At 42.4% G+C, this 144,179-nt stretch overlaps 1 protein-coding gene and 1 long non-coding RNA gene across 2 annotated transcripts; both read right to left on the reverse strand.

Annotated features, from left to right (window-relative positions):
• Positions 1–45,948: 45,948 nt before the first annotated feature.
• Positions 45,949–46,547, reverse strand: LOC132575883 (uncharacterized). Its single transcript, XR_009555703.1, has 2 exons — positions 46,173–46,547; positions 45,949–46,121 (listed from the first exon to the last, which is right to left on the reverse strand). It is a non-coding gene; the product is annotated as an uncharacterized LOC132575883 (long non-coding RNA).
• Positions 46,548–48,013: 1,466 nt separating this feature from the next.
• On the reverse strand, positions 48,014–120,910 carry NTN4 (netrin 4). The gene is made up of 10 exons (XM_060245215.1): positions 120,736–120,910; positions 113,751–114,280; positions 83,915–84,193; positions 74,295–74,421; positions 73,434–73,622; positions 65,050–65,263; positions 63,121–63,236; positions 59,251–59,319; positions 55,403–55,573; positions 48,014–48,276 (listed from the first exon to the last, which is right to left on the reverse strand). The coding sequence occupies exons 1-10, from the start codon at positions 120,791–120,793 to the stop codon at positions 48,143–48,145; spliced, it is 1,887 nt and encodes a 628-aa protein (XP_060101198.1). The 5' UTR covers positions 120,794–120,910; the 3' UTR covers positions 48,014–48,142.
• Positions 120,911–144,179: the final 23,269 nt, after the last annotated feature.

Consider the following 144,179-nt stretch of genomic DNA (forward strand, 5'->3'; position numbering starts at 1 on the left):
GCTTAACAGACTGCTTATTAACAGAAGCCCCCTCCACCCCAAAAATGATAAGCCAACCATAGTCACCCTAATAACAATTGTACATGAAGTCCTGCAAAACCAGAGTGTTGTACAGGCTCTATGGAAAGCTAGCAGTTAGGATGTGGCAGCCCATTCCATAGGAGCCACCATTGTTATTGCACCATCTGTTCCTTCCAAGCGGTGGGCCTTTCAGACCTGGGGTGGAGTGGGGCAAGCCACAGGGCTGCTCCTGGCAATGGAATGCCTCGCCTAGGATGCCAAAAAGCCTGGCACCAACCCTGTATGGTGCTGCCAGTTTAAGCACTGTAGATCGATTGTGTGGTGGATTTCTTCAGTGGGAGGATATATTAGCTACATTGGAGGCATAGATTTAGTAGAAAGATGGGATTTAAATATTTTAGATAACTAAAATTTTTGATGTCAAATAATAAAATAATATTTAGCATGCAATCATCATCACCCTATACAAGAACAAAGGGGAAAAGTCAGACTGCTCCAACTACCGGGGGATAACCCTGCTCTCCATCGCAGGCAAAATCCTTGCCAGAATACTCCTGAACAGACTGGTGCCCACCATTGCAGAAGAACTCCTCCCAGAGAGCCAGTGCGGCTTCAGAGCTAACAGGAGCACCACCGACATGGTATTTGTTCTCAGGCAGCTCCAAGAGAAATGCAGGGAACAGAACAAGGCTCTGTATGTGACTTTTGTCGACCTTACCAAAGCCTTCGATACCGTTAGCAGGAAAGGCCTGTGGCAAATCTTGGAACGTTTAGGATGTCCCCCAAGGTTCCTCAGCATGATCATCCAGCTACACGAAGACCAGCGAGGCCAAGTCAGACACTGCAACGACCTCTCGGAGCCCTTCCCAATAGGCACAGGTGTAAAGCAAGGCTGCGTTCTCGCGCCAACTCTCTTTACGACCTTCTTTAGCATGATGCTTCAAAGAGCCGCAGTAGATCTAGATGATGACGATGGTGTCTACATCCGCTATCGCACCGATGGCAGCCTGTTCAACCTGAGGCGACTAAAGGCCCACTCCAAGACGATGGAAAAACTCATCCGAGAGCTACTGTTTGCTGATGATGCTGCACTCGTCTCCCACTCGGTATCAGCTCTGCAGCATATGACGTCCTGCTTTGCAGAGGCTGCCAAGCTATTCGGCCTAGAAGTTAGTCTGAAGAAGACAGAAGTTCTCCACCAGCCTGCACCCCAGGAAGATTATCACCCTCCCTGCATCACTGTGGGTGAATCAGTTCTGAAGACAGTCCAGCAGTTCAGCTACCTGGGGTGCATCATCTCCTCAGATGCCAAGATCGACAAGGAGATTGACAACAGGCTGGCAAAGGCAAACCGTGCATTTGGCCGACTGCACAAAAGAGTGTGGAGCAACAAGCATCTGAAAAAAGGCACAAAGATCAATGTTTACAAAGTGGTTGTGATGACAACCCTCATCTACGGCTCCGAATCGTGGGTTTTATACCGTCATCACCTGCGACTCCTCAAGTGCTTTCATCAGCGCTGCCTTCGCACCATCCTCAACATCCACTGGAGTGACTTTGTGACCAACACTGAAGTCCTCAAGCGGGCGGAGGTTACCAGTATCGAGGCACTGCTGCTGAAGACGCAGCTGCGCTGGGCAGGGCATATTTCTAGGATGGAAAACCACCGCCTTCCCAAGATTTCCCTGTATGGCGAACTCTCCACCGGCCATCGAAATAGAGGGGCACCAAAGAAGAGGTACAGGGACTCCTTGAAGAAATCCCTTGGCACCTGTCGCATCAACCTTCAGCAGTGGTCTGACCTAGCCTCAGATCGCAAAGCATGGAGACACACCATCCACCAGGCTGTCTCTTCCTTTGAGAACGCACGCATAGCTGGTCTTGAGGACAAAAGGAGATTGAGGAAGAATCGCACTGCTACAGCACCAACCCTAAATCAGACTTTTCCCTGCAGCCACTGTGGCCGGACCTGCCTGTCCCGCATTGGTCTTGTCAGCCACCAGCGAGCCTGCAGCAGACGTGGACTATTGCACCCTTCTTAAATCTTCGTTCGCGAAGCCAAGCCGAGAGATTTAGCATGCATTGTTAGATACTCCAGAATTTTTAAAGTATATTAGGATATAGCACAGGAAGTATATGCAAAGGACTGAAAATTATCAGCTACACTGGTTTGAAAATTTGCAATTGTAAGCTTTCTGTCCTTACATATAAATGGATGAAAATGCCCTTCTTAAAGTAAGCTATTGTATAATTCAATGACATTTACCAGATGATGAGTTGTTGAAAAGATTTTCGTTATGTGGTAGTATTTATTCATAGGCCTTGTCTGTGCTTTCTCAGCTAAACACACAACAGAACAATCTTATTTACAGGATAACAGATTTGTATTTGATTTTTGTTGGAGCCTCAATAATAGCAATCAGCTTGAGTGTTTCAAATTTCAGCATTAAATTCAAGGAAGAGTTTTTCGCAGTTGTCAGCCCTGATATACATTATACTGATACACTTAGAGTGCAGTACATTACAGTCATTGTATTTTGGAATTAACCCGCCTGTTGTGGAATTGGCAAAATATTATGTATCATGACAGCCTAATATTTTGCAGCCATAACATTTAAATATTTGCAAACAGGCATATCTTGGAACAGGTCCTCCTGAAAGCTTGGTGCTGCCTTCCTCATGCTGAGAATTGTTGGTATGGAGAGCTGATCTTGATTAACTTGGGCTGCTTGTATATATTTTTCTGAATATTCTTCAAGAACCATCTTGAAGAATATTACCGGATTGTAAAAGTGCAAGCTGTATTTCATAAGATAAAACTGGCCTCAAAAGGTAATGATGAAACAAATCAAAATTAAACATAGCTACTGAACAACAATAGAAATTATGAAAACAAATTTCCAGCTCCTAATATTTAAAATAGTTTCTGGCATCAGAGTCTCTAGCTTTCTTGATACAGGTACAGAATATTGGATCTGCAGACGTTTGAAGCCTACTTCTATTATGTATCTTTGTTTTAATGGTGTTATTATTGTAGCCATACAACAAACATGTAAGGTAGGCCAAAGTGAGAAAGTGACTTGTCTAAAGGAGTTAAAGAATTTAGCCAAACCATTCTTTGAGGTAGGACAGGCTGAGGATATTTTCACTTGTGAAATGTGTCAGCTTTTTGTTAAATCAATTCTGAAACTTCAGCAGGGAGATACAGTGGACTTCTCTTGCATTAACAGCACTATTAGTGATGAGGTGTAGTGTAGTCTAAGAGTCTGAGGGAATTAGCAACCTCCATTCAGTTTTCACCTCTACCATTAATTATTAGGTGGCCTTAGGCAAGTAGCACAACCCTAAGCAATTCTAAACAGTACTATTCAGAATCCTTCTTGTCTAATGGCTTATTTCCAAGCAAGTATTCTGAGGATGGCACCGTTTTTGCCTCCACTCCCATCTGCTAGATGGGGTAAAAATAATTACTTACATTAAAGCCCTGTTGTAAGTGCTTTGAACACTAGAGTGCTTTGTGAGTGCTAAGTATTATTAACAGAGCTCATGTGAAACATGCAAAATGTAAGATAGGTTCGTATTGCCCATAAAAACCTTAAGTGACTTGCCAAAATCTGTTTAATGAGTTTCACAATTGAGCAAGAATGTGAACCTGCCAGTCTGGCCAAAAATATCACACTGGTTAATTAATTTAGGTTCTGAAGTCCTTATTGTAGTTTATTTAAACTATAGTGCAATTCAAAGCAGCATTAAATCATTTTAAGGGCATTGAAGTAAATGGATTTAGAAGAATGCAGCCCGGTTTAGGATTGCGCTGTTAGTAAGTCTGTGATTTACTATTTGATCAAAAATAGGGTAGCAAATGCAAATGACTGGGGAAGGCAATGGCAAACCACCCGGTAAAAAACGTTGTGAAAGCAACGTCACCCCAGAGTCGGAAATGACTGGTCCTTTACTTTTAAATGCTAATCTCCTTTTGAAATTTTACAAGACATTGCCAAAACCATTTATGCTCCCTCATAGACTCACAGAAGAGAAACTGTTGGAAAACAATCTCTCTCAGAATTCATATGTCTCTCATTGACAGCCACTTCTATTGTCCAAATTATCTCTTTATACAGAATCCTAGAGTCAGATCATGAGCTACTCATTGCAGAATTCAGGCTTAAACTGAAGAAAACTGGGGAAGCCGTTAAGCCATTTAGGTTTGACCTTGATCACATCCCTTATGAATATACAGTGGAGGTGAAGAATAGGTTTAAGGAACTAGAGTTGATAGAGTGCCTGAAGAATTATGGACAGAGGTTTGTGACATTGTACAGAAAGCAGCAATCAGCACCATCCCAAAGAAAAAGAAATGCAAGAAAGCAAAGTGGCTGTCTGATGAGGCTTTACAAATAGCTGAGGAAAGAAGGAAAACAAAAGGCAAAGGTGAAAAGGAAAGATTCACCCAACTGAATGCAGATTTCCAGAGAACAGCAAGGAGAGATAAGGAGGCCTTCCTGAAGGAACAGTGCAAAGCAATAGAGGAAAATAACAGAATGGGAAGGACAAGAGATCTCTTCAAGAAAGCCTCAGAAATCAAGGGAATGTTTTGTGCAAAGATGGCCATGATAAAGGACAAAAATGGTAGGGACCTAACAGAAGCAAAAGAGATCAGGAAGAGGTGGCAAGAATACACAGAAGAATTATACAAGAAGGATCTCAATATCCTTGACAACCATGATGTTGAAATAGCTGATCTTGAGCCCAGACATCCTGGAGTGTGAAGTCAAATGGGCCTTAGAAAGCATTACTAACAACAAAGCGAGCGGAGATGACGGATCCCAGTTGAGCTATTCAAAGTCCTAAAAGATGATGCTGTTAAAGTGATGCACACATTATGTCAGCAGATTTGGAAAACGCAACGGTGGCCACAGGATTGGAAAAGGTCAGTTTATATTCTAATCCCAAAGAAGGGTAATGCCAAGGAATGTTCAAATTATCGCACAATTGCACTCATTTCACATGCCAGCAAGGTCATGTTAAAGATCCTACAAGCTAGGCTTCAGCAGTATGTAGATTGGGAACTCCCAGAAGTTCAAGCTGGGTTTCGGAGAGATAGAGGAATTAGAGATCAAATTGCCAACATTCGCTGGATTATGGAGAAAACACGGGAGTATCAGGAAAACGTCTATTTCTGCTTCATTGACTATGCTAAAGCCTTTGATTGTGTGGATCACAACAAACTGTGGCAAGTCCTTAAAGAGATGAGAGTACCAGACCACCTCACATGTCTCCTGAGAAACCTGTATAAAGATCAAGAAGCAACTGTCAGAACGGGATATGGAACAACTAATTGGTTTAGAATAGGAAAGGGAGTTCAACAAGGATGTATATTGTCACCCTGCTTATTTAATTTCTACACAGAGTACATCATGTGAAATGCCGGCCTGGATGGAGCATAAGATGGAATTAAGATTGCCAGGAAAAACATCAACAACCTCAGATATGCAGATGACTCCACTCTAATGGCAGAAAGTGAAGAGGACATAAAGAACCTCTTGTTGAGGGTGAAAGAGGAGAGCACAAAAGTAGGCTTGAAACTCAACATCAAAAAACCTAAGATCATGGCAACTGGCTCCAACACTCCTTGGCAAATAGAAGGGGAAGACGTGGAAGTAGTGACAGACTTCACATTTCTGGGATCCAAGATCACTGCAGATGGTGACTGTAGCAATGAAATTAAAAGACATTTGCTTCTTGGGAGGACAGCTATGGCATACCTAGGCAATATAATAAAAAGTAGAGACATTACCCTTGCAACAAAAGTCCGTATTGTCAAAGCGATGATATTCCCAGCAGTAATGTATGGCTATGAGAGATGGACCATAAGGAAGGTCGAGCGGAGAAGAATAGATGCTTTTGAGCTGTGGTGCTGGAGAAGAATCTTGAGAGTCCCTTGGACTGCAAGAAGATCAAATCAGTCAGTCCTAAGGGAAATCAACCCAGACTGTTCCCTGGAAGGCCAGATGCTGAAGCTCAAATACTTTGGCCACCAAATGAGAAGGGAGCACTCACTGGAGAAGACCCTGATGCTGGGAAAGACAGAAGGCAAAAGAAGAAGGGGACAGTAAAAGGTGAGATGGCTGGACAGCGTTACTGATGTAACTAACACGAATTTGAGCAGACTTTGGAGGATGGTGGAAGACAGGAGGGCCTGGCATGACTTGGCCCATGGGGATGCAAAGTGTCAGACTCGAGTGTGTGACTGAACAACGTTTGATTTGATTTGATTTGGATAAGAAAAGTACTCCAGTGCCTTCAGTCTTCTTGATTCTAATATTAGACATGACTGTATGCTTTTATATTACAACACAAAATGAACAAACCTTGGAACAAATCTAAAAACATTAATCATACAGTCATTTTGAAACAAAAGAGACCCTCTAAGGCAGATGATCATGTTTCCAGCTATTGGAGTTTATTGGATTTTCTAAGTTAACACCCTGTTGACTTTAAGAAACTACCTTCTGTCTTACCTGGAATGGGTTGGAGTTTTTCTTCTGAGTCCATGGCCTACCCAGCCACGTCTGCTTAAAAATGTATCTTCCTAAGTAAAAATTACTCATGGCTTGCCAGAATAGCTCTTTAAAAATTGTTCAGACTCATATTTCAACTGCAGCTGTGTATTTCAATGCAGCTGGGTACAAATCTCAGGTCACACTGATCAAGTTGTAAGGACTGTCAAGGATGCTGAAGATATTGCAATGTGATGATATATTTGAGTGTCCCAACCATACAACAGCAGTGGGCCTGACTTCAGTCATGCATTCATAATGTACCTTTTAAAAAAAAAATAACACCTATGATCCATCCACGTTTGTAAATTTACAAAAAAAGAGTTGAATATTCAGGATAACAATCAATGCTCAATGATCACAAGTAAGAGTTTTCTTGCTAGCTTCGTTTAATCAAATGTGGTTTTTTTGTATTTTATGTGTGCATACTTGGAAGTCATGATAACCTCTGGTGACTGGAGGACATTCAGGGAGATGGCTGCATAAAGCTTGCCACTGCCTCCTGGTATTCCAAGGAGATCTCCCATCCAAGTTGCCAGAGTCAGCCCTGCTTAGCTTCCAAGATGAGACTGGGCTTGCCTGGGCTATTCAGGACAGGGCTAATCTATGGTTATTTGTAACCACCAAGCCCTTGGTAGTCCACTGGGGAACAGCCTGTAGTCTCTTCAGTCTCTACCATACACTAAATGTCTGACTAACTTAAACAGTTTCACAAAATGCTTTTATTCCTTGATAAACATATAGCCAGTAGATGGCACTTCAGGATAACTTATCAGAACTTCTACTTGCCAGCAGATTGTTCAAGTTTGTTAAATACAAGTTCTCTTGAAAATGTTGTCTTATTTTTCAAAATATTGGAGCTAGGTCAAATGCTAATTTTATATAGTATAATAAACATCTGACTTTCATGTACTAGATAAAAAGGCTGGCTTTCAAAGATCCTTCAACTATCTATCAAAAACTTTGTGCATGCTATAATTCCCACAACATTCACATATTAACATGTTCCATTACTAAGGTTTTTCTGAAAACAAAATACTTTGTAATTTTTCATTCATTCGAAAATTATCACATTTCTACTTTATTCTGACTTCTAGCAGCTTAAGCTTAAAACAGGAGTCATTATAGCAATGCTGTGAGCTAGCAGGTTTAGAGGTAATGGGCAGGAATCTGAATCCAGATCTTTTTGCTGTACTGCATCGAACTGACTCTCTTTATGATGATTATTATTACTACAATAAATGGAATGAGGTCGATCAACACAGCTTGAGAGGTCTTAAGGATATCAATTTTTTAAATCTCTTTTTTGCTATTGCTGCCTATTTTGCTAGAAATAATATTTGAGGCATTTATTACTTGTTCAGATATTAACTTTACTTTTGAAATATATACCTAGTATAATGAGCAGAGCTAATAAGCTTGGCAAACATTCAAAGGTGCCAAAATTCCAAGTGGTGCCTTATTGAGCCAGTAGAGAAAACTGCAATCTGTACTTTATAGGGCTGCCAATCCCAAGTTGGGGGCAGGAGATCCCCTGGTTTGGAGGACCCTCGCTGCTTTAGGGTTATCAGAAAGTGTGGGGGGCATTAAATGTCCACTGTGCACTCTTCTATATCCTATGGAGACTAGTCCCTAAAGGGTATAATGGAGAATCAATCTGTGGGTATCTGGGGCTCTGAAAAGGGGCTGTTTTTTGAGGTAGAGGCACCAAATTTTCAGCATAGCATCTGGTGCCTCTCCTTAGAAACAGCAACCCATGTTTCAAAAAGATTGGACCAGAAGGTCCAATTCTGTGAGCCCCAAAAGAAGGGCTCCAATGAAGGGAAGGCATTTAAAAGGAGTGTGGGCCCTTTAAATGTGATGGCCAGAACTCCCTTGGAGCTCAATCATGCTTGTCACAGTCTTGCTCTTGGCTCTACCTCCAAAGTCCCTAGATATTTCCTGAGTCTGACCTGGCAGCCCTACAGTGTGATATTGGGGTTAACATTTTGTTCTACCAGCCCTAGGCAGTTTATTAGCAATCCTATTCTTGACTAGTTGGCAGAACTCAAAGGTAGGATTGCATTATTCATATGGATTGTTTCATGTCTCTGAGAATCTCTGCAAACTGTAGCTTTGTGAGGAAGTTCTGGATAATTGCTAATCAGCACAATGCTAGGATTCTGATGGAAGCTTTGATACAAGCGGGGGGGGGGGATAACCCAGTATTCGGAAGGGTGGGGTACAATGAAGGTCTTAGACTGTGTTTTCAGTCAATGGCATTGTTTGTCTTCTGAAAGAAATGATAAAGTTAACATGTGCATGCATTCTCAGCCCTATGATTATACCAATGAATGTGTGAATACGTGGAATAGTTTCAAATTTACTGTTCCTGGGTAAGGTAATTGAGAAAGCGGTGGCAGAACAGTTCCAAGCTTTCCTGGAGGATACCTCTACGCTTGACCCCTTCCAGTTCGGCTTTCATTCTGGCCATGGGATGGAGACTGCTTTGGTTGCCCTCACAGATCACCTTAAAAGGCATCTGGATCAAAGCAGGTCAGTGCTGCTGCTGTTAGATCTCTCCGCAGCATTTGACACGGTCAATTATGATCTAATGACCCACTGCCTTGCCGACACTGGAGTTCAGGAGGTAACCTTACAGTGGTTCCCCTTTCTCTGTGGTCGGGGACAAAGGGTGGCGATTGGCGAGCAGACTTCCCTGCGGCATCCATTCTCTCGCCAATGATGTCTAATATCTACATGCTCCCCTTTGCCCACATTGCCCGAGGTTTTGGGCTGGGTTGTCACCAGTATGCAGATGACACCCAGCTCTATCTGCTGATGGATAACCATTCAGATACCGCTCCAGAGCAACTGACCAGGTTGTTAGAAGCCGTGGCTGGATGGTTGCAACTAAACCGGCTGAAGCTTAATCCAACTAAGACGGAGGACCTGTACCTGAGTTGGGGGTGGTTAAGATTCGGGCATCTGATTCCCCACCCTGGATGGTGCACCCCTTGTGCCAGTTCAAAAGGTGAGGAGTCTGGGAGTGATACTGGATGCCTCCCTTTCCATGGAGGCTTAGGTCACAGCAGTTGCGCGATCTCCCTTTTACTATCTTTGGCAGGTGAAACAGCTAGTTCCCTATCTGACTCCCCAGGACTTAGCTACAGTGATCCATGTAATGGTCACCTCCAGGCTGGATTATTGTAACTTGCTGTATTCAGGCTTGCCCTTGGGGCTGATCTGGAAACTCCAACAGGTGCAAAATGCGGCAGCACAGCTGTTAACTGGATTGCCTTTAAGGGCAAACAGTTGGTCGATGCTGTGCAAATTGCACTAGTTACCCATTGAGTACCGGATCTGCTGCAAGGTTCTAGTACTGACATTCAAAGCCTTATGTGACCTGGGACCGACATACCTGTGGGACTGCCTGTCCCCATATGAGCCCCAAAGATTGTTGCGATCTGCTAACCAACACCTTTTGGCCATCCCTGGCCCAAAGGATGTCCAACCTGCCTCAACCACGGCCAGGACTTTTTTGGCCCTGCCCTGACCTGGTGGAATCAGCTCCCCATGGAGATCTGGGCCCTACCAGAGTTACTACCATTCCATAGGGCCTGCAAGATGGAGCTATTCTGCCAGACTTTTGGTTGAGGCAAGCAGGCATCCTTCTTCTATTGCCTATACCATCCATTGTCTTCCCCTTCAATGACTCACCATCTGGACTATTATATTCAGGCCGGTATTTATGTTTTAATCTGCGAAATGTGCCTGCTCCACCTATGTTATATTTTATTGAGCTGTGCTGTTTTAATTGTATATTATTATTTTATTATTGGATTTTAACTGTTTTTACTATATCTGTAATCTGCCTTGAGGCCGTTATGGGAAAGGGCGGAATATAAATCTACCAAATAAATAAATAATAAATATGGTCAGATGCTGATGAACTGCAGTTTCTTGAAAAGAACAGCAGCAACATGAGACAAGCTGTGTGTAACATTCAGACTCTGGAACTGGCATTCTCTCCAAAGACAGAGGGTGAGTAGTACTCTGTTTTCAGTATATGAGACACTTGTTCTACAGTCAGTTGTAGCTACTGTTGAAAGAGTTGTATCCTTGCAAACATTATGACTTACACAATGCTGCCTTTGTTACTGAAGCCTGATGCTGAATAAAATAGTATTTGGTGAAGCACAGAGAATCACCAGAAGTCTTCGGGGGTTTTTGGTTTGGGTGTAGCTTTGACTTCAAGCACTCCATGTGCTTTTATACTTCAGAGCTACTTAGTGATAGAATTATGGATGATTTACAGTGCCATCCTAATCAAAGTTAACCCTTCTAAAATCATTAACATAAATGCATTTAAAAGGGTATAACTCCTAGAACTGCACTACTAGTAAATTAAAATCTCTTGATTTTAATCCAGGGGTGGGTAACCTTTTTTCTTCCAAGGGCCATTTGGATATTTATAACATCACTTATGGGTCATACAAAATTATCAGCTTAAAAAACTGGTCCACTGAGGGGGAATAGTTCAGACTAGCAAAATTAATGTAAATAATTGTTTTTCTATTTGAAGTCATATGGGAAGAGCCTAATTTGGCACACACAGCCCTGACCCGCTGCCCTAGGCAAATGCCTAGGTCCAGAGTTTTTTTGTAGAAAAAACCCAGCAGGAACTCATTAGCATATTAGGTCACACCATCTGGGATAATCAAGTGCAAATTGAACTGGTGGTAACTGGCTCTCACCCCCTACCCCCCACTCCTCCCTCCCTCCTTTCGTGCAGAAACTGCAGCTGCTCCCAGCAGACCTTTAACAGCACTCACATACCCCAGCAGCAGTCCTTCACAATGCCCACCACTCAGGCTCCACAGAGAGAAAGAGAGAGAGGGGGGGGGGACGGAAGGAAGGGAGAAAGGGAAATAAAGAAATGGGGGAAGAAAGTGCAATAAACTGAGATAAAGAAATGGGGGAAGAAAGAGTAATAAAGGGAGATAAAGAAATGGAGCAAGAAAGGAGAATAAAGAGAAATAAAGAAATAGGGGAAGAAAGGAAAATAAGGAAATGTGGGGAAGAAATGGAAAGGGAAATAAAGAAATAGGGAAAGAAAGGAAAATAAGGAAATGTGGGGAAGAAATGGAAAGAAAGGAAAATAAAGAAATGGGGGATAATGGGAGAATAAAGGGAAATAAAGAAATGTGGGGAAGAAACTGAAAGCAAGGGAAATAAAAATGAGGAAGAAAGGGTAATAAAGAAATGGGCAGAAGAAATAGAAAGAAAGGGAAATAAAGAAATAAGGGGGAAACTTACCTGAACTGTGACAGTGACTTTTCCAGGCCCCACAGCAATCCTGACCGGTCAGTCGGGCCCCAGGGAGGCCACCATGTGGCTCAGCTCGGCCTGAGCAATCCCCAAGGGCCAGACCGAATGATCTTGAGGGCCATAAATGGCCCTCAGGCTGGACACTCCCCACCCCCATTTTAATCCCTTAATTTTTTTTAGTGCCTTGGCTTTGTAGGCTTGTTGTGGCTTAGTCTCAATGCCTGGCCAAATACCTCCTCTTTTCCCCTTTGGTAGATAGTCCTACTAAAATATTCCTGGTTTTCATACTCTCCTTTTAAAAATGTACTGTAAATATTCACACAACTGTTACTTATTGGTTTTAATTGTAACGTAATGACCACCTCTAAGGTTATTTATTCATGATTAGTTTCATCAGAATGTATATGCGGATGCACATTTGTATCTAAATTCCATTGAAAGTAATGTAATTCAGGTGGATGGAATCCATACTTTGATACACATTTAGTTCCTGTTGATCCAGCAAGAGAGAAACATGCTGATATATGCTTATGGATTTTTAAAAATGACTTGACTTTAAACAAAGGAATAGACTTTGTTAGATTTTGGTTCTATTTATTACTTAACAATGTATACTCTTCTTATCTGCTAGGACACTTAAAATGGCACTCACATAAAACTAGTATATAAGTTAAACAATAAAATCATCAATATATGCTGCTGACTTCTTCAGCTTGTTTGAAGATTGTTTGGTTTTATCTAAATACACTGAAGCTTGTTAAATAGTAGCCAGAATGAATCTTATTTAATCTACCAATGCATCCTGACTATCCTTTTAATTAGATTATGTTTTGCTCCACAGTTTCAGCACTAAACTTTGTGTTTCCTATATTCATGGGTTTCATTCTCTGACAAGTGTATACTCCATTTTTTTCAGAAATAATATTTAATTTGAACAGTTAATGTGGCATGCCCATATCCCACTCAACAAAATAGATGACATACTATGTAGAAAGTTCAGGTCTTGTATATTAGCACATATGACGGTGTAGAAATCTGAAGATTTAGAAGTGACCTAGTGTGAGTTGATTTTAGCAATGATCCAGTCTTGCTCATGATTAATTGTTGCTAGCTGTGCAATTCCAGTGCTATTGGTTTTTTACTAAAGGCAGAAGAGTTAGCTAGGAAAATCTTTCTGTTTGATGTTGCTTTTAAAATGGCAATTCCCTATTTTTGTATGAATCTTCCTTATATTCAAGTTTGGATTTCACCCTGCACTGCATGAAATACATATTTTGTAAAAATTTGCTAATATAATTCCCATGCTCAGAATCCTTTGCCAGAGCTAGCCATACCATGAAAACAGGCAATCAACAAAGGAGACCTGGAGTAATTACGTGACTGTAAAATACAAGTGTAGCACCAGACTTAAATACTTAACAACACTTAAAAGTATTAAACATGTATAATTGAGAACAATATGTGAAATAGCAAAATCCACTCTAACAATGGAAATTCTACTTACAAATAATACAACAAAGTAATACAATATAACACAGTGCAATAACCAATACAAAAGCAGGTTGTTCTTGAGAAGTAAATATCAAGCCAGGTTGCTCTTGAGAAATAAATATCAAGCCAGGCCAAAAGTGTGGCTCAGCCAACAATGTTCTTAGCAGGGAAGCAAAATTGCCTTTGTCTATAAGAAATCTTTCTTGCTCACCACCAAACATTTGGTGATTGGGCAAAAAATAGGGATTCAATTGGTATACCATCCAACCAAATGGTTAACAGACTCCCTGAATGCGTTCACAGTCGTTGCAGGTTCAATCAGATATTTATTTCTAGGGGATTTCAATACTAATGGAATTAGGCTTGCCAATCCCCAGGTCCCAGCAGGGGTTCTCCCACTTTCCCAGGCTCCTTCCTGCTCCCAGTCAGCTGGCCAGCGGGGGGAAGCCCGCCCCCGGGGGCGTGGCGTCGGCGTGAATGGCGACAGACACGTGAGGCTTTAGCTCCCGACCCGATCTCCTCACCCTCCCTCATCGACGCAGGTTTTTATATCCTATTTCTTATCAGACTATGGGAAAATCGTCCCATAAAAAGAATAGCTCATCTTTAGCTAGCGCTCGGCTTTTTAAATCCTTTCTGGACTCCATCTCACAATCTGATCGCTCCCTGTCAAGGCCGCACGAAACGTCAAATATGGCGGACGACGCTGCCAGTCTGCTTCCCTCAGCAGATCTGCTCACAGCGAAAGAATTCCATAATACCCTGAGCTCATTTCAGTCAGAAATGCTAGACAACATGGCGGCTATACTCAAGCCAATTACAGATCAGATCAGCTCCTTACAAATCACTTTACAAGAAGCCACAGCCACAGCTAACTCAGTGTTAGAAACAGGCCTTACTAATCAAGAGGAAATCTGACATCTTCAGAGGCAAGAACGCTGGGCCACAGACAAAATTCTGGCACTAGATAACAAAGGGCGGGAACGACATGTTAAGCTGCGAGGCTTTGAAGAACACGAGGAAGGAACCTCAGACCTGGCCAGCTTCCTAGCATCGTGGTTTTCTACAGCCCTTCAGCTGGAGGACGGCATCGCTCCATACATTGTTGGTGCTTATCGACTGGGTTCAACCTTCTCCTCCCGCTCCCACAGCTCCCGAGATGTCATCATCGAACTGGCTGACATACGAGTTAAGAAAAAGATCATAGACACTGCCAGAAACCTTAATGGTCTTCCCTATAAGGATAAGAAAATACTTGCTTTCCCAGATCTATCAGCAGAAACCCTGCAGAATAGGCATTTCCTCAAACCTATTGTTCAAAAGCTGGCCGCAGCAAGCATCCGCTATAGATGGTCGCCCTCAGGCAGACTTGTCGTACATCACCAAGGGGAAAGCTGGACTATTGAAGACCCTGAAGCTGGTTTGTATCTACTTCAGTCGCTCAACATAGATGTTCCGATGGAGCTGGATCGTAAGTCACAAAAGCGAAAATGGACCTTCGTGTCACCGCCTAAGGATCGTAAAATCTCAGCCCATTCGCATGAACCAGCCCAGGCTCCGGACTCTATACAGTCACTGCAATCAGTAAACTCATCATAAACCTGCGTTGTTATCTTATGTTATCTTACTTTAAAGCTTTGTCTTATATGTTAATTAACATCTGAGGGAGGGTGGGGGGGGGTGAGGGTAGAGTGGGGCTTGGCTCTCCAGCTCTCAAGAATGAGGGGAATGTGTAGTGGAAGGGTACAAGGTCCCCGGTCTCGGGTGGTTTCCTGGGACCCGCGGGTTTTCCCCATGTGCTGGTTACTGGTTCTGTTATTTAATGTATCTGATAGGAGTTCTGTCCCCCTGCAGACATCTTTCCAATCTATCTTTGACCATCATTTATATACAGAGGGGACAGAGAAGGGGGGAGGGGGGTGGGGATGCGGTACACTTATTGCTGTTACTTGTAGTGTTACTTATAGTGTTAGATATGCTGGTTACCACTTATGTTGCTACTCTAGTACGCCATCTGCTGTTCAACTAGGGATACCACATGATTGTCTATTAGTTCTGTATAGGTTTCTTTGCCTTTTTTCTAGTTCTTGTTTGTTTGACTTGACACTGATGCAGTTCATTTGTCCTAGGAACAAAATGTATATGCCTTCATGTTTTATGGGCTTGCTTTTTGGATCAGTGGCCCTTTTTCTCCTGTGCTCGTCATTTTTCTTTCTCAAAGGCCCGCCAAGTTGGCTTAAACTAATATTTCTATTTAGCCCTGTTATAGCAATTAGTACCTTTCCAATATCCCATTATGTTCCCACAGTAATCATAGATTGGGACATTGTCCTACATTCACTCACCTACAAACCATCCTTTTTCATAGTCATGAGGTCTCATACTGCATTTCCCTGCTATGGATCTTACATTGTAATTGTCTATCGTCTCCGTCCTTTGTCCCCGACGGGAGACCTAATTTATAATCCATATATTTTGACCTAAATGGCCCCGGACCTAAAAATCTTTTCGCTGAACTGTCGAGGGCTTAATAGCAAAATCAAATCTAGACACATCCTCTCAGGGTTGAAGAAACGTGCCCTAGACATTATCTTTCTACAAGAGACACACTTACGAAATGACATTAATCCCCTATTTCGCTCTGCCCATTTTCCTGTGTCTTTCACAGCCTCTGGTTCCTCTCATGCCAGGGGGGTTGCCATTTGACTCTCACGTTCAGTTCAATTTTCTTGCTTGGCCTCTGAGATAGATGAACATGGTAGATTTTTTTTTGTTAAGGGTAGACTCAATGACGAAATCACAACCCTAGCTGCCATTTATGCGCCTAATTCGGGACAACTAGAATTTATCCGGGAGATTATGAACAAATTAAAAGCTTTTCAGGAAGGCCCTTTAATTATCGGAGCTGACTTTAATTTCCTTATGGACACTCGGCTAGACAGAAAATCAGAACATTCGCCTCTCCACTCCCCCCCCCCCCCAGACGAGGCTTTTCCCCCTCAGGCTTGCATAAAATAATGTCAGAAATGGGGCTTACAGACTCCTGGAGGTTTCTCCATCAAAATGAGCGGGACTTTACCTACTTTTCTTCACAGCATCAAACTCACACGCGCATTGATTATATCTTTATTTCTGATTCTCTTTGTAATGCTCTTGTAGATGCCTCAATTGAACCAAAACTCTGGTCTGATCACGCGCCAGTTATCTGCTCTATTAAGAAAACTGTACAATATGACCATAGCTTTTCCTGGAGACTTGACAATTATTTATTATTAGATAAAGAACTTTTCAACCTAATCGAACAGGCATTTTTTAGCCACAATCTTTCTGACGACATCCCTTCCCAAACAGTCTGGGATGCGTGCAAAGCCTTCCTAAGAGGCAAAATTATTGCATTGGCTGCCACCCAAAAAAAGAAAAAACAACATCTTATTAACCTCTTGACTGCGAAAATCAAAGATCTTGAACTCCAACATAAATTTACTTGCAACAAAAAAACATTTCAGCACTTGCAAGAGGAAAGGAAAAGGTTAGAGGCCCTGGATACTCAAAAAATCAAACGTAATCTGCTATTTACCAAACAAGCCTTTTGTTATCGGGGCCCAAAATTTCATAGGCTTCTAGCTGGAAAGCCAAACAGCAAGCCACCAACCTGAATGTGAAGGGTCTCAGAAATCGCAAAGGCATTGTATGCACTTCTTCTAAGTCTATTTTAGATATTTTTAGTCAATTCTACTCTTCTCTATACCAATCCAAGAACCCACCACCTGAAGCGATCTCTGAGTTTTTTCAATCCGTTACTACACTCCCCACTTTGCTAGAAGCCCACAGAAAGTGTCTTGACTGCCCCATTGATGATCTGGAACTTGCTGAAGCCATCAAATCATTGCGCACAAACAATTCGCCGGGTCTGGATGGCTTCACTTCTGAATTTTATAAAGCTTATAGTTCTACATTATCTTCCTACTTACTATCTCTTTTTAACTATATTCTCGATTCTGGCTCAGTCCCTCAGTCTTGGAGTCTTGCCAAAATTATTGTTTTACACAAAAAAGAGAGAGATGAATTAGACCCCAAGTCTTACCGACCGATATCTCTTTTAAACACCGACTACAAACTTTTTACTAGCATCTTAACAAGGCGACTGAATAGTTTTATGGCAAATTATATTGCCTCTGATCAGTCGGGTTTTATCCCTGGTCGTGACTTAACTGATGTCACCCAAAAAACACTGAATTTGATTCATCATTGCAAAACCAAAGCTGTTCAGGATGCCTGCATCCTATCTATAGACATAGAGAAGGCCTTTGACTCAGTTGAACCTCTCTACCTGCACTCCTTACTAGAAAGAATGAATTTTGGTTCCAAATTTCGTACTCTTATTGACTCCCTCTATCTCTCTCCTTCAGCACTACTTCGGATTAACAACTTAAACTCAGCTATTTTCAGTCTGTCTAGAGGCACACGGCAAGTCTGCCCTCTCTCGCCCCTACTATTCGCTCTTGCAATTGAGCCGTTGGCCATCAAAATCAGGAACGATGCTCGCATCCATGGTATTCTCGTGGGGACCGAAGCTTTTAAAGTTAGTCTCTTCGCAGATGATATAACCTTGTATCTTACCAACCCTTCCTCGTCACTTCCAGCAACTCACTCTCATCTTTCGGACTTCGCTATCGCCTCAGGCCTCACCATAAACTTTGATAAATCTCTCTTGCACCCCATTACCCTATCTTCTACCTCTATTTCTTTTATCAGCAAGCACTACCGATACAAATGGGTTAAAAAATCTTGGAAACACCTTGGTGTTCACATCCCGTTAGACTTCACTACTCTCCCAACCGTTAACCAGACAGAAATTTCCAAATCTATCAATTCTCTCCTATCCCACTCGGGGAAAAATTTTTTCACCCTTTTGGAGCGCATCTATCTAATTAAATCATTAATTCTACCCAAGATTGTGTTCTATTTACGGGCGGTCCCTCTGTGTGTTCCAGCCTCTCTGCTGCATAAATGGCAATCCCAAATAAATGAATTTGTGTGGCAGCATCGGAAGCCAAGGCTCAATTTTGCCTCAAGTAGACAGCCTATTTCGCTGGGTGGATTAGCTGTCCCAAATATTTCAAACTACCATGATGCTATTATCCTCACTAATTTGGTGAAATATTATAGGTCCTCCTACGTGGCGGACTGGAAGTTGATCGAGGATTTTTATCTCAGGGCCCTCTCTTTCCAGGAGGAACTCTGGTGTGTGTCTAAGCGCGTCAAAACTTCTTCTTCTCCGAACCCTTTTTTGGCCTCCATGCTGCAGGTTTGGCGTAAACACCGTAATAAGTTAGCTCCCCCGACCTCCTCCTTAACCACTTTTGTTAGACAGCCCTGGTTCGCTCCGGCGCTGAGTAAAGACTCGTTTATGCAATGGAAACGTCTAGGACTGACCCGATTTGCTGATGTTCTTCTTAAGGGGGTACTGAAAGATAAAGTGACTCTGGAGGCTGACTCTGACCTCCGACTACCCTGGTTCGAATACCTTCAACTTAAACATTTATTAGATACACATTCCTTCAGTCCCCCTCTGTGCGTCCATCTTGCTGGCTTTGAAAAGATCCTATTCGGTGATTCAATCCTGATCAAAGGACTGATATCAAAAATATATCAATTGCTACTCAGCCTCCTTAATGCAAAGCTGCACTCCTATCAAGGTGCCTGGGCTCGAGATTTGCAGATAGAACTAACTGAGGAGCAATGGCAAGCCATCTGGGGTTCTTCCATATATAAAACGAAAGCAATGAATGTCCAACTTCAAGCTCTTAAAGTCCTCACACGATAGTACCGGACCCCAGTGCAGCTAGTGCACTCGTCTTCCATCTCACCCCTCTGTTTCAAGAACTGTGGACAGAGGGGTACTTTTCTCCACTCCTGGTGGCATTGCCCAATCATAAATAGCTTTTGGAGACAAATCTATCAAGAAGTACAGGAACTCACATCATACTCTCCTCCATTTACGCCCGAATTTGCCCTTTTAAATCTTCTAGATAACTCAAATATCCCCGAATCTGCAGAGGAATTGATCTCGCTCATGTTTGTGGCTGCTAAATTTGCAATAGCTCTAGTTTGGAAACAACACTCTCCCCCCTCACGACAAACTTGGTGGTTAAAATTGTGGGATTATTTTGCACTGGATAAGCTCACTTATGACTTAGGCCCTCAGCGTTCCCAACAAACTGCTTCCTCGAATTTTATAGAAAAATGGCGACCCTTCATTGATAAAGTTTATGCTGATAATAGAATCCCCAATTCCTCATACCACGCTATATTGATGTCCTGTCAATTACTTTCGTAACTGCACTCTGTAATGTTTCATGGTGTCATGTTTTGATATTTGATGCATACTCATGGTTTTCGTTTGTTATATCTGTATCGCACTTCTTAACTCAATAAAGCATTCCAAATGTTTAAAAAAAAAAGCCCGCCCCCACAGCCACCATGTGCCTTTCCACCTCCGGAGGCTTCAGAGTCCACTTGGAAAGGTTTTGTCTTGGGATGGTGTGTCTGTGCCTTTAAGGCTGAATGGGGGTGGGAGCAGAACAACATGGCTGCTCCCAGTGACTGTGAAAGCAGCCCAGACCCTCCGTTGGTTGCACAATCTTTTCAGAGGTTGTTTGCATAGGAAAGGTAAACTTGAACCTTTAGTTGCTCTGTGTTACTTTGAAGAAGTTGGAAGTTCAGCAACTCGTGAGGCACCAATCCCCAGGTGGGAGCAGGCCCTCCCATGCTTCAGAGTAATCAGAAATGGGGGGGGAGGGAAATATCTGCTGGGCACATCATTATTCCCTATGGAGATTGATTCCCATAAGGTATAATAGAGAATTGATCTGGGGGTATCTGGGGCTGTGGAGGGGCTATGTTTTGAGATAAAGGCACCAAATTTTCAGCATAGCATCTGATGACTCTTCTCAAAATGCTCTCCAAGTTTCAAAAAGATTAGACCAGGGGGTCCAATTCTATGAGCCCCAAAAGAAGGTGCCCCTATCCTTAATTATTTCTAACGTAGGGAAGGCATTGAAGACAGGGGTGTCAAACATTTGGCCTGGGGGCTGAATCAGGCCCCAAAAGGGCTCCTATCAGGACCCCGAGCAACTGGCTGTCATCTGCTTCCTTCCCCCTATATCTTTGTTCCTTCTGCATCACAGCTTGCTTTGCAAGGCTTGCTCAATTGCACAGGAGCTACTAGAGCAAAACCTCTATTTTCTCCATTAGCTGAGGCCCCTCCCTTGGGGAGGAAGGGGGGAGGAAAAGCTTGCTTTGCCAGGCTCTCTCAGTTGCACAGCAGAGGTACTGAGCCAAGCCTCTCTTCCTTCTATTGCATGAGGCTCCCCCCCCCCAAGTCCTTTGGAGAAGGAAGGAAAGAGCCAGAGCTTCCTTTGCCCAGTTCCCGAGATCACATGGGAGAAATAAAAAGAAAGCATCTTTAAAATCAATGAGTGCTAAAGTTTTAAGCATGTTTTAAGTTTTTAAAAAAATATGTTTGTCTGTGTTCTTTATAAAATTTATATCTTGGCTACCTAATCTTAAATGGGTACACACATGGCCCGACATGGCTCAGCCCAACCCAACATGGCCCGGCCCAACAAGGTCTCATCCGGCCCTCATAACAAATGAGTTCGACACCCCTGATTTAAAAGGTGTGCAGTTCCTTTAAATGTGATGGCCAGAACTCCCTTTGGAGTTCAATTGTGCTTGTCACAACTTTGCTGATGGCTCCACCCCTAATGTCTCCTGGCTCCACCCCCCAAAGTCCCCAGATATTTCTTGGATTGGACTTGGCAACCCTAAACGGGAGGGCAACCTAGTCAGGGGTAGTTCAAGACTTCATGGCTACCATGTTTGTCACAGGGCTGTCCCAGTGTTTCATAATTCCAGCACACTTAGTTCATACACTTTATTTTATTTTGTTTTCTGTTCCAAATGAACAACACAGTTAAACACAAGTGGTCTGTGGATGGTGGAACCCCTGTAGACTGACTTGTAATGAACAAATCATTTTGTGATGACTACTGGAACAATCAGTGGTCTTACTAACCACCACTCTCAGAAGGATGAAGAATCAATTCAAGTGATCCACTCTAGGAATCTTCCAGATCCATAGGATTCATGTTGGCATTTGAAGAAATTTCAGCTGGCTTGGCAGGATATTCTTTCAATGCCTTGGTTGACTTTTGGAATGTTGAACTGACATGACCATTCCTACATGCTCAGTGCCACTGACAAGAATTGACAGCTTCTTGGTTTTCAAGGATATCAAACACTTGGAGAAATACTTGTTCTAAAAAAGTAACAATCTGTCCTAAGAAATAAGATGGAATTTGGGAGCATTCTTGATTCAGCATTGCTGCTGTATTTTCAGGTATAAATATAAATCTAACTTTACAAATTCAAAGACTGTTCAGAATTTTTGCAATAGTTGCTGAAATTATTAATACAATATTTTAATTTTAAGCTAAATAACTTCTGGGCTTATTTACTACTGTGCAGCTACAAATAACTTTGTCAAATAGAAATTCTTGCCACTAAAACAAGTTTCAACTTGCAGTTGTATGTGAAGTGTAAATAACCTGAAGGCATCATCCTTGAAGGAGAAATTCCACATGCTTGGCATAATGTGTTAACATTTCTAGAATACACTGAAAATATTTATGCATTATGCACTGAGTGATTTCATTAATGACCAAGAAACAGGGAAGAATTAAACAATTACCTTTAATTAAAAGGATACGTATTTAAATAATAACTATATTAACATGAGGACTTTAAAATTTAAGAGAACTATATTGACATAGTAATATTTGTAAAATACTTGATTTATAGTTTGTTAAACAGTATTCCTGTAACCTATCTGTCACCATTGAGCATCCATAGAGCAAAGTAAAGTGGTTTCCACAGGACCTATGGGGAAGGAAAGGGAGAAAGGGAGGGAGGCTTAGGCCCCAAGCATTAATAAACCTGTTTCACTAGGTTTATTAATGCAAATCCTTCCCTGGCTGGAGCAGTAGCAAGACCCTATACTGAAATTACTGTTTGCCACCACCAGAGATGTGTGGGTCCTAGTTGTATCAGAAAGCCCAGCTGAAAGTCAGAACATGGCAGCCAGTCATGGTGGATTGATGCAAAGCAGCTCTTGAAAAAAAAAATTATTTATTTATTTTATCTCTATCCTGCCTTTTCCACAAGTGGGCTCAGGGCGAGTCACATCATTAAAGATCTAACAATAGACCGTTTTTTAAACCACAATACAATAAAACCACAAAATAATAATAAGATGACATTATACCAAGATCAGGTTCTGTCTCTGGTCAGTTTAAAATATAGGACAATATATACAATGGGACCATATGATGTCTATGGTCCCTGCCAGTACCAGTCCAAGTTGGTTTGGAGGGTCATATAAACAAGAGGGCCAGGATGACAGTTGGATGTCAACTAAAAGCCTGATGGAATAGCTCTGTTTTACAGATCCTGCTAAACTGTAAAATATCCTGCAGGGACCTGATCTCTACTGGGAGCTCATGCCATCAGGTTGGGCCAGGACTGAAAAAGCCCTGGCCCTAATCGAAGCTAAAGCCTGGAGAATGAACCATGAAAGGTAACTACACGTACAAATATCCAAAATTATTCAAAAAGTCTTTGTAATAAGCTCAATCTTAATACATGCTACAAAAACACCTATAATAATATACAAAATCCCAATATACAAAGTCCATCAGTTTCAGTTCCTATAAGACTTCATAGATACATAAAGTTCCAAAGTGCATCTCTTTCACATATTCCCGGTAAGTAGGTATTCCTGTTGGCTTTTAATACTTCATAGAAAGGGCTGATGTCCATTTCTAAAGCTCTGTCAAAAGAGCTTGTGCTGTTCCAAAAATGTGTAAAGAAGTACTTTCAGTTCCTTTATGCCACAACAAATTATGATATTAACATATTTCCATTTAAAATAACTTTATTTCCTTCTTTTCTTTTGCACTAAATAAAACAAATATAACATTGAATAAGTTCCTGCATTTTATTTGCATGTTTTAAAAAGCCATTTAGCATTTTTGTCTGGAAGAATTTTCTGTCCAAGCACTCAAAATTTAAGCACAGTTTCAGCTATTTCATATTTGAGATACAGAGACGCTGCATTTGCATCCATTTTACTCAGTGAGTTTTGTGTTAATGTGAATGAAATACATTTGCAGTTTGTAAATAGTTGACTCAAAGCACCAGTTCAGTTCGCATGAATAGGCCTTTTAAGCTTCCTTGCCCTTTCTGCCCTCTGGTTGAATAGATAGATAAAGAAAAGGCCTTATTATTTTTGTGAAGCTTTAATTTAAAGATCTTTGCTAAACCAGTTGGGCTTTCATACTAGTATCCTATCACTTACTGCTGCTTAAGTTGCTTGGCAGAACTCTAAACAACTTGCTGAAAGAGCATAAGTACTTTGTGACTGTGTTAGTAGACTGTTATGTTCCAACAACAGCAGAGTCTTTCTCAGACATACAGGAAATCTTGCTGCTGATGGGATGAAGCCTCCTGATGGGTATAATTAGATGGATGGAGCTTTTATCCTCTGACTTCTTTCCTTCAGTGGTATACACCCAAGATAAAAGGTGGATAATCTGTAAAACATTCCCACAGGAGTAAAACGATTCTCCAGAAAGTTCAGTTTTAAATATTCTATCTGGATAAGCTATACAATCATTCAGACCTAGCCCACTCATCTCTACAGTGGAATCTGTTGACAAAGTACTGGAGTTCCACTTAAAGGAACTGAAAGCAAAGTTATTTTCTATGCATCACACTTGGGAACCCATGCCTAGAGGATCAAATTATGCCCTTAACTTGTTTGTTTGCATAAAATGGACACAGCATCATTATAGGCAGCTTATAATTTATACATATCAGAAATGTGAACAGAGTCTAAAAATGCTAAAATTAGTGGCATGACAGAGGAGGTGAAATGTCACTACAGTGTCAATATGGGGCTCATTTTCCAGATCCACCTGGAAGCAAAGGTTGACCTACTTAAGTGAATAAAATAATTAGTTATGTGCATTATTTAAGTAATAATTATTCACTTTTTAATATCAGCTTGGCTGTTGATTTTGACAGTAATCAGAAATTTTAAAAATTGTTTGAAGTTGTAATTTAATGTCAAGCCCAGCTATTTCAATATGAGATGGTTGAACTAATGTCAAACCTGAGCTCTGGTTTTCCTCCATTCCCTGCACCCCCCCCTCTCCATGTACACTCTGCCATCTGGCCAAGGATGTTTACATAACGGTGACTGGCCTGCTATGTCTAAAGCACAAACTCCCCTGCATTCACGGGCCCTTATCAGTTCCTGGGTTGGTGACAGAATGTTTTTGTAGAATAAAGGAAATTTACTGCTGTACCCTTTGAACACTAGATTTGAATAGAGCGCTTCTTTGTTACGGTTTATGATACCCTATATAGCGTAACCTGTGGTATCTCATCCTTTTCAAGTACCATGTTCTATGAGCACCTTGGAGTTTTAAAATAAAGCATTCTATTTGAAACAAAACAAAGGACTTCATTATTGAAAATGTCAGGGCTTTACACTTAGAAGATCTCAAATAATATCTCACAGTCTGTTTTCTGTTATATTTCTGTGGTTGTGATCAGTTAAAGCTATGGTGATTCAATAAGATATTTTATTTCATTATAGATGACTGATAGCAAGCTATTTATTTTTTGACAGTCTTGTAAATATTTCCTCCTGTTTGCATGAAATACCTTGTGTAGAAATACCTTTAAACTTGAAATGAACTTTTGAAGATGGAATTTTAGTAAAAAGTCTGAAATAGTCAATAATAATAACATGGCGGTGGGAAAGGGAGTCAAGTAATTTTTTAAAAGTCTAGAAGAAGAGGAGTGAATAAGAGATTGGATTTATAGCTCACCCTTCACTTGGAGTATCAGAGCGGTTTACAATTTCCTTCCCTTCCCCTCCCCACAACAGACACTTTGTGAGATAGGTGGGCTGAGAAAGCTCTGAGACAACTGTTTTTGAGAGAATAGCTTTTTCAAGAACTACGACTGACCCAAGGTCACTCAGTAGGTGTGTGTGAAGGAGTGAGGAATCAAACCCCGGTTATCTCAGATTAGAGTCTGCACACTTAACCACTACACCAAACTGACTCACCAGTCTCTAGAAGTGGCAACTGTTGAAACCACGATAACCAGATTGTTGACAGACCTAGATACAGAGCTCATTATCACTTTTGCACTAGCTAACCATTTGTTTTTTGGAACAATTTCAAAAAACAGGTGCTTGCCTGTTCCTCAGACCATGCCCTGTTCGGTATGGGCAGCTGGAAATGGGGCTTTCTTGGTGGAAGTGGCTGTCCTGCTGCTATTTGAGCAATAAACTAAAATCTTTCTCTTTCTCCAGCCTTTTGATTGAAGTTTTATCCCATCCTTTTAGTTCCATGTTTTTCTTGTATGGTCTCTGTCTCATCTAGTAATTATTTTTATGATTCATGCTGAGGTAGTTTCATTCTGCTTTTGTACATTGCATGTGTTTTCTGCGCTACCCAGGACTTTTTTTGTAGGAGGAACTCATTTGCATATTAGGCCACACCCCCTGATGTAGCCAATCCTCCAAGAGCTTACAGGACTCTTCTTACAGGGCCTACTGTAAGCTCTTGGAGAACTGCCTACATCAGGGGTGTGTGGCCTAATATGCGAAGGAGTTCCTGCTACAAAAAAAGCCCTGCTGCTACCTATATTTGTGCTGTTTTTATGCTGTTTTATACTGCTTCATGCTGCTTTTATTGGATGCTGATTTTATGATTTCATAGTTATGATGATTGTATTGCTGTAGGGTTAGTGGTATTGTGTTCATTTATTATGTTTTAATTGGTTTTTCCTTTTTAGGTCTCTTGATAAATGACATGTAAATCTTATAAACAAAAAAATAAATATGTTGTTGAAGGCTTCCATGGCCGGAGTTCATTAGTTGTTGTAGATTTTCTGGGCTGTATGGCCATGGTCTTGGCACTGTAGAACCTGATGTTTCGCCAGCAGCTGTGACTGGAATCCTCAGAGGATGCCAGTCACAGCTGCTGGTGCAACATCAGGTTCCACAATGCCAAGACCACAGCCATTCGGCCTGGAAAATCTACAACAACTAATTTAAAAAAATAAAAAGTCCAGCCACAGATCAAAGTGAGCTAGCATACTAAAGTACCTTTTGTCAGAAAGCAGTTTCCTTGCTTCCAAGTGAGTATTTTTAGTGGTCAAGTTATATACCAAGTCTAGGGAGGGCATATTTTTAGCTGGAGATAGCCCACGCATATAAACCCAAACAAATGGTAACCATATAAACTAATCTTGTTATTCCTGTTTGGTCCTTGAATCTGTTAGACATCTTTTTTATACTGTATGTTAGGGTTGCTAGCCCCCTGGTGGGAGTGGGGGAAACCTTGCTTTCACAGACTGTCACTCACTACCAGCCAGCTTAGGGCCGCCAAGTCTTATCTATGACTTGGCAAGGTAGTCCTCTCTCACACACAAAGCGATGACGTCACCTGCAAGTCACATCATCACACCAGGCAGGGGGGAATGATCTAGGATTCAGGTAAAAACTCATACCATTTTTGCTCAAATGCCAGAGCATCCCCTGCGCATTGTGCCCAGCACAATGATGTCACTTCCGGGAGATGTCATTGTGTCAGGCACATTTCACACTGACAGAGCTCTTTGGGGTTAGGGGCCCCCCAACCAGGGGAAACCCCAACCCCAGTGGGAGCTTGATAGCCCTAGGCCAGCTGGCTGGCAGGGAAAATCCTGCTCCCAACTGGCCATTTCAGACCTACTTCTGGTTGGGGGCAATGCTTTGGTTTTTGGGCAAAATTCTGTGGTTTGAAGCCAAATTTACCATAGAGTTTTGCCCAAAAACCAGAGTAGGCCCCAAAATGCCCAGCATCACTTCCAGTCTCCTGCTAGGACACTGGGAGACACCTGCTGGCCAGGTAAGTTGACCTGGCAACCCTACTGTGTGCTAATTTACACCCTCTACCTATATATATGGACTGGTAATTTACTTTCATTGTATTTAGTTAGCACTAAATTAATTTCTCTGTTTTACTTATGAAATGTGTATTTTATAGTATTTATTTACTTATCAAATGTGTATTTTATAGTATATGGCCTGGGACCTGCCTACCTGAAGGACCGTCTCTCCCCACATGTTCCCCAGAGAGTACTGAGGTCGGGAACACAAAACCTCCTCACTATCCCCGGGCCAAAAGAAGCCCGCTTGAAATCCACCAGAGAAAGGGCTTTCTCCGTTATGGCCCCTACATGGTGGAATCAGCTGCCGGAGGAGGTGAGGGCCCTGCGGGACCTTGTTCAGTTCCGCAGGGCCTGTAAGACGACCCTCTTCCGGCTGGCCTACACCTAGCTAAGATGAGAACTCAATGTAGCTTGGCCAGACGTCTGTTCTATATGTAATTGGAATGTTTACTGGTTTTTAAGGTTTTAACTGTTTTAAATGTTTAATTGTTTATATATTTAAAATTGTTTAATTTTTATGTTTGACAAATTTTTGGAAGCCGCCCTAAGCCACTTGTGGGAAGGGTGGGATATAAATCACGAATGAATGAATGAATGAATAAATAAATAAATAATTGTTGTTGTGATTTTATATTGTGAGCCGCCCTCAGCCTGCCTCGGCGGGGAGGGTGGGATATAAATCAAATAAATAAATATTTGGAAAAGTGTGCATGCACGCAGCTTATATCTTGAATAAAACTTCATTGGTCTTAAAGGTGTCACTGGACTCAAACTTTGATTTCACACATATAAATGTTAATTTTGAATTTGAACATATTATTTTTACAGAATCTATTTCAGACCCTTGATGTAAAGCCTAAAACTTTATATTACTTTGTTTGTTTGTTATATTTTACATTTGTTGGAACATTTTGAATTTCAGTCCTATCTTTAATGATTCTCAGGAATTTTTTGTTCTGTTTCCCCAACTCTTTAGATTTTTTTAAAAAGAAACCAAAACTTAGAACATTATATATGCTTTCTTAGTACTTCTTTGCACTCTTATATTCTTTAGGCCCTAAATCAGTCAGGACAAAGTATAAGACTACTGTGATAGTTCTTTTGAGACAAAACAGTGCAGCATATCCTCTCTGCAATTGTCAATAATAACTCCAGGAAACTTCTCCACTAGGGTTGCCAAGTCCAATTAAAGAAAAATCTGGGGACTTTGGGGGCGGAGCCAGGAGACTTTGGGGGTGGAGCCAGGAGACACTGGGGGTGGAGCCAGGAACAAGGGTGTGACAAGCATAATTGAACTCCAAGGGAGTTCTGGCCATCACATTTAAAGGGGCAGCACACCTTTTCAAATGCCTTTCTTCCATAGGAAATAATTAAGGATAGGGGCACCATCTTTTGGGGCTCATAGAATTGGACCCTCTGGTCCAATCGTTTTGAAACTTGGGGGGTATTTTGGGGAGAGGCACTAGATGCTATACTAAAAATCTGGTGCCTCTACCTCAAAAAATAGCCCCCCCAGGGCCCCCAATACCCACGGATCAATTCCCTATTATTCCCTATGGGAATCATTCTCCATAGGGAATAATAGAGTGCCCAGTAGACATTTCCCTCCCCCCCCACACACTTTCTAAAGGGAGGGAGGGCCTCCATACCAGGGAATCCCCCTCCCTCTCTCTCACACACACACAAATACTTACTTGGTCTTCTTCCGGAGAACTGTGCCTGCTGAGAAAACGAAAGCAAAGAAGGGAGGGGCCGTTCTCCGAAGCCCTTCCTGTTTCCTCCTTCCTGCCCAGCCTTAAAGGGACAGGGATTTTACAAACTGCTCAGGAGCTCTACAACAGGAGCTCTATAGGTATGTTCTCCCCCCCTCCCCCCCCGCTTCTCAATTTTTGAAGACCGGGAGATTAAGCTGGGAACCCAGAAGTCTCCCGCTAAAGCGGGGGGATTGGGAACCCTATTCTCCACACTGGGGAAAAAAACCCTGAGTCTTTTGGGAAGAGCTGCAAAACTTTCCTTTTTGGACTGGCATTTTATACTTAGGATCAGTCTTGTGTAAGGCAACTTTAACCAGGTCAAACTGTTTAGGTAACATTGTTCTGCTTTAAATAGTAATTGTTAGCAGGGGTTTCCTAGCATGGGGTTGAAACTGGAGCTAAGAATTCATGCTGTTAGTTCATTATTCTCGTTTCCCCATTATGAAACTCTATGGCAGGAGACCTGCATAGTTTTAAGAAAGAAATGATACTTGCATACTTTGGAAAACAGATTTATAGCTGATCTGTTTGGTTAACTAAAGAAGAAAAAAACAAATTAGAAGGTGATAAAAATGTCAAGGTCATTATGTTCGTGGAAGCTTTCTGACCAGTCAGGAATTTTTATTAATTCTTTAAATGCAAATTCTGAAGTGCTATGAACAAGTTCCATACCTCCTGCAGAGCACCAGGTGGAAAATTACAGTTAGCTTTGCACAGCCAAAATACAGTACTAGCACATGAAGCCAAATTCTTCTCTCATACTGATGCAAATTGATCTCCAAAGGGTTTAATAGCTGTTGATCTTATAGTTATTTTTAAATTAGGCCACTGAAAGTAAAAGACCATTTGGGTCCCCAAACATAGGACTTTTTTTGTTTCCAAGGTGCTGTGGAAATGTTTACAATTTGTGGCTGGCAAATGCACAGAAATAAATAGGTTTGTCACCATCTGTATCTGAATCAGAGACCTGCTGTGTGCCTCTGAGTTCCATGGATGACGATGAGATTTTATAAAATAAAGTAAGAGTCCAGTAGCACCTTTAAGATTTTATGGTTGCTAAGGTCCAGGCTAGACATTTATTTGTTTATTAATTACTTTAGATTTATATCCCACCCTTCCTGTGATTCTGTGAATGGGCTCAGGGCGCATTACAGAATATCTTAAAACAGTAAAACCAACTACAATAAATATCAGTCAAAAAACAATTTAAACAATTTAAATTACAGCATATCAATCATGGGTTGGCATTGTGCTGGTTGTAAGATTTATGCCTAATCTGGGAATGGCTGGACCATAATCAATCAATATGATCTTGATGGTATCCTGGACTGCAACAGGGGAGGCCAACTGGTAGATGCCCACTGCCTCAACCATAGGAGAGCTGCTAATGCCAGGTAAAGAAGCTGACTAATTGCATGCATATTGTTGTGAGCATTGGTTCCAGATAATATGAAGTGAATTGATCAAGATGAAGGTCTACAACCAAAACACGGCTTTTTAAACCTAGGGAACGTGTTATCATTTGCACTTCATTATAAAGACCATGCCTCATGTGTTGAGTCTTCAATGTACTGCAAAGTAGTTTTTGACGTCGCAGGCCACATCGTCACCCATCAGGAGAGGTCAAAGCACAGCTACTTTGCACTCCTTGGAGTCTTTACATGGACTCTTTCAGGATGAAAAATGGTAAATGCTTTATTGAATTTTGATTTATAATTTTGGTTATGTACATTATATGTTATAAAATAGTATGAGATATTCCTTCAATAGTGAGTCTTTTAAAAATTCTTTGTACTGAGCAATTGCAGCATATTGTAAATTTTACTGAAATTGATTTTTTTGTATAACACAGGTCTTCCCTGCTTCCTCAACCATAGGCCTGGCAGAACAGCTCCACTTTACAGGCCCGACAGAACTGTAACAAGTCATGCAGGGCCCTGATGTCAGCCAGACACATGTTTCACCAGGCCAGGGCCAGGGCAGAGAAAGTCCTGGCTCTGTTCATGGCTAAGTGAGCATCTCTGGACCAGTGACAACCAGCAGATGATGATCTGCAGAGAGCACATACGGGGAGAGGTAGTCCCTCAGATATGTTGGTCCCAGATCACCAACACCTTGAAGTGAATCTGGTACTCAACTAGTAGCCAGTGCAACTGGTAGAGTACCTACTGGATGTGCACCCATACAGATATCATAGTCAGCAGGTGCATCACTGCATTTTGCACCAACTGGAGTTTCTGGATCAACCCAAGGGCAAGCTAGCATAGAGCGAGTTGCAGTAATCCAGTCTGGAAGTGACCATTGCATGGGTCACTGTAGCCAAGTCCTGGGAGGAGAGGTAGAGAACCAGCAGCCTGATCTGCCAAAGCTGATAAAAGGCAGACCTGGCGGCTGTAGTGACCTGGACCTCCATAGAGAGTGAGGCATCCAGGATCACCCCGAGGTTCCTTACCCTCTGGGCCAGCACCAGAGGTGCCACATCCAGGGTAGGGAGCCTGGTCTCCAAATCAACCCCCCTGACTCAGGTATAGAACCTCCATCTTAGAAGATTTAGCTTCAATTGACTCTGCCATAACCACCCAGCCACGACCTCTAGAGCCCTCTCCAAATTTTCTGGGGCAAAGTTAGGGCAACTGTACAATAGATAGAGTTGGGTGTCATCAGCATATTGATGGCAACCCAGCCCAGCCCCCATGCCAGCTGGGCAAGGAGGCACATATAGATGTTAAACAACATTAGCGAGAGGATCGTCCCTTTTGGTACCCCATACTCCAGAGGGTATCACTGGGAGATCCCCCCCCCCCCCCATCGAGTGCCACCCTCTGTCCCCAACCATTGAGAAAGGAGGAAAACCACTGTAGGGCAGTCCCTCAAACTCCTATATTGGCAAGGTCATAAGATCATAATTGACTGAGTTGAATGCTGCCATTAGATCTAACAATAACAAGGAGCACTGATCTGCCTCGATCCAGCTGCCTCTGGAGGTCATCCACTGGGCTGGTGCCAGCTGGTGCCCTAGGCTGGGAGGGTAGGGGCCGCCCCCCCCCTCAGGCAATTTAAATCATGTGGGAGGGTGCCCAGGAGCAGCCACTGCCCTTCCTGCATCCAGGTGCAGATGATGCCCTTCCCATGCAATTTGAATTGCTGGTGGGGGCGGGGGCGGCCTTCAAGCACCTCACAGCTTGAAGGCCACTCTGCACCAAACGGTGATTCAAATCACATGGGAAGAGTGGCAGAAGCAGTCACTGCCCTTCCCGTGTGATTTAAAGAGCCTCCCCGACCAGCTGGTTGGGAGGCTCTTTAAATGGAGGGGGAGGCTGGCCTGGCTGCTGTTGCCAGCACTACCTGTGATTGGGAGAGTGCCCAGAAGCAGGCATTTGACATTTACCTTAGTTTGAGAACAAAGTTATAGTTTTGAATATCTGTATTATATCTGGATTGTTAAGGTTCTTTTCATCCTATTTCCCCATGTTTACTTTCTCCCAGAATATTAATAGTTCACTATTTGTATACTTTTGTTCAGACTTGTAGCTGCTATGTTGTAAGGAACTACCTTGTGCTACCTATCAGCATGTCTGTTTTGACTGGCTGCAGGTATTGAGATCTCAGGCAAGGTTTTTTCTAGCTCTGCAGTCTGAAGTGGAGATGGCTGAGTTTGAACCCAAAGGGTTTAATATGGGTTGGATCAAAAATTCATATTCTTTTCATGGAAACCACTTCTGTCAACTATAAATTGTATTAATTTGTGTTGCTAGTGTTGCTGCACTGCCCAGAAGCAGTTAAAATTTTAGAGAACTCGGGCAATTTAAAAGAAAGAGCAAGAATCTCGCAATTTCATTTGTTATGTATACACCAATTTAAGGGATGGATTTTATCAATACTTTTTCATTGTAAGGTAGTCTGAACTTTATTCAACACCTCTACTATTGCAGAAGAGCACATATTAGCTTACTTTTTTCATAGATGAAGAAAGGTCCCAATTATCCACAATACAGAACTTTTAATAAATTGTTATTCTAATTAAATAACTTAAACAACAGGACCCTAGTCTACATTTTTGGTAGCACCAATAAAAACATTAATCAGTAGCTTTTATATCCTGAAGTATAAGTTTTACTATTGATGAAGAAAGCAATAGCCACAGTACAGAAGGCTTAATAAAATATAATTCCAATTAAATGTTTTCAAGAATGAGCTTAAGGAAAAGTACTATGCTTATTATAAAGTACTCAAATGTGCTTTTTCTGGGTATTAATTTTTGAAGATTTTTTTTAGTTTAATGTAGAGAAAATGATTTATTGAAATGAATTCCTTGGCATGAATGCTTTCCTCCTAAGAGTTATACGACAATCATCCAGTTCATTTCCTGGACTAGAACAAAGGTGAATTATCTTTGGTGTACCTCCAGTACTAGTTATTACACAGAGTTTATGCAATAGGCACTCCTGAGATAAATCAGCCTCAGTCAATGCTCAATAGGCAGGTAGTTACTGGCGTTTTCAAAAAAATCACAGCTGGAGCTAGAAGAATCTGTTGTCTTTAGGAAGGTGAAAATTCTACAAGTAACTCTCTCAGAGAGACATTCTTTTTTATAACAAAAACCAAAATATGAGCAGCAGTCTAATAAGAGTCTCCAATAGAGGCCAATTGTGATGTTATAGGAGATGTTTTTACATAGAACTTGGAAAACATTCACCATGAAACTTCCTGGGTGTTTTTGGTCTACTCCACTTCTACATTGGTTATAGTAGAATATATGGTTCCTTATTTTATTTCTTCAAAATCACCAGAATTCTAAAAACAAGTTTGACTCCGAAGAGAAAGTTAAGTAGGCACAAGGCATACCTCAAGGGGATGGGAGTTCTAAAGGTGATGTACCATCACAGAAAATGCCCTGTCTCTAATAACCACCTGCAGCACCGGCGCTGGGAGTTCTGCCGCCTGAGGCAGAGCCCTATCCCAACTTCCAGCGGGGAGGTGGAGGCATGCAGTGGGCTGCTCAGAGCTTGGCTTCAAAATCTGGGTGGCAGCAGGCACACTCAGAGCTGGGAGAACATAAGAGCATAAGAGAAGCCATGTTGGATCAGGCCAATGGCCCATCCAGTCCAACACTCTGTGTCACACAGTGGCCAAATACACACACACACACACTGTGGCTAATAGACACTGATGGACCTCTGCTCCATATTTTTATCCAATCCCCTCTTGAAACTGGTTATGCCTGTAGTCGCCACCACCTCCTATGGCAGTGAATTCCACATGTTAATCACCCTTTGGGTGAAGAAGTACTTCCTTTTATCCGTTTTAACCTGACTGCTTGGCAATTTCATTGAATGCCCACAAGTGCTTGTATTGTGAGAAAGGGAGAAAAGTACTTCTTTCTCTACTATCTCCATCCAATGCATAATCTTGTAAACCTCTATCATGTCACCCCTCAGTCGACGTTTCTCCAAGCTAAAGAGCCCCAAGCATTTTAACCTTTCTTCATAGGGAAAGTGTTCCAAACCTTAATCATTCTAGTTGCCCTTTTCTGGACTTTTCCAATGCTATAATATCCTTTTTGAGGTGCGGTGACCAGAATTGTACACAGTATTCCAAATGGGACCGCACCATCGATTTATACAGGGGCATTATGATACTGGCTGATTTGTTTTCAGTTCCCTTCCTAATAATTCCCAGCATGGCGTTGGCCTTTTTTATTGCAATCGCACACTGTCTTGACATTTTCAGTGAGTTATCTACCACGACCCCAAGATCTCTCTCTTGGTCAGTCTCTGCCAGTTCACAACCCATCAACTTGTATTTGTAGCTGGGATTCTTGGCCCCAATGTGCATTACTTTGCACTTGGTCACATTGAACCTCATCTGCCATGTTGACGCCCACTCACCCAACCTCAACAGGTCCCTTTGGAGTGCCGCACAATCCTCTCTGGTTCTCACCACCCTCAACAATTTAGTGTCATCTGCAAACTTGGCTACTTCACTGCTTACTCCCAACTCCAAATCATTAATGAACAAGCTAAAGAGCATGGGACCCAGTACCGAGCCCTGCGGCACCCCACTGCTTACCGTCCTCCACTGCGAAGACTGCCCATTTATACTCACTCTCTGCTTCCTATTAATTAGCCAGTTTTTGATCCACAAGAGGACCTGTCCTTTTACTCCATGACTCTCGAGCTTTCTAAGGAGCCTTTGATGAGGAACTTTATCAGAAGCTTTCTGGAAGTCAAGGTAAACAACATCTATTGAGTCCCCTTTGTCCACATGTTTGTTCACCCCCTCAAAGAACTCTTAACAGGTTAGTGAGGCAAGATTTTCCCTTACAGAACCCATGCTGAGTCTTCCTCAATAACTCGTGTTCATCAATGTGCCTACTCATTCTGTCCTTGATAATGGTTTCTACCAACTTTCCCGGTATTGAAGTCAGACTGACTGGCCTGTAATTTCCCAGATCTCCTCTGGAACCCTTTTTAAAGATGGGGGTGACATTTGCTACCTTCCAGTCCTCAGGAAAAGAGACAGATTTCAATGAAAGATTTCATATTTTTGTCAGGAGACCCACAAGTTCAACTTTGAGTTCTTTCACAACTCTTGGATGTATGCCATCCGGACTTGGTGACTTATTAGTTTTTAATTTGTCAATCAGTTGTAGGACCTCCTCTCTTGTCACCTCAATTTGACTCAGGTCTTTCAACACCCCTTCCAAAATTAGTGGTTCTGGGGCGGGCAAACACTTCTCATCTTCCACAGTGAAGATGGAGGCAAAAAATGCATTCAGTTTCTCAGCCATTTCCCTATCCTCCTTCAGTAATCCTTTTACCTCTTGGTCATCCAAAGGCCCCACTGCTTCCCTGGCTGGTTTCCTGCTTCTAATATATTTGAAGAAATTTTTATTGTTGGTCTTTATGTTTTTTGCAATATGCTCCTCATAGTCCCTTTTTGCCTGCCTGATCACAGTCTTGCATTTGATTTGCCACAGCCTGTGTTCCCTTTTATTAATCACACTTGGACTAGCTTTCCACCGCTTAAAGGAGTCCTTGTTACCTTTTACAGCTTCCATTACTTTGTTTGTTAACCATACAAGCCTTTTCTTATACCTGTTTTTGTCTTTCCTAACTTGTGGTATATATTTTATCTGAGCTTCTAGGATTGTAGTTTTAAATAGCCTCCAAGCTTCCCCAAGGGTTTTGACTGTATTTACCTTTCCTTTCAGTTTCCTCTTCACATGCCACCTCATCTCAGAGAATTTACCCCCTTTAAAGTTAAACGTGGTTGTGCTGGTCTTTTGGGGCAACTCTCTATTTATACAAATGGTGAAATCAATAACGTTATGGTCACTGCTCCCAGGCGGTGCAATCACTTTTACATCTCTCACCAAGTCTTGGGCATTACTTAGGACCAAATCCGGGATCACCCCTCCTTTGGTAGGTTCTGTGACTATCTGCTCCATAGCACAATCATTGAGAGCATCTAGAAACTCAATCTCTTTCTCTCGGCCTGGACACATATTGACCCAATAAATCTGCGTGTAATTAAAATCACTTATTACGACACGTTTAGCCACTATCTTTAATCCTTCCATCATATTGTAATCGTCCTCTATATTTTGATTTGGTGGGCGATAACAAACTCCCATAGTTAAATTTCCTTTTGGGCCCTCTATTTCGACCCAAAGCATTTCTAGAAGGGAATCTAATTCTCTGACCTAAGTCTTACTGGACAGTATACAGTAGGACCTCCTCTCTTGTCACCTCAATCTGAATCAGGTCTTTCAACACCCCTTCCAAAATTAGTGGTTCTGGAGCGGGCAAACACTTCTCATCTTCCACAGTGAAGACGAAGGCAAAAAATGCATTCAGTTTCTCAGCCATTTCCCTATCCTCCTTCAGTACCAAAGTCTTACTGGACTGTATACCTCTCTGACATACAGATCCACCCCACCTCCAACCCTTCCCTCCCTATCCTTCTGATATAACTTATATCCAGGAATCACCGTGTGCCACTGATTCTCCTCATTCTACCAGGTTTCTGAAATTCCCTCAATGTCTATGTTTTCCCCAACACTAAACATTCCAACTCACCAATTTTATTTTGAACACTTCTAGCATTTGTATACAAACATCTATAATTTCCCAGGCAAGTTAGGCCCGCAATCTTCCTCCTGCTGCCTCGAGACTTTGGCAAACAATCCATATTGTTTGTCACCATCTCAGTGGACAACTCTGATCCATTACTCAGGAGAAAGGTTACAGCTAACCCTTCATCTCTTTGAGATGAGTCCACCCGAATCAGAGACATTTCATCTCCTGTCGGCTTTCCCCCAAGATTTAGTTTAAAAACTGCTCTGCCACCTTTTTGATTTTAATCACCAGCAGCCTGGTTCCATCTGGGGACATGTGGAGACCGTCTCTTTTGTACAGCTCCCGTTTGTTCCAGAAAGCATCCCAATGCCTAACAAACTTAAACCCTTCCTCCCTACACCATCGTCTCATCCACACATTGAGACTTCTAATTTGTGCCTGTCTCTCCAGCCCTGCACATGGAACAGGTAGCACTTCTGAGAAGGCTACCTTGGAGGTCCTGACCTTAAGTCTCCTGCCTAGCAGCCTAAATTTTTCCTCCAGGACCTCACAACTGCATTTCCCCACATCGTTGGTGCCAACATGCACCACGACCACTGGCTCCTCCCCAGCACTATCAGCCTATCTACTACACGCATAATGTCCACTACCTTCGCACCTGGCTAGGTGCCACACCAAGTGGCAGAGTGCTTTGAAAAGGTAAGTCCCCTCCCCATATGCATATGTGGTTGTGGTTCCTTGTTATGCTGGATATCATGCCAATAAAGGTTATTGATTGATATGTGGTGTATGAGGCATGTCAGGGGAGGCCCAACACCCCTGGTGCCGCTTGTATAATTTAGATAAGCCCCACATCTTCACACTCCTCATTGGTCTTCTTTTCCTGCCTTTGTACATGTGTCTCTGTTCTCTGTTCATACTGAAACTTTACTACTACATTTAACACAACAGAAGATTATCTACTCCATTTCCACTCACATTTCTACTCAATAACTAAAAAGCCAAAGCAGCACTATGGGAAATTCTGTGCAAAGTAGGAGTCCTTTTAATTTTATTCAGGGCTTTTTTTTGAGCAGGAATGCACAGGAACGCAGTTCTGGCTGGCTTGGTGTCAGGGGGTGTGGTTTAATATGCAAATAAATTCCTGCTGGGCTTTTTCTACAAAAGCCCTATGTGAAACAATGATGACATCAGGGGTGTGGCCTAATATGCAAATGAGTTCCTGCTGGGCTCTTTCTACCAAAAAAGCCCTGATTTTATTTATTTACCTTTCTCACAGAGACCTGTCTGTTTATATAATTTAAATCAATGCAGTCAATACATCTAATAAGCATTGCAATAGAACTAGGAATTCCAGAAAATTGAAATGGAACTGTAATCTGAACAAGCATAAGCATTAAACATGAAATGTTAACCAATGCAGAACATGGTATTGCATGGGCGGAAACAGAGTGCACTTTCCCCGGCCAATCTTTATGATATAGTCTTACTTCCTTTCAAAAAATGCACTTCTGAATACTCTGTTTACATAGTTTGTGAAATGCCAGTAGTGTGGGAGCCTTTCTGACCTCCTCAGGCAGGCCATTTTACAGGGTGGGGGCTACTACAAAGAAGGTCTGTGCACGGACAGTTGTTGAACTTGTCTATCTGCAGAAAGCAAGATCCTTCCTTTAAAATATTGTGTGGGAGGATCTGTAGAAAGATATTCTCTCCCCCCCCCCCCAATCTAACTAGATTTCATATACAGGACTTATATTGGCTGAAGAAACTCTATTCATGATTTCAAATGTATTCATGATATCCAGGCTGGCTCTCTGTTTAGGCCCTTCAGCAATACCAGATGTTTTGTTATTTTCATACCCCATCTCCTCCCCAGGGCTGAACCTTGGGTGGCTATTGCACTCCAGAGGGGTCTCCTCTTTTTAAGGCCAGAGGACTCAGAATGGGCAGGAGCTGGGTTAGCATCACCTCCTTGGTGTCCCTGCCTGGCTGGAGCACCTTCAGCCCTTTGCTCTAGCCGTCTCTGGCTACCATCATGCACTCCTCCTCATCTTCTTCTTGTGGCCTCTTTTTATTCCTTCCTCCAGCCCCTGCACTCCTTCCCATTGGCTGTCTCCTCAAGACCTGCCCCCTTAATCAAAGACAGCCAGCCAAGGCTTGGGCATTGTTGAAGGATGTACCCTAGAGCTTGCCTAGTGCCGGGCGTGCAACATGGCTGTTGGGTGGGGGCTCTGGCTGGCAGGCCTGACTAGAGCTGTGGGGGTGAATTGAGCCTCTGATAGTGCCCCGGAGTCTCACCTCAGCCTACCAGGTGCCACAGACTTGCAGTCAAGCTCAGGGCCTCCTGCTGCTGCCACCTCTCTGGGGACCTGGTCATAGGGCCACCTCATTGTTTGGCTGTGGGCTGCCAGCTGCCTTGACTTCCTTGGTGCTGGTATTGGTGCTGTGGACATGCTGCAGTGCTTCTTCTGAGCTTGCCTCCCATCAATGCCCTCCCCTGGCCTCTGGCTGTTTGCCCTTCGATCAGGTAAGGGGGGGAGGCTTGCTGGTGTCAGTGGCTGACTGGGATTGGCAGCAGGGAGCCTTGCTTTGGGGGCGCCACTGGGCTAGTTGGCAGGGCATGCTCAAATCCCAGCTGGGAGCTGTTGGCACAGCTATTTTCAACAGCATCATGACGAATCTGCATATGACAAAGAGAGCTGTGTTGCTCAAAAGCTTATGGTACAATAAAATTTCTTAAGTCTTAAAGTTGCTACTAGACTCTTTACTATGTCCCTGAAAATACCTCTTGGAAGTAAAAAGACAGCCTTATACATTTACTTTTCCATTCCACTCTAGGTTTTTGCCAGGATTTTTTTAAAGTAATCCATATTTAGGATTTAAGATTAGGAATGGAAACAAATGTTTCTAAATACCAATTGCGGGGGAACCAAAGAGTAAGGAAAGCACCTTCATATTTGTGTGCTTCCTAGGAGAGTAAGGCTAGCCATGGAACCAGGATGCTTTATTAAGGAGACCCTTGATCTGATCCAGTAGGGTTTATTAGTATTCTCACTGTATGAGTCAGGGAGCAGTGATCCTTGCTGGAGTTTTAAGGAGTAGGTGGGTTACATGTCCATCAGCGAGTGAGGAATAGAGCAAGGTAAATAGCCCATGGGAGTGTCAGATCATTGTTTAGGCTGGATGGAAAAAGCTTTTTCATGATGTAGAGGGAAAAAGTTCAAGCCCTCAACTACTTGTGAGCATAAGACTAATACTTTCCCACAGAGCCAATTTCTATTGTAAATGCATAGATTCCACCACTGTTTATGGGAAGTATATTGCAGGGACCTATGGCTGTCAAGGTCTCTGGCTCATTAGGGTGCAGAAAGACGACGGCAAGAAATACCAGCAATGTGCTATAAACTGAAGGTAAAGAAGCCATTTAGAAGACTGATTCTAAAAAATGGGATCAATTTGGGATGGGAAGATAATAAGAACATAAGCCATGTTGGATCAGGCCAGTGTCCCATCCAGTCCAACACGCTGTCACACAGTGGCCAAAAAACCAGGTACCATCAGGAGGTCCACTAATGGAACCAGGACACTAGAAGCCCTCCCACTGTTGCCCCTGCAGGCACCAAGAATACAGGGCATTACTGCCCCAGACAGAGAGTTCCATCTATACCCTGTGGCTAATAGCCACTCATGGACCTCTGTTCCATATGTCTATCCAATCCCCTCTTAAAGTTGTCTATGCTTGTAGCTGCCATCACCTCCTGTAGCAGTAAATTTTATGTGTTAATCACCCTTTGGGTGAAGAAGTACTTCCTTTTATCCGTTCTAACCCAACTGCTCAGCAATTTCATTGAGTGCCCATGAGTTCTTGTATTGTGAGAAAGGGAGAAAAGTACTTCTTTCTCTACCTTCTCTTTCCCATGCATAATCTTGTAAACCTCTATCATGTCATCCCTCAGTCGACATTTCTCCAAGCTTAAGAGCCCCAAGCACTTTATCCTTTCTTCATAGAGAAAGTGCTTCAACCCTTTAATAATTCTAGTTGCCCTTTTCTGGACTTTTTCCAATGCTATGATATCTTTTTTGAGGTGTAGTGACCAGAATTGTACACAGTATTCCAAATGTGGCTGCACCATCGATTTATGCAGGGGCATTATGATTCTGATTACTTTTCAATTCCTTTCCTAATAATCCCCAGCATAGCGTTGACCTTTTTTATTGCAGTCGCACACTGTCTCAACATACTCAGGATGCTACAGGTTTGTGTACTGAGATACTTACCGTTTAACTACTAAAAAGAGGCCAACAAAGAGGTATTTTTATACAAAACCTTTTGCTCCAACCCATAATTATTTCAACATTCCTTGAAGTCTTTCCATATATAGAATACTTCCAGAAATAATCTTCCTGGTTGTTTCCTGCCTCTCCAATCTCTGTCTTCCCTCAGATTAGTGAAGGACATTTGTAAATATTTTCTTGCTCAGCTGTGGGAAAGTAGTTGTGAGCTACTTTGACCTTTAAGCAAGGTTAGATTTAGAAACTCACTGTTACTGAAAAAAATCAACAAAAATATACAGAAACTCTGGGGACCGGCAACTTTAGTGACTTATCAGTAAACTATCTATTCAGTGTGCTAGGAAGTGCTTGCTAGACAGTTGTGGGGGGTTTGTAAGACTTCACTGCTGATATGGAAGAAACTGTCTTAACTAAAAATATACTCTGTATATTTTTTTCAAAGCGGCTGTGTTTATTTATGCCCAAACTGGCTCTCTGTTTAGACACTTTGATAGTACCAGATTTTTATTTCCAACAGTACATATCCCTGAAAATACCTTTGGGAAGTAAGGATAATAAAAGAAAACTTTTGAGCATGTATATGGGACCTGATGTTCTGTGTTGTATGTGATGTATTAGAAGGATGAAAGAACTTCCTACTGAAATCCCTTTAATAGTTCCCTTCTTCAGTTCCAGTGATAAAAAGAGTTTTAACCTATAGTTTACTGGGTGCTCTAAATATGTGGCCATATGTGACCTCTTATTCACTCCTGAAATTAATTCTAGGGTCACAAACAGAATATGGTCCATAATGTTATGTACTCTGTAAATCCTCAGCTACAGGAAAGCAACCAGTGATTATGAGAGAGTAGGGAGAGTTCAGAGCAATTCCTCAGAGCCTTTTGTGCAGCTGATCCTGTGCAGAATCAACCCCAGTGACCTTCAGTGTGGGAGAGTCACAACTTGGACTCTTGCGGCTTTTCTCCTTCTGTTGCTTCCAATACTTCTGAGATGCTTCAGAGTATCAAGGGACAGTATTTGGAGAGTTTGTGTTCCTTATGTATTTCCAATATGTAGAAGAAGATGAAGGTATTAGGAAAGTTTCTGTGACTGGTTTTAGCAAGTTGCTTCCTTTAAGGGTTGAACTACGGTATTGTGAATGGTGTCTGGCATTATTGCTTCAGTTCTGGAAAGCTGAACATATAAAACAATGGGGTCAGTAGTAATGATACTTCTGTAAGTAGGGTAGATTTTAAACTTTGAAATCCCTTTTTCACATAAGTACCGCAAACAGTTTTCTGTGAGAACTTCATGTCAATCAACCCGGGGCCATAGCCAGCTGTGGGGCAATAGGGGAGGTGCTCCTTCTCAAATTAGAGGTGCCCCTACCCAGAGTCTGCTTGTCCCCCATCCCTTTCCCCAGAGGGTGAAGAACCCTGGGGTGACCAGTGTCAATCACACAGTTCCTCCCCTGCACCACCTCCCTCAGCACTTCCCCTCTCTACCCTCTCTCTGGAGTCATGCTCCTGTGCTGGCATGATTTCTCCATTGGATACAAGGCAGGCAGGTGAGGGGGGGGAGAGGAAGGAGGGTGTAGCTGCATGGCCTCCTTGTCCAGGCTGAATCTTCTTCCTGCAAGCTAGTTTTTAAAAATCCTCTCTGCTCACCTGACTGGTGGGTGAAGAGAGGGGGTCACCAAATCTTCCTGCTAGCAAGCAGGGAGAAGACTTCTCTGGCGGCAAGGAAGCCAGCCTGCCATCTCCCTCCCATCACCATAAGAACATAAGAGAAGCCATGTTGGATCAGGCCAACGGCCCATCCAGTCCAACACTCTGTGTCACACAGTGGCAAAAATTTTTATATATACACACACACTGTGGCTAATAGCCACTGATGGACCTGTGCTCCATATTTTTATCTAAAACCCTCTTGAAGGTGGCTATACTTGTGGCCGCCACCACCTCCTGTGGCAGTGAATTCCACATGTTAATCACCCTTTGGGTGAAGAAGTACTTCCTTTTATCCATTTTAACCTGTCTGCTCAGCAATTTCATCGAATGCCCACGAGTTCTTGTATTGTGAGAAAGGGAGAAAAGTACTTCTTTCTCTACTTTCTCCATCCCATGCATTATCTTGTAAACCTCTATCATGTCACCCCGCAGTCGACGTTTCTCCAACTAAAGAGTCCCAAGCGTTTCAACCTTTCTTCATAGGGAAAGTGCTCCAGCCCTTTAATCATTCTAGTTGCCCTTCTCTGGACTTTCTCCAATGCTATATCCTTTTTGAGGTGCGGCGACCAGAACTGCACACAGTACTCCAAATGAGACCGCACCATCGATTTATACAGGGGCATTATGATACTGGCTGATTTGTTTTCAGTTCCCTTCCTAATAATTCCCAGCATGGCGTTGGCCTTTTTTATTGCAATCGCACACTGTCTTGACATTTTCAGTGAGTTATCTACCACGACCCCAAGATCTCTCTCTTGGTCAGTCTCTGCCAGTTCACACCCCATCAACTTGTATTTGTAGCTGGGATTCTTGGCCCCAATGTGCATTACTTTGCACTTGGCCACATTGAACCTCATCTGCCACGTTGACGCCCACTCACCCAGCCTCAACAGATCCCTTTGGAGTTCCTCACAATCCTCTCTGGTTCTCACCACCCTGAACAATTTAGTGTCATCTGCAAACTTGGCCATTTCACTGCTCACTCCCAACTCTAAATCATTTATGAACAAGTTAAAGAGCATGGGACCCAGTACCGAGCCCTGCGGCACCCCACTGCTTACCGTCCTCCACTGCAAAGACTGCCCATTTATACTCACTCTCTGCTTCCTATTACTCAGCCAGTTTTTGATCCACAAGAGGACCTGTCCTTTTACTCCATGACTATCAAGCTTTCTAAGGAGCCTTTGATGAGGAACTTTATCAAAAGCTTTCTGGAAGTCAAGGTAAACAACATCTATCGGGTCTCCTTTGTCCACATGTTTGTTCACCCCCTCAAAGAAATGTAACAGGTTAGTGAGGCAAGATCTTCCCTTGCAGAACCCATGCTGAGTCCTTCTCAATAACCCGTGTTCATCAATGTGCCTACTCATTCTGCCCTTGATAATGGTTTCTACCAACATTCCCGGTATTGAAGTCAAACTGACTGGCCTGTAGTTTCCCGGATCTCCTCTGGAACCCTTTTTAAAGATGGGGGTGACATTTGCTACCTTCCAGTCCTCAGGAACGGAGGCAGATTTCAATGAAAGATTACAGATTTTTGTTAGAAGATCCACAAGTTCAACTTTGAGTTCTTTCAGAACTCTCGGATGTATGCCATCCGGACCATGTCTTCTGAAGACCCAGTTAGGGGAGTGGGTGGTGGCCGCCAGCCATGCAGCCTTCTCATTGCTGGCCGCTGAGTCTTCTTCCTGCTTGGTAGCAGGAAGAAGACTATTCTCCATCAGCAATGAGGACGCTGTGTGGCTGCCATCCCCAGCCGTTGCTGGGTCTTCAGAAAACTCAGCCAGCAGAGGGGGTCATAGCCACACAGTCTGGGAACAGCTGATGCCTGCCTTGGAGGGTGGGAACATCAGAGCAGATGAAGATGTAGGTGCAGGTGCAGGGGAGGGGAGGGGAAGGGATGGAAAGCTTAAGCCATGCTGGCTCTTTCAATTTTAATGTAATTAAATTTTAATTTAATTTAATTTAATTTGTGCCCCACCTGGCATCGTGTCACTCTGCCTCCAAGAAAAAAAAATCCTGGTTACAGGCCTGAGTCAACCTGATAATCCTCCCCCCCGCCCCCCCAGAAGTGAAATTGACAAAACTTTCACACAGCAGAGGGAAGGAAACTAGTAGTATAGCCAGGGCTTTTTTTGGTAGAAAAAGTTCAGCAGGAACTCACATATTAGTCTGCACCCCCCCAGCAGGAACTCCTTTGCATATTAGACTACAACCAGCCAGAACTGCGTTCTTGTGTGTTCCTCCTCTAAAAAAGCTCTGAGTATAGCTTTTAAATGCAAAATTCCATGCAATGGGCAAACATTTGCTGAAGAGTTTTAGAACTTCTGTTGCTGTACATAGGGCACAGTATACAGCCTTCATATAATGTTTAAAATATTTTATAAGGCCACACATGTTGATGGAAGGGGAGGCAAGGAACCATTGTCACTGCTTATTCATGAAGTCACATGAGCAGTCAAAAAGAGACTAATGATATTTATGCAACCACATTTCATAGCAGGAATAAGTATATTACTAAGAGTGTGTCTAATATTTTCTTAGTGACAAAATATTGCAATGCTAGCGCTACATTTTTGTCTGTCAGAAATCTTAGGCATTACAAGTATTGAAAGCGTTAAGCTAGACTGTAAAATATAAAATGTGAATGATCTGAAATAATAGTATATGGTATATTTATTATATACATAAGATATAAAAACAAAATTTAAAAACAGTATCATTTTGTGAATCCACAGGACCACTAAATACAACACAGCAGAAACCTGGACAAGTGTGACTTTTTAAAAAATGCTTTACAATTTATTTTTATATGTATAAACATTACTTCTTGGCCTTTTGGCTAAGATCGGGTGTAGTATATACGTATAAACAAACTATATTTATGACTGTTTTAAAGATGTGTTAATAGATAAGTATATAATCTAGTGAAGAAAATGGTTAAAAATAATCATGATATATCCCACAAACTAAATTCATTGTGGAAGTGTATGCGTTATATGTTGACATAGAACAAAGCACATTTCAGCCCATCCTGTGTATGGAGAAGTAAGTACCCCTTAGTTGAATGGGGTTTACTTCCAAGGAAGTGTGCATCAGATTGCAGTCTTACCTGTTCAGATTCAAACGTTATAAAATCAAGACCAAGTTCAGCATGAGTTATGAACTACATCTATCACATTTCAACAGGAAGAGCTTTTATCAAGTTATTTTTTTTAAAAATCAAGAGCTTCTTTTTGTAGTTTACACAGTCATTTTCTAGCTTATATCTATAGATTAAAGTCATTAGTCTGAAGTAACTATTTCAGTGCAAATATATTAGTTTTTCAAAATGTATACTTAAACTTTTTTTATTCACTGTTGTCAGATGTAAGAAAAATAATTCTATTAGTCTTGGAGTACTTAGTTTCCAAAATAATTTTTCCTGAGCCATTTTAGAATTTTTGCACTATAAAGGGGCAGACAATAAAGTGCTTTTAGACAATGAAATACTTACATGTGTCAATACCTCATAACTTGTTCCCATTCACACCTTGTGGAATCAGTCATTTTTATCACCAAAGGTCTAATGAAAGGATTTGGCTCAAACACAGCATTAAACTGTGCTGGTTGCAACAAATTCCCATTGGTTTGACCAAGTGGAAAATTTGACCTAGTATTTTCAAAGTACCTAGAACAAAAATCCTATGAATTGTTTTCAAAGAATGTTCTGCAGAGCTCTGTTGAATAAAGGCATATGTCCTCATCAGATATTGTGGCATTTCTCAATTTACTGGATGCATTTTTCATTGGATTTTCCCACTGATAATATTCCATATTTATTTATGTGTGATACCCTTAGATATCTGCAGTAAATGTAATCATATTCATATTCTTAGTTTTAATATACCAACGTAAAGCAAAAGCATTTCACTGGTGCTCTCTAGGATATGTAAGTGATGGCAGTCCATCAATAGCACATATGCACTCTTCCAAAGAAGTACATAAAAATGAGGTTTGGATTCTCAAATCGTTTTCTTGATGCCAATTCAGTCTCACATATTTCAGCAGGATTTGCACCAACAAACCTTGGTGCAGATAGATCCAAGTGGGCAGCCGTGTTGGTCTGAAGTAGTAGAACAAAATAGGAGTCAAGTTGCACCTTTAAGACCAGCTTAGTTTTATTCAGAACGTTAAGCTTTCGTGTGCTGTAAGCACACTTCATCAGACGAGGAATCTGGTACAGTGAGCAGAGCCACACATTGCTGGTAGGCAGTGACTCAGTATGCAAAATGGTACAAATTTAAGATCCAATGACAGAATTTCTATCTTAAATTTGTATCATTTTGCATTCTAAACCACTGCCTACCAGCTATGTGTAGCTCTGCTCACTGTACTGGAATCCTCGTCTGATGAAGTATGCTTAGAGCACATGAAAGCTTATGTTCTGGATAAAACTAAGTTGGTCTTAAAGGTGCACCTTGACTCCTATTTTGTTCTAAATCTTGGTGCAATAAGTCAATATTGACAATGGAAATTTAATTTAAAACTTAAATGTTTGGCTGTGATTGGTATTAATAGGACTGACTTCCAAGCAGATTGTCCAAATGCAGAGAAAATTTGTGAGTGCATCCTCATTTACAGAAACCTCTTTTCCCATACCTTGTAGGATGACTAGTAGGAAGACAGAATGGGTGGAGGAGCTTTAAAAGTGCAGCTACACTCTCTGCTGAAGGGTGAAATGCTGTCAGTTGGAATACCTCTCAACATATTTGGCACTATTCCCTTAGAATCCAGTTTCAATTTCAGAGGTCTACTCTCCATGAAATTTGCATCTTGTGCATAAATAAATAGTCTGTTCGGCACTTTCAGCTGCAGTCTTTGAAAATCTCAAATACTTTTTTCCCAAGAGCTGGTTTCCACTGCTGAACAAAACTTTTCATGTTGACAATCAGTCTGTTTGCTTGGACATCTTCATATCCAGCTACAAGGTATGTCAAACCTGTGAATAAAAACAGGTATTTTGAGATTAAGATTTAGATAAAATTTACCCAAGATATAGTCATATAGGAAGATATTTACCCAAGATATAGTCATAAGGAAAGATATAGTCATAAGATATAGTCATAAGGAAAAGATAGTTTCAGGAATTTTTTGCAATATTTTTTATTATTATAAATTCAGGTAGGGATACAGAAAAGAAAAGAAGGAATTGTAAGTATCATATTTATCTGTTGTTTGTTCATCATAAGGACAAATGACATCAGAGTATGCATTTAAAATACCTAGTATTCAGTGATTTCTACATACTATGCCTGTTACTTAAACCTAACATTTATTATCATAAGCTACTGTTACTAAAATTATTTCATTATATATTCTAATACATCCTAGTACTATCATGTTTATCATACTCAAATTTAAATCTGAGAGTATTTTTAAAGTACTTCTAAAACAAACAAACAATAAAGTAAGTACCATATGTACAGGAATTTTTAGAGCTTTTGCAGTACACTCCTGTACCAAGTTACTCTAGTCCAACCCCATTGAATTGAATGGGCTTAGACTGGACTAATTCTGCATAAGATTGTGCTGTTTACCTTGGCCTTTCTTCAAGAAGTTGAGTGGCTTACATTATTCTCCCCCTTATATTTATTCTTACAACCCTATGAGGGAGGTTAAGATGAAGGGACGTTTATTCATTTATATTTATATCCCACTTTTCTTCCCAATAGGAACCAAAGTAGCTTTACAACATTATTCTTCCAGTTGGAAGAGATGTCCAAGATGCTGTCTCAAGCCTCAGCCTACAGGGGAGGGATGTTTGCAAACAAGTCAGTAAAACAGACAGGCAGATTATGGGTTCTCTTCCTGTTTACTCTCCTGTCTCTGTTCTTTTGAAGTAAACTGATAGATCTCAGGAAAACTGCCTGTCTTCCTTCTGTTCCCTCTCTCACACACCATCTCTCTCTTCTTGCACACACAACAGAGATGGAGGGTCCCCCTCTGAATTCATCCATCCAAGGTAGTTTAGATTTGTTCTGTCTCTTAAGCTTTACTATCTAGATTCTAGTCCCTAAATTAAAGGACTGTTATTAGTCTTGAAACTTGAAAGCAGCTCTGTGTAATATTATAACTCTGCCAACACACCGAGAACAAAGGGCTTCCTCTGTGTGTAGTCAAAATGCACTCTACTAAGACAGACAGGATACTGGACTAACTAACCAGTTAACTCCTAATACATCCTTTCACCTTTTTATCTTTACAGCTACAATCCTGTACAGTTAGTTAAGCTGAGAGAAACCGACTGACCCAAGATAACCTAGGAAGCTTCATCGCAGAGTGAGAATCTCAACCCTATTCTCCCAGATCTGGCTCTCTTTCTATGGGGATATTGGCATAGTGGGTGAATGGGAGACAGAATATGAACAAATTGTTTAGGGACAGCAAAGATAAAAATATGGCATGTTCTCTGTTTGGCCTATATGCTTTAATGGCATTGCTGTTAGCAAAATATTCCCACAGCTGAATCCACATTCTCATTGCAAACATAATTTTCAAGAGGCTATTTGTAATATCTCCCTAGAAGCACACCACATTGCAACAAGGGAGCAACATCTTATTGTCTCATTAGTTGTAGTTTGCTATAAATATGTATGGCTGCTGTTTCTGAGAGTATAAAAATAAAGTAGACTGAAATGTTTTATCCCACTGTCCAAGGTTACAAATATTTTCTGGAATTCCTGGAAAGCTTCCTTTTTTGTTTGCCAGCTGTAAGGAACACTCTGTTCTTTGATAATATGAAGAGCTGCTATAAGGAAGTATTTTATTTTTATCATTTATTACATTTGTATGTACAAATGGGTAATCTGCAAAGACTTGCACGCGGGGGGGGGTGTCAATTCATTTCCCTTTGTATTCCCTTCCTCACACCATTTCCTCTTTCTGTCCTGGCAGCCCACATGTCCTCTCTCTTTTCTCTGCTTCCTTCTTTCCTTCCTACTCAATAACCAACCTTTCTTTTACTTGTCCTCCCACTCTTCAACTTTATTTTTACTTACTTCACTTATAGCCCACCTTTCTCCTCAATGAGGACCCAAAGCAGCTCACATTATTCTCCCTTATTTCATCCCCACAACAATCCTGTGAGGGACAGTAGGCTGAGAGAGAGTGACTGGCCCAAGATCACACAGCAAGCTTCCATGGCAGAGTGGGATTTGAACCTCAGTTTCCCAGGTCCTTATCTGACACTAGTGCCAGTGTCTTGATTGCCTTTCTGGTCAATGAAATTTTTCCTCGGTTTCATCCATTTTGGAACTTGTTTATGGTTTTGTTTCATTCCCAGGGGTGGCCAATGGTTTTTTGCCTACAACTCCCATCAGCCCCAGCTATTGACCATGCTGGCTGGGGCTGATGGGAGTTGTAGGCAAATAGAAGAAGAAGATATTGGATTTATATCCCGCCCTTCACTCCGAAGAGTCTCAGAGCGGCTCACAATCTCCTTTACCTTCCTCCCCCACAACAGACACCCTGTGAGGTGGGTGGGGCTGAGAGGGCTCTCACAGCAGCTGCCCCTTCAAGGACAACCTCTGCCAGAGCTATGGCTGACCCAAGGCCATTCCAGCAGGTGCAAGTGGAGGAGTGGGGAATCAAACCCGGTTCTCCCAGATAAGAGTCCGCACACTTAACCACTACACCAAACTGGCTCTAACATCTGGAGAGCTACCACTGGCCACTCCTTATGCCATTAAAGGTTTTATGTGTATGTTTGTGTGTGTGTGTGCCAGGACTAGCCAAGTAGGGTTTCCAATCCCCAGGTGGGGGCAGGGATCCCCCAGTTTGGAGGCCCTCCCCCTGCTTCAGGATCATCAGAAAGCGGGGAGGGGGAGGGAAATGTCTGCTTCAGGATCATCAGAAAGCGGGGTGGGAGAGGGAAATGTCTGCTAGGTACTCATGATTCCCTATGGAGATCAATTCCCATAGGGAATAATGGCAAATTGATCTGCGGGTATCAATTCCCATAGGGAATAATAGCAAATTGATCTGCGGGTATCTGGGGCTCTGGGGGGGCTGTTTTTTGAGATAGATGCACCAAATTTTCAGCATAGCATCCAATGCCTCTCCTCAAAAGACCAAGTTTCAAAAAGATTGGACCAAGGGGTCCAATTCTATGAGCCCCCAAAATGCCCTTATCCTTCATTATTTTCAATGGAGGGAAGACTTTTAAAAGGTGTGTGGTTTTTAAATGTGGTGGCCAGAACTCCCTTTGGAGTTCAATTATGTTTGTCACAACCTTGCTCCTGGCTCCACCCCCAAAGTCCCCAGATATTTCTTGAATTGGACTTGGCAACCCTATCCAAGTCACACAAGTTGTGTGGAGGTTGCCACTGGGCCTAGGTGAGGTTTGTGGCATCAAGCCATAGCCACTGCTACACCTGGGTGAATTGTGCAAATTGCATGGTAATAAATTGCCCAGTGGTTGTTGCTTGATTTGGCCTTGATGAGTCCTTCTTCCACAGTAGGAAGGAAGGAGCAGGAGTGGACTGGGAGACCAAAATAACCCTGGAAAAGGCTCTGAAACTCTCCTTCCCCTTTACTGATAGAAACCAAGGTTTGAAAGCTGGCAATATTGTTGTGGTTGCCTAGCGATTCCACCCCAAATAGCTACTGAGATTTCATTTCTTAGAGCTGTGGGTGCTGCTTCTATTATTTTCATGGGGGGGGGGGGTTAAACCCTGGTTGTTGTTTTGAGAATTGAGATTTTCCTGCAAAAATAGGACTTTTCTCAGGTTTGTGGAAAGATTAGTCTTGTCTGTCCATGGCTACAATCTCTGTATCCACAGATGAAGCCATGTTAATAATTAAATTTATTGAAAGTGGGGGACGTCCAAGAACTTGTAGGAGCATATTTTCTCCCCCCCACACACACACACTATTTCCCCTCTTTTCTTGCTTTCTTTTCTTCTTCCTACCTTTAGCTGTACTCCTGTCTTCAGTTTTTCCTCCTCTCCCCCCCACAGCAGCCTCTCCCTGGCCAAGCTGCATGAGAGTTATGCAAGACTCATAGTAGCAAGTCAGCTAGTCCTTGCTGCCCAATCTGGCCCCAATGAATCCTCCCTCAAAGGCCAGAACAGCCCTATAAAGGGTGCTGCCCCTCTCCTGCCCTTCCTGACATAAGCCAAGGCTTGAAGCTGACAATACTGTTGTGGTTGCCTAGCATAACAGTATTGTTTCTTAAAATTACATACTTTTTTTTATAATTTTGACATTTTTAACCCCGCTATATGTGTGTGTGTTTAAATTTCAGATTTTTCTTCAAACCTGGGGCATTTTTGTCTGATTATGACTCAAATTAAGTATCCACAGATCTGGAAATTATGGGGATTAGATATATTGGTGTATTTAGAATATTTGTGTGTTGCCTCTCTGGAGACCTGCTTGAGGTAGCTCATTAAGTAAAATCAATAACAAAACAAGTATTTTCAATAGTAAACAAGCAAAAACTGATATCTGGCAGCCTGAAAATATAACACTTGTCCTTAGCCAATAGAAGGAAGAGAGACTTGGCTCAGTAGCTTTGCTGTGGGATTGAGAAAGGCTGGCAAAGAAGCTCTGCTTCTCTCCTCCTTCCTCCCCAAGAAAGGAGCCTCAGCCAATGGAGAAAATAGAGGTTTTGCTCTGTAGCTCCTGAGCTCTTATGCAGAAGGAAGCAAGAGAGAGGGAGAAGGAAGCAGATGACAGCTGGTGCTCTGTAGCCCCTGAGCTCTTATGCAGAAGGAAGCAAGAGAAAGGGAGAAGGAAGCAGATGACAGCCGGTTGCTTGGGGGCCTGATAGGAGCCCTCTTGGGGCCTAAAGTATCAACATAATATTTTTCTTATTCATAGAATGTGGCACAAAATGGAATTTGTATATAAAGGCAAAATTTGAGTACAGTCAGGGCTGGCTCCAGGCTTTTTGGTGCCCTAGGCGAGGCTGCCTATTTGCACCCCCCCCCAATCAAACCACAGAAGCAAGACATTTGCAAACAAAATGTCTTTGCAGTAGGGTTGCCAATCCCCAGGTGGTGGCAGGGGATCCTCCGGTTTGGAGGCCCTCCCCCCGGTCTAGGGTTATCAGAAAGCGGGGGGAGGGGAGGGAAGTGTCTGCTGGGTGCTCCGTTCTTCCCTAGGGAGACCAATTCCCATAGGAAAGAATGGAGGATTGATCCGCAGGTATCTGGGGCTTTTGTAGGGCTGTTTTTTGAGGCAGAAGCAGCAAATTTTCAGCATAGCATCCAGTGCCTCTCTCCAAAATGTTCCCCGAGTTTCAAGAAGATTGGGCCAGGGGGTCCAATTCTACGAGCCCCCAAAGAAGGTGCCCCGATCCTCCGTTATTTCCTATGGAGGGAAGGCATTTAAAAAGGTGTGGGGTCCCTTTCAATGGGATGGCCAGAACTCCTTTTGAAGTTCCATGGTGCTTGTCACCCCCTTGCTCCACCCCAATGTCTCCTGGCTCTGCCCCCAAAGTCTACCGGCCCCACCCCCAAAGTCCCCAGATATTTCTTGAATTGGACTTGGCAACCCTACTTTGCAGTTCTGAATTCTGTCTATGGGCAGATCTTGTTAGAATGATGGTGTGTATGGGGCATAGCACTAGATCACAACACATCTAATGCTTGTTTGTGTAGCCATCCCTTTGAACATAGAATTTGCCATGTTAGATCAGGCCAAAGACCATTTTTAACAATGACTATGCAGGGTATGGCGATAAAGAATTTTTTAAAAACAGGAAGAAATCAGCATCGCATAGATATAGGCTTCCCAATCCCCAGGTCCCAGTGGGGGATTCCCCGGTTTTACAGGCTTCCCCCCCTCCCCCAGCCAGCTGGACGGCGGGGGAAGCCCCACCCCCACAGCCATTATGCACTTCCATGAACAATTCCCATAAGGAATGATGGGGAATTGATCCACAGGTATCGGGGGCTCTTAGGGTTGCCAAGTCCAATTAAAGAAAAATCTGGGGACTTTGGGGGCAGAGCCAGGAGACTTTGGGGGTGGAGCCAGGAACAAGGATGTGACAAGCATAATTGAACTCCAAGGGAGTTCTGGCCATCACATTTAAAGGGACAGCTCACCTTTTTAAATGCCTTTCTTCCATAGGAAATAATTAAGGATAGGGGCACCATCTTTTGGGGCTCATAGAATTGAACCCTCTGGTCCAATCGTTTTGAAACTTGGGGGGTATTTTGGGGAGAGGCACTAGATGCTATACTAAAAATTTGGTGCCTCTACCTCAAAAAATAGCCCCCCCCAGAGCCCCCAATACCCATGGATCAATTCCCTATTATTCCCTATGGGAATTGTTCTCCATAGGGAATAATAGAGTGCCTAGTAGACATTTCCCTCCCCCCACGCTTTCTAAAGGGGGGGGAGGGCCTCCATACCAGGGAATCCCCCCTCCCTGCCCCCTCCCTCTCTCACGCACACAAATACTTACTGGGTCTTCTTCCCTCTGCCTGCTGTGAAAACGAAAGCAAAGAAAGGGAGGGGCCGTTCTCCGAAGCCCTTCCTGTTTCCTCCTTCCTGCCCAGCCTTAAAGGGGCAGACATTTACAAACTGCTCAGGATCTCTTCACCAACATGAACCCTACAGGTGTGTTCTCCCCCCCTCCCCCCACCCCCCCGCTTCCTGATTTCTGGAGACAGAGGGATGAAGCTGCGAACCCAGAAGTCTCCCGCCAAAGCGGGGGGGGGGGGTTGGGAAGCCTAGGGGCTATGGGGGGCTGTTTTTTGAGGTAGAAGTGCCAAATTTTCAGTATAGCATCTAGTGCCTCTTCCCAAAATGCCCCCCAAGTTGCAAAAGTATTGGACCAGGGGGTCCAATTCTACGAGCCCCAAAAGAAGGTGCCCCTATCCTTCATTATTTTCTATGGAAGGAAGGCATTTTAAAAGGTGAGCTGTCCCTTTAAATGTGATGGCCAGAACTCCCTTGGAGTTCAATTCTGCTTGTCATACCCGTGCTCCTGGCTCCGCCCCAATGTCTCCTGGCTCCACCCCCAAAGTCTCCTGGCCCCACCCCCAAAGCCCCCAGATATTTCTTGAATTGGACTTGGCAACCCTACATAGATATGCTTCATAATAAATATTTACCAGGATTGAGTATTGGGCAAGTACATCCTCTGTTAGTCCACGATTCCGGATAAAGAATCCTCTTCCCTTGAAAAATCTTTAGCTTTGTAGATTTCAGTACTTTTTTGATCTTCACATTGACCTCAGCATGAGAGCCTTTATCATGAGCTGATAAAATATTTGCCTTCAGCACTGTGAAAAAAATTTCAAAATACATTTTCTGCTTTCATTTTAATGTAGTGGTGCACATTAATGTTGCGTACCACTGATTCATACACTGTGCACAAGGCCTATTTACACTTCCTGGGTGATTGTACTTGTTTTTTTTATGGCAGACTATATATTTGATTTGTTGAAAAGAAGACAGACCTTGATTTGGTTGAACAGAAACAGTGCCAGACCTTCTGCTTGATGAGCTTGTTCAGCCTTTGCCAAGGACAGGGTGCAGGGAGATGCTCAGTGACCTAATTTTGAAGAAATACTGAACACATAGCTCAGTTTCTTCCCACTAATGTTATTGGGAACTGGTGCTGCTTACTCATCATTTTAAATGTTTATACAAATTTGCAAACCACAACAATGCTGTCATGTACGTTGGCCACCTCCTCTCATTATAGCTTTAAAACACATATATTTTGGCAGAGAGAGGTAATTATTTTAAATCTGTCTGGTCATTCTCAGTTAAGTTGGTTCATGGAAATTCCTAGACAAAAAGTTCTTGGGGTGGGGGATTCTCCCCCTCCCCGCCTTAAATCATGCATGGATGGATTTCAACGGACAGAGGCCTGTTGCCAACACAATGCATATAGTACAATAAGCACTTTATACTAGAAAAATATTTGTCCATAAATCAAATGCTGCCTGGCTTTTTCAGCCTGTTATTTATAAGGTATATCAAAATACTGGAAGAGGCATTCTGCAGGGAAACTTGTACAGCAGTAGAAAAAATATGCAGGCAGCTGCGTTGGTCCATTAGAAAAACATTGAAATATTGTGGCATAATACTTTTATTAGGATCATCACAGGGTAGGCAGTAATGCATGAGTACTTGCCTTCAGGCAAGGTATTAAGCCAAAAAAGAGAAGAGGGAGGGGGAAAACAAAAATATATGGAGGATGAGCATGATGAAAAACACAAGTCTATGATTGCCACTGCCTTAAAATAGAATGGAAAAGGTGTTGCGCAGTGTTAATTTGATTAAGCTGTGTTCAGTGCAAAAAATCTCAAGTTATACTAATGCTTTGGAATAAAGAAGCAATGAAACTGCTTCCTTTGAAAAGAGCAAAAAAAGTGATTATTTGGATCTACCTCTATCCCTTTACAGATCACAAGGGTTCTTTTACAGACAGAGAACAGAAGTAAAGGGAAATAATGCTGTAGACCTTATATTAACAAAGCTAGAGATTAAATTTAGCTGGTATACTAGGTTTAATAATAATAATAATAATAACTTTATTTTTATATCCCGCCCTCCCCCGCCGAAGCGGGCTCAGGGCGGCTAACAGACATGGAAATCCCATGATTCATATAAAACAATGTAAACAATTTTAATATATCAATTATATAATAAATTAATTTAAAATAGATAAAATATATAAATGGGTGCTAAAATACTGTGATCATAATATCCATAAGATGGCTAGATGTGCATACGTCAGATTAATCGGGTTCCATCTCGAAGGCAAGTTGGAAAAGAAATGTTTTGCAAGCCCTGCGGAATTGGTTCAGGTCCCGCAGGGCTCGCACCATCTCTGGAAGGTGGTTCCACCAACGAGGGGCCATCACTGAGAAGGCCTGCTCCCTAGTAGCCTTCAACCTAGCATCTCTTGGCCCAGGGATTGTTAGTAAATTCTGAGAGCTAGATCTCAGTGCTCTCTGGGGCACATATGGGGAGAGGCGGTCCCTTAGGTAGGCAGGTCCTCGGCCATATAGGGCTTTAAAGGTAATAACCAGCACTTTATAGCGAACACGGTACACAACCGGCAGCCAATGCAGATCCCGCAGCCCAGGCCGCGCAGGTTCCCACCGTGGTAGTCCCTCCAGCAGCCTGGCCGCCGCGTTCTGGACTACCTGAAGCCTCCGTGTTCGGTATAAGGGCAGCCCCATGTAGAGGGCATTGCAGTAGTCTAGTCTCGAAGTGACCGTTGCGTGGATCACAGTTGCTAGGTCGCTGCACTCCAAGAAGGGAGCCAGCTGCCTCGCCCTCTTGAGATGGAAGAAGGCGGATCTAGCAGTGGCGGCTATCTGGGCCTCCATTGATAGAGAGGATTCCAGTAGCACTCCCAGGCTCTTGACTTTGCGCACTGGTACCAGTGGCGCACTGTCAAAAGCCGGTAGGGTAATCTCCCCTCCCGGTCCGCCGCGGCCCACGCAAAGGACCTCAGTCTTCGCCGGATTCAACTTCAACTTCAACCCGCTCAGCCTGAGCCAGTCAGCCACGGCTTGTAATGCCCGGTCCAAATTTATAGGGACCTCACCAGCCCGGCCGTCCATCAATAGATAGAGCTGGGTGTCATCTGCATATTGATGACAACCCAGCCCATACCTCCGTGCAATCTGGGCAAGGGGGCGCATAAAGATGTTAAACAACATCGGGGAGAGAACTGCTCCCTGGGGCACACCACAATGAAGTGGGTGCCTCTGAGACAGCTCCCCCCCAATTGCCACCCTTTGTCCCCGACCGTCAAGAAAGGAGGAGAGCCACTGTAAGGCTAGCCCCCGAATTCCTGCGTCGGCAAGGCGGCGGGTCAGCAGCCGATGGTCGACCATATCGAACGCAGCCGATAGGTCTAGCAACAGCAGTACCGCCGAGCCGCCTCGATCCAGTTGTCGTCGGAGGTCATCCATGAGGGCGACCAGGACTGTTTCCATCCCATGGCCCGGGCGGAAGCCGGACTGGCATGGGTCTAAGGTTTAGAGTCAACAGAAGCAAACTGCCTCTGGGAAAAACTTGCCTGTGGACAAGCATGATAGTAACCAGCAATAATATCCAGTTTGTACAGAAAACTGCCTGTAGGCTTTTATTAATTGATTACATTTATATCCCACCTTTCTTCCACGGAATTCAGATTGGTGTACACAGGGACCCCAAGAGGTCTCTGATTCAGGTGCTGGGTGGACCCATATCTGCTTAGCTTTAGCAAGGTTGCTGTATCATAATGGGGTCCCCAATCCTGTTAAACCTGTGGGTGTTTTGGAATTTTGATAATAGGCAGTGGGCATCTTAACAAAGTGGTTATAGCAGGAAAAGGCAACTCACAAAATGACTGCCATATTGTCTGAGTCCGATCACAAAATGTGAGGAAGTTCTCTGCATTTCCCCCCAACTCTTTCTATGATAGTCTTGTGCTACATAAAGTATTTTTATTAATGTTGGCACAACCATAATCCATACTGGGTCTTTAATCACAATAGGCCAGGAGGCCCCAACATAGTGCCCATGGGTGCCATGGTGCCCACCAAGAGTTTTTAGAAAATAGGTGGGACTGGGTGCGACTTTCATTCAGCAGAGCTTCTGATTTACCACTGAATATCTAGTTGGTCATGGGGATTAAAATAACATAGTTTCGGTGGCAGTTGCCTCCACAATGTTTGTTTTATTCTCTCTGATCTCTCCCCCAGTGTATTTTTGAATACACTTCTCCCTTGCACTTGGGGCTTCCTTTGTGTGTGTGGCTCCACCTCTTGCTGCAGCCATTTTGTAATTGTGCCCACCATTTTTTGTCAGAATTCCAAATATGCTTACAGGTTCAGAGAAGTTGGGGCTCCCTGTATTAGGGAGTAGCTTTGTTGACAATTATCACCTAATATACTTTCATGAACTGTTTACAATAGGCCATGTGGAGAATTTATTTTTAAAATCAGCTTACCATATGTATATTTCATGCCACAGAAGATCTTGGAGTTCCCTAAAACTTGCTCTTTACACTCACATTTTCCTGTGGAAAAATGAGAAAAAATATTTCTTGTTTTGAGCTATCATCTGAGGAGATCTTCAAACAATATTAGCTCATGTGATAATGGGAAATATAAGATACATGTTTTTTTTGTGTCTGCCTGTTGATTGAGAGGAAATGAAATACTTCCAGTACAGAAATCTGATTCTGAACAATAAAATCTTTAACGAAAAGCAAGATTATATTTACGGTATTTGCAATGATATACTGCTGTGAATGGATGGTGAGATCGGACAAACTTTCTAATATTTTTCCCCACAAAAAATGGGAAAATAACCAAAACACATAAAGCAGACAGATGGAAGTCTTTATCATGCTACTGTGGCCACATAGAAAAAAATAATTTAAAAGGAATGCTTCTTGAATTACAATTGTCATAATAAAACCTTACTCCCGTCATCTACACAGTGTTTTATAATAAACACTGTGTGGATGATGGGAGTAAGGTTTTATTATGACAATTGTAATTCAAGAAGCATTTTAAGGTAGATGCTGAGCTGATATAATTCAGTACACCTTCTGGCGTTGTCAGGGGCATGTAGCATATGCAAATGAGGTGCTAATGAACTCTGGCACCTCTTTTTCTATGAAATGACCCCTGAATATATGCAAAATCAGTCTGTGAATATGACAAGGATGAGAGAAACAGCCTAAATAATAAAAAACCCTTCATTTAAATACAAAGAAAAACAATTATATTTTAATTGAAAAATTCATCATAATAATAGTTTACATACAAGCTGAAGGAAAATATGTACTACTCTTAAGAATACCATAACTATATTTAATGATTCTGTCCGTGAAAAGACCTATGACCTATGGTGACCCCAAAAGAGGAACTTTAAGGATAAGTGAGAAACACAGGTGGTTTGCCATTGACTTCCTCTGCAGAGCCTTCCTTGGTGGTCTCCCATCCAAATACTGACCCTGCTTGCCTTCAGAGAGGAGATCAAACTATTCAATGTCACTTTCTCACTCATGTAATGATTATAAAAGCAATACATTGTAAAAGGAAGCTAGGCAATTCAACCTGCACAAAATGAAGAACCGCCCATATTGCCTGGAGAATTTCAAAGCCAGAATTCAACCATCTCAGCAAGTGAAGTGCTGGATTAACCAAGCAAACACTACAATAATGCACAATTCTTGTAGTTGACTTTAACATTAAACATTTACAAATTTTATTTTACATTTTTCTCACTGCATAATCAGTTATATGTCTCGCTTTCAGCTTTTAAGTTAGTTGAAGTCAATAACTAGGAAGCTTTAACACATATCAAAAAAAATCCAGGTGGGCAGCCATGTTGGTCTGAAGCAGTTGAACAAAGCAGGAGTCAAGTTGCACCTTTAAGACCAACAAAGTTTTATTCAGAAAGTTTTATATCAGAAAACAACTTTTAAGCCTCGTTGTATTGTATAGAAGTAGTGGTGATTAGTGAAATGGCAGAGCCCAGAACAGTTTTGTATCAACATGGATTATCCCACTTTCACATCTAACAAATCAACTGCTTGCACTACTAGAGACAACGGAAGAGATACTAGCCATGCATTCTGAGTGCAGCACAACCACAGCTTGGAAGGGAACTGAAATGATGCTGATCAGAGCAAGGGCTGTTAGGGAAGCTAGGTGACTATGGTGGTGAGTTCTATCAAGCCTTGACAGGAAAGGTGCCCTGAACACTGCACAACAGAGCAAAGAGAAAGACAGCGCTGCTTCCTGTTACTCAGCCCAATCCCACCCCACATCCAGAAAAGCAAAGGCGCTGCGCTCTGTTAAAAAATCAGCACAACTCGCACTAGGGGAGCAGGAGAGAAGCGGCACTCCACCATGTTCAGTGGGTCTAGTCTTTCCTTGCCCCTCTGCCAGGCTCTTACCACATTCAGGTGGGGAGGGAGGGTGGGGAGACTTAAGATGAAGTGGAAGGAAGCGGGGAGAGGCGGTGGCTGATGAGGGAAAGCAGCTAATTGAGAAGGGGTTTGGGGAGAGTGAATCAGGAGGGTGGGAAGGCTGGGAAGGCTGCAGCTGAAGTGGAAGGACGTGGGGACAGGCAGTGGCAGAGGAGGGAAAGCAGCAAATTGAGAAGAGGGGGTGGGGAGAAAGCACGAGGAGAGAGTGAATTGGTCTCCAGGACCAGATTGAGTAGAGAGGCAAAGAATTTAATATCCAGACAAAACAAACGGGGGCGGGGGGAGCCGGCCTGGGGCCGCTAAAGGCATGGAGGCCCCTAGGCCAATGTCTACTTGGCCTATTGGGTTAATATGGTTCTGTTTGTGAGGATGATACCTGACTTCCCCCTGTATTCCCTCTCCACATTATTTCCTCTTTCCCTTCTCCTGCAGCCTCAATATCCTCACTTTTACTCACTTCTTCTGTACTACCCACCTACCCACTAACCTACCTTTTATCTGCCCCCACCTTCAGCAGTATTTATTTATTTCATTTATACCCCACTTTTATACATACTGGGGACCAAAAGCAGCTTACATCATTCTCCTCTTCTCCATTTTATCCTCACAACAGACTGAGGAGCATATGACGGGCCAAAGTCACCCAGCAAGCTTCCACAGCAGAGTGGAGATTAAGACTTGGGTCTCCCAGATCCTAATCTGAAACTTTAACCACTACACCACACTCATTTTCATGGGATGGCTTCTGTTTAACAGTAGCAAGCAACCAGGCCTGGATGAGTAATGTAAGTTGCTTGGTGGCTGCTGTCAGGTCTGGCCCAATGAGTCCTTTCTTAAAGGCCAAAACAACCCTTGAAAAAGGTCTGTCCCCTACCCTGCCCTTTCCTGACAGAAACCAAAGCTTGAAGGCTGGCAGTATGGCTGTGGTTTCTGAGGGCACCTGTTTCTTAAAGCTACAGGCACTCCTTTCATCATTTTTATCACTCATTTTTTAAAAAAAGTTTACAGATTTTTATGCACATCTGAGGCTATTCTCAGGTTTGCAGAAAGATTTATCTTGTTGATCATGGCCCGCAGTTCCAGGTTTCAAATATTCGCAACTGAACCACATAGAGAATTATATTGATTTGGATTGGATCTTATTTTCATCTGTCTCAAATTTCTTGGCTTTCTGGACGACTGGGTCATCTGGTGTCCCCTTATCCCCTTCTGTTGGTACTCCACACACACACTACCATATTTTTCTGAGATAGGCAGCTGCTTATTGTTCTTCGAGCGGTCATTTGTGCACTCACAGTAATGGGTTTTGCATCTGTGCAGAAACTGATCTTGGAATCTTCTAGAGCTACAAAAAATTCCCCCTTCAGTAGAGAGATATATTGTGTATTCCTAAAGGGAAAGAGCTGATTTTAAAAGATTTTTGTTTGTAAAACTGATCCTTAGACCCTTATTGGGAAGTGTCCCATTAAATCCAATGAGACTGGGAGGCAAAGAGTCTAGCACATAATCAATACAATAGTTACTCAAATGAACAACTAGTTTTTTTCCCTCCAAGTATGCTATCTAAGAGTCATCTAACATTGACATACAAACTACAGTTATTTCCAGTAATAAAAATTGTTTTGTGTATAACATGGGGTGGGGAGGATCTTGGATTGTCTTCCTTTTGAGTAAATACAGTAAATTTCTTAACTTTCTTCCTTTTGATGTTTAGAAATGTGTGTAATGAATGTTACAGTTTAACCTTTTTAAAATCAATGTTTAAAAATCTCCCTTCAGTTTTTTCTTTGCATATTGTCTCTCAGATCCAAAACAATATGTTTCTAGTTTTTCATAAGGTTATTGTAAATTATCTTGTTCAGTGCTCAGTCTTACCTGAATGTCGAAGGGCAGAATATCCTTGTTCATCTTTCCACTCCCATGCTGGTTGACTTTCATTATATGCAGAATAAAAACTAGGGATTTCATGGTACCAGTTGATATCTGCATTGCTGAAATGAAAGCAATGTGCTGAAATTCTTTTCAGAAAAGCAATTCATTTCACAAATTTAACACATTTGTGTTCTAATTTTCTATGCTTGGTGAATGGCCAGAAGGTCACATGAAGCCATTTCTCATTTCAGAATTTCTTTGCAGTGGAAAAGTAAAGGTACTTCAAATGAGCAAAAAGTGGGAATGTAAGTATATGTAGACCCATTGTTTGAAGGAATATAGTTCAACTATTTCATGTTGGATTTATGTGAAAAAAAGTTACTGGCAAATGCTTATTACCTGCAGAGTATTATTATATTAATAAACATGACAACATAATAATTGTATAAAATTTATCATCTGATACAAGTCTGCATGGTGGAAGTTGTTTTAATTGCAGAAACACTATGACATTTATAATTTCAGTCTATTTGAAGTATGGAATACACACAATCTATAAAAGGATCTTTTCATATAGTTTTGTCTAGGCAGGCACAGAGTTTAGCTAGATGCTGACCACTTTTCCTTATATGGTTTGTTCTTCTTTGGTATCTCAGAGGTTGCAACTTGACCTGGCTCCCAAATAAGTCTGTGAAATTTTGCCTTCAGATATTTTGACTTCAGATATTCCTTCTCTATTGTCCTTGAAATCAGACTGCATTGACCAGCTGAATTTTTTAGTCAAAAAAAAATTCTCTTCAGAGAATTCTCTTCAGACTATATAGAGCAAGTTATTTCTGAAAAGAGGTGGCCAGGAATCATTACTGAAATATAACTATTTTCACATAAATGCAGGTTTAAGAAATTCAATCAAAATTACTGCAATTGCCCATGAATCAATTTTTGAAGTTAATATTTAGTAGACTTGGAATATAATTGTCATTTCCAAAAATATATTTGTGAATCATTATTTCCCATTTGTAGGCCAGGATATCTGCTCCATAATTTTAGTTTGTTCACAGCTTTGGATGTTGCCCAGAAGCAAGAGGAAGAGGAAGAGATTGGATTTATACCCTGCCTTTCACTTAGAGTCTCAGAGTTGCTTATAATCTCCTTTCCCTTCCTCTCTCCACAACAGATACCCTGTGAGGTAGGCGGGACTGAGAGAGCTCTCAGAGAGCTGCTCTTGAGAGAACAGCTCTACTGAGAACTTGTGGTTAACCCAAGGTCACACCGGCAGCTGCATATGGAGTGGGGATTCTCCTGGATTAGAGTTTGCACACTTAACCGCTACACCAAACTGGCTCTCTTATTAAACATAAAATACACAACCAACTTGCACATCCTTTCCCCATCTTGATCTTTCCCCTATGTTTCTGATAAAGCTAAAAGTAGCAAACCTTGCACTTTCCCTGCAGAACAATTTGTGAATTTTTAGATCTTATATATGCATCTTCCCTTTGTGGAGATCAGTACTTCAGAGTCTGCACAAAGGTATAAAAAGTCAGTGCAAGTCACTGGGATATTTTAATTTTTAGTGAGTCCATACCAAGATTGATGTTATGGTAACTTGGGACCATCCAGGTGGTTTTTCAAGCCTCACTAGGCCCCACACAATCATTGTACAAAAAAGTACATTATTTTTAATTAGTTTAAAGTATAATGTGAGGTTATTCCTTCTGGTCTCATCCCTTCAATAATACAAGGGTTAAATATGAATTCATGGGCTGCAAAACTGAAATGGTAGCAGCCTATTTGATTCTAGTAATGTTTCTACATCTGTGACTGCTCTGTTTCTTTATCCTTTTCATCACTGCCATTTCAGACACTACTTCAGATGAATTTCCTCTCTTCATGGCAGCTGCTTACAGGGCAAATCGTTTCTCCACTCACCTATTGATGCATTCACCATTCAGTGGGTCACAACTTCCTGCACAATCACATGGTCGGCAGCCATAATATCCAAAGCCCCAGTACCCAACCATGCACCTATCACATTGAGTACCAGCCACACCAGGTTTGCAGGGACAATCACCATTGCTGGGATCACAGAAGGTGCTGTTGCTAAAGGGAAGCACTGCTGATCCAACTGGGTGGCAGGAGCACACTGCAATATTAAAGAGGACATAGGATATTACAGCCCTTGAGGAAAGAAAGCGCAGATATTAGATTCTGATAGCAATATAGTTTTCATACAACCCTACTGCTACATAGAATAATAGAGTTGGAAGGGACCTCCAGGGTCATCTAGTCCAACCCCCTGCACAATGCAGGAAATTCACAAATACCTGTCCCATACACCCCAGTGACACCTGTGCCATCCCCAGAAGATGGAAACGTGTTAGGTTGTTACGTAAGTATTAAGTACTAAGGATATTTCTAATGTTTATAATGGTAGATAAATTTTGCTTGTATGATCATCAAGATGTACACATTACTTAAAATCATATAGTTGCTTCATGCAACGATTTTTCAGTGCCTTCTGACATAACATTCCCTTCTATGTATATCTGAAAAAGTGAGTAGCAACTCACAAAAGCTTATATCCTGCCACAAATTTTGTTGATCTTTAAGGTGCTACTGGTCTTTTCTCCAAATAAGGGAGGCATTATTAAGCTACGATTCTTTTCCCATGACAAATGCTGCAAAACTGGCCCACTCACAGTCAAGACAGGGGTTCCTGCTTACTCAGGAGACTCCCTGTGTATCCAGAAAAATATGACACTGCACATTTACAAAATGGGAGAGACAAAAAGCAACCTAGAGCAAGCTAAAGGCTCAAAATATTCAGAAGAATTAGAATGTTGAGAGCTGATATTAAGTAGTTTAAGGGAGAGAGGAGAGGAAGAAGACTGCAGATTTATACCCTGCCCTTCTCTCTGAATCAGAGAGAATCTCCTGTGAGGTGGGTGGGGCTGAGAGGGCTCTCACAGCAACTGCCCTTTCAAGGACAACTCCTGTGAGAGCTATAGCTAACCCAAGGCCATTCCAGCAGCTGTAACTGGAGGAGTAGAGAAAGAAACCCAGTTCTCCCAGATAAGAGTCCGCACACTTAGCCGCTACACCAAACTGGCTCTTGGAGAGCTTGGAGAATCCTGGATGAGAAGATTCTGAGGGGTGTGGTTGGAGTTCCAAATTGTCCCACTAGCTGTGACTCCTTACATCCCCTTGTTTGTCCTTAAAATTACAAGAACTGTTGTGAAAATGTCTCTTGGAACGTTAACAGAATTATAGGAAGAAGTGAAGGAAAGTTCTGGTTATTTTAGGCTGCAATCCTAAGGGTTGTTTCCTGGGAGTAAGCCCCATTGAATAACATGAGACTTGTTTTTGAATAAACCTGTTAAGGATTGCTCTCTCTCAGCAGGGCCTGCAGAACACCTCAAATTCCATGTAACTGGGATGGCAGATCATAATAAGTTGCCATAAATCCTCAGCAAACTAGCTGTACATGAGCCTCTGAATTTGCAAGCTGAAATGAAATTATTTTGATCTGATGGCTGGAGCCACCGGTTTAGTTTTTGAATGCAGGATTCAGACATATGTGTATGACGTAGGCACATAATAATAATTTTAATCAGCTGGAGAGCCTGTTTTCTTAGCTTCAATTACACTTAGCAAAGTTTTTAAAACCCAGGAGGTAAAAGAGGAAAGAGACTTCAAGCAGATTCCTGCAGATTTCATGTTAAATAGCAGAATGCCCTGTTTTATCTAGTGCACACCTACTTCTGAGCAAATATTATACACTGTTAACTTGATAGAGTGTACTTAATGTAGCCTAAGGACTATGTCTTAACAGCTCCTTCATTTGCTTTGACCTTGAGGGTTTCCTCCCCCCCCCCCATTTTCATTGCTCTTCAATAGCTGAGCAATAATGTTGACTTGAGCTGGTAATTGCAATAGAAATCCCCTGTTTGTCATATATGAATATGAAGTTATCAGACATGTCTTATCAAAGCAAATGAAGCATATTTTTTTTCTGTTGAGATTCTAATCTTTGCTTGATCTCTTCAAAGCACAAACTTTATGTTCAGCTGGAGCTATCCACAAGTAAGTGAAAAGCTGAACTCTTTCATGCTGCAAATATGTATCTCCTCTACTGGAACTACCAGTTTGGTGTTGTGGTTAAGTGGACTCTGATCTGGGATAACCAGGTTTGATTCCCCACTTCACCACATGCAGCTGCTGGGTGACGTTGGGTCAGCCACAGTTCTCACAGACCTGTTCTCTCAAGAGCAGTTCTCGAGAGAGCTCTTTCAGCCCCACCTACCTCACAGGGTGTCTGTTGTGGGGAGAGGAAGGGAGGAGTTTGCAAACTGCTGAGACTCCAAGTGGAGGGTGGGGTATAAATCCAATCTCCTCCTCCTCTTCTACTACTACTAACCACCATGCATCACTCGCTGACATTTTTGCAGACTTCTTATAGCAGCTGAAAAAACTGAAACAACTCCGGAATGGCTTTTTTCATGGTTTGAAGGCAACAGCTTTTGCTTTGTATCAATATATCTTGTAGCAAAGGTAAACAGCTCAGAAAGAAGTGAGCAACTTTGTGCATGGCTTTCTGTTTTATGGAATGCACTTGTGACTTATGTAAAACTGTCTGCATATAATGTGATTTACAGCAGTTTCCTAGTACCAGATTTTTTTAAGTGTCTACTTAGTTGCAGACCAATTTCGAACTCAGCTTACCCCGTGGTCATGTTCCTCTTCTCTGCATAGCGTCCGTCGGATTTCCCACTATCTGTGCTGAAGTTACAGGAAGTGTTGCAGCTTTCGTGCAGCAAGTGGAAACTGGTTTTTTAGCGGTTTCCGTTTGCTGTGCGAAAGCCGCAACACTTCCTGTAACTCCGGTGCAGATAGTGGGAAATCTGACGGACGCTGTGCAGAGAAGAGGAACGTGACCGCAGGGTAAGCTGAGTGCGAAATCGGTCGTAGAGTTATAAGGGCAAAGGTGGAGGTTGCACATTTCCACTTATATCTCTGCAACAAAAGTGGCTGGAAACTTACTCTTCTTTTAAATGGGAAATCATTGTAAGGCTATAGGAATCTAGCTATTTCCAATTTATTTAAAACCCATCCATGGCAGGGGTAAGTAGCAACCACAGCAAGTTGAGGCAAGGAAAGTGCAGAGAAAACTTCACTGCAGATGTTCTGTTGTCCCTATGAATGCCATTGCATTCACAGCAACAACAAAAGCAACACTGAGGATCATCCTTGGGTGACAGATACTTCCATGTTTTTTGTGTACCAGTGGACTCTTCTGTTCTTCCATTCACGTCATCCCACCTTGCCATAAATGCTAGAAACAGGCAGAGAGATTCATGAGGATTCTGTGCCTTTTATAAGGAAGTAGGTGAGGGGATTTTTAATACAGACAGCTTTTTCTTCCTCCATTACTAGCTGCATCTATTAAAAACTCCATGTTCTACAAAACAATCAAAGATGTAGGAATTTTCTCTTGCTTTGCAGCTGTTTGCCCTCCATATAAATAATAGGTATTCTCACAAAGAGAAGTAGCTGAGAACAGTTGTGACATCAGCAGATAACTCCTTCTCCCAGTCTTCTCTTGACTTTATGATTAGGGATGGGCCCAAACTGGCTCACACAGTGAAGTTTGTCATGAAATTTGGCTGGTTTGTGGTTCAAGAAGTAATGTTTGTGGCAGGGTGTTCAGAGTGAATGTTCCACTAACTTTGGTGCTATTCATAGTGGTGGTGGTGGTGGATTGTGAATGGATACATTTCCAAAAGACTGTTGCCACCCAACCTGTTTACAAATCTCCAAGGCAACAAGGGGAGGAACTTCAAAGCAACAGGGTGGGTGGAATTCTACAGCCTTAGACTGTTTTTTTACCTCTCTGCCTTGGGTTTCTATCAGCTTTTTAATTGCTCATCAATTTCAAGAGGGTTTTCTTCCCCTTTACTGGCTTGGGTTCCCTTACTATTTTCTTCCACAAAGCTTGCAACCCCAATTCCCCTGCACTGCTACAGTGGCATTGGTTCTGTTGGGCTTGGAAAAAAATATCCCCCCTTCAATTTGTATTACAAGGATTTTCTGGTTTGATATTAGTCCTCTTTTGCTTGCATTGTAGCAGTGGCACTGGGTTCTGCTGAGGGGATGTACTAAATGGAATGACAGGATTGCTCATTTGGAAATAATGGGAGAGGCTTGAATGCCCATCGGAGATAACTGGAGCCAGGAAGCCAATTGACTTTCATGGGCCCCATTGAAATACATTGCAGAACAAATAGTTGCAAGGAAAATGCAGAGTGGATTTTCAGTTAATGTCTCTGGGCCCAGATAAACTGCTCTGAGACTGGAATAACAGGTCCCAGAGTGGAAAGATACAGAATTAGTGCTCCTCGACTGGAAAGACAGTGCCACCCCTCCAGTGGAATGCCAGCCCCTGGGAATAGCAGAAGTGTTCTGCAAATGGAATGATGGCCCCTGGGAGTAGAAGAAGCATTCTGGGGCTGGAATGACAGTCAGTAGCAGTAGCAGAACTGTTTTGGGACAGGAATGCAGTTCCAGAGTAGAATAACAGCCCCTGGGAGGAGCAGAAGTGTTCTGCAAGTGGAATGAAGAAGAAGAAGAAGATATTGGATTTATATCCCGCCCTCCACTCCGAAGAGTCTCAGAGCGGCTCACAATCTCCTTTACCTTCGTCCCCCACAACAGACACCCTGTGAGGTGGGTGGGGCTGGAGAGGGCTCTCACAGCAGCTGCCCTTTCAAGGACAACCTCTGCCAGAGCTATGGCTGACCCAAGGCCATTCCAGCAGGTGCAAGTGGAGGAGTGGGGAATCAAACCCGGTTCTCCCAGATAAGAGTCCACACACTTAACCACTACACCAAACTGGCTCTCATATCACAATGACGGCCCCTGGGAGTAGAAGACGTGTTCTGGGGCTGAAAAGACAGTCAGTAGGAGTTGCAGAACTGTTATGGGACAGGAATGCAGTTCCAGAGTAGAATGACAGCCCCTGGGAAGAGCAGAAGTGTTCTGGGACTGGAATGACAGCCCCCAGGTTAAAATGATAGTCCCTGGGAGTCATAGTTTCCAGGTTCCTACCAGGAATTATGCCATCAGTTTCTTTCCATGACAACCAAAGAACACATACAAGAACATCCTCTGCTATTGTACTTTTTGTCATTAATCACTAAAAATATCAGCAGAATAGTCCTGCCAGGGCAACTTCACACCAGAAGACTGCATAGTGTTCTGTGGCAGCTACAGATAATGGTATCATGCAGCTTGCCTACCAGTCACCATCAACCTGTCAATGTATTTAATATGCAAACAGTGTGCACACTAGAGATAATAATAAATCAGTTTTGTTCAAAAGTTAATACTGTATGATTAAGTTTCCAGTCATGAATACTTCTTGCAATTGCCATACTGAACAGTGAGTAGGATTGTGTGTTGAGAGGTGGAGGCCAGGGGTGTCAAAGGGAAGGGAGGAAGCAGAGAACTCTTTGCCTGTGCCTGAGATACTAGAAAGCCAGAGGCCGTCAGAGCACTTGTCAAGGTCGGCAAATAGCTTGATGGGCTATAGAGAGATCAGCTATTGAAATCTTCATATATGAAAAAACATATCACTTAGAGCAGGTATCCCCCAACACGGTGCCTGTGAGTGCTATGGGGATTTGCCAACACTTTTCATGGCACCCACCAAGTGTTTTTAGAAAGTGGGTGGAGCCAGATGGGACTTTTGCCAACAAGGCTTCTGATCGGCTGTGCAGGTTTTGTAAATATATATATTTAGCAGTAGCTGCCACCATATCACAAGAATTTCTACTGTGTGACTGAAGGTAAGCTGTTGTGATCCCTTTCTGGTTGGCTCTGCTTCCTGCAGCAGTCATTTTGTGGCAATGCCAATCACACTATGTCAAAATTCCAAAGATGCCCACAGGCTAAAAAAGGTTGGGACTTGGAGTACAGGATTGTTCACAGAGAACCTGCAGATGGGGTGCTGTGGGACACTGGTCAACAAAGTTGGCAAAAGTGCACGAGGAACTCAGAGTGAAACATGTAATGGGAACATGGAGGGCAGGAAACAAGCAGGACTGGATTCTGGAACTGGAAGGGGTACAGGGGCAAGATTATCAACAGAGCAGGTGGCTGTCACCAATACCATGACTGCAAGGAAACATTGCAGCTGACAGGCAGGACCAGTATTTAGATGGAGCTGAGGAGGAAATAACTACACACCTTCAAGAAACATTAATTAAAATGTAAAAGATACCGTTTGTGATTACAGTTGCAGAGCACTACTTCTAATTCTAAGAGCTATCATTCCACTCTGGGGGTTGTCATTTCAGTCCCAGAACGTTTCTGCTACTCCCAAGGTCCCAAAACTTCCATTGGCTGTCACTCCAGTGGGGTGTCATTCCAACTTGGGAACACTTCTTCTACTCCCAGGGGCCATCATTCCACTCACAGAACACTTCTGCTACTCCCAGGGACTGGTATTCCACTGTGGGGAAGCTGTCATTCAAATCCAGGACAGTAATTCTGTTTTTGGGGACTGTCTTTCCACTCTGTCAATTGGCTTCCTGACTCCAGTTATCTCCAATGGGCCTTCAGGCCTCTCCCATTGTGGGCAATCTTTTTAGTACATCTTTCTGCTGAGCACTAGTACATTGTACTGGTTCTGACAGACTTGCAGCCCCCCCCCACTTCCTTGGAGTGTGATTCGGTACTAAACATCAGTCCTGCTGAGCTAGCATTGCATTTCTTTGCTTGCACTGTTTCTGCTGGGCCTGCAAAAATGACCCCCACCCATTCAGTTTTTACTGCAGAGATTCTCTAGTTTGACCTTAATCTGGTTTGCACTGCCACTGGTTCTGCTGGGCATATTGCACTGGTTCTGCCCACTTTCAGTTTTGACTACAGAGAGTCTTGGGGACTTTAATTCTGTTCTGTTGAGCTTTTATTGCTCTCACTTTTTTGCTATTTTTTCTGCCATTGGAAATAATGGAGGATGGGTCACCTTCTTTGGGGTGCTGTAACTTGGTCCCCTTAAATCCAATCTCATTGAATTTAGAGGGCATGTAGAAGAGAGTCAGCCAGAGATCGGCTGCATGTTTGGTGTTTCTATCTTGCACAGGAACCATTCTATATACTCCTGAACTTCCTGAACTTATTTCCCCAGAAAGCACTTTTCTGAGGTCACCTTTTTTTGGGGGGGGGGGCATAACTTAGACCCTGTAAATCTAATCCTCACCAAACATGGAGGACATGTAGATGAGAGTTATCTGAAGATCCACAGTGAGTTTGTTGTTTCTAGATGCTGAGGGAGGGGGGCATTCTATTGCACCATGAACCAAACTGGTTCATCTAGCATCAAAGTTTGTGATGGTCTGTGGTTCACAAACTGTGCATGCCACGAACCACTAACCAAACTGCCATTTCCTGGATCATGCCCATCCCTAACAGGGATTTTAACTGCTGATGTTTTTGAGCATTTTTATTCATAAACATGCCTGCAACTGGAAATAGACCTTTGGATCTATGGCCAAGGCCAATCCTAGGTCTATTCTGAAGCCATGCTTATTTTAGAAGTGAATGTGGAACAATTATGTAGCTACCCTGATGTTTATAGCCATCATTATGTCAGTTTTTAAAAACCCATTACTCATTCCATCTGCAGATGTCTGCTTCTTGCCAAGATAGTAAATTTTTCAATCTGGTTCTCAGCAATCCCTTAGGAACTGATGACAGTGATGACATTTACAAAGAGCTAATTCTAAGAAATAAAATAAACCTTGGTTAAAATTTTCTCACTTAAATTCCTGGGGTGTAGGTGAATACTGTGTGCAGAACTGATAGCATATCCATAGCATGTACACAGATTGTTTGGTTTGCTACTTTTTCAGCAGTTTCCCCTCAGTCTTTGATCTGATTTTTTAAATCCCATACATTTGTGTAAGTTTTTTTTTGGGGGGGGGGAGGGAGGTGGATTCTGCTGCAAGCTAACGGGAGTGAAAATCCAGGTATGCATGGCTATGGAGTGCATGCACAGTCTTAAAAGAGACACAGAGACTATATATAAAAAGACAATTTAAATTTTCCTATCTTTCATTGCTAGTACCTGTTTGTGAATTTTCAGTTGTAAAACTGGTGAGTGTCATAAGAAAACTGTATAATGAAATCTGGGTCTACTTTACAATTTATAAATATTAGGGTGTTAATATTTTCTACTATGGTAGGCAGATTACTAATAGAATGATGTGGTTTTGAGGTACATACCCCACATTCAAAAATAGATACTGGCTTACATTTGCAGGCATCTGGGGCAGAAAAAGGCCTTCTGAGGTCTCTGTAGTAGCCTGGCTTACAATGTTGGCAGTGCTGACCTTCTGTATTGTGCTGACAATTATCACAGACTCCGCCGCTTTGGTTCCCTGATGCCAGCCACGTGTCCATGTCAAAGTGGCAAGTGTCAGAATGCCCATTGCACTTACAGGCTGAAACAGCCAAGATGAACAGGAAAAACAAATTTAAAATATATATATTTTTAAAATGTAAGTGTTGAAAACAATTACACATGGTTATAGCTGAGTAATAATGAAACCAGATGCAGGCCAACTTGTATATGTTTCTAAAATTAACAGGCTGATATCAGAAAGTGGTGACTATTACATTTTGTGTAGAGTAAAAAACGTATAACAAGATATTCAGAAAGACAGTTACAGAGACGCACAGTACATTGCAAAGAAGGTAAATCATATCAATTAAACTGGATTTATTTACACAGCATGGTGCAGAGTAACTATGACTTTCTATGTTTTCTTGGAATGAAAACTATCACTGTGTCAATGTACTGTGAAATAAATTTAAGTGTTGTGTGAAAAATATCTGAAATAGCTGGTTCTGGATTCTAAAAGAAGGCCAAGTAAATAGCCTAAGGAGGCCAAGTAAACAGCATGTTCTTGGTAGCATTTCTGTGTAAGCTAGCTCCTTTGCAAATATAATGGTTCAAATGAGATACAAGCTATGAACATGTTGGTTTTGTCTTCCTAATTTATTTTACACAGTTATTTGCCATCTGAATTGTTAAAATATAACAAGAAAGCATGCAGAAAGAAATTATGTTCATTCTGATAGCCTAAATACATTTGCATGACGTTGATACTTACATCTGCATTCATTTGGGGCTCCTGTTTTGCCATCTGCAGCTTGCCAGGGCTGATCATTGTAGAGTGAAGCACAATGCTGACAATGAATTCCTGCAGTATTGTGTTTACACACACACCTTCCATGCACCTAACAATGGAAGCAAACTATGACCACTGTGGCTAAAACATGCCAACAAAGCACCTACACTAATTTCCCAGATGCCATGCGTGAAGGGATTTGTTGCTTCCTTTTAGTCTCTCATAACTTAAGAGCCAGTGTGGTGTAGTGATTAGAGTCCTGAGATAGCATCTGAGAGACCCAGGTTCAAATCCCCACTCTGCCAAGGAAGCTAGCTGGGTGACCTTGGGTCCATCCGAAACACACTTTAGCCTGAGCTATCTTGCAGGGCTGTTGCAAGGATGTAGAGGAGTGGAGAACAATGTAGGAAGTGAACACTCTGCTGTTCCACATACTCTGCTCTAGGCATCTTACTAGGTGTGTGGTCAGGGCAAGAGTGAAGATTTCAGTGTATGCAACATAGGAGCAGTTCAGAAACGGATTGTTGCGTTAGTTTCTAATCAGAAAACATGCACTTCTTAGTTCTTATGTTTTCCAGTCTCCAGTAAAAAGTATTCTTTAGGATGTCCTTATGAAGTAAGTGTTCTGACAGACCAAGATAAAGAAATGGTAACGTTATTGGTGGAGCATCTTGGAATGGTATTTCACTGTGTATATTGTTTGAAATAGTATTGTAAAGTATTATGGTGCAGCACCATTTTAATTGGTTTGACCACAGCAGGGGTCAAATGTCTATGGCACATGGAATGCATGATGTCTCAGTAATCAGACATTTGGAGACTGATTATCCTACATATCAAAAATGGTATGGGAGATAAAGCAGCTCATTTCAACTGCAGATAATGGCTTCTTCATAAGATGTAGTTTTCAGTGTTGCAATAATCTGTGATGTATACAGGAGAGCTGGATTGTTTCATAATCCACAGATGGATGCTTGGCACTCATCAAGATCCCTAAATGTTGTTTTGGACATAAAACAATTGGCTTTGGGGGAAAATGGAAATTCCTAAAATTTTAAATTTTAAAAGAGGATAAGGTTGTGAGAGTGAAGGCTCCCTTCAGTGTCTTCAAGGAGCTTTGACTCTTGAAAGTTTAAATGCTCAAAACCTTGTTGGTCGCTAAGGTGCTCCTGAACTCAAATCGAGATGTTCTGTTGCAGACCAACACAGATCTCTCTAAAAATATTAGAAGGAGCACAAGTAGCAGTAGCTGTCGTAGTAATATCAACTTCTGTATGTTTGATCCAATTAATTCCAAGCATTTGTACTTAAACGTACACCATTTTTTTTCTAAATTAAATCACCTATGTCCATTTTGTGTTTTTTGATACAGTTATTAGCCTCTCTCAAATTTAACCCTGTTTTCAGATAGTAGAATATTATATTATGTAGTGACAAATGGTTCTGCAAGTTTTTTTTTGTCTTCACTGCATACTAGTTGGAAATAAGAACATAAGAGAAGCCATGTTGGATCAGTATATATATATATGTGTGTGTGTGTGTAATTTTTTTGGCCACTGTGTGACACAGTGTTGGATTGGATGGGCCATTGGCCTGATCCAACATGGCTTCTCTTATGTTCTTAGGCCAGTGGCCCATCCAGTCCAACACTGTCACACAGTGGCCAGAACCCAGGAGGTCTACCCTTAACTGATGTACAACTGCCTTTAACATTCCATGTTAAGGCATTGAGTACACTGTGCATATCAGACTGGAAGGAAGGGGGGGGGGGGAGGGTTGCTTCTTTCTTTAATTTGCCAAGTAGTATTTTTCTGTGGACCTTTAGAGTTTCCTGAATATACAGAAATTTCCACCTTGTAAGTGAGTGGTCACATTTCACTGCTTGAATGACAGGCATTCCACCATCAAGTTTCCTATTAGAAGGAATGATGATAAAATGCCAGTCATGAATTGCCTTATTAATTAGGCATTGTTAAGTTACTGAATTTGGAGGGTCAAAATGGTTTTCAGGTATTTTCCCATATATATTAAACAGTATTTACAATGAGTTGCTTTTGAGAGTCCTATAGACATGTTTTCCTGTCAAAACTGGTCACATATTTTGCCCTGATAAGTTAACTATAATTATTCCAGGAGTGTCTTGCCTATAAGGCAAGAATATAAACAATGCAATAGCTCCACATTGAACTCCTTAGTTTGTATTAGAACTCCAGAGAAAACAACTCTTACTAAGAAAGTGTGGGCAGCCATAAAACAATGTCAGATCATATAAAGAGTAAAACACACTTGTCAAGTTATAAGCTGGCTGTTGTTAGAATATTTTAAGAGAAACTTTATTGGACATATCCCTTGCTCTTATATTTACAATGGATTTTAAAGAAGCATTGAGCCTGTTTGCTCAGACTAAATTACTAGTGGGATTATCATGTGATGATCTTTATAGCATGAAACGTTTCAGTCTGGCTGCTTACCATATTTAGCATCCAGAAAAAAAAAATCCCAAGCAAGATCAGGTTCTGTAATCCTTGGAACTTTTTGCCTGTTCCTGCAACATCTGCTCTGGCTCAGTTGCTTGAAGCTATTTGTTCTGTAAAAACCTCTCTCACTTTTACAGTATAGTCATAATTGGCTATCTGGGGAACTAGCAAATAGGTGGGCTTTTGATCCCTTCTAGTTAAATGATTGTATGGTCACAGCTCAAGTGTTGTGGCTTGTACTGAAAAAAGAAATAAGTTGCTGACATGGACTGGGCCACTGTTCTTACAGGGAGGACCAAACAATAGGTGAAGAAAGACCAAAGGGACCCAGACAGACACACTGACATTGAAATTTTAATAAAGAAAGAGCCTTTGCTTGAAAAAGAAAGAGTCTTTGGCTACCCAAAATAAGTTTTTCTGAGGTGTCTTGAAGAACAGGAGTCTCAGCTGAAATTTTATTTTTGAGGTTTTTATGAGTTTTCTTTAAACTTTGTTGTGTTAATAATGTTATATTAGGCTGATTTTATTGTTGTTGCCTTAGGTCTTAATTACCTGAGAAAATGGTAGATATTATAACAGTTTTAAACAAACAAATGCAAAAATAAGCCTTTATTTATTTATTACATGGCAGGAAGTTCCATGCATGCGGCTGGGAGTGCACTTGGAGCTGTGTGCTTCACAGGCATGCAGGGGTCCAACTGAGATAAGACCCCTAAGGGTGTATGGACATGATATGACTTCATCTCTGTCTCCCATGCCAGACTAAAACCAGCTCCATGGAGCTACTGTTTGCCCCTCTGGAAAATCTGTGTGTAGTATGTAGCTTACATTCCTCAACAGGACAAATAACAGCTCCCTGAGGTATAGGTGTAAACTACGCGGGGGCTCCAGGGTTTGAGCCCCTCCTGGATTTTCCCAGCAGGGGCTAAGCCCCCTCGGGGCAAGCAACGCAGGACTTGGGGGCTTCCAATTTAAATTTTTAAGGAGGAGAGATCATTATCTTCAAAGGCATGAATGGGGTGGTAGAGTCCATGTGTGATTTTCCCTCTGGGCTGCAAAGAAGTTAGTGGTGTTAATGACTTTACAACCCCAGCATTCTTAGAAATGCTAATTGAACTAAAACAGAATAAAACTTTGTCTTAAAGGTGTTACTGGACTCAAACTTTGTTCAACTAGTTAATGATTGGGGGGAGGAATAACACTGTATTGCTATGTTGCATACATATTGCTATAGTATTTGGGGGTTCTTTTGGCAGATAGATATTTTGTGTCTTCTTCAAGCCTGTGATTGTTTACATTCATTTAAGTGGATACTGAACCAGATCCATTTGAAAATTAATGGCCCCAGCAAGCCTTTTTTTTCTTCTCAAAATGACTGCACTCTTAAAGACTTGGTCAAGTAGGTGTGTATTGACAATTGTTCACCACCTAGGCATAGGGTTGCCAATCCCCAGTTGGGGGCAGGGTATCCCTCAGTTTGGAAGCCCTCCCCCTGCATCAGGTTCATCAGAAAACAGCAGGGGGAAGGGAAATGTCTGCTGGACACTCCATTATTCCTTATGGAGATTGATTTCCATAGGGTATAATGGTGAATTGATCTGTGGGTATCTGGAGCTCTGGAGGGGCTGGTTTTTGAGGCAGAGGCACCAAATATTCAGCATAGCATCTGGTGCCTCTCTTCAAAATACCATCCAAGTTTCAAAAACATTGGACCAAGAGATCCAATTCTATGAGTACATGATATGTATATTTGCAGATCTTAAAGTGACTATTCTAAAAGTGAATTTCAAAAACAAGACACAGCAAGAGACCTCTGAGATACCACTATAACCACTGGGCAACTCCCACCTTTGGCCTGGCCCATGGGCATTGTTGGGGGGGGGGTGCTCCCTAAATTTATGGGGAGGGAGCTTCTCCATAAATTCATAGGTAGTGATAATGGAGGCCCCTCCCTGTGATGTCACTGGCTCCTCCCTATGATTTCAGTGGATCAAATGCCTCTGGTTGGGCCCTAGCGCCCCCCCCCCAGAACCTGAAAAGTCTACGCCCCTGCCCTGAAGCAGTTTTAGGTCACAAAAATGTTGGGGGAGGGGAATTGAAGCTCCTTCTTCACATGTGCTTCACATGTGCTGCAGTCTCAAGCTGAATCAGCCCATTTCATGGCAGCCTGTTGGACTCTGGTTAAAGGAGAACATATGTTTTACATGCAGAAGGTTCCCAGGTTCCGTCCCTGGCATCCTTGAGTTAAAGGATCACAGGTAGCAGGTGGTGAAAGACTTTTCTCTGCCAGATAAAGCTGCCATTAGTCAGGATAGACAGTGAACTAAATGGACCAGTGCTTAAAATTCTCATTTTTAAATAAGTTAAAATTCTCATTTTTAAAAGTCTGAATTTAATATAAAGAAATATTTGGTGCTTATTGGTGAGCCATGCATCATATATGTTAGTGCTGGCCATACAATGACATTTACACATACTAAATAACATGCTTGGCAATTGGATTTTTACTGTGTAAGAATAGCAAAATCCACTTGCAAACAGTCACTTTGTAAAAGCACCCAATATGGCTGTTCAGGCTTTACAATTCATGTACAAGCAATAAGAAAACAGCTGTAGTGAATAAAGAAACTGGAAAAATCAAAGTCAGTAAGAAGAAGTTTCTGATGTATGGAGTGAAATTTTGTACTAGAGTGTTTATCATTTACATAGACTTGGTTTGACTTACAGTCAGAATGTGATTTGAAGACTGAATTGTAGCAGCAACTTTAAAATGAGAATTTCTAGTCATTTCCATTTACCCTCATTCCTTTCAAGCCCTGCTGTTTTGAATTTTTATGGGAGACTGCTGAACAGATACATTTCCCAAGATGTTTCACTATTTGCAAACTGATTCAAGCAACTTCATTTAACCAGAATCTTTTGTCACATTATTCTTCTTTCTGTCATTAACTCTTTCCATTTTACTTCACTTGACTACTTTCCTTCTGACAACTCCTGCATAATGTCACTCATTATGCTATACAATTGCACACAGTGCTACAAAAGATGACTTGTGTAAGATAAATGAGTGACTAATTTTCACACACGGACAGTTACTAGGGCATGTTTCCTCTTCCACTGTCTTTGTGTTCCTGAAATAATATAGTCAATTACTTCTTTTCAAGTTGCTTGGTGTGTGTGTGTGAGAGAGAGAAATACTTCACAATGTGAGTGTAGAGAAATAACCAGCCACTTGCAGGCTAGATTATCTGCTTTTTTCTTGCTTGACTTCTATTTGCACTGCAGAATGTTGTCAGTACGACACTAAAGTGACCATGATGGTAGATGTTATAGGAACACATAGAGAGAAAAGCCTTCATAACACAAATAAGCAAAATATAGTACAAGAGCGGGAACTGTAAATCAAAAAGCAGTCTTTCGTTACATAGCCATGCAAAATCTGATATAGCAGGTAAACATTTACTACAGGGAAGCTGTACAAAATATAGGTTGTGTGCATTTTGGTCAAATAAATGTTAACTATATTTTAATCAAGTGATTATGTGTATATGAAATTCCATACCACTTTTCCATTAACCTGTTCTGTACACTCTTGTCCTATTTTGAAGCAAATTATTAATTTAGTTTCACTAGTCAAACCACCATTCATCAACATACGAGTAAAGTGATCTGTGGAGTGCACTCCCTTATGTTCTATCCATATAGTTTTTGTAGCCTCAAATCTTATGCTACAGTAACCCTTAACAGCACTGCACTTGAGTTTGGCTTGAGCTGGATCAGCTGTTAACACTTTTTTGGTGTCTATTCTTTCTGTTACACTTCCTGTGAAATATGAATGGTGATAGCATCTTACATGGTGCACAGTGTTCTTGGCATAATCAGGAAACATTGTCTGAAACAGAACTCTAATTTCCACTAATTACCATGTATTAGAGTTCATAGAGTTGCCATGCTAATAGTAAAGCTCTTCCACAGAGCAAGGAGCATTCTTCTTAATGCAAGAAGAATTCTTTCAACTAAACACCGCCTCTGGTTGGGGGAGATGGGATGGTGACTTTTTGCCAATGCCTCCCTCCCACTGCAGACCCCCACTTTGCTTCCTGTTCCTGAAGAACAAAATATCAGAGGAATCGGTGGACCACAGCAGGAAAGAGAAGCAGGAAGTTGGATAAACACCTCTGCCATCAGGGGAAGAGTCTCTTATATCAGTAGAAGGTTCTTTACACTAGAGGAAATTGCCTTTGGATCCAACCTCATGGGTTTCTATTATCCACTGAGTTGTTGCAGACATTCATATCTGTATATTCCAAACAGGTAGTTTGGCAAAGGAGGAGCATGCTGTCTTTTCATGCTGGGTGTTAGAGTTTAACTTTGGTTACATGTTTTCCAGCATAGAGCCAAGTTGTAACAGACCTGCTTACCAATAAAATTGTGTTATATATTTCTCTTTAAAGCCAACTTTTCTATTAGCCTTTCCAAATTCCCTTTATAACAAACACCTTTGTACATCAGTATTTTGGGCTCCTAAACTGATTTTGTTGTTGATAAGAAATGAAAGCAGAACATTTTCACTTTGCATTGATAATGAATCCATCCCTCCTTCAAATAAAGTGGGGAGGACGGGGTGGGAAGGGAGAGCCAACCAAAATTGATGGTGTGTGCCTGACAGGTACTGTTGGGGTGGCCCAAGGAAAGAACATATATGGGCCAGCCTCGGTTGGAAAATCTTGAAGCCTGGTAGAACACTTCTTCAGCCTAACTATACTATGCAGTCTGTTGAATTAAATAAGTGGACTTTTAAATTTGGTCTTATTGAATAGTTGTGCCTTACAAACACATTTGGTAAGCAAGTACATAAAACATTTGTAAACCACATTTATTAGATGTCCTTTCATTGTTTATTTACCTGGGGAAAATTATGGATCCACCTTTGACATGCAGGCAGGCTCCATTCTTACTTTCAGTATAAAAACCTTTTATTGTACAGTGTCACATTATGTAAAATGGATTACCATGGATTAGCTATTCACAGAATAATGCTTCCAATTATCTAGTGACTGTCTACTCCATGTTTATCCAGTGTTTAGGTATAGAGATAAAACTGTAATGAATTTACAGTGGAATCCTAGCACTGGGCTTAGATTGGTGTAACTCTGCATGGGATTGCACTGTTAGTCTTGTCTGTAGCTACAGGCAATAGCTTGCTCGCTATTTACTGTAGTTATACTAAGGTCCAAAGTGCAGTTTATATACTTGTGCATGATGTACCAGTAGCCCTGTTGCCCAGTTCCAGTGGAGGGAATCAGGTGTATAGAAAATGACCAGTGGAGGGAATGTGTGTGTGTGTGTGCGCGCCTTTAAAGTTAAGCAGGAAGTACTTCATGGGGAAGGGTCAGCAGCAGCCTCTGGGAACAGAGTCACTCCGTTTGTTTTGCTTTCATTTCAGTGCAAGTAAGAGTGTGTGTGTGTGAGAGAGAGAGAGAGAGAGAGAGTGTAGCCCCTGTAATTTTCAGATGTTGTTGTGGAGGAACCAGACCCAGTGAGAGAGAGGGGGTGGGGAGAGTACTTTTCAGAAGTCTTTGTAGGGGAGGCAGTAATAGTGTGTGTCTGTCTCTGTGCTTGTTTTGCATTGTTTTCAGTCTTTGTATAGAAGCCTGTTTATGGGATGGAGGAAAACTCCACCACTCTCTCTTTTTATTTGCCTATGTTAGCCTGAAGAACAGCAGTTCCTGTGAGGAAAGCCCCAGGGAGATCACAAAAATGTGAGCTTGCAAACTCTGTGCATTTTGGCTGCTTTTTGTGTGTTTACACTTTCATTTACTAGAATTGCATCTATTGGGGGATGAAGAAATGATGACTATTCAGGTGAACTGCACTACTGTATTTTTATGCATTTATTTTGGAAATGAGAATGTCTGGCTCCACCCCCAAAGTCTCCTGGCTCCACCCTCAAAGTCTCCTGGCTCCACCCCAAAGTCCCCAGATATTTTCTGAATTAGACTTGGCAACCCTACTGAAACTTGATAACCACTTCTAAGCTTTTGAATACCCAAGCATAAGAACAAAGTATCTGGACAATTTATTTTTAAGAAAGAATCAATCAGCTAATGCGCCCCCCCGCCCAAAAACCCACTATACTGTTACTTGCTAAGCAGAAACATGTGCATTGTAAAGAAAGGTGTTTTCTTTTGCTTATAGAATAGCTAAAACTTTGAAGCAGAATGTTTAACAGATTGTTTTTATGATGTATGATTTGCAGAAGGAGAAATATACATATATCTCATGTTATAGTTTTGCAGTTGTTCTAGGGTGGCCAAGTCCAACTCAAGAAATAAATGGGGACTTTGGGGGTGGAGCTAGGAACAAGGTTGTGACAAGCAAGATCAAATTCCAAAGGAAGTTCTAGCCATCACATTTAAAAGAACTGCACGCCTTTTAAATGCCTTCCCTCCATTAAGAAATAATGAAGGTGTTTTGAGAAGAGGCACCAGATGCTATGCTGAAAATCGAGTGCCTTTACCTCAAAAATCTGCCCCCAGAACCCATGGATTGATTTATTATATCAGTCTCCATTGGGTATAATGGAGTGCCTAGCAGACATTTCCTCCTCCCCTTTCTGATGCCCTTGAGGGCCTCCAAACTGGGGGATCCCCTGCCCCAAATGGGGGTTGGCAACCCTAAATTGTTACGACATGGTCTTGACATATAAATTGGAAACTTCCTAGGCAATTTAAGGCACATTTAGAAAATAGAAGCTATATAAGGAAGCAAGGTACCACACTGTTGAATCCTGCAGCTTCTGTTTAAAAGATTATACTTCAGCACGTTTTAAAAGTATGGACTACATTTGTTTATGTTCACATTAGACTTCACATTAAACTAGTGCAGGTCTCTCTTGTCTGATTAGGTACATTTTCTAGATTATCCTCAAATTATGACAAATCTCATATTGTTTATTGCCCCTTTGTCCAGAACATCATAAATCCTAAAGAAAATTACAAGCTTCTCTTACTTCAGGATATTAATACCCAGAAATAAACAGCAGGCTTGACAATGTTTCTTATTTTTGCAATATTGATCTTATCACCTTAGATGCTGGAAACAGCTCATCTGACTTGCACTTACCACATGGAAGACTCCTGCACCTTTGACGGGCCTGAATCCTTTGATGGGCACACACTGGTCTGCATGGCCATTACAAAAGCAACTCCCCTTTACAATGAAATCATAAACAGCATAGTAGGTTAACTGTGGAAGTTTTGCATTCAGGTCATTGCTATGACAAGGGCAAGATTGTTGTTTAAGCAGTTGTACTCGAAGATTAGTGATCTTCAGCTGTGCCTGAGCTTCAGGGCTGTAAGGATCATCAGCAGAAAAAGGTGGAGACAAAGCTCGGTATATGACCTGTTAAAAAAGAAGGCTAAGTAAGTACACAATAAAGAGTGATGCAAACAAAATTCTCCACGGAGCTGCTGCCATAATGTAAGACCAGACACCAAAACTTCACCAAGCTCTGGATAGCTCATTTATTGAAGAGACTGCACCTTTGGGGAATAATAGGACATGGCAAGGATTTTAGAATCTGATTCTACCTGGAAAGGGCTACGAGTGCTGTTGAGGAAGCACCTCTGAATGAAAGACATGACAGCCAGCATGTGTCTGACTGGGATCTGAGAGAACTACATTTGAGAGCCAGTTTGGTGTAGTGGTTTTTGGTAGAGATCAGTTTCCCTAGAGGAAATGGCTGCTTTGGTAAGTGGACTTTATAGCAATAAACAGGGGGGGGGGGTTGTAGCAAGAATTCATTTCCATATTAGGCCACACACCCCTGATGTAGCCAATCCTCCAAGAGCTTACAGGGCTATTCTTACAGGGCCTACTGTAAACTCTTGGAGGATTGGCTACATTTAGGGTTCCCAAGACCAACCCTCAAAATACCTGGGGACTTTGGGGGTGGAGCCAGGAGACAATGGGGTGGAGCTAGGGGGGAGGGGGGGAAACGGCGAGCCGCCCCTGCGCAGCTGACGCCTCTTCTCTGCTCGCCGTGGTTGCTCCTCCAAGATGGGCTCAGGCAGCCACGGCGAGCGGAGAAGAGGCCGCCACGCCGCTGCCGCCTCGCCCGCTCCGCCTCTGGGGTGGAAGCGGAGGGGGGGGTGGAGGCGGGCTGGGGGCGTGGCGAGCCGCGAGTCCGGGTCCTAGAAGGGCCCGGATTCACGGCTCGCCATGCTCCTGGCCTGCCTCGCCCTCCCCTGCGCTGCTGCCACCTCTTGGCTGCTCCTCTGAGATGGGCTCAGCCTGGGTTCATCTCAGAGGAGCAGCTGCGGTGGGAGGGGAGGGGGCAGCAGCGGCGTGGCGGCCTCGCTGGCTCCGGGATGCGGCGGCTGGCCATGCTCCCCGGCGCCGTTTCCACCCCCTCCCCCCGCTTCCGTTTTTTGGGGGAGCGGGGGAAGAGGGTGGAAATCCTGGGGTCCCCCGCCAGGGCAGGAGGGTTGGGAAGCCTAGCTACATTGGGGGTGTGGCCTAATATACAAAGGAGTTCCTGCTACAAAAAAAGCCCCAGCAATAAATACAATCCTTCCCAAGCTCCACCTCTAAAATCTCCATAAATTTCCCAACCTGGACCTGGCAACCCTAGTTCCCACTGGGGAAGAAAAGTAGAGTATAAAAATAAAAGTATAAGAAGAAAGAAGTGGCAATAAGATTCCTACTTCATGCTTTGTTTCAAATTTCTATAATCCTCATCCTATTTAACTGCTTATTAGAAAACTCATTCTGTTGACTGCATCAATTTACACTGTGTAATCTGCCTCTAAACAAAATAAACCCAGTGGCACCTTAAAGAGTAACACTTATTCCAGTATGGAACAGAATTCACTTTTTCACATACAGTAGGTGAAATCTTTCTTCTATTGTATCTAAAGAAGAGAGCTCAGTCTCACAAAAGTTCATATTGGAATGCAAGTCTTTACGGTGCTGCTGGACTTCTGTTTTGTTTTTCTACAACAGACTAACACAACTACCCCACTGGAATTATTTGTCTTGATTCTCAGTGAGAAAGGTTGTCAATGAGTAAAGTAAACAAACAAACAATGGTGTCCAGTCTTTGAGGCTGTACAGTGTATAGTTTTCTAAGAGTACAAACTGCCATACAGTTCTGACAGACAAACTTTATTTTCCCCTATCCACAAAGTTGTCGATCAATAAAAAGATATAATAGTCATCCACTTGATCCCTTTATTGTACAGCAGGGGAGCTTCAAGGTTACCTGTGCACAAGAATGTTTAACTCTACCAGTTTATTGGCAATCAGCAGCTGATGCTCCAAGCGAGGGCAGATCCAACTGAACATTCATCTACTGCACATGAAATTTTGCAATGAACTTTATTGTAAAACTTGGAAAGACTTCATAATTTGGTTTAAAGTAGACCATTCTGCTGGTTCTATTCCTGATGGCACTGTGGGCCTTTTCCAGGACCGGATCTACATGTTTTTCGAGGGGGAGCAAAATTAAAAAATGGTGCCCCCTTATGGGCCATTCTATCTTATGGTCCCATAGAATACAATGGACTCCATACAAAATTTGGCGCCCCCCCACTGTCAGTGCCCGGGGCAAGCACCCCCTTCTGCCCCCCCTAGATCTGGCCCTGGCCTTTTTGTCCTTGAAATACACCTGAAATTTATGACAGACAAAATCCATAGTTTACCATAATAAACTTGCTCTAGGAATACTAACAGGTCTCCATGGCTGAGTTGGGATTAGAACCTAGGGCTCCCAGATGAGATGACTCCAGGTGAACTTGGAGTCTAGTACTATTTTGGTGACAGCTTTAAGTAAGTTTATGAGTCCGACATTTCTAATTTTAGAATTTAAAGAATTTGCTTCTTATTTCTGAGCAAATTCAATATAACAAATGTTGAGTCTAGTGGCACTTTTAAGACAACAAAAGTTTATTCACGATATATGGTTTCATGTGCAAGCACACTTCCTCAGATACATAGAAATGGAAGTGAATGTTTCATATAGATATAGGCAGATGCCTGTACATAGGGAAACAGCAAATAAGCTTCAGACCAACATGGCTGCCCAGCTGAATTCAAGTTCAATGTAGTTACTTAAACTATGAATGCATTCGCACCACACTAAATAATGTGTTTTACATTCAGATTTTTACTGTGTAAGAATAGCAAAAATCTTGATAAAATGCATTATCTAGTGAGGTGTGAATGCCCCATATAAGCCATCACAGTACCATATTTACAAAAGGAATTCACAGAAAAAATAATTTATACATAAATATTACATCAGTTAACTAACAAACCAGGATAGGGAAACTGCTAAAAACATTAAGACAAATCAAGATTGGTAGCCGTGATTGTCTGTAGCAGTAGAAAAGAGCAGAAGTCCATTTGTATCTGAAGAAGTGAGCAGTGATTCACAAAAGCTCATAACCTGCTACAAATGTTAGTCTTTAAAGTGCTACTGGACTCTTGTTCTTTTCTACTTCTAGATACATGTTTAGCATATTACAGAGAATTTACATTAAATGGTCAACTCTGCAGGAAACAGAAACAGATTGCACATGTTTAGCTCTTATTCTTCCAGCTACTACCACAAAGTCAGACAATAAATAATAGAGCCTTTCAGAATTCATTAATGTAGTGATTCCACTAAGGAGGCCAAAGAGAAATCTCTTTCTGGGATCATTAAATAAAGGGTGGTATAAGAGCCACATAGAATTAAAGTCAGATATTTGAGAGCCGCAAGACATGAACATCGAGATGTTTGGAAGCAGGAAGGAAGGAAACAGGTGGAGGAGGAAAGAAAGCAACTTTAACTTTAAATGCATTCTCCAAGCCTCTGGCTGGCTTGACTTAGATCACTGATTTAAAGAGGGAAATGCCTTCTCAAAGCTGGTCAATGGGGTGGTGGGGACCTTGAGAGCCACACAATATGTATTAAAGAGCCACATGTGGCTCCCGAGCTACAGTTTGGCCACCCCTGGACTAGCCTATTTTTTATTCTCTCTTTGTAAAGCAGGGGTCCCCAACCTTCTCTGTGAGCACCTTTGGAATTCTGCCATAGGATGCAACCACAAAATGGCTGTCACAGAGGTGAAGCCAACCACAAAATGGCTGCTGCAAGAGGTGGAGCCAAACACAAACTGACAGGGAGTTAAGTTGGTCAGGCTACACTTGGAATATTGTGTGCAGTTCTGGAGGCCTCACTTCAAAAAGGATATGGACGGGTGCAGAGGAGAGCGACAAAGATGATCAGGGGCCTGGAGACCAAGGCCTGAAAGGAAGGGCTGAGGGACTTGGGAATATTCAGTCTGGGTAAAAGGAGGTTGTGGGAGGGGAACATGATTGCTCTCTTTAAGTATTTGAAGGGCTGTCACTTAGAGGAGGGCAGGGAGCTGTTCCTGTTGGCAGCAGAGGATAGGACTCACAATAATGGGTCTAAATTAAGGGTGGGAAGGTACTGGCTGGAAGAACTTTTTTACAGTAAGAGTTGTTCAGCAGCGGAATCAGCTACTAGGGAGGTAATGAGCTCCCCCTCACTGGCAGTCTTTAAGTAGCAGCTGTACAAACCCTTGTCAGGGATGCTCTAGGCTGATCTTGCATTGAACAGGGGGTTGGATTAAATGGCCTGTATGGTCCCTTCCAACTCTGTGATTTCATGAATCTATAAGTTATACATGATTCTAATAGTAAATCTTCAGCATTTCAGGCAGAAGTTCTGTTTAACAGGATACCTTTTAAAACGAACATTTTAAATTTTGCATACACTCAACTTATATTCAGTCAGGCAGTGAAGATGCTTGTACTGTGGTAGCAGCTACTGCTAAAGCAACATTTTAAAAAATCTGCACAGCAAATCAATTCTCCAATGGCCAATAAAAGGCAGAAGCCCCCATTTAACTCTGTTCACTTTCTAAAACCAATTGGCAGGCCCCATGGCATCCACAGGCACCACGATGGGGACTCCTGTTTTAAAGTAAGAGATCTTACATCTGTACAAAGCCTTGATAATGTGACCTTTGTCAAAAGCCTTCTCTGTTATTAATTTCATTGCTTGGGAATAATAACCTGAAACTTGATTCCACCATTTCAATGGACTGTCCCTTTTGTGACTTCTGGGGAGCCACAGATTAATGATGTTGACTTCAAGGTCATCAAGTCCAACCCACTGTATTTTCTCATCTCCTACATTTGTTTTAGCTAGATTTCTCTCCTGGCCAAGACTTGGCTCTTTTTCAGAACTGCCAGATTTCACTTAGACTGGGGCAGTTGGGGTTGGGAAGAATTGTGAGGGAACAGAAAGATTTAGAAAATTTACATTTCAAACATGAATGGAAGTAGTATGCTCTGTGCACTCTGTCAACATGCCAGCTGTGGTAGTGACCAGTGTGCTGGAGACAACCACAATTAAATGTCTCAGGGCCTGTATCCAAGGCAGAAGGAAACATCTATGGGTTTTTAAAGCTCAAAGTAAAAAAATAAGACAATAACACCATCAACTATTCCTTCCTAGGTGTATAATGAAATCAGACACCTCTGTTATGGATTGGCAACATCTTAGGTATGTAGGGTTTTTTAAAAGGACAATTAACCTGGAAATAGAAGGAAAGTTAGGCTAGAAAAGGCAGCAAGACATAGCTCATGCATTGTGTTTACCCTAAGTCAAAATGTTGAGCTTTTGATGGGGAGTCTAAATAATTAGTAACACATTTTAAAAGCCTTTTATTTCTCTTTCTATCACACACAAAACCTTCAATACTTATCTGGGGTGGGGATCTCTATCAGGCAGGTCTGAACACAAACCCAAAGAAATCATATTGCTGGGAGTTGTGTACTTCCTTAGGCTTTTTCTGTTTACACCTATTTAAATGCTGTACAGTCCTGACCACAATGACTTTTTAGTGGCTTTATGAACATGAGATGCCTTCAGATATGAAAGAAAACTGCTTGGATGGCATCCAAATTTTAGACATTCATTTCCTTTTGTAGAGGATGATGGAAAATACAGGCTGAGAATTTCCCAATAAAACCCAGCACTATGGCTTCTTTTGATAAAAGATAAACAAAAATAGCATCATAACTTTCTTTGTTCTTTCTTTTGTCAGACTTGTAGAGAAATTGTAGAGAAATTAACTAATACTAGGGAAACAAGAGCTTTTTAGTGTTCTGGCCTGCAGGCATTTTTTCAGTCAAACATATGGTTACTGCTTGACAGATTCAGATCAGGTTTATTGCATAGGGCCAATGGCCATTACAAACAATAAAAATAATGTACAATAGAATACAGTAAAACTAGATCAAAACCGTGCTTGACATAAATACTGGATTTATCGTTACAGGGCAAAGATCATTTGCTGTCCAGTGCTTTGGCTGCTTAGTTTTCTAGATTAAAATCCATTTGTCCTGTTTCTTGGACTCACCTGATCACAATGAACTGCAATTTTGAAACGTCTTAAAGTCATGACACCTCACCCTGAACAACTTGATATAGGATGAGATAAATTCTGGAACTGTAAATAGCTATCACATTTATGTATGTTTTGTGTCACATCTGAGGAATGTATCCAAAGAAATAAGAAGGCAATAGAGGCTGTGTCCAGGATACCTTCTCACTTTGCTATTTCTCCTTTAGTTATGCTTGTTAGCTTACAGCTTGATTTGCACTGTAGAATCAGGATGTTTTTTATGGAACAAAGGCCACATGAGATTTGTTGCTTTAAAAAAAAATATAAGTCCTTTATTGTGAAGAAACTCCATGGTGATTACGAAAGGTAGAATAAAAGGTTCTAGCTATCAGGGATGGAGAGATATTGGAGAGATTAGGAGAAGGTTAGTTGGAGGGAAGGAGCACCTAAGAGTAGAATTCTGGGTGACCTTTCTAGCCTTGGTAGCTCTACTGCTTCTCTGAAGCACTGTTGTGGTCTGTGCAAAGAAACATTGTACAGTCCTCCACTTCCAGCAGTAGTGACATCCACGTCTCTCACAGTGTAGAGTTTAAGCAGATAAAGCTTTATTGATCGCCTTATGTCCCTAGGAGGAAAAGCCTCAACTCCTTATCTTGTTTGTTTTGGGCACAGCCGCACAGGTATAGGGCTTGGAGGGGAAGATAGTAACACAGGACCACTGTTAATAGCCCAGCTTCCTCCTAGGCCCTCTATAGCATTGCCACCATTGCTCAAATGACAGGGAAGCAGAAATTTGTTTCACCCTTTAGCTAGTGATTTTGGAAAGTTACAAAAGAGACCCAAGCATCCCTAACTCTGTTCAAGGGTGAAGTCAGCAGGGTGGGGCTTATGAATTTTATTTCACCTTTCCCACATAAATCAAGCAATGGTTATAAACGTCCTTATGCCAGAACTCCTGTGTGCATTTAACCCTTCACAGAGATGTACGGTAGTGAATTAGAAGAGCCACACATTGCATCATAAAACTTTTAAAGGCACAAGTGCATGGCAGAACCAAAGCAAGCATCGTTCTATATTATCTGTTCCCAGTCCTGTCTTGTTCTTAGCCTTGCCATTTTCTAGTTACATAACACTATGGGTCACTTTCCCCCCCAATCCCATAGTTTATTCCTTCTGACTACACCTTGTAAGGTTTCTCCAGCCACCTTGGTTACCATCCAGCATTCCATGCTGTCCAGAACACTTGTCCATCCAGGTCTGTGGATAGGTTTGGCACTGTAGTTTGGCTGAACTTGATAACTCAGTGGAAGTTGGTGTTTTGGCCAAATTTTTTCAAAAATAGTCTTTAATGGCTTTAGAAGTTTTTTAGTGGGAGCTTATTGTAAGGAGATAGGTTCTTCATTCTGCTTGTTTTTGAAGGCTGAGTGTGAGCATAGGGGAAATGTTACTGGGGGGAGGGCAGTCTGCTCACCTATTACTATTAATACATTAACTGTAATATTTCAGAAAACCAGTAGGAAATTTTCTTTCCCATTTCAACAGATAGTATATATGGGGTAAGATCAGGAATGAGGTCCAATTCAAGAAATATCTGGGGGCTTTGGGGGTGGAGCCAGGAGACTTTGGGGGTGGGGTCAGGAGACATTGGGGATGGAATCATGAGCAAAGTTGGAACAAGTACAATTGAACTCCAAAGGGAGTTCTGGCCATCACATTGAAAGGAACTGCACATCTTTTCAATGTATATATACACTGTGGCTAAGAGCCACTGATGGACCTCTGCTCCATATTTTTATCTAACCCCCTCTTGAATCTGGCTATGCCTGTAACCGCCACCACTTCCTGTGGCAGTGAATTCCACATGTTAATCACCCTTTGGGTGAAGAAGTACCTCCTTTTATCCGTTCTAACCCGACTGCTCAGCAATTTCATTGAATGCCCACGAGTTCTTGCATTGTGGTTTACCAGAGGTTTACAAGATTATGCATGGGACGGAGAAGGTAGAGAAAGAAGTACTTTTCTCCCTTTTTCACAATACAAGAACTCGTGGGCATTCAATGAATGAAATTGCTGAGCAGTCGGGTTAGAATGGATAAAAGGAGGTACTTCTTCACCCAAAGGGTGATTAACATGTGGAATTCACTGCCACAGGAGGCGGAGGCGGCTACAGGCACAGCCAGCTTCAAGAGGGGGTTAGATAAAAATATGGAGCAGAGGTCCATCAGTGGCTATTAGCCACAATGTGTATATATATATGTGTGTGTGTGTGTGTGTGTGTGTGTATATAAAAATTATTGGCCACTGTGTGATAAAGAGTGGCCATTGGCCTGATACAACATGGCTTCTCTTATGTTCTTAATGCCTTCCCTCCATTAGAAATAATGGATAGGGGCACCTTCTTTGGGGGCTCATAGAATTGGCCCCCCTGGTCCAATTCTTTTGAAACTTGGACGGTGTTTTGAGGAGAGGCGTCAGATGCTATGCTGTGAATTTGGTGCCTCTACCTCAAAGAACATCCTCCCAGAGCCCCAGATACCTGTGGATCAATTCTCCATTATTCCCTATGGGAATTGTTCTCCATAGGGAATAATAGAGTGTCCAGTAGACATTTCCCTCCCCCCCCCCACTTTCTAAAGCTTTCTAAAGCACGGGGAGGGCCTCCAAACCGAGGAATCCCCTGCCCCCCCCCCCCCCGTTACACACACACTTACTGGGTCTGATTCCTCCACAATTTTACTTGCTCTGAAAACAAAAATGAAACTAATGGAGGACCTGTGCTCTGACAAAACTGCTGCTGACCCTTCCCCATGAAGTGCTTCCTGTTTCCTGCTCAACTTTAAAGGCACACATTATAAAAACGGACCTATTTGTCAAGTTTCTAAACCTGCCAGAGCTCTAGAGGTACATGGTGACTGTGGGAGCGGGGCTTCCCCCAGCTGGCCAGCTGGCTGGGGGTGGAGGGAAACTTGTAAAACCAGGGGATCCCCCACTGGGACCTATGGATTGGGAAGCCTAGATGAGGATAAGTTTATACCAAGTCCAGATAAATTATGCTTGGGCATAATCGGCTCAAGAACCCATCAGAACTCAGAGGAAATGTCATCCTCCAGACGACAGGTGTGCATATGTGTGTAGAAGGAGCAGCAATTCCTGCACACCTGATTCATGGAACTCACAACGTCACTTGCAACTGAGTTCATTACCTTGCCTGCCTTAGGCCACAGCTATCTAGGCAAGCCCATTTCATACTTACAGTGCTGTTATCAAAGTTGGCCATTTTCACAAGTGATGGTTTTTGTAGTTCCTGCAATTGTACATTGAATTAAAAACACACACACAAAACCAAACTGATCGATATGTATATGGCTTCTCTTTAGCCTTATGTTTCGGATCAATATTATTTACACCAGATATCTTCTAGATAGTTGCAAAACAGGCAATGATAAACTAGATATTAGATATTACTTTTGGAGGCTTAATGAAAGCAGCTGGCATAGGGTTGCCAAGTCCAATTCAAGAAATATCTGGGGACTTTGGGGGTGGATCCAGGAGACTTTGGGGGGTGGATCCAGGAGACATTAGGGGTGGAGCCAAGATCAAGGCTGTGACAAGCATAATTGAACTCCAAAGGGAGTTCTGGCCATCACATTTAAAGGGACGGCACACCTTTTCAATTCCTTCCTTCCATAGGAAATCATGAAGGATAGGGGCACCTTCTTTTGGGGCTCATAGAATTGGACCCCCTGTTCCAATCGTTTTTAAACTTGGGGGGTATTTTGGGGTGAGGCACTAGATGCTATAATGAAAATTTGGTGCCTCTACCCCAAAAAACAGCCCCCCCAGAGCCCCAGATACCCGCGGATCAATTCTCCATGATTTTCTATGGGAATAAATCTCCATAGGGAATAATAGAGTTCCCAGCGGACATTTCCCTCCCCTCCCCCCTCTTTCTGATGACCCTGAAGCGGGGGGTCTCCAAACCGGGGGATCCCCTGCCCTCACCTGGGGATTGGCAACCCTAGTGGGGTGCCTGTGCCTACGCTAGGGGATGGGACCGATGCCACAGGGACGGGCTCGAAACACTCTATAACCCCTCAAAAGAACAGCAGTCTAGCTCGCTTCCCCCGAGCCCCGCCGCCATAAGCCTCAAGGGGGCTCATTTTGCGGCATCTCCCGGCGGGAGGGTGGCACCCGCACGGGACACATATCAAATGAAAGAGGGGGCGCAGGGCTATCAGAAACAGCCGGCGGAGGGAGTCGGGAGACCACCCCACTGGGGGATCCACACCCCGAAAGTGATGAAGGTGGCGCAGATAGAGCCAACAGAGCAAACAGGACAAAATAAATAGGCTGCATTATGCAGCACAGTTGAGAAAGTGCCTTATCCCATATACTGATGAAGTATATACAGGATTTCAGAACAAAATTGTTTCCGGCGGTGATATTTGGGGGATTTTTGGGGATGTCACAGGAAGTGCTGTGAAGTCACTTCCTGTTTCCGGCAGTGGCATTTGGGGGAAATGATGTCATTTGGGGGAAATGATGTCACAGGAAGTGATGTCACTTCCCATTTCCGGCAGGTGACGCGGGGAGATGATGTCACCGGAAGTGATGTCACTTCCTGTTTCCTGTGGTGGCATGCCGTCACCGGAAGTGGCGTCACTTCCTGTTTCCGGCGGCGCACGCGCTTTGCGCGCGCGCACCCCTACCTTCCCCCCCCCCAACGTTTCCCTGGCTGGCCTTCAGACATTATGGTCACCCTACTTAAAGGGGCAGACATTTTGCAAACGGCTCAGGAGCTCTACAACATGAAGCCTAAAGGTATGTTCTCCCCCCCTCCACCCCCACCCCCGCTTCCAGAGTTTTGAAGAGTGGGAGATGAGGCTGCGAACCCAGAAGTCTCCCGCCAGAGCGGGAGGTTTGGGAAGCCTAAGCTGGCAAGGCAGAGCAACACTGCGCATGCAGCTTGACACAGTTAAAACATTCAGTTGTTGGATATTACTAGAGGGAAGAAGAAAATTAGGGTAGATCATTAACCACCTACTGCTCACAGGACAGCAAAAGGTTTTTTTTTTAAACACAATGTCTAAGAAGACTCTGAATGCCAATAAACCGTAATAGTAGTATATACAAGCAATGTTGATGTTGCGTTTCAGTGGCAGTCTCCTTAAATGGTTACAACTATTTTGGTCTCACCCTATCAGTCAGACCTATTTCCCATTCACCTTATGCCACTCTCACATTCGTCTTTTCAGTGGGGCTTCCTTCCAATTTCACACTGTCTGCCCCAGGACTGCAGCAAGTGTTGGTGTTTTCGTGCAGAAAACAGAAACCGCTAAAAACCAGTTTCTGTTTGCTGCACAAAAATTCCGACACTTGCTGCAGCCCCGGGGCAGATAGTGTGAAATCAGAAGGAAACCGTTCTGAGAAGACGAACTTGAGAGTGGCGTGAGGTGAATGCGAAATTGGTCTCAGTTTTCATGGGGATGAATCCAGGATGAGTTTTGCTTGAGCTTCGAGTTAACAGGGAGAAATTAGGATTTTGTATATATGCATAGAAATTACTAATTACAGTGCATTCCGCCCCACCACAAACAAGACTTTAACATTGCAAAAACTTAACAAAACCAAATATTCCGGAGTGAAAAGGGCAAGCATATGAAACAAACAAACCAAAAACTTAGCAGCTAAATAGGCTTTCTATTATTCCATAGTCCAACAAATCTAAAATGTGTATGATAATGTTACTGCGCCTCTTGACTGTTCTTGCAGTAGGTTTTGAGTCCAGTACAGCAGAATTGATTGATGAGTCAGGAAGGTTCAAGCTAGGCAGGAAGAACAAAAGGTTCACAACAAAAAACAAAGTCCTTTTGGTTCAAGGTTTGGGAGCCAATGATTTATTATCAGGACTTTTTTTTTAGCAGGAACACAGTTCCGGCTGGCTTGGTGTCAGGGGGTGTGGCCTAGTATTCAAATGAGTTCCTGCTGGTGTAATGATGACATCACAGAGTGTGACCTAATATGCAAATGAGTTCCTGCTGAGGTTTTTCTACAAACAAAGCCCTGTCTATTATATACACAAATTTGTTGTTCAGTGATGCCACTAGGGCACCTATCCCTTCCAAAATTGCTAGTGGTTCATGTGCATGCTGCCTAGTCATTTCAAAGCAAATTAAAATTGACCATGTCATGTTCTTATTGTAGTGAATTCTGCTTTCCACTCCCTTTTCTGCATCTTGTTTTCATTTTATACATGTGCAGAGAATATACTTGATTTTGAAGAGCTTTGAGTAAATCAACAAGAACAGGCAGAACAGTGCTCAGACCTCAACTATTTGCTACTACTCACTCTAGCTATTGAATGCATAGTTTTCTTTTGGAAAGTACCCAGTGTGCTGATGAGTTTATAACCATTATTATTCTTGTTTGAAAAGCACAAGTATAATATTTTATTGAACCAACTCAGTTCTATTTTCAGTGGGATGTAAAAGTTAAAACCAATTACTCCCAGGTAAGTGTTATGGAAATTTGCAGCGCGCAATTTCATTGATTTGAAGAAGCTGTACATTAAGAAGGGGGTTAAAACACATGTACTCCCATGGGGAACATTTCCATAATGGGAAGGCTGCCCCAGTAGCCAACTGCTTTCAACTTTTATTTAAGAATCTGCAGTGGAATAATAAAATATACCGTACATCTTGCCATCACAGTAGGAAAACATTGTGGGATCTGCGCAAGCCAAGGACTCCAACTTCCAAGGTTGGAGAGAGGCTGCTCTTAGGAGTGCTATTGGATTCACAGATTAAATTCTGTTGCACCTCATGGTCTGAATCTGGCATTGGATCTCCCCTGGAGAAAATGGCTGCTTTGAAGTTGGATTCTGTGCCACTGTTCCATACTGAAGCCTCTCCCCTCTCTAAACCATGCTCTCCCAGGTCCATCCCCAAAGTCTCTAGGTATTTTCCAACATAGACCCAGCAACCCTGCTCAGAACCCTAGGTTCATATTCATACCTGTTTTGCTCAGTTAGCTCTTAATGTCAGTATAATCCATGCCATTTTCTTTTTAATATATTTTATTTCTATCAAAGGACCCAGGGAGAAAAAGGTTACAGAGCATGGGCAGTTAATAAAGTTGTTCCTGTATTACACACTGCAAGACCTCCACCCCCTCAATCAGTCTGGCTTGCAACAGAAGAGAAAGGACCTAGACTCTTACAGTTTAAGATAACTGCTAATTTCTTAACAGGGATATTAGTTTCTTATCTCAGTGCATATGCTAACATCATTTAGTCCTTACATCTGTATTCTCACCGATCCCGTAGAAGGGCTATAAATTCTTTTTATTTCTTATTTGGAATAGTGGACAGGAATAGGAAATTGTAATGTAATTAACAGTAGAATGTAATCTGGAGTGGTAGACTGGTGGAAAGTATTTCTCTGGTCTGGGGACAGAGGAGATAAGACTGCACTGCTAGTCACACTACATCAAAGAAGAGAATGCTGAACTGTTGTCTCCATGCTTGAGGAGACGGATGGAGCATATAGCTGGATCTCAGTTAATTGCTTTCAGCATTTCCTTTACTATGTTTGTCCCCATAATTAAACCCAAACAAATGCTGACTATATAAATTAAGCTTGTTGTTCCAGTTTGGTTCTTGCATCTGTTAAACACCTTTATTCTGCTGTATGCCAATTTGCTGCTTGCCCTCTACCTATATGTATGGACTGGTAACTTCCATTTCACTGTATCTGAAGAAGTGTGCATACACTTGAAAGCTTATACTTTGAATAAAACTTCGTTGGTCTTAAAGGTACTACTAGACTTGAACTTTGTTCTAATTTCTTAGTAAGGCGGAGAAAGAAAGCAGCAGTAAAAGCTACTGAAGAGCATATGGAGAAGAAGCAGCCCTGCACATCCATTAAGTTAACATTTTGGACTTTCTCTTTTACTTGTGTTACAGGGCACTGTTTGCCAGGATTCACCTTTGTTCTGAGTACCCTTTCTGAAGGGCACTCAAGATCCTGTCTCTGTAAATGTTGCTATGTTCATAGCGATTATGATTCAGTTTTACCTCTAGCTGTGCAGTTGTTGAGTTTATAATAAATGTTTATTACCTTGAAAACCATAACACACTGAATGTTTTTTTTCTTCTTGAAGCAATTTCACATTTGCTTGCCAAGCCTCATGAGTGCTGTCATATACTGATTTGACCCCCCCCCCCATCAGATCTCCAACTGGAAAAGGTAGGAGAGGGATCTATATAGCTGGGGTCCTGCTGGGCTACATCAGCATGTTCCTTTCTCATTACTCTCTGGTTGAATCATATAGGACTCAAGCTAGAGTGCCTCATTTCAGGCAGAATCCCCTATAGCTCAAAAATAACCAGAGAATCCCTGGACAGTACAGACCAGCAAGTACCCTTGGTCTTCCAAGTAAGGAGGCAAATCAACAATGGTAACAACATTGTGTTTCAGTGTTTGAAATGATTAGATCCTTTTCCTTCCAAGGTAACAACAAGGGTCAGTAAAAGAGCAACGCAAAGCTGCAGAAATTTCAGTTCTTTGGGTTTGCCTCATGTTCCTTTTACCGGCAACACGGTTTTTGATTGAAAGTGAATCTAATGTTTTTTTTATCTTTCAGGGCTGAACTTGGTGGCTGCTATGAAGGTATTGCTACTATTATTATATAAATTCCAAGAGGGCTCAGCATGACAGTCTTATGCCCCCCACCTTTTCAAGTGCTACTCCCCCAACCTGTTTTGACACTTGAAAAAGCACCAGTGGGGGAACAAGAACATGCATGGTATTTTAAAATGACTTTAAAACAGTATGGCATCCTTGAGGCAGCCGCAAGAATGCTCTTCTGTCTAATTTGGCCCTCAGTTTTTGATACATACAATCTTAACACATTGCTATATTAATTTCTGATGTAACATATTGATGAACTTTGAAAATATTATTTCTTTCGTTTGGCTGTAGGGCCCAGACATCTTATTTGGCAAGCAATGCATATTAATACAACTTGGATCTGTTTGGCCTACAGTTGGAAAGTGTGTGCATGTGAGAGAGATCACGGCCATCAACCATGGGCAAACTTGAACCATGGACTATCCAGGAACTACTCATTGATCCACTGCATCAGTGTACATGTATCAGTTCATTTTGGTGAATTTTGACATTATCTCAGAAAATATCCCACAATCCTGCTCCACCCAAATATAGGGTGGAGTTAATGTCAACAGTTTAAAGTACCTAGTTTTAGGCCTTTTGAATTTGAAATGTACTGTTACTACAAATTTATTTTGAATATTTTGCTAATGTAAGTAAAACAGCAATACAACACCTATAAACTTTTCCCATGCTACAATTAAAAATGCTGCAAATTAAAAATATATTTATTTGAGATGATTGGGGGTGTGTGTGTGTTAAGTGCATATCCTTAAATCTTAAATCACATCAATCTAATAACTTGTATACAGTATGCCTTTTGTAACAGAAGACTTCTTGTCAGAAACTGTAAATTATTAACAAGACACAGGAAGTTTATTAAGCTATAAGTGGACCACTACTGTTGCTTAGAGTCCTCTTCTGCTATACAGTATCTTTGTCTGGCTATCAGATGAAGTGGATTCTAGGTGACAGATGCCTCTCCCTTTGTACTGAAAAGTGTTACTGATGTTTATAAAGTCGCTTTGTGCACTTCAGCTTTCATTTCGTATGAGTGCAAAAGCTACAGAGTAAGAAATCATGAGACACACAGAGTATTTACAGATAAATTGTTAAACAGTTGCCATAATGGATACATTGGATGGAAATCAGAAAGTATACTTTTAATTGTTTACTAAGATTATTCATTTTTTGTCTATTAAGGTAGATTTCTGCTCAGTCCAGTAGGACAAAAGACACAACTCCAACAGCTGCCACTTGTGTCTCACTAAGCTACACCTAGACTTCCTCTAGGTTTAAAAAAAAAATGTTTAAAAAGCAAATATTATGAGAGGTAATGGACTTTTATTCATGGAAGCTATCTTTGTCCAGGATCCAACTTTTGTTTCCAACACCTGACCCAGAAATCCCCAGTTCACTTGCTTTTGAGGTTGTATTGCTTTTTACAGAAGAGTGGGCTGTGAGGCAGAGGAGCGGTTCCTTAATTTTTTTTTCACATACTGTTCCTATAGATGCACATCAATAGCCAAAATGACAGATACAGCTAACAGCAGTAACCTATGCAAGACAAACCATGAAAGTCAATCAGTCTCCCAAAACAACTACTTCCTGGAGTGCATTAGTCAAGCAGAGAAGTTTACATCCATATAGGGGGCTCTTTAGAATAGCACTTTATTGAGCCACAACCTATTTTGCCTTGCATGGCTGAATAGTGGCCACAGCAATCCTAAATTTGAGCACAATGCAAAATTCCCCCCCTTTGTCCAAGAACTGTCCAAGAACTGCCTCTCCCTGATTTTTGAAATAATATCCAACAGAATTTCGCCCTCATAGCAATGCTGTAACACACACACACACCACCATTATGCAGGGATGAAATGTAGCACTACTTATGCTACGTAATGTACTGAGTTACAAGACTTGTAGTAGGCAACATGCTTTATTGGCGAGTACATCACAAAGAGAACATGGTGGGGCCGGGTCCCCGATTATATACATCTCCCAGAACAACCCTCTTGCCTGGCCAGGTCCAATCCTGGCCAGTTAAACTTCCCGCCACAGATCTTCATAGGTGGAGTGTATTTACGTCCTTACATCTGGTGAACTGCGGTCTCCCACTGGTCACCTCTGCGTGCACGCACGTGCCGTTGCAATTCAGGGACCGAATTGCAAGACACAACACTCCTCCCCCCCTAGTTCAAGGAACATAGTCTTTCAAGTAAGCCAGTGCCCTTCGTTCCCTACTCAACCTCCTAGGTTTTATTTGGGGAACTGGAACGGCTGCTGTGGCTGTGGGGGCTGCTGCTTCCTCGTTGTGGGGTGTAGCTAGGAGAGTGCTGTCCAGTGCCTGCTCCAGGACCTCTCCTTGCACCCCCATGGGGGAGGGGTTGCTCCAGCCGCTGCTAGGCTCCTCCGCCCACAGAGCCGGCGTGGCTGGCACTGGCTGGATGGCCTCTGGTGGTGTTACCGCTATTACCCCGCTACCTGCTCCCCCGGTCTCTGCCTGTTTTTCCGGCACGGTGTGGCGAGGCAGCTGATCAATGTGCCTTCTCAGGATCTGGCCCCCCTCAGACGAGACCTCGTAAGAGTGGGACCCAGTGACCCTCAGCACCCGGGCTGGTAACCACTCCCGTTCGCTTGCAAAGTTATTCGTGTAGACCGGATCCCCAGGAAAGAACCCCCCAGCGGCTTCTCTTGTCTCAGGGGAACTGCGGAGGTCTGGGGCCCGGTCTGGATGCAACCTATTTAGCCTAGAGGTCGACTTCCTCCCCATGAGCAGCTCTGCTGGGCTTAAACTGGTGACTGGGTTGGGGGTGATTCGGTTCCCAAATAGGAAGGCTGCAAGGCGGTGGTCCCAATCCCCCTGTACTATGCGACCCAGGGCCTCCTTGGTGGTGCGCATCATGCGCTCTGCTTGGCCATTGGTGGCTGGATGGAAGGGAGCGGACCATATGTGCTGAATGAGGTACCTATTCAGGAACTCCTGGAAGTCCCAGGAGGTAAAAGCGATCCCGTTGTCCGTGACTAAGGTCTCGGGGATCCCGTGGGTGCAAAAGACCCTCTGTAGGGCTCTGACTGTGTCTGTGTTGGAGGTTGAAGCTACGGGAATCACCTCCAACCACTTTGTGTAGGCATCCACCAAGATAAAGAATATTTGGCCCTGGTATGGCCCCGTGAAGTCTAGGTGTAGCTGGGACTGTGGCACATGATTGGACTCCCAGCGGTGGATGGGGGCACTGGGCGGATCTGGCTGGGACTCTTGGCAGGGTACGCACCTTTTAACCCACCCCTCTATCTCTTCATCCATCCACAATATATAACTATGTGTCAGGGCCTTCATACGCACCATCCCCGGGTGTGTCTCGTGCAAGGCTTCGAGCACTTGTTTCCGAAGTGGAGGAGAGACCACCACCCTGCTACCCCAGAGAACGCACCCCTTGTGTATGGACAGTTCTTCCCGGATGCAAATGCCCTGAAATCAGCGTCCAGTTTGCCCATGGGCCACCCCCTTCCCACCCAGTCGAAAATGCGTGCGAGGATGTGGTCTCTGCCCGTGGCCCGAGCTACCTCAGTGGTGTGGAGAGCCCTCTCTGGTAGAGTCTCCAGTAGCATCATGTGGTGGGTGGGGGCTGGGCCGGGGTCCATCGAGGGCAGTGGAAGGCGGCTGAGTGAGTCTGCATGTCCCATTGCTTTACCAGGGCGGTGTACTAGCTTATACGTGTACGAGTTGAGGAACTGGTTCCACCTCGCTGTGACAGGATTTGCGGTCCGGGGCGAGGAGGCCCAGCAGCGGCTTGTGGTCTGTGGCAATTGTGAAATGCCTGCCGTAGAGGTAGTAGTTGAATTTGTACACACCTGCCATGATTGCCAACGCCTCCTTGTCTATTTGGGCATAGTTTCGCTCTGTGGGGGTCAGGGTCCTAGAGTAACAGGCCACAGGGACTTCCGTCCCGTCCGGAAGTTGGTGCCCCAGGACGGCGCCAACCCTGTACAGGGAAGTGTCACAGGCTAGAATCACTGGAAGGGACTCAACAAAATGGTGGAGCACTGCATTGGAAACCAGGATGTCCTTGACCGCCTGAAAAGAAGCGGCCTGCTTTTTTCCCCAGACCCACGGGGCGTGTTTATCTGGGTGAGAAGGCAAACCCTAAAGAATGTGCAAAAATGTGCATTCTAATAGCCTTCTTAGAAGGTATCCTTCACATCTGCACAAATAACAAAATATGGGCAATATATTATACAAATGTTGTATAAGTGGGGTCTGGCCTCTGAAAACTCATAGACAAGTCAGTTTTTAAGGTGACATAGAACTAGACATGCATTTTTAAAGCTGCAGGCCTTTGCTGGTGTGTGTTACACACAGATGTAGGGGCTTGTTCTGTGGTTCTGGGGAGTCAGCCAGTTTTTCTAATGACTTTGCTTCTGCAGCTCACTTGCTCTTGCTTTCTCTCTCTCTTTGGCTTAGTTTTGGGATGAAGTTCAAGCTTTGTTGATCTGACATACATCAACAAGTAGTGAAGGCATGCCAAGTCCAAGGACATAAATCTTCAGGGAAGGAGGAAACTTGCCTGAGGGGAGAGAATTTAAATATCATCTTTCTTGCTGATGGACCAAAAGGTTTCTCCATAGTTCAGGATAACAGTATTTATTGCTTTTCCCATGCTGTACCGTGTAGCTTCTTTGAAAAGAAAAGCTCATGATTAAAGAGCTCATTGAAATGAAGATTTTGCTTTTAAATGTGGGTATCCTGTCTCTATCTACAAAGATTTGTGGCAAAGAAACAAAGACTGCATTTATATATGCTTGATCTTGTATTCCCAAGAGAGTTAAAAGAAAGGAGATTTTAAAACAAAGAAATTTGGGGATTTTTTTCTCCATAATGAAATATTAATTCAACATATGAAAAAAATGCATTATATTTTTATTAAACTCTTATTCCTAGCTTTAAACACGCAGGATGAGGGGGTTAAATAAAAAAATGAATACATAAATGGATGTTCAGAAAATTGAATTGTGTCCATCTGTTTTCATCTAGTGTTGCTACTTTTTCTCTCCGACAAAAGCTCTGTGTCTTTAACCACTGTATGGTGAGTAGAAATAAGTTCATATTGTCTGTGATTCTATGCCAAATTTGTTGAATTTCTGCCTCTCACACAACTGTTAAATGTGCACAGGAAAATATAGTAGCACTGTTGGCATCAAGATCCTGCCTCTGAATGGCAAACACACACAGGTAGATTGGGAGCAAGCCAGGTTTCTGAGCCTGCAGCACTGGCAGACCCACAGGGGCCGCTCAGCTCAGACTCAGGCAACCAGTAATGATGACAGGTGTTGGCTTGACCTGTCATCGCTGCTGAGTGGCCACTGCAGGGCTGCCAACACTACTTCGACTCAGTTTGCTCATACCTATCTACAGTCCTCCAGGGTAGCAGCAGCCCATTGAGAACTTTCCTGCTAGCACTGGCTCCATACTGTTTGATGGAAGGAACAGTGGTATAAACTGTGTTCTTGTGAGGTTAAGCAGATATAGATCTTTCCCCTGTGACTAGTGTTCTCCCTAGATGCATTCATGATTGGGAGTGAACAAAAGAGAAAGAGACTGGCTCTCTATCACCACAAGAGGTCAGATGAGCTACCTCTTGTCCATGCATGGGCTTGCCAGTACAGCATCAGCAAGAAAGTGAGTGACCTCAACAGAAGTGTTCATGTACAAAATCAGTACAGGCTATCCATAAGTAGATTAGATCTTGAAACCTATGCAAGGTTAGGTTAAAGGCCCTCTCAAAATGAAATAAGGTGTTGCAGGAATTTCTTTTGCAGGTCAATGAGCATGGCAATAAGCATGGCATTTTTCCTGGCAACTGAACCAGTTCCCAAGCAACATGTTTGTGATGAGATGCAGAACCAATAGCCTGGTTTCTTGTGTCCATTAAACATTCCAAGGCACTTTCCACGAGAGTAAACCTATTATTCCAAGCATCTTGGCTGAAGTCCCAGTTTGGATACTTGAGTTGTGCCTACCTGGGTTTCTCTGGCTAGGTGCAATGTAGTATTTATTCTTTTGTTTTTTCAAACTACATGGCATGATTGTTGACTTGTATATACTAACCTTTGTCTAAAATGAGATGCTTTCAATAACATGAGTGTCTATCATTTAGCTGGTAAAAGAGACTGTAATCTGTTTATTAAAAAGATACACATATACCAGAAAGTCAGAAGAGATAAAAGCTTAAATCTTCTTTGAATCAGTCTTGAATATATATGAAACTGTTCTTTGCTGAGTTTGAACAGTGGTTCATCTGGCAGCTGTTTCCCAAGGACTCAGCATTCTTTCCCAGCTTTGATATATGAGAAATTTTAACTGTCATCAGTGAGGAAGACAATTGAGCAGCCAGATATCTTTCTATTATGCCTGGCTACAGCTTCAGCTGAGATTTCCCCTTCTCCTACCAACTGCTATGAGCAAAGGAGAAGACATACCAGCCATGTGCCCTTCCTTGATGTAGATAAGATATCCAGTTTAAGTTTACTTTGGTTAAGATAAAACACTACCTTAATCAGATGATGGCATGGTCCTCTGACTCTAATTAAATGTACATGAAAATAATTTCCATTGAAGTCATGTATGAATTAAATTACTATGATCAGAATGCCAAACAGGAGAATTTAAAAACTGGCAATGAGTTACACACTCCCAGTGAGGATTGGGAAACAATATGACTATACTTATTTCTCTTTTTAAATAGAATTGTCCTCACAGGCTTGCAGCACCTCTGCTATAATTCTGTTTCAAATAAGGTAAATAAGATGACCAGCTGTAAAAGAGACCAGGCCCTATCCTTAATAATAAAAATGCAGTGGTATTGGTTGAATGGTGCTCTCCCATTGGTTAGAGTGTGCTCCAGAAACCTTTGGCCCATCAAACCATCAGTCAAATGAGCTTGCATGGCACTGGCTGACTCTGCTCTCCCCTGCCCACTGCTGGCCCCAGGACAGACAAGGATTGGGCCTCTGGGGAAACTGCTAGGCAGTGGCTGTTGCTAGGCAACTAACCTTGCTTCTCTAAAAAGCAACCAAGTTTGATTTTCTCAGTTAAAAAAAAGGGGGGGGAGAGACCTTTTCAAGGCCTCTTTTGGCCTTTGTGGAAGAACTCATTAGAACTAGTCCTGACTAGGACTGTCAGTTCCAGGTTGGTGGGAAATACCTGGAGATTTTGTGGTGGAGTTTGAGGAAGGCAGGGTTTGGGGAGGGGAGAGGCCTGAACTCCAAAGCAGTTATTTTCTCTGGGGGGAGAGAGCTCTGTTGTCTAGAGTTCAGTTGTGATGCCAGGATATCTTCAGTTTCCACCTAGAGCTTTCCTACCCTAGTCCTGGTAGCGCCCTCTGGGTGACCTGATGCCACCTGACTGCCATGACTTAACTAGGCCTGGCTGCTTGCTCCTGTTCAGCAGTAGCCCCGCCCTATGACAGTCACTGTGATGAGTCAGTCAGCACTTCAGAGCAGGGTCGGCCAGACCCATGTTCTTGCTGTGGAAGCTGTTTGATTTTGGACCACTCACATACTTTCAGCCTAACCTACCTCACAGGGTTGTTGTGCAGATCAAAAGGGAGAGAGGAGAATGATGTAAGCTGCTTTGGTCTCCAATCGAGAAAGACCGTCCTTTTCCTAGGCAGAGGATGCAGGGAAGTGGGAGGCGATGGAAAGCTGAAGTCAGAGGGAAAGCTAGAGTTCAGTTGTGATACCAGGAAATCTTCAGGCTTCACCTGGAGGTTTCCTGCCCTATGCACAGCTGCTTGCTACTGTTCAGCAGCAGCCAACCAGCCATTTCCTTCTGGGGAGCCATTGTCGCCAATCTCTAGGCAAGGGCTGGAGATCAATCAGAATTACAACTGCTGTCCTGATGGCAGAGATCAGCTCCCCTGGAGAAAATGACTATTTTGCTGGGTGGACTATGGTTGCCAGTCTCCAGGTGGGGCCTGGAGATCTCTTGCTTTTACAACTGATCTCCAGCTGGTAGATATCAGCTTTAAAGGGTGGGGTGGGAAGACAGCAATCATGGGTTGAGTGAATGTCATGGGTGGGGGGAGTAGTGCCAAGGGTGTGGGGGTAGTTGAGAGGAAGATGTGGTTGGGGTGGATGGTAGTTGGAGGGGGAAAGACACCAAGTGTGGGTGGAATGAATGCCTTCACTTGGGTGGGTGGCTGGAAAGACAGCAAGGGTGGGGGGCACTTGCCCAGAGCCTCTTTCTAGAGGCCATTGTATTTTCCCCCACAATGGGCCTTAATCCGTGTTTGTGTGTGTGTTTGTTTAATGGCAAAGTTACTACCAACTTATGGCAACCCAACAGGGTTTTCAAAAAGAGACATTGCAAGGTGGTTTGCCATTGCCTGCCTCTGCATAGCAACCCTTGTATTCCTTGGAGGTTCCCCATCCAAATATTGGCCAGGATGGACCCTGCTTAGCTTCTAGGTGTGACAAGATCAGGCTAGCCTGGGTTATCCAGGACAGGGCATATCCTATTTATCACTCATTATTTGAAGTTCAGCTTTTTCGGTGCAGTGCAGCTCTTCTTACTCCCGTTTAAACATGGTAGCTGCCAAAATAATATTAATAATATCAATATTGTTGCTTCTGGAGATCTCTTACATTATTTCAGGCTGAAACTGTAATGCCTGAACTTGATCTGCATCATATTATCCTCCAAATCAGCAGTTAACAATAAGCCTCCCATGAAGAAAATATTCTGTCAGAAGCTGTTATACCACACCAGAAAATCAGATACTCTCTTACAGTAATAGTTCTCTTGAAATAAATATAATTACAACATCATAATAGTTCTACTTGCCACAACTCTGTAACACAAGCCTCTTTGTCTAGTTGTCAGGATCAAAAGTCTTTTAACAGAAATGGCCAGAGGCAGGAAATTAACAAGGCATAATTTAGATTAACCATGGTCTCCTGACAAGCTCATAACCAAACAAACTAATTGCTACCAGGATGCATCTACAAATATACAGTGAACTAAGCACATAAGCAGTTTGAAAAGACAGAAGACACACATTAAGAATACAAAATCTGTTGAAAACTTACTATTTTTATATTGAAAAAGTACAGGTCAGACCTAAGAAATATATGAAGAATTAACATACAAATATATTAGTCCAATGAAATATGAACAATACGCCCTCACTTTTAATGCACAGAGCATATGGCTAAAACAGTGATTCCCTTTTGAAGTAGGAGTCACTACTGATGGACTTACTGTACATTTGGGGACCAGCTTCTAAATTTACTGTAATTCTGGGGATCTACTTGCAAAACTATCCCCATGCTTCTTCATCAGTCCCCTCCCCATGCAGGAATTTCACTTTAGTTAACACTGAATGAAGTTTACATTTTATTATTCTTGTTTAATATTTATAAATATATAACATTAATGAACAAGATGTATTTCATGGTCAGTCTCCAGCTCTCAAGGAAAAGAGCCCAGAGCTGCTGCACTTTCCACAGAACACTTTTCCAGCAGGCTGCAGACAAAGCCTCGGTTGCTGGGGGAAAACGGGGGAGGGGGGTGGTTTCTGTTTCACTCTGGCCCTTCTCTAGATTGCTCTACTGCACTCCTCTCCTGCAAGGTAGAGGTCAGACCTGTCCTCCTTGGTTACTCTGCTTCCTGCCTTTTAAAGGGTTTCCTGTGGGCAGGGCAGCCCTGGTTTCCTTTAAAACCCTGTAAAAATGATCCTAGTTCTGCTGGATGTGAGTAACAGGAATGGTTTAATTCTGGGCCAAGGCTTCGCCTTCCTGCACCTTTCCTTCCTATGCTATCTTAGAGTGCCTCTCCTATGGATTGGACTGGCCTGAGAAGGGTAGGGATACTGCCTGCCTTATCTATGTCAGGAAACAGAAGAGGAGGGGATAAAAAATTTTCAAAAGAGAGAGAATGAGAGAAAGATGCAGAAGGAATGCGAATTTCAGTAATATGAGTGTACCAGTGATTGTGCCTTTGTGCAGTAGGGATTCTCTGCTTCCAGAATTCAGTGTACACAGAGTGCCTTTGATGAGATGTGCTAAAGCATCACTGGAGACAAACTGCTACACACCTCAATAGTATTTTAAAATACTGACAGTTCCTGTAACTTTTGTGAGTGAAGCTACAAATTCTGGAGCAGTGAATATGCATTTCAACAGCACCATTATCTAATCCACCATTGTTGATCAACTTTTTTATATACAAAAGGAGACAAAATTTCTCTTAAGAGGATGTTGCATAGTAAGTCACCTGATGCTATTTTTCTTGCTACAATTAAAATAATTAAATTAATATCTCAATCCCATAAGTATTTGATTAGATTAAATACATATGGTTCTGTTATATGTCTCACATGAGTATTTCAAAGAACACTAAAATGTGTTCAGATATTAATGTTCTTTTTATAGATGTGTAAAAGGAGATGTAAATATGAAGTCTCCAGAGCTCATATGTAAGGTCTAATTCTGGACTGCTTTGTCCCCAAGTGAAGGAGTCAAGCCTATGACATCCTTAGTGCTTTGATCCCCATTATATCCTATGGGAATCGGTCTCCATAGGGAATAATGGAGTGCCCAGCAGACATTTCCCTCCCCCCCCCCCCAGTTCCTGATGACTCTGAAGTGGGGGGAGGGCCTCCATACCAGGGGATCCCCTACCCCCACCTGGAGACTGGCAACCCTGCTTTGGGAGTGGAGCTAGGAGATTTTCCCATTCCCTTAAAAATAAATATTACAGCAGAACAGTTCCCCTGAATAGTCTTCATTTCCTCACCTCAGCAGCTGCACTTTCACTAAATGAAAGTGAACGTGCACACACACACTCTCACAAAGCAGCCAAAATAAGCACAGTTAATATGCACATACTTTTGTGATATCACTAGGGTAATTTACTCACAAGAGTTGCTGAATGTAACCATCTGCTGCATTTCAACCAACTTCTTCAGACCAACAGGAAAACAAAAGCAGAGCAGCCCAGGGGGTGGAGTTTTCCTCCAAACAGAGGAACTCTGCTTGCTTCTTTTCCTTTCTCACATGTTTCACACACTCATGGGGAAGGTCCACATGGCTCTGCCCACTTGCCCCATTTAGCATTCCTCTTGCTCAGATTTAAAGACACATACACAGTCCAAAACACAGGCAGTTTGCAGGCTTCTTTAAGCCTGCACAATTTTAAAGGCACATGGTGGCTGTTGGAGTGGAGCTTTCCCCTGTCAGCCAGCTGGCTGGTGGTGGGAAGAAGCCTGCAAAACCAGGGGATCCCCTCACTGAGACTAGCAAGCCTATTTACTGTTATTACCTTAAGCTTGAAATCCAGCCTCAGCTATGGATTTTTATTTAGTGCTTGAGCTAATAGTTGCACCATTTAATTCATCATTGCATTTAATATTAATTTTTGAATACTTGCCACATGTGATACAGAACACAGAAATACTACTGCATAAGACCATTTTAAAAATAAATACCCTGTGATAACTACAGTTTAAATTGCTGTTTCAACTGAAATTATTGTTGGAAATTAAGCACTACTATAAATAAGCCTTCCATAATTCAAAACAACTCATTAACCTCTGGTGTTACTAATGTGGGAATACTTGTTGCTTTGGACAGTTAAGAGTAATTGCTGAAGTGTAGCATGCTGTGATAAATTAAATAGCATGTTTGCAAAATGTGTAGTCCTGCCATCTGGTTACCAGAAAATTTTGGCTATTACTTTGCAAATAAATAGAAGTTCTGTTAAAAGGAAGCCAACATTAATATGCTATCTGCCTGATCTCCAATTCCAATTCCAGTTCCAACTGTCTAATCTCCAAGACCCTGCATTCTACATATGTTAATAATGTGAAATAATGTTGAAACATTTACAACTACTGCTCAGCTATTAGCATGATGATACACCTGACATGCCCACCAGGGCAAATTTGCATATGCTGGTGCAGAAAGAAAACAAACCACTTGTCAGAATTTGGTGCTAAATAATATTTAGAGTATACTCAGTTGTTGCTACATCAGCAGAGCACAGCATTGTACTGATATTTCTTCATCAGGATTCTGCCAACACAGAGGGGGAAATGGCCAGAATAGGAGTTCACAGAGAGGAATGGATTGTGTTAATTCAAAGGTATCTTTTCACCCCTAAACATAGTGTAATGTTATGCCTACACCAAAACACATGGCATAACTTTAAGCATGCCAATTAAAGTAAATGGAAAGCCCTAAACAATTAGCTCCCCACTTTATCCCTCTCTGCCTCCACAGGTACAATATAAGCTAGAATGGTGACAAACTCAGAAACCACTTGAGTATAGCTCTAGAAATATGTAAAACCAGTGTAAGACTATGCAGAGGTGCCCTTAGAGTGATGGGATGTATTCTTTAGTAATTTATTTAAAACAATTTTATGCTATCTTTCTACCCAAAAAGGATCCCCAAGGCAGGTTTGCCCCATCTCCCCCCCCCCCCCCCCGCTCCTCTAAAGTAACCCTGAGGCTCAACCCATAATGTGGTCTATGGGTTGCCCTTGAAAACAACCCAGGAACTCCAACTGGGGCAGAATACAGCAGCCCATCTGGCTCACCGTAGGGAGCATATTATACCTATTATGAGTTCATTTCACTGGTTAGCCACTAATTCTAGATCTAACTCAAAGTGATGGTCTTACCTTTGGAATCCTTCATAGCCTGGGACCCATATACTTAAAGGACTGCCTTTCCAGATATATATGCATATGGCAAATTCACTCTGCCTAACTATGCCTTTTGTCTGCTGTCTGTAACCAGGATGCATTTGGCTCCTTCCCAGGTCTAGGCTTTTTCAGTTGCTGCCTCTCTGCTCTGGAATAATGATCTGAATGAGCTATGACAGATGCCCATCTTGCTTACCTTCTTTAGGAGTGTCTGCAAGACAGTACTGTATTGAGGGACACTTGGCAAAGGGGTTGGCAGTTCTATTTATTTTTAAGAGTGTTTTAGTGATTTTTAATAATTATTGAGTAATTTCTTACCCACATTGAATTTCAGCTGTGCTGGAAGAAAGTGGAGCTTATAAACATTTTAAATGAATAAATGCCTATGAATATTGTTCATGCAGGCTACTACCTGAATGGAGTGAGTGGGCCATGTGCATGTCTGATTGTTAAAAGCACTGTACTGTTGCAGTCATTTGTGGACATGTATTCGGAGGATGGTGGAAGACAGGAGGGCCTGGCGTGACTTTGTCCATGGGGTTGCAAAGAGTGAGACTCGACTGTGCGACTGAACAACAACAATAATCTTCCTAAACTTTCTTCTGAGAGTTTATCACCAGATTTTAAACCTCATATGCTAAGCCTGCACTTTTCCATCAATCTGCATAGGACTGCTTCACTACCATGTTATATGGTTGGTACCATCCCAGTGTGTGGTATGGAATAATTGTTCCGTGAAGTGAGATGTCTGAGCTTTAATCTTGCTGCCTCCCTCTTTTCTATCCCAAGGTGTCTAATTTGTTTAGCTTGTAGTCCTGAGTTTAATGTTTCTAGTGGCTTCTTTTAGTTAATTGTATTTCTAACATTAAGATCAGGTTGATCTCTATGCACCTACACCTAAACTAGAATAGGGCTTACTCTTCACCCAGATCTATGCAGCATTTTGCATAGATCTGATTGTGCTTAACAGGGTAAGAGGAAGTGAGATTGCAGATGTTGTCTTCATCCAACCTATGCATGGAAGATATTAATAAAGTCTATGTTTTATTAGAGTATGTGTGTAGGACTTTCTCAATGCAGTAGGAAACTTTGGCTTCTTAAGCATGTGGAGAGAACCTGACGCATGAGTGCTTTTATGTTCATAGCTTCTGTGCAAAGTAACTGGAAGAGACTTGGAGTAAAAAGAAATTAAAAAAAAAAGTAATGTGGACTCATGAACTCACTCTCTCATTTCAGAAAAGTCCCTCAACCAAAGCATCTTCCCTTTTGTCTGCTCTAGTCACAGTAAGATTGTTGCTGCATCAAGACCAAACTAACAGTAAACCAGGAGCTCTGTGACTGATTTTAAAAAAGACATATTCAGGAGGCAAAAGAAACTGCTATTTCCAGTTAACTATTTCCCATCATGCCATTTTCTTGATCTAAACTGAGCTACATTTTGATCTTCAGAAGAAAAATAGTCATCAACAGCATGTCTGTATAATGCCTCTTTCCTCCACTGAGCTGGGATTATTTAGATCTCAGCATGGCTGCCTCTATCTATTGCTAGACTGTGACAGATAATGGAGTATGGTATGGGCATGAGACCTCAGAAAAGACCTGGCCTAACTAGACCAGCCAGGGCACCATGGATCTGAGTCTGATATGTACAGCTTTGCAGCTGTGCCCACTTACCAAGGTTTGTTTGTCTCTCTAGTTGATGCATAAAGCAAGAAAAGTAGTCTGCTTGTCTACAGATTTTCTTCTTGTTCATTAATATAAAGGCAAATGGGTGCCACTAATACAGAGCTGTAACAAAATGCACAACAAACTATGTTCTCTTTAGCATCCACAAACACAAAAAGAAAAGGGCACATTGTCCCCAAGGCTTCCAAATAAAGGAGTATTGTATGCTAAAATGTAACAGATAAACAAAGCTTTAGCAACTAGTTACTCTCTAGCTTTGACAACAGCAAAGTGCAACATAATTAAATATAGGGAAATTACTAAGTCATAGAAAATTAAGATATAACTATAGTGCCGTAACATTTCTTAAACCTAAAATAATTTTGAAATGTGGTGTTGCTCTTATTGTAACAAAGATAGATGCTGAGGCTGGTAAATCTACATCAAGTCAGCTTTTAGTTAATTGTAGGTCTTTGATATCTTAATTAACTCACCTCTCCTCCAGTGCAGGGGAAGTGACTGGAGTATCTAGAAGTGCAAATAGCTCCTTTCTTGATTACATCATCCTCCAATCCAAACATTGCTGAGCAGTTAGTGGAAAAATATTTGTAAGGTATCCATGTTTTTCCAAAATCCTGAGATCTCTCCAAGACCATAGCTGCTGGTCTTGGTGACCTGAATACCATGATTAAATGAGTGAAATAAAACTCAGCTTCCAAGTTCAGTTGGATCTTCTCCCGATGTACCCCCTGTGCTGACTGCCACCATGTGTGCGGCAAACGAAAAGAAGAGTCAACCATGGCAGAGGGAGGGTGAGCCAGATGGGCATGCATCGAGTTGCATTTGTTGCATTTGGGCCATTTGCATATGAGGTCTACATTCTCACTGTAGGAACAGTAAAACTCTGTGGCATTTCCCCCGCATTTTGTATTTGTCCACAATTTTCGTCCGTGCCCTAAATTTCCCATCCGAGGATTGCATGCTGTCTCGCAGTGGGACCCAACTCCAACAACATTGCTCAGTCCTAAGTAAGAAAAATGTTTTAACAATTAAAACAGATTTAATATAAATCATGTTCCATAAACTAATATCAAGCTACAGTGCCCAATCCCTAATTAAAGGTCTGACTTTGTAATAACTTCTAAACAAGAAAGCAAGTTAAATTTTGATTCAACCAGAATGGGTGAAGAAAGGAGATGTGTTTTAAACAAGTTAGTAGCTGATGCCAACTAGGCTGCCTCCACCCATTGTCTAGCAGTCCACTGCAAGTGGAATACTGAAAAGGCAAATCTTAGTCCCATTAATTCCTCCTCTCATATTTGACAATGGGCCATCCTGTTCACCAATGGAATACTGTTCATCAATGGAATACCAATGGAATCCTGTTCACCAATACTGATTGAAAGGGTCTTCTTATTCCATGCTGCTTTGCTCTTAATATTCAGTATCTCTACAGCGTCACTGTAAGGTAGGTGAGTTATCATCATCCCTGTACTGCAGATGGATTATGGAGGCCCCCTAGTGAGTTCATGGAAGAGTCAATATTAGATTCTCAGCTCAGTCACAATATGATGTCAGCTCTTAAACTCCATTGTTTATGATGTGATGCCCAGGTTAGGATGGAAGCGAAAAAGCTTTTTAAAAATATATATGCAAAAAAAAATTCTATTACATTAAGCATTTGGATATGTCAAGATCATGGAATACCTCACACAGTTGATATTGAAATGTTAACACACTAGAGCAAATGTTTTGTTCTAACATGTATATGTTAGTAAAAAACTACTCAAAATTTTGATACCCTCAAGTCATCTGTAAATCTAGTTTGCATCCATGGGAGTCATAAGAGACAAATGACAAATCACATACAGTGTCCTGCTGGTGTAAATGTGCCTCACACAGTGCTGCTCCTAGGAAATGTGGATTTCAAATTAAGTTTCAAATACTCACTCCACAAAGTATTTGGAATTAAATATCAAGTTGAAGACTCAAAAGAACATAAGAAGAACCTGCTGGATCAGTCCAGTGGTCCATCTGGCACAGCATACTGTTTCACAAAGTGGGCAACCAGTTGGCCTGGAGGACCAGACAAGTGACTGAGGCCTTTCTCTGCTGCTGCCTCCAGTTTGGCATTCATAGTTTTGCTGCATCTGGGTATGGAGACTCAGGAAAGGTGTTTGTCACCATGCAACTCATTTGACTAACCCAGGCCCAGCTTCTTGACACTGTTCAACAACAGCCACCCTACAAAAGTCCATGTGGTATTGTGATTAAAGTTTCTGATTAGGATCTGGAAGACCCAGATTCAAATTCCCATTTGGCCATGGTAGTTTGCTGGATGACCTTGGGCCAGTCACACACACTCAACCTAACCTACCTCATAGGATTGTTGTGAGGATAAAATAGAGGGGAGAAAATGTACACTATTTTGGGCCCCTATTGTGGGGAATGATGATGTATAAGTAAATAATAGATATAGCTGAAGATACGAAGCAGATAAAAATTTGCTTGTGGGGAGGGCCTTCCTGCTTTCCATGTGGGGAATCTTCACAAACTATGGTGTCTTACAGATTATGCACAGGGACAAGGAGAGAAGAAAGCAGGGAAAGGTGAGGATATAGAGGTTGCCAGAAGGAGGGAATAGGGTTGCTAGTTCTCCCCTTGCCACCAGCAGGGATTGCCAGCTTCAAGTTGGGAAATTCTTGGAGATTTGGGGGTGAAGCATGAGGACAGATACTTCAGTAGGGAACAGTGCCTTGCAGTCCACACTCCAAAGCATCCATTTTCTCCAGGAAAACTGATTTGTAAAGTCTGGAGATCAGCTGTAATTCCAGGAGATCTCCAGGTCCCATTTGGATGCTGGCATCCCTAGGAGGGGAAGAAGAAATACTTTGGGGGAGAGGATACAGGGGAAAGTGAGATGCCCCCCACAAGTCCTTGCAAATTCCTCACCACACAATTGGGCCCAGTCTGGTTGGTGGTACCATGGGGCCAGCTCAATGGCCAGCTCTGTACAACTAGGCCCAATCTGTACAACTAGGCCAGCACCACACCACTGGATCATAGTTTTCCCTGGCAGAGGCTACAGGGGGAGGAAAGATGGGGGCAGTTAAAGCTAGGATGACTGATAGGTGGGAAGACAAGGAAGGAGGGAAAGAGGAGAGGCTATGGGGACTTTTAGGGAAAGGAAAAAGTCGGGGAGAGGAAAATGATATCCCCCTGCATCTCCTTGCAGGTCCCCATCCTGCATTTTCACATGCTCAGCAGCCAAAGAGAATGAAAAGACAGGCTGTGCACAGTATAGTTCTTTAAGTGTTTATGCACAGTCATGGTGCCTTAGAGTTTATGCATATAAGCAAGGATGCACGCGTTCCTTGCTCAGAAATTGAGCAGTTAGGCTGCATCCGCATGGGGTGGGGATGGGGAGTAAATATATGCCCTTGCCACAGCGGCATCAACAAGCAGAAACAGGGGCAGCAGCTTGTCCCCCCTCTTTTTCCCATGGCACCTGCACAAAAGTGCAGGAGATTATTTCTCTGCATCCCCACTTGGCCCTGAAACCACCATCCAATTTCCCATGCTGTCCCCTTCTCTATGGAACCACATGGTGATACTACAGCGCACCTCAGCCATTTACAATGCAAAAGAAGCGTGCTGCCTCTCACCAATTTGAACGTATTTAATTCTGTCTCTTTGGCATACTAACAATGAATGGAATGTCCATGCACCCACTCTGCCACAGACTCATCTTTAAACCACATTAAAACAGCATTATTTTAAATCTGGTTTAAATGGGATCCTCAAGAACACTACAAAGCATACTCATATGGTATAATGTGCATTTCCTCCTTTTATGTGGGGGAGGGCCTTCCTGCTTTCCATGTGGGGAATCTTCACAAACTATGGTGTCTTACAGATTATGCACAGGGACAAAAGATGCATCCATTCCTGGCTAAAAAACTGAACTAGGAAGGAGATGAACTCTGAAGAATTTTAGCTGCAGCAACTCACACTATGATGTTTTTTCTAGAGGGATAATGTGGACCTTTTCCATGGAAAAGGAACCACAAGCCCTGACCTGGATAGCCTCAGCAAGGCTGATCTCATCAGATCTCAGAAGCTAAGCAGGGTTGACTCTGGCAAGTACTTGGACAGGAGACCTCCTTGGAATACCAGTAGTTGGGAGGACAGGACAGGTTGTATTTAGCCACCTCTCTGAATACCCTCCTTCCCCGCAGTAGGGGTCAGTCACCAGAGGTTGGCATGATTTCCAGGTGCGTGCGCGCATACACACACACACACACATAAAAATCCTAAAAAGAAAAAAAGAAAAGGAATCACAAAATAAAATGTGTTAGAGAATATGAATATACAACATAATGTTGAAATAAATGTATATAATATAATAAAAGTGTGTTTTAGATTGAAGGGTGAAATGGACTCATCTAGCTGAAATACTGCCCCCCCCATCCAGTTAAAGCCAATTTATGATGATGACCTCATAAGGTTTTCTAGGCAAGAGACATTCAGAGGTGGATTGCCATTGCCTGCCTTTGCATAGTGACTCTGATATTCCTTAGTGGACCAAGGCAACCTTGCTTAGCTTCTGGGATCTGACAAGATCAGGCTAGCCTGGGTTATCAAAGTCAGGGTATTCAAATGCATAGAGTGCACTCATTCCAACAAAAACAAACAAATATAACTGTAAAAGTCACATAATAACATGTAGGCCTTTTCAAAGTACAGTACAAACATTAACTAATCTGGACATATCTTTTGAGAAGGGTTATTATGATGTGTTTTATTAGGTATGTTTATAATGGATTGGCTTTAATTTATATGCTGGCTGCTCTCTTAAGATTTTTCAGCTGCATTATGCAACATTGTCAAGTTACCTGCTAAAACTCCTCAGATTAATGTTTACTGCTACAATTTCTTTTAGTATGTTTTAGAGCAAATCCTTTTTAAAAATTTGGCTTTAAAATGTCTTTTTAAAACACATACAAAATATTTAATTATCTTTATATTTTATAAGAAAGTTCTGTATATTTTGTAAATGTGAACATGCACGACACAGTATGTGATCTGAAGCAGATTTTAGCTTTCTGAGAACCCCAGGTTTTGTTTTTGAAACCAAATATCTAGAAGAAAGTTTGAAAATGTGCACTTTCAATCTACCACTAAAGTGTGATCTTAATATTTTAGAATCCCAAAGATTAACATCTTTCCCAGAGGACTCTGCTTTGTGTGTGCCTTCCCATAGAGAGAAAGTAGGAATGGAAGTAGGACCTTTTCTATCGTGATTTCAAGCCTTTGGAACATCTTCATCACAGAGGTGTGCCTAGGGCCATATTTACAATCTTTCAAATAGCTGGTGAACATTTTTTTATTTACTAAAGCTTTAATGATTGCCTTATAGAGCTTTTCACTGGCTTGTTCTGTGTCCTTGACCTTCTGATTGATTGTTTTATTGTTGCTGTTTTATTGTCCATAATGTTGGTTCTAGCAATCTGTGTACTTTAGCCTGTTGATTGTTGGTTTGTATCATGGTTGCCATTTGTATTCGTAGTATTTTCTGCTATCAGACACAAGAACATTAAAGGCATTTTCCATTCTCAGAAATGTATTATTCCTTTCCTTCGCTCTCTCATTTAATATTTATGGCTAACTGCACACTAGCTCCCAGCCTATACTATGCATGCCACAGAACAAAAAACTGTAGTAATGGACAAGAGTGCACATGGTAGAGTGTGACTCACCTCTAAAACATTCAGGGGTATATCATAAGCTTCCTGCTGAAGCATTTTTTCAGCCATAATATACCTGTCTTTGCAGTGTTCATGAACAATTTTACAAATTCCATCAATGGTATTCATATTAAGGTAGTAAAGAAGTTTGTTTTAAAATGTTTTAAAGTGAAAATATCCCAAGTATAAACATTATTTTAATTGTTTATATAACATGGGATTTGGGAAAATGGGAAAGGCATTCTGAAATGTCACTAAATATATCTGTTCCCCAAAGGGGTCAATATGAACATTATCTTTCTGCCTTGGATTTTCTTCCTTTAGCCCTACTAACAGTAGGGAGTGCATTCTTTCATCAGAAGGGCAATGGTGCAGACAGAGGTGTCAGTCCATCCCAGGTGCTTATCTCCTTATAGATCTTTAAGCTCTTTTGCTTGGTTACTACAATGGCAGCAGTCAAGAGCTGACTGTACTGTTTTTATCTTGCATATGCTTTTTCTCTGATTGATTGCTATATTGTATATTATGTGTTTGCAACTTGCTGTTGCTTTGTTAGTTGGTTTAAATCTAAGGAGATAAGGTGTGATATAATATTTTCAGTAAGCAAGTAGTGGGAGGGATGGTGGCATAGTGGTAGAGCATCTGCTTGGGAAGCAAAAGGTCCCAGGTTCAATCCCCGGCATCTCCAAAAAAGGGTCCAGGCAAATAGGTGTGAAAAACCTCAGCTTGAGACCCTGGAGGGCCGCTGCCAGTCTGAGAAGACAATACTGACTTTGATGGACCAACGGTCTGATTCAGTATAAGGCAGCTTCATATGTTCATAAGTAAATGTAGATGTCCAGCTTCCCCCCAGGCTCAGGGGGACAGGAATGCCCCCTTGCCATTATGTTTTAAGTGGTCTATACAGTTAGCTTTAAAAAAACAAACACCCTCCCATGACACTTTAGGCACTTACCTTGAATAACTCATTATACAAAACTAAATATTATTTGTGCTGTTCAAGTCCCTCTCTTTGGTTGAATGAAATACCAGCTGTATGGCCATTATTTCAGTGGCATCCTGGGAAAGAATTACAAAGGCACAGTTCGCGGGTGCTGATCACTCTACCTGCCTTGAGTTGCAATGAAAAAGGTGGGCAATAAATACATTAATAAGTATTTGATGATGCCCTTCCATTTTCGTTCTCAAGGCTTATGCTATGACATGAGCAGAACTGGCGTCCCCGTGAGAAGGCGACGTGTGTATGCAACTCACGGGGGGGAGGCGGGGTCTTCTCTCTCCCTTCTTCTTCACTGGCCCCGTTTCCAAGTTTGTCTTTTTGTCTCCGTCGCCCTGGACTTGAGTTTGCTTAGGAAATCGCCCAAGAGCCCGCAACGGAGCGAAGGTTAAGATATTTTATTTTTATGCCTCAAGGAGACCCTGCCTTTCTTGCCTGTGGGGACGCAAAGCAGCTTACCCCGTGCCCCTCTCCTCCATCTTGTCCTGGCAACAGCCCTGTCAGGTAGGCTCGTCCGAGAATTCTCTTCTGCGGCTCAGAGGCGTTTTCCCCGGGAGTGGGGGGAGAGCTCCTGGGTTCCCTCCGGACCAGGCAGCCGCCGGCGCGTCTTCCCACCCCCCGCTTGCATCCCTGCTTGCCGGCCGGGTCACTCTCTGCTCCTCGGCCCGCCCGGCTCCCCCCCTCCCTCCAGGGCGAGAAAGGATGCCTGCGGAGGACGCGCGTCTAACAACCCACCTGCAACTACCGCCGAGCAGCCCAGCCACGCGAGGAGCAGCCAGAGCGGGCTCCCCATGGCGGAGCTCCCGGGCAAAGGGCATGGAGCCCCTGCGCGGGCAGCCTTCCGCTTAAGGACGGCGGGGAGCCGCTTGCGCCTCCAGTTCCCGTGGAGCGCCCGCCGGGGGACCCGTGCAGCCGAGCCCAGCCGCCAGCCCCCACGAGGCGAGCATCTCCGTCGCTCCTCGAAGTTCCTTGCTGCCGAGGCGCCCTCGCTGCCGCCCTCTGCCGCCGCCGCCGCCGCCGCCGGTCAGGTGCAGCTGGAAGAGGCGCCGACCCGGCTTGTCTCCTACCCCCTGCGACAGTCCTGAGGAGGGAGTGGCGGCGGCGGCGGCGGCGGCTAGCAGTACTGCAGCGGCAGCCTGAAGAGGAGGAGGAGGAGGACGACGATGACGAGGAAACGCCAGGCTGCTCCCCACCCCCCTGCGGGAGAAAGAGGCGGCGGGGAAGCGAGAGCGCCTTGCATGTCTTCTCTCCCCGCCAGACCGGTCCCGCCCAGCGCCACCCTCATATCTCCCTCAGCGTGAACCCGCCTCCTGCCTTCGAGGAGGACGAGGGCGGCCGAAGGGAAACCGGAGGAGGCTTGCCCGGCAGCAGCAATCTGCCGCCCGGCTCGCCGCGCCCGCCGCTCGCTTCACAGCATTCCTCAAAACCACTGACTTATTCCCGCTGTCACTTCGCGGCACGCGAAGGTGCCTCAGCCTGACAGACAGCCAGCAAAGGAGAGGAAGGATTGCTCTGCGGCTCTGGCCCACACCCCTCTCACCTTGCCTCCTGCCCTACCATCCTCTCCCTTTCTTGCCCCCCCCCCTTGACAGAGCTCTCCATTTCGCAGGGGCTAGTTGCGGGGGGGGGGGCATCTTCTCTGTGTCCCACCAAACACCTTACACAGCCTCTTCTCCTCTGCCTGATGTCCTTTCCTTTCCAGCTGTCTCCTAGATTCTTTCCCTCACTTCCCCTTATAACTTCCCCTTATAACAGTAATCCCAGCTGCCTGATTCTCTCACCCATTGCTCTGTCACCTATATTTGAATTCCATTCCAGTCCAGCCTCCAAACATCTCCCCTGATCTCTTGTCACAACTTCGTCAGGCATGACTTGTTCTGTCTCCCTATTCTGTCTCTTGTTCTGCCTCTATTACAGAAATATCTGACAATTAAAAAAAAACACCAAATAACTCCAGCCATTTTATCTCCATAGCTCCATTGGCCTTATACATCTTCCTAAACTGTCTTGACATTGTAGGGTTTGGGTTCTTCCCCCCACAAAGTTCCAAACTGTACTCTGGAACAAAAGCAATGAACAGATTTTGGGGCAAGGGGATTATGGCATTCTGGTTCTACAGTGTCATTCATGGTTCCATTTAATGCTTGAGTTTACCAGTCTTATTTTTAAAAAATCACAGTAGTTCTTTTTGCCCAAACTGTTATTTAGCTAAATAGTTACAGTGTTGTTCTAGGCCATAATCTAGCCCTCTTCCTAGCCATATTTTCCATACTCGAAAACCATTTTATGAACACACAAAAGGACTGACATGGCATCTACTAGTACACAGTGGTTCATTACATGGGTCACAAGATTTTATCCATTTTGACAAACACAAATTTCCCTCCAAAAGGTTTGCTATGAGGCAGAGGACATTTCCCAAATCAAGCTTTGAGCTGATTCCCACAAACAACTTACTAGAAAGAGACAGTAACCGTGGGAAGCAATCAAAAACACTCTCCATGTGTTGGTCATGGTTGACCAACACAGAATGAAATGATCATGCAGCATCATGGCAATTCAAGCTTCTACATATGATTTGCCTTTAGGTGACTGAAGAGACAGAGCTGATTTCCAGGGAATAAAAGCTATTGAAAGCCAATTATGGTTTGTGCCTGAAATTAACAGTTCTCAAAATGTGTGAAATGGTATAGTATTAAAATGAAAGATAACATGAAAACTACACATTCTGAACACATGAAGCTGCTGCTTATGGAACCAGACTATTGGCCCATCAAGGTCAATATTGTCTACTCTGACTGGTAGCAGCTCTCAGGTTCTTAGGTAGATGTCTTTCACATCACCTATTATGTATTTTTTAAACTGGAGATGCTCAGGATTGAAACCTGAAACCCTCAACAAGTCAAGCAGATGCTCTGCCACTGAGCCACAGCCCATCCACTGAAAACATGTGGTATATTAAGCAATTTACATTTGCCTATCCAATGTTTTCTTTGCATGTATTTCAGCTCTAGAGTGACAGAGTGTAAACAAAAGGGCATTTGCTATAATGTATTTGTGAATGACTGCCACTGTAAAAAGGAAGTTTTATGACTGACATGTGGAAGCCACATGGTTGTAAATGTTTTAAAAGTACCAACTTGCTGACTTCATACAGTAGAACCAGGCTCCTTACAGATATGATAATCTACGGTACATGACCAAAATTGTCAAAAACAGTAGCTAATAAGGAGACTAGATAAGTAGATCTCTGACGAAAAGCTCCTGTCCAGACACAGGCACATACTGTACATGCTTTGGGGTTTAAGGAAAATGACAGTAAAGGAAGAAAATGAACAGTTTTTGCTATATTGCACCGAAAATTAAATGAATAGATACCATGCTAGCTGCTTTCCCTGCCACAGAAATGGAGATAATCAAACAAGTTAGAGCAAATGTTAAATTATTATAATCATATAGATGATAAGGTTATGAGAGGGCACAACTCATAAACAGAAAATTATTGTAACTGTCTATAATCACAGTGACTGTTTTGAAAGCTGTTTTAAGCCAAGTGCCAAAAGATAGCAACCATGTCAATGATGGATCCAATTGTGTCCAGCTCCCCGAGAGAAAGCGGGGGGGGGGGGGAATCCTAAAATAATCTAGTGCTTTAAAATTGCATAATTGTTCAGTGCTTTTACAGTAATTTATAATAAATATTCATGTCCTCCTGCTCCATAATTGCGCTCTGCTGAGAACAGACATGTCAAGATTTAAGGTAAATTAAACGTGAGATAATTATACATTTCATAAAGCTTTTATCCCATGATGAACAGATTTTCCCCTAGCATTTAAGTTCATTTAGGTTGTGCAGAAAAAAGCATGAGGCATTCAGCATTTGAGGATTATATTTCTGAAGACAGAACTGCATGTTGTTTTGTCAAAACTATGAGCTTTTCCACATGCACAGCTTGCCCCAGATTTTCAAAGAAGTTGAGTTGTGAAGCTTGGATTTGGATTCTGTACTTGCATTTTTAAACCATTCTTTTTTCTCCGGATTTTTGTTTTATTTCAAGTGGTGTATTGTAGTATTGTAGATGACTGGGGAAGGCAATGGCAAACCACCCCGTAATAAGTCTGCCGTGAAAACGTTGTGAAAGCAACGTCACCCCAGAGTCGAAAACGATTGGTGCTTGCACAGGGGACTACCTTTACCTTTATTTATTCTATACATATAACATTAACGTATTTTCCTAAATGGAGTGGGGATGTCACTTGTGATGTGCTGGTGGGTGGTGGCAGAAGGGATTTTTTATTATTATTTTGCACAAGTGCTGTAGTGCAGCTGCACAGTATTGCCAACTAATCTCGCCTCTCATGTAAATTCACACCATCATGTAAATTCACACCATTAGCTCTAGTGCTAATGTGCTAAGCTGAGCACAACTGTGATGTAAATTTAAGGTCCATGTGGTTCAAGCACCTTTCTGATGTAGGCATCCAGAGACTGTCAAAATGCCTCCACCTCAACTTAATGAGGCACCATTTGCTGTAGTAGGAAACGGAAAACATGGGGCAAGGGAAATAAAGCACACACAATGAAACCACATAATACAAGTTGAAAGCAAGGGAAACCTTGCGAGAGAATACTCAGCCTGAGTCCATACAGTTGTGGAGACATTTTTCCACCCAGTGACACAAACAGGGAAATCACTTACGTTATCAGTCTCATTAATTTGCTTTATTTTCCCTTATGAAATACTTGGAAATCACATGGCTGATGGTGGACAAAACTGTTGACTGAATCTGCTCCACCACCCCCACAAAAGCACCCTCCCACCGCATCAGAGGTGGCTGACCTTCAGTGTTTTAACACTAATATATAATTTCATGATTTATCACCAGAGCTTCAATCTTTTTTTAAAAAGATGGTAACCTGTGAAGGGAGGGAAGGTGAAAAAAGATAGGAGAGGGAGTGGATAAAGGATGGGTATTTCAAGGGGTGGAGGGGGAAAAAGCAGATAGAATATTTTGCTTGTGAAGTGAAAGCCAACTCTGAAATGGTTTGAAAAATATCACCATAAAAGTGCTCCCCCCCAAAAAAGTGGGGGGAAAGTGAGGAGAAATTGAAGAGAACACTAAATAGAAGAAAATGCATTCAAAAATAAAAATAGAGGCATTTAGTAATATGAACCAACAAAAACCACTGGTGCAGAAAAGCCCCATGTCCCTGAATTTGCATTTGCCAAGATAACATGAACTGGGGTTAACTACGTACCTGCTTTTTCACCATGTAAATGTCCCTGAGGCCATTTCTTCCTTCCAGGGAGGTTTATTTCCATTTTTGGAACTTAGCTAGGGGGAAATGTTTAAGAATGACCAGGGGGTCATTTGCAAAGGACAGTTCATGTGGGAGGATAATTTTTTTTAAAGAAAATCCCCTCACCTACCAATTTTTCTCTTCACTTATCAGAAAATCTGATTTGCTTGTTTGTAACATGATCATTACTGAATCTGAGTGTAATTACCCCTGAATGTAATTTTGCTACATGCAATTTAAGAGAATATTCTGCTTTTTAAGTTTGAATTCTAGCTCTAGTCCCTGCACTTGTTTCTGAAATGGCCTATAAAAGGATATAACAACTCATCTGCCTTGGAAATTAAAATATCAGGATACAAGAGTGCACGTTCAATACATCATTTATGTTTGCGGTTGAAACCCCTGCTCAACCCCTGTATCTGTTTTCAAAGGGATCAGAAACACGTGAAGTGCATTTAATGTGGCATCTGAAGTCAGGCCTTTCATATATCATGCCTTGTTAATCTCCCCGTTCCCCCCCCCCCACACACAAATAACATTTTCTTACCCTGCTGCAGGAAATGACAATGTGAGTGATTGTGAAAAATGACTTCCATGGCTATACCCAAATTTCCATGCAAATAGCTAATGGCATATTCTGCTTGTGTCTTTGCCTTTTCAAAAATGTAGCCCCCCCTTTTCTAGTTGATTAGTTCAAGAAAGAATGGGAAACATTTTAAACTGACCTTGAATCAGGGTACAATTTGACAGATTAGCTCTAATCCCTGGCCATTGTCCAGATATCTTTCAGTATGCATATCACAACCTCCATTTAAAAGAACAAAATTACATTCCATAAATCAAACAGCAATTATTTGTTCTGTTTTGCTTATTTCTTATAGAGAATTACAACGTAAAAGTAACCAATGGAACTAATTCTAGATTTTTGCTCTGGCTTCCATATCAAAGGATATGATCCTTAAATTGTTTAATCAAAAAAGATAACTCATGGAAATCTATATGGTGGTGAAAGATGTGAAGGAGTATGTGTTTCTTTCCAAGAGTTATTGATAGTACTCACTCTTACTTGTTTTATTTTGATACTGTAGCAGGAAGAGCCCGCTCTGTCAATTAAAGCAGGTGCAATGACAAAGGAGGCTTGAGGCGAAGTCAGGAAAACAGCCAAGCTTTTATTTGATACACACGTGCGGGCTCAGACCAGGATGGGCATCTGAGCAAAGAACATCGGGGCACGCAGGCCCTATATACTTTCTACATTTGCATAGACATTATATTTACGGAACTGAGGAAACTGATGACATTAAAACACCGAAGACCTTCAGTACTACACCCGACCAGCTCTTAGTTCCCTTTAGTGTGGAACCCTAACCACAAACCATCACCATCTGTGCTTCACCGGTGTTTGACCGCAAACCGTTGCTGGTTTCGTTTGTGTTAACTTCTCTGTTCCTGTTTATTCTTCTTTTGCATTACAGTTATTTTTGCACCTACTTTCCAGCTTCTGCTTAAAGCTCAAGCTAAAGTATTTCATTATAGCAAGCTGTGATGAGCCAATAACTAGGCAAGTTCAGACATGTCTTTATAGGCCTGTCTCCATTGATCCTTGCATCCTAATACATCCTTTTCCATACATCTAGATACTCTCCCCAATATTTCCTTCTTGGCCCCCTGCCGCAATACCAATCATTTTGAACAGTATTAATAAAAACAATAAAAACTGCCACATGCAATACCAAGACCAACACAAAGGATTTTGATTTGCCATTATAATCAAAGATTCCAAAATTCTCACACACATTCAATTAATGGTTAAAGACTTAACCATCTGTTTTCATATTGCCATTGTACAGAATTTTGTTACCCTATAAATTATTTCTTTAGAAAAGTCTGAAATAAGGAGGGAAATGTGGAAGTGCTCTGATCTTCCTGAGGAACTTATTAAAATTAGTGTAATATATTGAGAACATGTGTCATTATAGTAAAGGACAGTGTAATAGTATGTGATCAACTGTCTCTTTGGTAATAAAGATTACTTGCTTACTGAATAAAAGGTGGGTCCAGATAGCATAACTCAGAAAAAGAGCAGTGGGCACCATCACAACATTTTCTTTGTTATATATTTTATCATATGTCAGTTTCTGAGGTTAAGCCACTGTGCAGCCTTTCAGGTTTACACCTTTACACAGTTTGCTTTTATTCAGATTCTTAGCCCCACCACATATCTAACAAGGTGCCTGTTGTGGGGGAAGGAAGAGAAGGAGATTGTAAGCCACTTTGAGATGCCTGAGGGTAAAGAAAAGTGGGGTATAAAAACCAACTTTTCTTTTTCTTCTGGATGCCCTATCTTTCCTCCTTTCTGCTCCTACCCTGCAGACCCACAGGGTGCCTCCTTCTTCCCCACTGCAGTGCTTTTGGCATGCTTAGGGTGGCACCTCTATTCTACCTCCTTTTCCCCAGGGCTAGGGGAGCCAAGGGCATGACAAATGTGAACAGTGAAGTTTATTTTTTAACTACAAAACCGTTCAAAGATCACTTTTTTATTTATTGGTATGCTTGTTATAGTTTAACAAGAAGACTGCATGGGGTTCAATTATTCAGATGCTCTTGGATTCCTGAAGTAGTGTCATGTGTTTTAGTTTCTTTCTGCCAATGTCTTTCTTACGTTCTCCTCAGAATCTGAAACTCAGTTCTACATTAGGCATTAAGAATGGCACAGCAGTAACATGCCTACCTAGTACTGGAGCAATAGAAAATTACTCTGGTACCCTGATCCTCAAAGCTTTGTGGTGCTTGATTTTAATGAAATACATTTGTTTTCCAAATAAGATGTCAGTGATCTGATTTATCAGTGAAACTGGATGGCACTTTCATTTGTGGTGCACTACGATGCAGAATCTCTCCAGCCTAAGATCATAGGAATCAATAAGCTTAGGCTGGAGTAACCGCATAGGGTTGCACTTTGATGCTTTACAGTTGAATATCTATATTCAAACTCTTATGGCTTTGAAGTAAGATATTAACCCTCCTATTACAAACCATAATTTTTGAGAATCAAAAACACCAAGGATTGGATCTAGTGCAAAAGTTCAACTTGGGCTAGAGCTCTTGAGCAAGTAGAAATGGTAGAAAAAGACCATGATAGCTGCTTGCCCCCACTTGTGTTACTCCTTGAATGAGATCTTGTGCAACCAGTTTCTGAACACTATATAAGGAGGAAAACACAAGGTGTTGCACAAGATCTTGCACAAGTAGAGCTGCATTAAGTCTGTTAATCTTTCCATGCATATGGGGGTGGTGAAGGTGCTCACCAAAATAGCCAAGAAGAAATGGCAGGCAGGGAGAGGCAAGCAGGGCTGACCAACTGGTGGTGGCAGGAGAGATCCAAGCATAAGTTTTATGGCCAAAATCACATATGTAACAAATCTGTCTTGGAGTGAATTAATCATGGGGAACTTTAGCCATGTATATTATCCTGCCAAGTGGTAAAGAGGATTTTAGAACTAGGTGCAATATGCAGTAAAATGTGTGGTGAAATAACCTTTAGGTTTTCTATATTTTTGCCAGGCACTCCCTTCTCATTTGTATAAGGACCTCAGACTTTTCCTTTCCCAATAAATCAGTTTCTGCTTGATTTGTGAAGCTTTTTCCCTGCCAAAGTTTTTGTTTTATCTTGTCATAACGGATTGTAAATTGTCTAAGAACCATAAAATAAACAGAGACCACACCACACTTATTCATCACATATATGGAGAATTTAGTTTTGTGATTTTTTTCATGTGAGTTAATTACTGAAAAAAATGATTCAAGGTGATCACTTCCTTATTAGAACAGTGAATAAAGAATAGTGCTGCCGAGGGATAGGGATTTACCCCCCTCCTCAAACTGGTGGCTTCTCTGATTCACAGAAGAACATCACAGAGAGGGAGGTTTATAGAACCATGGTGCCTCAACAGCTGATTGGTGGCAATGGTAGGAGCAGGGTCATCCCATAGCCTCTGGAAGGGGAATGCTCAAAATCTTGCCAGAGTTCTTGTGAGAGGTTAGAAAATGCTATAAGCAGGATAGAATGTGCTCTGCGGGGCTTTTTTTTTTTTTAACAGGAACTCCTTTGCATATTAGGACACACCCCTGATGTAGTCAATTCTTCAAGAGCTTACAGTAGGCCCTGTAAGCTCTTGGAGGATTGGCTACTTCAGGGGTGTGTGGCCTAATATGCAAAGAAGTTCCTGCTACAAAAAAAGTCCTGGTGCTCTGTATGAAAGGGGAAAGAGCCTGGACAATGAGGAGACTTGACTGCTCTGTCCAAGCTGCATTGGAGGGGAGTGGGCAAAAGGAGGAGGAGCTGGGAGCTGTAAAACCCTTCCCCTTCTGAATTGTGGCCAGAGAGCAGGGCAGGCACAAGCCAAGGGCCTTAATCTTAGCCAGAGAGAAGGAGTAGGTTCACCTGTAACAACCCATGCCCTCAGTGAGTAACTCAGTTCTTTCTCAGATACCTTGAGAACCCTACAAATTAAGAAGCAAAATGGAAATGCTTGAACATCAACCATGAGTTTTTGTAGGCAAAGATTTTCATGCTGGACTATCACAGTGGATTTAATATAACTGGAAGCCAACTGATGTTAGTATTGTAACCATGAAAACAGAAGACAATCATAATATCTATGTATCATCAAGGGAAAAAAATCAGTAATGGGGGATGACATGGAATTAGAGAATAATCCACACATTCTCCATTATGTGCTGTGAAGTAATGGTTCTTCTTTCTGTAATATACTAAATTATTTAGACTCTGGATGTTGGACCCCCTTAGCCTTTAAAAAAAATAGCAACTGCTGGGTGTTACTGAGAATGGAGGCGTAAAACAGTGTTGAACCATCTCTTTATTCACTAAAAGAGTTTTGTGCTATTATTCCTGAAGATAATTTTTTATCCCAGTGCTAATATCTCTGTGAAGCAAACATAACTGGCCAAATAACAAACAAAAATCAAACAAATAATATGCTAAATTGAAAAAAAAACCTGTATCAAAATATTTAGGACTTGTTCATCATTGTCCATTAGTGAGATAAAGTGACATCTAGTGTCAGTTAGGGGAGTGAACAAGCCAAACTCCCAATGTAAACAGTGAAAATGAAAATACTTTGAGGTATCCAAAGATTTTAAAAAGAAAATCTTAAGGTTAGTACTTCAGATGAATCAAAAGGGTCTTGTGACACTGGCCCAACAATACCCATGTGCTGTATTTGTCACCAATTTGTCAGATTTCATTCACACTGCTGCTGGCAAACGTATCATAGTGCTTTTCTGTGGTTTCTTTAGTTACACTATGCTGTAAAATATGTCACATACCTCTCACTAGCCATCCTCACTAATTTTTTTTATTAATTAAAATATGTATATGCTGTTTAAATCAAAGCAGCATCCCAAGCAGGATATTAACAAGGGGTAACCACTACAAGAGCAATCCTAAGCAGATCTACTCAGAATGAAGTCTCATTGTAGTCATTTGGACTTCCTTCCTGGAAAGCATTCTTCAGTCTGCAGCCTACATATCAGAGGGCTATTGGCAATTGTGAGGGTCACTGAATCTTCACTGTGGTTGTGCAAGAATCTTTGTATTATCATAGATAATAAAAACAAAAATATCCAATGTGCATTATTCTGTAAGTTCAAAATCAAAGTTATCTGTTGCAATAATCAATATATCAATTTCATTTCTGAAAAATATTTCTCTCCTTTCACTGAATCTAATCTTTTTATTTTACATCAGTTCCTTTAAAAAAAGGTTTTATTACTATGTAGTATATCAGAAATGCAGTTTAGAGCAGAGCAGACATATTACACAGCAGAATCTTTTCATGGACTATGAGTTCAAAGTCTAAATAGCTTCACTGGTATGATATTTGAGTTATCCAAGATAAAATGTTGTAAATCTTTTACGAGAACTGGAGAAAGGAGATGGATATAAATTTCTCTCTTGTAGACTAGAACAATGGATTGTAAGGATCTTAGCAATTACTATCCTCTTCTGATATATGCTTTGGGCTGAAGAACATGTCCAGCAACAGAGTAGAAGCAGCAACATTTGGCTGTTTTTCATAATGCTCTTTGTGTTTCTATCTCCATGAAATGCCATTATTTTCTATACATTTAGAGCAGGCAATACTGGTGCCACCTCCAAATTCTTAAGTGCTTCACTTGCCCTGCAAGACTAATGTCTCAAGACTAAGCAGTCTCATTACTTAACCCTAAGCATCATTACAGTGAAGTAGTCTTGGTGACCTCAGTGACTTTCTTCCAGCTAGTTAAGTATCCCTGGTTTGTAGGAAAATATCAAACACTGGAAAAATTGTGTGTGTGTAGGGTAGTATTGCAGGAATCCTCACACTAGAGAAGAATCATTTGTACTTATAGAGACAACATTATAGCAAAAGAGATCTCACAACCCCAGAAAGCACTGCTAGGGTGTGTGAGCGTGGTGAAGGTGGCCACCAGTGACCAAGAAGAAATGGCAGGCAGGGAGAGACAAGCAGGGCTGGCCAGCTGGTGGTGGCAGGGGAGAGCTAATGGAAGAAGGTGGATGGTCCTGGAAACCATGGACAGCCAGGGGAGAAGTTGGACAGACAACAAGGCAGTTGTTGCTGCGAGGAGGAGCAGTGCTGCTTTGCCTTTCCTTCTCTCCAGGCATTGCTGTTCCACCCCACCAAGGAGATAAGGCTGAAGTGGCTGTACTGGAAGAGTTGGTGGCAGCAGTAATGCTGTGGTTCCTTCCTTCCTTCCTTCCTTCCTTCCTTCCTTCCTTCCTTCCTTCCTTCCTTCCTTCCTTCCTTCCTTCCTTCCTTCCTTCCTTCCTTCCTTCCTTCCTTCCTTCCTTCCTTCCTCCCTCCCTCCCTCCCTCCCTCCCTGCACAGGAAGAAAGGCAGGCAAGTGGATGCACATGTGTATGTACAATTTAGTTGTGTTTGATGAGTACAAGGTTACACTGGTCCATCAAGATTGCTTTCCATGCTAGAGAAGGCAAGAATGTGCTGCTAGACTACATTCAGAAGTACCTTTCATGGATAAAAGAACCAAGGCCCTGTTCAAGCAGGTTGTCTGGAAGCAACAGACACCATAAACAAATTTTTTCGATGAGGGTGGTAACCCACAGAAGCTTTAGGCAATGAATTTAAGTGCCAGCCTACTTTACGTCCAGGCATGTTCAGCTTTATTTCAGAATGTGTGTAAATAGAACGGTTTTGAAAAGGCTGAGCTCTGAAATAAATTATTCAGTACAGTACTTCATATAACTCTGCCTAAACAGAAACATCATTTTAAAGCAAAACAGGGACAATTTTTCCTTGAATTTCAGTCAGCCCCTAACAGGATTTTTAACAACGATTGCCAACAATGTCTTGAAAAGTATGAAGAAATGTCAGGAGCAATCAAGAGGAAATTAAGTGTGTTAACTGTGCAGAGTAGTCTGACACATGCTTACTTGGAAGCAAATCTCACTCAGTTCAATCAAATTTAATCTAAAACACATTTCACTTTCTTGTGATCACATATTTAGAATAAATTATGATCACTGAAAGTTTCAGTTTGATAAGGTTGCAGATAGGGATGGCCACAAAGTGAACTATGAACCATAATTCATGTATGAATTGGGCCGATTTGTGGTTTGTTCCAAACCAATTCAGTGATCACGTCATGCCCAAACTGAAAAATGAACTTTGGTGGTTCATTTGGTTCCTTTTTGCGGTTTGTTTCCCCAGACAGCCTGGCACTGATTCAATCAATTCCTAAACGCTGGAGGTGGACTTCTGGGAGCCCTAGAAACACCCATAGCAGTTGTTCATAGCTTGATTGGCAGCTCTGGGAGCCAATCACAGAGTTCCCATTCTGCTCTATGGGAGCAGGCACCCATTCCGCAGCTTCCACTTTGCAGCACAGAGAACAGTTTGTTATGAGAGCTGAAGCTAAGCTTTCCTGGGGGCACCTGTTTTGGGAGGCTATAACTCAGACATTCCAAATCAAATCTTTGCCAAACTTGGAGGATGGGTGGAGGAGAGCCTGCTGAAGACTCCCAGTGAGTCTGGAATAAAGCAAACTGTTATGTATATGGACTCATGAGAGAACTGAATAGGGTGTTCCTGCCTGGCTTATTGGAGCCAGATGACAAGAGCTTGGGGACTTGGGAACAATGGGCAGAAGGATCCTAATTCCTGCTACCTCGCTCCAATCATGGGCCCCTACTAGTTCGAATGGACCAATAGAGTGTTTGCGTGGAAACCCTGATGTGTATATAAGTTGGTCCGGAGGACCCAGTCTTCAGTCTTATGCTTAGTCTTACTATGTAATCAATAAAGAGCTGATGTTTCACCACCACCATACAAATAATGAAACAAACTGAACCTCTGGTTTGGGCAATCGAATGAACATGAACCACAATTTTCCAATTCTATGCCCATCCCTAGTTGCAGATGTTACTAAATAATTCCTTTTCACAGCTTTCAATACCTGATTTTATAAAACTGCAATCATAAACATTCTTACAAGATAAATAAGGCTCACTAAACATAATGGAATTTGTATCTGAGGAGTACTCATGTTTAGGATTGTGCCATAATGTACTAAATTGCGTAAAAAGGTAATATGGAGATTTGTTTGAAGGAGTTAGTTCAGGCTACAAACTCCTGGACAGGATTTAAAAACAGTAATCAAATCTGCATAGATCTGCATTGTCTTGGTGTCCTGAGGATGTTGACTAAGTAACAGAGTTGTTTGCTGATCCTGGGATACTTGCTTGCACTAATTCTTTTGACGGTAAGTTTTATGTTTGGAGAATGGCATTTGAGGGAGGATCTTAGAAGAGCTGTAACTCCCATTTGAAGTAACGAAATTGCAAACAATACATTACAACTGTTGCTTTCAGTCATAACCTTTTGTTATTAATTACCCTCTGAGTGCACACAGTTAGTTAACTGAAGTAGTCATTTGGGTCATTTTAAATAGTGCGTCTGATCAAAGAATTTCTATGGGCATATACTCTGAATAAAGAATGCCAAGAATTCCTTTGCAGTCTCTTATGGCTATAGCTTACTTAGTTCTCCCAATTTTGCTGGTGGTATGAGGATGGGATTTAGCCCAGGGGCAATTGGAATAGCTACCCTGGAGGGAGGTTTAATTTTGGTCCTTTCGTATGGGAGGTGCAACACCTGCCTGATTTATGGAGTTTTTGGGAGCTGCCTAGCAATTGCCCACCTTTTGGCACTATTTGTAAAGTTTTGAACTTTTAGAAAACAATAAAGACACATTAACGATAAGGACATAGTAATATTAGGAAATATTGTTACAACTTCTATCAATATTATCCACTGTTTTTTTCATGAGAGACAGAGTGCTATGTTCATAGCTGGGCTTCAAAAACAGTTTTATCTCCCTACAGTTTCTGGTCAAACAAGGTTATCCCTTCCCCAGGCTGAGAATCCATGTGCTGTGGCAAAGCCTGCTGGAAGGCAACATTATTTGTTCTTGGAAGATCTGCTTCTCAGGGGTAGACTGGCCATTAAACTTACAGGACAAGTTCCTGTTGGACTGTCATCTTAGAGGGCTGCTGACAGCCAGGAGAAAGCATAATAGTTCTTTAGTTCTGCTGGTGGCTGCAGGGGCCACTCAACTCAGCTTCACACAGTGGTGCCACCAGTGCAGGTTGGCTTGGATTGCCAGTCTCCAGGAGGGGCCTGGAAATCTCCCTCTTTAACAACTGGTCTCCAGCTAGTAGAGACCCTGGAGAACATGGCTGCTTTGAAGAATGGACTCTATGGCATTGTACCATGCTGAGATCTCTCCCCTCCCCTAACCCTGACCTCTCCTGGATCCACCCCAGGTATTTTCCAACACAGATCTGGCAACCCAAATGTTGGCTTACTCCTTGCCTTTTCCTGAGTCACAGCAGTGATGGTGCAGGAGGAGGTAACAGGAGAACCAGCACCCAGTAGAGACACAACGGGCCAGAGTGTCTCCTTAGGTACTAGTTTGCAGCTAGGGTTGCCAAGTACAATTCAAGAAATATCTGGGGACTTTGGGGGTGGAGCCAGGAGACATTGGGGGCAGAGCCAGGAACAAGGGTGTGACAAGCATAATTGAACTCCAAGGGAGTTCTGGCCATCACATTTAAAGGGACAACACACCTTTTTAAATGTCTTCCTTCCATAGGAAATAATGAAGGATAGGGGCACCTTCTTTTGGGGCTCATAGAATTGGACCTCCTGGTCCAATCGTTTGGAAACTTGGGGGGGTACTTTTGGGAGATGCACTAGATACTATATGGAAAATTTGGTCCCTTTACCTCAAAAAACAGCTCCCCCAGAGCCCCTGAAACCTCCAGATCAATTCCCCATTATATCCTATGAGAATCGATCTCCACATAGGGAATAATGAAGTGCTCAGCAGATGTTTCCTCCCCCCCCCCCGTTTCTGGTGACTCTGAAGTGAGGGATTGGCCTCTTTACTCACGAGTTGCTGCCAACTTCTTCAAAGTAACACAGACACACCATCCCAAGAGGAAGCCTTTCAATCGGAGACTCAAGCCTCCGGAGGTCGAAAGGCACATGGTCCTCTGGGGGAGGGGCTTCCCCCACTGGCCAGCTGACTGGGGGCGGGAAGGAGCCTGGGAAAGCGGAAGAACTCCCGCTGGGACCTGGGGATTGGCAAGCCTATTTGCAGCACTTCAGGGGCCACTCAGCATGAACCAATTTAATCTGCCAGTCTCCCCTGTCTGGTTCTGCATTCACTGTGGCTCAGTCACACTGGTTGCTATAGGGTGCCCAACCTCTCGCTAGGGGCAGAGATTTCTGTGATTTTGGGGCCTCCATCCCACTGGCACAGGATTGCTCAGCAGGGAGAGCCCTGCCCCTGAAGAGCTCCATTGGTACCTGGCATGTCCGGCACAATGACGTTAACCAGAAGTGATGTAATTGTTCCAAGCACATAGCATGGGGAATGCTCTAGCATTTTGGTATAAAACTCTTTGGCACCATAGAGTTTATATCAAAATGCTAGCGTGTCCCTGTGCAACATGCCCAGCATGATTACATCACTTCTGGGTGACATCATTGGGCAGTGCATACTTTGCACATGTGAGGAAAGTCCCCCTGCCAGGGTGTAATAGCATCTCAATAAATTCTAGAATTTATTGAGATGTCATTACAGCTAATTTTCTTTTGTACTCACATTCTACATGCTGTAATCCTTAAATATATCAGCAGCCAGGTAAGACATGGCAACCTTAGATTGTTACAGACCCAGATGTGCAGCCCACCCTGGAGAACCACCATGTCTGGAAAGCCCTAGAGAGTGTATAGTGATTTTATACATATCCCTGTTTATCTTCCATTGTGTTATCCTGCAATGTTCTGTAACATCATCTCTGCCTCTTCACCCCTGCCTACCCTCCAGGTTTCCCCTTCTTTTTATCAAAAAAATGAAAGAGTTTCAGGGCTGTGTGAAAGAAATTATCTCAAAAGAATACAAAGCAATTAAATAATATGGCAGGCACTAAAGCACAACAGACCATTCTCTTCAGAGCAATTATTAACATGCTTTACTTTGTGCTTTAAGGCATGAATCCAAATGTCAAATAATTTTAGTGACTCAGGAATGTGCAACAATTATGTGGTGTTTTCATGTGCTGAAGAGTAAATTTGGCACATCAGCACAATGCTGCATTGATAGTCAAAGAACTTCTAAGGTCAGGCAGAAAGCAGCCTGGCAAGTGACTAGAGAAACAAAACTCTGAAACTTTTGAAGCTGCTTTATCAGTACACAGATCCCCTTAGCTCAGTATTGTCTATTCTGAATGACAGTGATGACCTAAGCGCACCACTGGTCTGACTCTTTGTAAAGCAGTTCTCCTGGATCTTTCCTGACAACTGATATCCTCTAAGTGGAGACAACAGGGATTGAACCTGGGACCTCTTGCATACAAAGTATGTGCTCTCCCACTGAGCCACATCCTCTTTCCTATGCCTCACTCTTAAATCCAGTCTTGGAATGCATTTCTAAGAACAGATACTCTAACTGTTAGTACTGGCTTCAGCTGACATGCATTTTTACAAGAAGTACTTAATCATCTCCCTTCAGAACATGCAGAAATGAAAATGGAATGTTTTTCATGTACTGGTTATTGAGCAAAATGTTTTTTAGAACTGGATGTTTCCCACCATTTTCTGGAGCATCATGGAAGATCAAAGAAGAAGTGGTACGATATCTCCAGTATAAGGCTGGGAAGCTCCAGGTCTGGACTGGAGCTCTCTCAGAACTTCAACTGATCTCCAAACTACAGAAATTAGTTCACTTTGAGAAAATGGCAACTTTAGATGGTGGGCTGTATGGCATCACAGCCCTTGAGATCCCTCCCTCCCCCAAATTCTTCCCTCATCAGGTTCCATCTCCAAATCTTCAGAAATTTTCCAACTCAGAGGTGGGAGTCCTGTTGCAGCAGCATCTCCTCCACTGGTATGTTTTGCATTATTTATTTCATGACTTACTAGAAAATCCTAATTTTTGTTGTGTGATGACACAAGGACTTTGAATCAGATGTTTAATGAAAGTTTTCTGACTCCCAGGCTTACGTGTTTCCTTCCCCCCCTGTGATTAGGGGAAATGGACAGAAATGCTTCCCTTTGCTGTTTTCTCTTCTTTAAAGCACTCTTTGGGGCCACTATTGGCTCTACTGCAAAATGTGTGTGCAGCCACTTAAGTAGCATGATTAACCTCCAGGTGGCAGGAAATCACATGGTGCAGTCAGATGGCATCGGAGTTTCTTGGTGTGAAGAAGTGGAGTTAGGGTTAGGATCTCACTGGTTGGGAGGGAAGCCCCATACTGCAATCCCATGTATAATACTGGAGGACTGACTTGTGGACTGGAAGGTACTCAGGCCAGGCAATGGCAGGGCACAGATAGAGAAGGTAAAGAAGATGGTAGGATGGGGTATGTGGGGTCATAGTAGGGGTGCTAGAGGAATAGAGGAAAGGCAAGGATGAGATTGTCTGTGCTAAAATGTTTTTTAAGCTCTTTATTTTAAATTTTGCAAAATATTCAGAATAAATTACCACAAGAATAAATTACCACTGCATTCTCTAGTCAGAATATGGAATGTTCCAATACAGCAAGCAAGATATTCAGAAGTTCAGCTCTGCTGCTGTGACATTATCTTGCTCTCCTGCTGTTCTTCTCAGTGTGGGTGCAAGCAGCAGTGGCTCCAACAAACACATGTTGTGTACCTGTCGCAGAAACATATGGCTTTTCTATAGGGGCTTGTGATCCAGCAGGTAGATCTCCAGAGCAGAAGACCAACGTTTCAGGAGATGCTGATGAACTGATATTAAGAGGGGTCATTTTACCTTCTCTACACCCCAATCAAAGCTAAAATAGATGAACCATATTTCTAATATCAGTCCTCTCTGGCCCATGTCAATTCAAGGGCAACTACTAGGCCTTTGCCATTGCAAGTAGGGCTTCCAGCTCCAGGTTGAGAAATACCTGGAGATTTTGTGGGTGGAGCCTGAGGAAGGGGGGTTTGAGGAGTGGAGGGACTTCAATGGATTATAATGACATAGAGTCCATCTTCCAAAGCAGTCATTTTCTCCAGGTGAACTAATCTATATCACCTGGAGAACAACTGTAATCCTGGGAGATCTCCAGCCACTACCTGGGGGTTGGCAACCCTACTTTAAAGCAGGGTCAGCCCTGGTTAGTACTTGGATGGGAGACCACCATGGAAGTCTAAGGTTGCTGCACAGAGGCAGACAATGTCAAACGACCTCTGAATATCTCTTGCTTTCAAAACCCTATGGGGTTGTCATAAGTCAGTTATGACTTGATGGGGGGGAGGAATTTCTCTGTATGTAGCCCCTTATGAAGGAGGAGGAACAGGAGGAGTTCAGGAGCCAAAATCCAGTATTTGTCATTATTACAGAGATTTTGGAAGGAGGTAAATACAGAACTGCAGTGTCCATAGACTTCTTCTGATTGATAACAAATCTTGAGAGAAAATGTTTGACACAATTCAGTTAATGTCACATGGCATCTTGAAAATTAATTTATTTAATTAAAATAATTTATATTTTTATGCCAGTAAAACCTCATTTGAAAAAAAAAATCATGTTATATCAAAAAGTTTTTTAAAAATCTTTCACAGATTTACCAGTTTGTTAAAAATGTACTATAGCACACTCATAGATGCTTATGTCTTTATGTTTTGTTTTATTAGTTGTGTAAGCCTCCTCAAGCAGACATCTCAAACAGGATAGGTGGCACATAAATGTGTGAACAAACAAATGTTCTCAGTGCCTGTTTAGATTATTTCTTAGGACTGATGTAAATATGATTCTGGCAAGGTACAAGCATGTGCAGTTTGGGACTTTGGTGCTTTATCCATTCAGCTTTGCTCCAGATCTAGTGAGCACTGAATCCGCCTGCTACAAACTTGCATAATTCAAAATGCTTTAACATTTAAAAAATTGCTCCTCACCTTTTGCGGAGTTTTACTTCCATATTTGCAAAAGAAGGAAAAAAGCCTGCTGGCTCACATCCCTTCCAGAGGCTGGAGGTTCAATTCAGCTGTCTCTCAAGATTGCCCGGTCATAGGTGGTGGTGGGGTTTGAAACCCAGTCAAGGCACTGCTGTTGCACACACACCCCAACCACACAAAACAGGCTTTGCTTTGGGTATGGTTGGAACTGGGCTTTTATTCCAGGAGGAGGAAGGCAAAGTGGGCAGAGCTGCCAACAATCTGGAGCAGTGGAGATGCCCTACTCAGAGGAGAGCACATGCTTATGTTCCTCTGAGCAGTGCACCTAGTGACTTTCTGAATCAGTGCTCTTGCAAGCAAACAATGAAATGTGGGACAGGGCTTTGAGGAGGAGTTTGAAAACTCGGAGGAAAGTTCTACAATTATGGTTTGCCAGATGTTCAGGAAAACTCCTGTTCAAAAGTACTCTTGAGAACTGCAGGGCTACTCCAGGGTGAAAGGGTTTTTGGTGCCCATTCAACAAAGTGAATGTAGAAGACTTATGAAAATGCAAAGCAAGACAGAAGTGACGGTGATTTGCAATATTGATGATTACTTTAAATATGCACAAGGACAGACTTTTCTGCCAAGTGTAGAAACTGGGACAGCATGTCCTTTAAACTGGCTTCAGCACCTTTAAAATGAAATGCTCAGTGAGTGGAAAGTAGCACGAGATGGAGCTTTTGCCTTCCCATATCACATCAAGATCATGCTTTAGAAGCCATGGGAGACTAGACACTTCCTCGTGCCTCTACTCTTGCTTCTGTGTAATGTGCATATGAGACTTTATCGCCTTTAAAAAGAACACACACTCTGTCCTGTGCTTTATTATATTAGACAGAGTCATTCAGTTTAGGTCTAATTCACATTAACAGCTAATCAGTTGGTAAAACCATTCCTGGAATACACCACTTTAGTCTGTAGGTGGAGATCTGCATGGATTAAATTTACACAAAGGAGAAAGATCATGCATATTTTAAATTATTATATCAGAGAGAAAGATAACCTAGAACTCTTCTCCTTGATTTCTAGGTTGCTCTGTGTAACAGACAAAATAAGGAGAATTAAGTGATCTCCTGCCAGCTGTCAGACTGGAACAGTTTTTACCACTTCCTCTAGAAACTGACCCCAGTATAACAACTATGCAGTACTAGCCAGAGTGATTTGTTGTTTATGGCTGATTACCAATTCTTGGCAGATAGATGCTGATGCCCATGAATGAGAGTAGTACAGTCTGCATGGAACGCACTGTACCTTGTAAAGTCAGCTTCTCCTTGATAATCTGCAGATGCACTTTATACTGTACTCTAGAAGAAAGCAAGAATGAAGCCCATGTTCTGCAGCACATCCTTCTTGGAAATCTAATGCAGACTGGAGATCATAAAGAAGATGTCCCCCTGTCCCCCATATTAGAGTTGGATCCCAAATATGTTGATGCTAGGGGGGGTGTTTTCATTAACATCAATGGGCATTTCTTTTAGATTATTTACTTATAGTTACCTGCATTCCTAATTTGCCTTGGTACATAGCTTCTCTGTTTATTTTCCATTCTTTTTCATATGCCCTAGTGCCATCAAGTTGCAGCTGACTTATTATGGCAACCCTGTAGGGTTTTCAAGGCAAGAGATGAACAGAGGTGATTTGCCATTGCTTGCCTCAGCGTAGCAATCTTTGACTTCTTTGGTGGTCTCCTATCCAACTGCTAATCAAGACCAACCCTGCTTAGCTTCTGAGATCTGATGAGATTGGGCTAGCATGGACCATCCAGGTCAGGGCATGCATTATTTCCCTACCCAATTGCTTTACCATCACAATGTGTGCAACTGGGGCTGCAGATTCCATGGAATTTTCATAACACCAAGTCCATTTTTTATATGGGAAAGTGAAATGACAAAAAATGTCCTTCAACTTTCCTCAGAGGAACTGAGGGTCATGTGTGTTAGTCTCATGCTATATGGTATATGTGGTTCTTTAATGTGGATGTGATATCTAAACAGATAAAAACCATCTTCATGACACAGCCGTGATGTTCTTTCAAATTGACAAGCCCCATTGTTTCACCCTATCTTCACCCTACACATTCCACTAAATTTCTCAGGCTAAATTTATCCCTTTTGAAACCCTGATGACAACTCTCTGTTCAGCTCATATATCTCCAGATGTTTTGTGATCTCATCTCTTGCGAATGTTATTAAGGATTTTCCTTACCATCAAGATTACAATCCTTTTAACAGGATAAGCCTATTAAATATCTAGATGATTCCTAATTTTTTCATTTTTTGATCACCATGATTAAGTTTTCTTCTTTCCTTTTATTTCCTTCTTGGAATAACTAGATAAGAAAGGCATATAAAATTGTCCATTTAGCTCAATATTCTATCCCTGCATAGTATCAGGAGCCAAGTGCCTGAGAATATAAATAGGTAATTAATTCCAGAGTGGACTGCTATGGAACGAACAGCTCAGAGGGACATTTCTGCTAATCACATAATTCAGAGGCTGCTTCATGCTTGTGTTACAAGATTCAACATCCATTATTAAATGGGTATCTAGCTGTGATGTCCTCAGCGCCTGTTTAGATTCTTTCTTATTTTAGTTAGAAAATACTGTCTCTGCAAAAACTAACCTTCCAAGATATGGCAACTATAGATGGAAATGACATTTTCTGATCCTTCTGTTAATGTTATGAAATAAAAGTGTGTTTCCCATTGCACATGCTTTGTTTATGTCTCATTAGAAATAACAGTTCTCACAGGAACTGTTGTATATGTGCTTAGAATTGTATAACCCACTATATTATAGGAACTCAAGACCTCACTCTCCATGCAAGTCTGAAAGCTGTTGACTTTCTAGATGCTTGGCATTTTCTCAGACAGATCCCTGTTTAGGCAAGGTAATATCTTCTGCAAGGTAATATTTTCTGTGCTCTCTCATTCTCTCTCTCATTCTCTCTCTCTTTTTCTCTCATTCTCTCTCTCTCTCTCACACACACACACACTCCTCCAACTTTTTTCTTGAACATACATATTCCTCTTCCCATAACCACAGGGCCAGCACTTCCAAGTAGGCCAGGCGGGCATCTGCTTAAGATGCCACTTGGCCATGGAGGTGGGCTGGCCTTGCCACGAACACCTTGGAGCACCCATGCCACCCCACCACTCCCAGGAAGGTGAGAGCGGTGGGTGGCAGCAGCATGTGCGCTCCTTGGAAGGCAACTTCCATGGAGCACATTGCACATGTACCTCCCAACCGCTTTCACCTTCCCTGGGGAAGGTGAGAACAACTGGGCAGTGCAGGCCGCAATGACACATGCACTCCTTAGAGCCTGCCTTCCCCTAAGGGGAAGCACAGACCTGAGAAAGCACAGTCCAGAGGCACCTGGGCGCCCCTGTGTTGGTGAGGGCAGAGCAGCAAGGGAGGCTCCAAGCACAGACCCAGGGAAGGCGAATGCAGCTGCATGTGCTGCCCAGCGGCTTTTGCCTTCCCCGGGTCTGTGCTTCCAAAGTGCAGACCCGGGAAGGCAAGAGAAGTGGGGCAGCACACAGTGCACTGGGAGGTGCTTGGAGCCTCCCTTGCCATGCTGCCCTAACCACCACTAAAAAGCCTGGGGGCCTAGGGTCTGTGCTTCCCTGGATCCATGCTTCCCCCTTGGGAAAGGCAGGCTCTGATGAGTGCACGCACTGCTGTGGCCCACTCTTGCCTGGAAGGTAGGCTTCATGGAATGCACTGCACATTCACTGCCTGGCTACTCGGGAAGGCACACTGCCTTGGGAAGGTGCACATGTGCCACTCTGCTGCTTTTGCCTTCCCTGAGTCTGTGCTTCTGAAGAACAGACCCAGGGAAAGTGAGAACAGTGGGGCGGCATGCGGTGCACTGGGAGGCTCTTCCCTTGCTGTGCCGCCCTCACTGCCAGTGCGGGACCCAGGGGCCTGGTCCTGGGCCCACATAATCAGCACCCTGTGAGGTAGATGGGTAAGCTTCCCAATCCCCAGGTCCCAGCAGGGGATCCCCCGGTTTTACAGGCTTCCCCCCTCCCCCAATCAGCTGGCCGGTGGGGGAAGCCCCACCCCTACAGCCATTATGCACCTCCATGAACGATTCCCACAGGGAATGATGGGGAATTGATCCGTGGGTATCGGGGGCTATGGGGGGGCTGTTTTTTGAGGTAGAGGAGCCAAATTTTCAGTATAGCATCTAGTGCCTCTCCCCAAAGTACCTACCAAGTTTCAAAATGATTGGACCAGAGGGTCCAATTCTATGTGCCCCAAATGAAAGTGCCCCTATCCTTAATTATTTTCTATGGAAGGAAGGCATTTTAAAA

Source organism: Heteronotia binoei, chromosome 8 (genome assembly GCF_032191835.1).
Source record: "Heteronotia binoei isolate CCM8104 ecotype False Entrance Well chromosome 8, APGP_CSIRO_Hbin_v1, whole genome shotgun sequence".
Taxonomy (NCBI): Eukaryota; Metazoa; Chordata; class Lepidosauria; order Squamata; family Gekkonidae; genus Heteronotia; species Heteronotia binoei.

Bases quoted from the DNA above. Each gene is read 5' to 3' on its own strand.
- NTN4 (XM_060245215.1), bottom strand. From the start codon at position 120,793: ATGGGGAGCCCGCTCTGGCTGCTCCTCGCGTGGCTGGGCTGCTCGGCG. The intron at 73,623-74,294 runs GTAAGTATCAAC...TGGCTGTTTCAG, and splicing joins AGCCCCAAATGAATGCAGAT to CCTGTAAGTGCAATGGGCAT. The intron at 55,574-59,250 runs GTAAGCTGATTT...TTTTTTTCACAG, and splicing joins TGGCATGAAATATACATATG to TGCTGAAGGCAAATATTTTA.